This window comes from Castor canadensis, chromosome 10, assembly GCF_047511655.1.
Source record: "Castor canadensis chromosome 10, mCasCan1.hap1v2, whole genome shotgun sequence".
Lineage (NCBI taxonomy): Eukaryota > Metazoa > Chordata > Mammalia > Rodentia > Castoridae > Castor > Castor canadensis.
This window is the reverse complement of record NC_133395.1, coordinates 68,526,483-68,670,661: the sequence shown is the minus strand read 5'-3', so window position 1 is coordinate 68,670,661 and position 144,179 is coordinate 68,526,483. Positions and strand designations below refer to the sequence as shown.

Here is a 144,179-nt window from a genome sequence, read left to right as displayed (position 1 = left end):
CAGGGCACCCATACGTCCTGTGTCCTCCCCATCCTCACATGAGCAAAATTCCACCACAGAAAACAGAAAATACAGACATGGAAAATAAAAATCAGCCACAAATCCACAGTCCAGAAATAACCCCAGCTAACATCTGTGATATGTCTTTAAGTCTTTTTTTAAGTGCAGTTTTTAGAACCAAAATTGCAGTCATACTCTCCAGGTTGTTTTTAAACTTTGTTTCATTTAGTAATATGTCATGAACATTTTCTTAGGATATAAAATGTTCTGCAATGTCAAGTTTAATGGCCATAATTGTATGACATGCCATGTTAAAATTTTTCAGGACTTGTTTTTTTAAAGATGAAAAGACCTAAATGTGTTCAAAACCAGAATGGAGGAGGTATTTCAAGGCAGGGAAGTAATTCCTGGAAGAAGGAATCAAACCAAATTGCATGGGGAAGAGCTGATTCTCTTTTCAAGGAACTGGTGAACCAAACCCTTGCATCGGACAATGCCTTTCATAAGATGGGAAGAACCACTAGAATTCTACAAAACTTGAGACAAGCTAGAAAACTAACTCCAAAAACAATTTGATGGTTTGGAAAGTGTGATAATTATTTGCAGGATAGTCCTGGTTTCCCTCAATAAGTTCAATAACTGGGGTTAATGCCTCAGGAATGATCATAATTATCTACTTTTTTGCCCACAAAAGGGAAGAGCAGATATAAGACAAATGTAACATGTCTATACCTGCAGAAGAGAAATGAACCTGGTATGCTCAAAGTGTTACTGCATACCAAGAACCTAGCACAGACTCTTCATTCAGAGACCAGCAGAGGGCTGGGTATAGCTCAGTGACAGAGCGCTTGCCTAGCATGTTCAAGCCCTGGTTCAACCCCTAACCACCTGCAAAAAAAAGAAAGGTAAAAAAGCCAACTTAAGTTACATTAGAAATCACAGGTGCTCAGAAATGATGTGTTACTGATCACAAACATATTATGTCATGAATTTCTAAGAAAGACAATTCTAAGTCAAGGCCTGTGTTCCTGCAGTCAATGCAAAGCTGTGGTTTGACTAATTTGGAAATTGAGGTATTCTGAAAAGCCACTTCAAAAAAGCAGACAAGTATTATCCTCTAATTGTCTAGGCTGGCTCTTACCTCACTCAGTCTTAAATCATCCAGAACTAGCCTTTTGTTCAGTAATCTACATCAAAAGTTCTTTGCCTTCTTATCTTCTCACAGAGGTACTCAGAACTCCAAGTAATTCCCAGGACAGTACTCCCTTTTTAAGCATCATACTTTTTTTTTTTTTTTTTCAGTGCTGGGGTTTGAACTCAGGGCCTATGCTTCGAACCACTCCACCAGTCCTATTTTTGTGACGGGATTTTTCAAGCTAAGATCTCCCAAACTATTTGCCCAGGCTGTCTTCAAACTGCAATCTTCCTGATCTCTACTTCCTGAGTAGCTAAGATTACAAGGCATGAGCCACCACCGCCTGGCTGGCATTGTATTTTTTAAAAGAAGATATAAAAAAAAAAAGAAGATATAAAATCTCTTGTTTATACTTTAAAAGTAAATCACTATAAAATTTCAACACTATATTGTAAGCAAGACTTTCATTCAGCACCACAGAGATGATTAGAGCACACCGCTACTGTAGAGACGATAGGTGTTTTCATTGGAAGATTTGGTTCTGTTAGGAAGGCACCGTGAAGTGTGTCAAGATGAAAAGACAGGAGGGAGCAGGGGGAGCAGCTGGGTGATGGGTGTGAATCTGTGGCACCTTGGGCTGACCATGTGTTAAGCTACCAGCCAAACCCTCTGAGCTCTAGTCATCTCATCTGTAAGATGGGACTAACAGAGCCTAGCTTACAGTAACTCTAAGGATGAGAAACAGTATGGTAAACCAGGTATGGTGGCACAAATCTGCAACTCCAGCACTCAGAAGGTAGAGGCAGGAGCACTGTGAATTCCAAAGCCACCCTATGCTACATAGCAAATAGCTAGATCCTGTCTCAAAAAATATACAGCTAAAGTACATTCCAGATACCTCACTTATTATAGATGGCTATCATCATCATCATTGTCATCATTTTATTATTATTTAGCATGCATCTGGTTCAAGTGCTCTGCCTAATTTTCGAGGAAGAATGTGGACAGATCCTATATTAGAACTAGGCATTCCTGATTCTTTGAGGTGCTGCCTGTGATATTAAAGTGGTGACCTTTAGTCTAATTGTAGCTATTTAAAGCATTTTGCTAGTAAAGGCAGGAGTAATGGGTTCCATTCCTTTTGCACAGCAACTAATACATGCTTTGTACCAACCACACTGCCTCACAGTGTATCCCAGGAGATGGGAAGCCAGGTGAGAAAGCTTGGCTGAGTCAGCAGAAACCATTCTGCCAGAGCAAACACAATCCAAAGTGCATGCACTTCCCAGTGCGCACCTCCTTTGGGAGGACCAGCCAACTTGACTAATTTTAAGTAACCAGGATCACAAACCAAAGTGGCCTGAAAGCTAACCAATCATTTCTGAGGAGACAAATGGTTCATTGTCATTGCTAACTGTAATTTAAAAAAAAACATGTAGACATCTATTTCTGTCTCCTCCTTTCTCCACAGAGTAATCTCAATACAGCAGCCAGGGGATCCTTTGAAAGTTTAATATAAAGTCAGATTGTATGGACTCCTTGGCCTCAATTCTATTGTCCATTTCCTAAAGTCAAAGCCAAAGCCCTTAAAATGGCCTCAGGGCTCCAGATTGTTGGTCCCGCCTTCTTCCTCTGCTCCCCACACGCTGCTTATCCTCTTGTGACAGGTAGCTCAGAGCCTTTGCATTTGCTGTTTCCTCTCCTTAGAAAACTTTTCTCCCAGATGTCCTTGTTGCTAGTTCCCTGGCTAGCTCTCTGTTCAAATGTCACGTTCTAGGGAAGGCCTTAACTAGCAATGCTGCTCTAAGTACAGCACCTGCCCCCATCTCTTCTCTTCCTCTGCTTGGTCTTTCTCTATTTGACATACATAAATTTCCTTTTTCTATTTGATGCACATATAAATTGTCTCCCTAGCTATGCATAATCCATGAAAGCAGGAGGTTTTGTCTTTTACTGCCCTATCCCTGGTATCCAGTTTGGCTGAGAACAGGTGCTCAGTAAATATCTGTGAGATGAATGCATACCTCCAAAATTTGTCTCTATTATTTATAACTCCACAGAGTAAGTTCCCTTCTTTGCTAACCCAGGAGCACATTCTGCAGCAACCTTAGCCAGGCCCGCCTCCTAGGAAGCCACGATGTTCAGAAGCAGATAAGCCACAGCAGCAACTGAGATCTTCCCCTGATCTCACAAGAGACAGATGGCCTTTGCTTTAAAATATGCAAGATAACCCTTTTTTTTTTTCTGTTATGCTTTATGGCATCCCTTGTAGTTTCTCTAAAAAAAATCTTATATTTTATATTAGTGTAATTCCTAAGCAGCTTTCTGAGACTCCTGTGATTTTGTTTTAGGGATCACATGAGAGTGGAATGCCTGTCTGTCCAGGAGAGCACCAGGCTAGGCATCCTGGCTTTTGGAAGGGCTCATCAGCCTGGCTCTTCCTCATGTGGTTTGTCAGGAACACAGAACATCTACTTCCCTTGTCATTGTCAGTAGCACCTTGAACAAGCTACTTGCAGGAAGGTTCCCAGAGCCTATTCTACACCCCTTTCACAGTTCTTAATTCTGTCTTTGGATCCACAGCTCCAGCACAAGTCTATGATGCAGCCCCATCTGATAAGCCCTCGGCAAACAGCTCACAGTGCTGGGTTGTTAGTGTTTTGTCTTCAGGTTTTGCTGCAGATACTTATAAAAATCACTTGAAAGTAAAGCCAGACCTGAGAAACTTGTTTAAAAGAATTCAGTTAAAGGGGAAAAAGGTGTAGCTACAGGTGGTACAGCACTTGCTTGGCAGGGACAAGGCCCCTGGGCTCCATACTCAGCAGAAAGAAAAGGAAGGAAAGGGGGGAAGGGAAGGGAAGGGAGGGAGGGAGGGTGGAAGGAAGGAAGGAAGAAAGGAATTCAACCAGAGGAAAAGTATTATTTCCTTAGAGGAATGGCTATGTATCTCACTTTGGGAGAAAAATTATGTTATAGATTGAATTTCCTCTGTCTGCCCTCCCTGTCAGGAAACCTAGAGCAAATCACAGCCTGTCAAGATTGACCCTCATGGGTGACATATAGTCATCTCTTGGTATTCCTGGGGGTTGGTTCTAGGATCTATTGTAGATATGGAACTCAAATCCCTTGTATTAAATGGTTTAATGTGTGCATATAAAACTATGCACATCCTCGTGTATACTTTAAACCATCTCTAGATGAACTTTTGGGCTTCATACATGCTAGACAAGCACTCTACAACTTCAGCACACTCCCAGTCCTTTTGTTTTTGAGACGGTCACTAACTTTGCTGAGACTGACCTCAGACTTGTGACCCTCCTGCTTCTGCCTCCTGAGAGGCTTCTGGATGAATTATAGCAGCTAATATGATGTAAATTCTGTGTAGATAGTTGCTTCACTGTATGATTTAGGGAATGATCAGAAGAAAAACTGCCTGAACATGTTCACTACAGACATAGTATTTTTTTCTCAATGTTTTTGATTTGAGGTGAGTTGAATCTGTGAATGTGGAACCCACAGGCTCAGAGGGAAATCTGTACTTGGATTCTTATCTCCTTCCCCCACCCCAGTTTTTGATTTTCTATTTTTCATTTATCAACTCACTGAAAAGGTTTCCCATAAACTGCCTCAGAGCCACTATGGAAGAGACAGAAGGTAAATAAACATACAGTAATTGTCTTCATTAAGAATTGACACCAGCAGGTCACAGTGGCACATGCCTATAATCCCAGCGACTTTGGAGGCAGAGATCAAGAAGATCACAGTTTAAGGCCAGTTCAGGCAAAGAGTTAGCAAGACTCCATCTCAACAAACAAGTCAGGTGTGGTGGTTCAAATCTGTAATCCTGGCTATGTGGAAAGCACAAAGAGGAGAAAGATCACATTTTAAAGCAACCCTGGGCAAAAACAAGACCCTATCTGAAAGATATTCTAAAGCACAAAGGGTTGGAGGCATGGCTTAAGAAGTAGAGTGCCTGCCTAGCAAGCATGAGGCTCTGAGTTCAAACTCCATACCACCAAAATAATAACAATAATATAAAAGAGCCAACATCAGTAAATGGATTCAATCTGTTTCTAATTGATGGCTTACTGGGTCCTAGAACAGGGGGCATGTCAGAGCTATGTTAGGAAGGACATTGGAAAGCACCACCAAGTGAAATAATGAATTCCCTCCCCCTTGGAAATCTCAATGAAAAGGATCAGAGCTGCTTTACTGGATGGGGAGAGAAAAGATCAAACACTAAAGGTTCTTTCCACTTGTGACTCCTGAAAAAGGAAGTGTTTAAAGGTCCTCAACCTGGCCTCACACTCAGCTGGGGCGTGATGCCATCGCTCACATAGGTGAGGTTAGTTTCAAAAACCCTCAATGGTCAGAGACCAGTGAGAGCTGTGCCCAACCAGCTATCACCCTGACCACCAGGACACAGGAGAGCCCCCATCACCTACCAGCGGCATTCAAACCTAAGTCTGACATTACCTCTGACCACTTAGCTTCTAAGATTCCATTGGTTACTTCACCTGATCATAACGATCAGCCAGCTTCCTCTTCTTCAGAGTCATCCTAGTTAGCATCATTAAACAATTAAAAATAATACATAGTGTAGTGGCTCAAGCCTACAATCCTAGCTACTTAGGAGGCAGAGATTGGGAGGATCTCAGTTCAAGCCCAGCCTGGGCAAAAAAGTTCATGAGATCCCATCTAACCAATAATAGCTGGGCACAGTGGTGCACCTGCCTGTCATCCCAGGTCTGCCAGGAAGTACAAATAGGAGGAAAGTGGTCTAGTCCAGCTTAGGCATAAAGTGAGACTCTACTCCAAAAATGCCTATAAATCTAGCTATGTGGGAGGCTTCAGATCAGGAAGATCATAGTTCCAGACCACCCTGGGCAAAAAAGTTTGCAAGACCCCATCTCAACAGAAAAAAAGCTGGATGTGGTGGTGCACACCTGTCATCCTAATGATGGCAGGAAACATAAAATAGGAGAAGCATGGTCCAGCTGGCCTGGGCAAAAAGCAAGACTCAATCTGCTAAATAACCAGAGGAAAAAGAGGGGGGCAGGCATGGCTCAACAGGCAGAGCACCTGCCTAGCGAGTGCACAGCCCTAAGTTCAAACCTTAGCACTACCCCAAAAAAACCCATGTGTCCTTTGAAAAATCTCACTTTACTTTCATATTTACCCTGTCTTGACTTCACAACACCCACCCCAGGTCACCCCAAAGATGGCCTATTGACTTCAGAAGCAAAAGAACAGGTCTATGAAAACCCATGTGTCCTCCCCAAGGGTGACACCGGAACCAACCCACAGCTCGCCAGCCCTGGGGTCTATCTGTGAAACTCCATGGCCAGTACGTGCCTGGTTTCTATTTCCACATTTTTGCTCAGAAGACTGCATCAATGCATGACAGCTCACTCTTACCCTTTCCTATGTGTCTCCTGGTATTTTCTATCGTTGAGTTTCTGTTTACATTCGAAAGAAGTCCAAGACAGAACCTGTTCCTGTTATTTGAAGGGTCGGTGAATCCATCTATGAGCACACTTCGGGAAGAAGCCTGGAACGTCTCCCCAACTCGGTTGTTCAGTTCATAGTAGGCGACTGAGCACCAGTGCTGGGGCTCCTCGTAACAAACTGGCCGGAAGTCTGAAAGAAAGTGAGTCAGATGGCACATCATTACTGTCCCACCCTGGCTTCTACCAAATTCCACCAGGAAGTAGAGATGAACGGCTTTCAAAACCCCACGTATGCTGCTTTCATCTTTTTTTAATTGGCATATTCTAAATTGTACATGGTAAAGTGTTTCAATCATGGCATTTCCATATATGCATGTTATGTACTTTGTTTTCCAGTCTTTTAAACCTGTCTCTTTAATGGAAGCTCTTGAAATTAGTTTATTTGGTTAGTACACCTGTGTGGCACAGACCATGGTCCTCATTAATCTTCTGAGGTTAGAGCATTTGTAAATATATTTATGAGTAATGAGGGGCCAGGGAAAAGGCAACACAAACAAATTGATGTAAAACATCACCCCGGAAGTAAATACAGCTAAAAGGAAGCCGGCAGGCACCTTGTCTTTACATGTGAAAGATAGCATCTTTCTCTGTGCAAAGTAACATTCTCTAACAAATAAAGATTAGAAACTAAAGCAGATACCTTAAAAGCAACTGAGGCCAATAGGAGAAGGGGACCAGGAACTAGAGAAAAGGTTAGATCAAAAAGAATTAACCTAGAAGGTAACACACACATACAGGAAATTAATGTGAGTCAATTCCCTGTATAGCTATTCTTATCTCAACCAGCAAAAACGCTTGTTCCTTCCTATTATTGCTTATACTCTCTCTACAACAAAATTAGAAATAAGGACAAAATAGTTTCTACTGGGTATTGAGGGGGTGGGGGGGAGAGGGAGGGGGCGGAGTGGGTGGTAAGGGAGGGGGTGGGGGCAGGGGGGAGAAATGACCCAAGCCTTGTATGCACATATGAATAATAAAAGAAAAAAAAGTTTGAATATGATTTTTAAAAAAGCCAAAAATACTAATTTAAGAAAGAACAAAACCCTTCTACAGACAAGTGCTCATATTCTCTTTTGTGTACATATGGGATATCTAGTGACATGTATCATTGAAGTATTTTAAAGAGAGCTGTATTTCATTTGGAATCCCATGAATGTTGTTTCACATGCTCTTTTTTTTTGGTGTTTTGAGACAGCGTCTTCCTATGTAGCTTAGTCTGGCCTGGAACGCTCAATTCTTCTGCTTCAGCCTCCAAGTGCTGGGCTTATGGGTGTATGCCACCATGCACTTTCACACCAAATTTTAAAGCAAAAGTAAGTTTTTCTGTAACCAATCATAGTTTAGAGTTCTTTCTTTTTATGCTACCCATACCCTAATTCTACCTATTGATTGTATTATTTTTCCTTCAATATGGTAGTAATTCTTGTATATACAATGCCTTCCTGTAAGCACTAAAATATAAATTTATGAAGCAAATAAATTAGGGGGGCTACTATTTGATTTACAAAATGATCTCCACTCATAAAAAAGTTCACTCTGGGATATTTCAAGGAGCAAAAGCTTTTAGAGGTTTCCTGCTCATGGTGTGATTCTATATCACTGGGAGCTGGCTAAGAATCCAGACTCCTGGTCCCCACCCCAGATCTGCAGAATCAAAAACTGCATTTCTACAAGATTGCCACATGCTTTACATGAACATTAAAGTTGAGCAGCACTTATCAAGCCTGTTAAAACACAAAAAACATTTACAAAAGCCATTTACATATATGTACATTTATATTTTTATATAAATATATATATATATTTCTAAGAGCACTCCTTTAGCTAGGTAAAAGACACCACTATCAACCCATAGTATAAACAGAAATGAAACAAAATTCTAATTTCTGAAGTCCCCAGTTACATAATAAACAAAAACAACTACAAACTTCTAAGCCAGGTGTGGTAGACACACCTGTAGTCCCAGCTACTTGAGAGAATAAAGCAAGAGAATCAATTGAGCCCAGGAGTTCCAGGCCAGCTGGGGAAAACATAGCAACACAGCAAGACCCCCCCAAAAAGAGGGAAGGGAAGGGAATGGGGAGGAGGAAGGGAAGCTAAGGGGGAGGAGGAAGGGAAGGGAAGGGAGGAAGGGAGGTAAGAAAGAAAGAAAGAAAACATGAAAACTTCTAAATGCTAGGTTTAAATTAAAAATTAACTTATTCTAGGAACCAGGATGATAAACACTCCTCCAGTTTTGAGGAATTCAAGCTTAACATGCAAAGTCATGCATCTGCCTCTTAAATCCACATGAGACATAGCAGGCCAGCACATTATTGCTTTGTTTTGTTTTGTTTTGTTGTAGTAGGAAATACTCTTGAAAAGTAGCTGCAGTTAGCTGTTCATCTGCAGTATGGTATATACCTCTGTTGGGTATTGATAGCAATAAATGACTATCAATTATGGCCTCACAAGGACAGCCTTTCTGAGTCCCCAGGGCTCTGTGACATGATAAGGTGGTAGTGATGTGGCAACTGCAAGAAAGCAATAGAACAAAGGAAATGTCAAACTGATAAATTAGGCAAAGATGATCAGGTCTGACTATTTTTGCTTTTCAACTCCTGGGCTCCGTGAGCAGTGGTGCTGCTGAAGAGAAACCCTATTAATTGACAAACTCTTCTAAAGTGACATCGTGAGTGTTCTAACTGGTTGTTCTAAGATTGCTACTGAAGGGTCAGTTACCTTTTTCTCTGATTTATGAGTTAAGATTGAGTTCCAATAACTTGAAGATAAGATTGTTCTAATCTATAAGCTTCTCTCTGAGCTTTTCTCAATAGAACAATCTGTTATCTGGCTTGCAAAACACAGAGAGGCTGGTCCTTCAAAATGAGCTTAATTTTCAGCTCCCATTTTGCCATGGATTATAACAATAGCCACAGGGATGATGTGTCCCTGAGATCCTTCAAGGTATGCTCCAAAACAAAACAGCTGAAGCCTAATAATAACCTTGTGCTCAAAGCACAATGCGAAGGGTCTTTCTCCCCAACTATCAGTTCTGCGATAGACAGTGACCATGGTTAGGCAAACAGTGTGTGTTCAGGAGATGATGGCTTCTCAGGAAACAATTTATAACACAACAAAAGCACCAAGACAGAGGGAAAACTTCAGGGAGGGCCTCAGAACTGTTTCCCACGCCTTGGGTTAATTCAGAAGAGGACTAGTGGAATTCAGCAGCATAAAAGGTCAGACCAATCTACCTTAGTCTACTCAAGTAGTTCTCACACTCAGGTGTGCCCAAAATTCATCAGCAGAGCTTGCTGAAAATGTAGATTCCTGGCCCTGCCCTCAGACATTTTGATTCAATAGACCATCTGTTGATTTTCTTTTCTTTTCTGGTGGTACTGGGGTTTGAACTCAGGGCCTCACACTTGCTAGGCAGACACTCTGCCACTTGAGCACTCCGCCAGTTCTGCCATGTGCATTTTAACAGGTCCTATGACCATTTTAATGAAGGGGTCATGGACCACACAGGAAGCCATGGATAAGGGGTTTCCTTCTGAGAAAATGGACTGTGCCCTGGTGAAAAAATTCTAAGGCAAGGTAGCCCTTTGCAGGATCTTGAATAAATCTGCCTGGAAAATTAAGAGGCTGAACACAGAAATACCTTATGACTTGGCAGCCCCACTCCTAGGGACACACCCGAAGGAAGTGAAAGCAGGCACTCACACTTGCCTGCTAAGGTGCACTGCAGAGTTATTCACAGCAGATAAATGGTGGAAACACCTAGATGTTCAACAACCAATGAACGGATTTTTTAAAATGTGGTACATCCTTACCATGGGATATTGTTCAGTCATAAAAATGAAGTACTGATAAGTACTGTGAAAAAATTTACTAAGTGAAATAAGCCAGGTACAAAAATGCAAATATGATAGGCATCTACTTGCATGAGTTATCTAGAACAGGCAAATTCATAGAGACAGAAAGCAGACTAGAGCTTTCCAGGGACTAGAAGTAGGGGGCGGGAAATGGGGAGCTCCTGCCTAATGGGCGTGGAGTTTCTGTTTGGGGATAAAAAATTGCCTTAGATGTGGAGATGTATGCAGCACGTGATGAATGTGCTTAATGCCACGGATGGTGTTCTTAAAATGGTTACAATGAAAAATTTTATGGTATGCTTTATCACAACTTAGAAAATTAATCTAATATTCAAAAAATCATTGAATTGTAAACTTGAAATGGGCAACTCAATGGAATAAAACTGTTCAAAAGATAGGGGTTGAGTCAGTTAATCTCAAAGAAGTTCCTTTTACTCTTATTTATCTATGGGTCTGTTATTCAGTTGGCATTTTGCTGCTAATCATTCAAATTCTGCTCTTTGAAATGGAAAAGGTTCTGCCTTGGGTGAGAAATGAACCAGCTTCTGCTTGGTTGCTGGGCTCTGTCCTTTATGGATGGGAAGAGGACAAAGAACAGAAACCTGTTAGTGTAACCAGGGCCAGAATGCAAAGTCAGTACAGGAAATTCTAATAGCACAGGTGTGTATTATGTAAATATATATCTTGTGACATAATTATCCTGTTCTTTAAACATGGCCCTGTCCTCAAATGACTCTCTGTCATGCCTCCACCTCCCAAGTGCTGTGATTACAGGCATGTACCACCACACCTGGCCTGTCATGCCTCTTTCTCAGTGAACTCAGCCACCTGCAAGACTTCAACCATCTGCTCCCATTCTGTGCAATGACTCTGACGCTTCTTTCCAGCATCTCAGTCTTCACCTCCACATTGAATCTTCTCAACTCCACCTCCTCCAGTTCTCTGCCTCTTTCCAATTTCATATCCCTCCTTTAGTTCAAGTCCTTGTAGCTAGTTGGCCTGGACTGCTGCAACTTCTGTCATACTTGGTGACATATTTACATGAACTCATTAGTTTCTGCCTCTTGAAGGTCAGAGACCATGGTCTTAGTCATCATTGCACTTCTAACATTGGCCTGGTGCTAGACACTTACCAGGTGCCCAATCATTACTTACCTAGTCAATAAAATCTGAATCTGTGGGTCTGAGTTCTAATACCATGTTCCAAACACCTATATGGTAATTTCTTTACTCAATGAGCAACCTCCACATTTCAGGCTCTATGCTGGGCATGGAAATGAAAAGGAATTACATAATATAATGGGATAAATGTACAAGTGGATATATAAATAACTCACTGAAGAGAAAAAAGAACTAACTGAAAAGGGAAGAGGCAGTCAGATGCCAGTGGCTCACACCTGTAATCCTAGCTACTTGAGAAGCAGAAATTAAGAGGATTGTGGTTTGAAGCCAGCCCAGGAAAATAGTTTGAGAGAGCCTATCTCGAAAATACATAATACTACATTTTAAAAAGGGGCTGGCAGATCAGCTCAGGTGGTAGAGTGCCTGCCTAGGAAGTGTGAGGCCCTGAGATCAAACCCCAAACCCCCCAAAAAAAGAAGAAATAAGGGAAGAGGGAACTCCTTTATCTTCCTAAATTTTATAAATTCTTGGAGGACAGGGATTATGTTGATGATCTTTTAATTCTTTTTTCAGCAACTTAAGGTAATTATCTGTTTATTTATCTCCAACTGATGAGGTGCACATTAATTACTCTTTTGTATTCCAACTTGTACCCATTTCACAGGTGTGGCAGGCAGCTCATGCAATATGGCAGTGGGCTAGATTCTCCCTTCTGCTTCCATATGCTTCTTCAGCAAATAGTTACCCAAAAGCTCTCCATTCAAGCTGCTGTCCTGCCTTCAAAGAGCAAATAGTGAGAGCACACTGGCTGGAGGCAAGAGCTCATTCTCTGCTCCACTGACGTTATGCGCACATCTTCTATAGCCAAGCCTTCCTGTGATTGTTCAAAGAGGCAAGGAAAGCAAAGGCCTGACCCTGATCTATCATTCTGCCCACCCCCAGGCCATGTCTTCCTGCTTGGGTTAGAGAAATATTTTAACCTTATTTCTGCTGACTTAAAAGAAAATTCATGGAAAATCCCAGGGATGGAGTTCAAATCCATTTCGGTTCTGAGGGCTTCCAAAGGATTAGAAACAGAAACCAGAACAAAAATATGTAGCTGCAGGCCTGCTCCAGAAGGGGTACAGTGCTGATCATCTTGGAGGGTGGGCAGGATGCAAGGGCCTAGAGGAGATTGCTCTTAAATTGTAAGGCACTGCATGAATGTTAATTGTACCGATTACAAGTATGATTGTCCACCATAAATAATTGTTTTGGGATCTTTCACATCAACCATGGTTCTTACTGACCTGAGTGTTGATATGGACTCTCTGGCTCCGAAGGACTTTCTGGGGAATGGGGGTAGCTGGCAGAGCACGGGGACTGTGAGAACACGTGGCTGGGCGAGGGGGGCACTGCAGAACATGGAGGATGCTGGAAGGAGTCTGGATAGGTGGCGTTGTGGGGCATGAGTGGCTCGCTGTGCAGGGAGGCGCTGCGGAACTTGGCCAGGAGGCTGAGCTGGGGATTATATTCGCTGTGTCTTGGCACGAGCACAGGGGGTAGCACTAGGAGCAAAAAGGAACAAGAGAGTGAGAACTGGACACTGCACATGACGACAGAATAGAGGGGATATCTGATATTTTCATCTGGTCATTTGTTGATGATATAAACTCTTGCCTTGGTGAACTGCCCTGCCACAATTCCTTCTTCCTGTTGTCCTTGAAGGTTCTATTTCCACTCAAGTAGTGAGTATGTGAGTAATGCCCTTTCTCCTTGCTACCTGCATCTTAAGCAGAAAGTCACAAAGATCAATGACAAAGTTTAGAGAAAGATCAGCACTCCAAAGAGCCTGCCTATTCACTCCTACCTTGGCAATGGCTAAAGCTATCCTAACACTTGGCCTTTGGGAGACCTGATTGTTTGCATCTTTCTTTAATTCTGCCAATACTGTCTTTTAAAAGGCACAATGGTTTCTATTGCTTGCCATGAAATCTAAGTGATGCCCAGAGTATTTTCCTTCAGAGAGCACGCTGAATTATTTAGGTGATCGGCCTCAATTTCAGGCTCAGAAATGCTGCTAAAATAAAAACAGTCTATTTCCCTTACTGAACACATTCAAAGGGGAGGATCCAAAAGTTATTTAGCAATATACAAGTGGTGAGTAATACGAAAAGTGAACAAGTGAAAGATGGGCAGAAATAGGAAAACCTATAAATTAATTTGCTCATTTTAGTAGGTCCATTCTGGGTTCCATTCTCTTAAAAAGAACATGAGTATCCCTGACCTTGAGTCAATACAAAAGTATGAATGGACTCAAATTTTCAAAGGTAAGTTTTGTCCAGGCACTGGAAGCCACTAGTGATGCCTAACATGTCACAGTGCCTGGCATAAGGGCTGAAGGACAGCCTGTGACCAATGTAAATTCCAGACGGAGAAGCAGAAAAAACAGAGATAAATGATTTTTTTAAAATGATAAAAAAACAAACAAACCCAGAAGCTAAAAAGGATTTGTGTCTTCAGATTGAAAGAAACACAGAGTGTAGAGCCCTCTAGATGAAAACAAATCCAGACCCAGTTACACCATCTTGCATTCCAACCATCAAAGGGTAAATGGAATATTCCAAAGGCTCCCAGAAGATCACCTCAGTCACCTAGGGAGAAATAAGCACCAACTTCCTACCTCAACACTGGATGCTAGAAGGCAAGGGACCAGCGCCCTTCTGAGGGAAAACAGTTCTCACTCCCAAATCCACAATAGGAGCTAGGAGAAGAACCAAAAACTCACATACACCAGGAACTAAAATGTAGATATCAAGGACTGAGAAGAGGAAGGCAAAAAGTAAAATAACTAAATCTTCATCTTTTATGTTAGAAAGGTGATAAATTATACAGACAATAAGGATATTATCTAAATTTTTTTTCTTTTTTGCAGTACTGGAGATTGAATTTAGAACATTTCATGTTCCAGGCAAGCGCTTCCACCACTCAAGCCATACCCCCAGCCCCTATCTAGATTTTTGGTAATTACAGAGGGTTACTAAATAGGTAAAAGATGTTTCTTGGGATGGATAGGAAAGCTCTTGCTTCTAATCACATTATTGATTAGTTACTACATGCCATGATTGATTAAAAAAAAAACTTTCATAAAAAGTGAATGTCCAAACTGGGTACTGGTGGCTCACATCTACAATCCTAGCTACTCAGGAGGCAGAGATCAGGAGAACCATAGTTTAAGACCACCCTGGGAAAATATCAAGACCCTATCTCAGAAATACCCAGCACACACACACACACACACACACACACACACACACACACACACACAAAGCTGGTGTAGTGACTTAAGTGGTAAAGCAACTGCCTAGCAAGTGTGAGGCCCTGAGGTCAAGCCCCATGACCAATTAAAAAAAAGTTAACAAACTAAAAAATATAAGATCTTTAAAAATTTAAGTATTTTGGAATAGACAATAAAAATAGTAATCAGATAATAACATTGATCACAAAACCTATCATTTGCTTCTTACCATGATGTATTTATCTCTTTCTTTACAAGCAATAATTTTCAGTTCCATGAACAGAAAATAAACTCAAACAGGTAAATGAAAGGTTTTAAATGAAAATCACTATAGGTGAGGTTGGCAGAGAATCAAAGGATTTCTTTCCTCTCTACAAACTAGTATCATTATACATTGCCTAAAGACATTAGAGATCAAATATTACCATGCAAAAGTGGAATGGAAAAGTTGTGAAGCTTCCTTTAATGTATTTCATGACTACTCAGGAATTAAAATAAAATGATTTGCCTTATGAATAGTCTTCAGAGAGGGGCTGACATGGTAAATAACAAATAGCTTCTTTATCAATATTTCTTCATTATAACAATGTTAGTGATGTTCAAATAAACACCTTTTTTGACAGAGAATTTGAATAGTCTGACTTCAGTTTTAATGTCAGATATCTACAGTGTATTCCTAACATTGAGGAACTAATGCTTCATACCCTTCTGATTGCAGGGATTTTATTTTTTCAAGAGACTGCATATCCCAGAGAAAATAAATGATAACTTTTATTTACCGTGACAAATATCTTGGTAATCTATTCTTTTATGGTGTGGGTGTACTCGGGTTTGAACTCGGGGTCTTGCACTTGCTAGGCAGGTGCTCTATCACTTGAGTCACAACCTCAGCCCTTTTTGTTTCAGTTATTTTTCAAATAGGGTCTCAACATTTTTTGCCCAGGCCAGCCTGGACTGCTATCCTCTTACTTATACCTTCTGTGTAGCTGGGATGACAGGCGCTTGTCATCAGACCTAGCTTATTGCTTGAGATGGGGGTCGGCTAACTTTTACCAAGGCTGGCCTTCAACAGCGATCCTCCTGATTTTAGCCTCCTGAGAAGCTGGGATCACAGCAACTGGCCTGATAATATATTCTTACTGTCTGGGAAAAAACAAAAGTGAGTATTCATAAAGAAAACTGATGGCATTATTCTGGCTGTGATTTGGCCTGAGTGACTCTGTTACCTTAAATTTGTACTGATATTTTTAAATACTTCCACTCAAAACACAGCTATCCCTAATTACTTAATTCTCTTTTCACATATCAACTACTGCTTGCAGATATGACGTAGTGAGTTTGCAGATATCCATTCCTATTTTGTGCCAGCTTTTAAATACCATGTCATTGGTGGCATGTTTCATGCCATGACTTAATGTACCACAGGAAGAAACTGCACAAGTCATTACTGGCCACCTGGGGTACAAAGCAAAACCTTTTCACTCTTTTTGGTTTTGATATAGCATAATTATTTTATGATAAGGGGAACTTATGCTCATGAAAGCCTCCAAGCACCTACAGTAAAATCACCATGCACAGTGAAAACATTTTTGCAGTTACTGCAGACTCATGCCTGGCACCAGAAACACTTCATCAGCTGCTCAGTACCAGTCTGTGAAAAGACTACCTTGAGACTCAGAGTTAAGTATCTAGAAACTTCTCATGGCAATTTGATGGAGTAATTTTAATTGGGCTTATATTTTGCAAGTCCTTTGAAAATTTCATTTACCTAGTGATTCATTTGTATAGTGTTGGGAATCGTTTGTATTACAAAAGGATTGACTTGAAAGATTGGAAATTTCAAAAACAAAAACTGATCCCTTACTACAAATAATCTGAGAAGCAGTAGAATAGATTGAGTGGACATGTGAGTGAAAAGAATATCAGGAGGCAGCATTCGATATACTTAAAATACATGGCAAAAAATGAAACTTCAAAGGCAAGACTTAAGCTTTTATGATAATTAAGAACTTGGCAAACTTGTTTTAACATTAACATTATTCTCAAAATATGTACTGTGAACGTGGCTAGATAGCTAGATGTAAAACATGCTTGTTTTATTAAAAAGATCTGTTAGGCTGGACACTGGCGGCTCACACATGTAATCCTAGCTGCTTGGGGGACAGAGATGAGGAGGATCAGGGTTCAAAGCCAGCCCAGGCAAAAACTGTGAGACCCCATCTCAACTAATAGCTGGGCACAGTGGCACCCACTTGTCATCCCAGCTACTTAGGAGACTGATACTGGGAGGATCATGGTACATGCTGGCCTGGGCAAAAAGCAAAACTATATTTCAAAAATACCCAGAGCAAAAAGGGCTGGAGGTATAGCTCAAAAAGTAGAGCACCTCTGCTACAAGTGCAAAGTCCTGAAATCAAACCCAAGAACTGCTAAAAAAATAAAAAAGAAAAAAATTCTCTTAGTAGTAAAAAAAAAAAATCTGTGTAGCTCAAATGTTGCTTTAAATTAATATAATTTTGATGCATCTTTCTGGAAATTCAAACCTAAAGATAATGATATGAAAATCTATCTACATATGTAGAATATCCATGTTATTATTCTAAAAAATAGATTTAAAAGGTATAAAGCTTTTCACAAAGGCCAGTGAATTTTTGGCACACTGTGACAAGCATTAGACATGCCACCAACAACAGGCATTTGTACATTTATTCATTTACTTATGTATGTTTTGGTGGCACTGGGGTTTGAACTCAGGGCTTCATGCTTGCAAAGCAGGCTCTGTACCACTGAGCCACATCTCCAATCCCAGTGGCATGGTATTTCAAGGGTGACACAAAGCTTTATATAGCTCTGTACAGCTAAAATAGCAAAATAATTCTTTTAAATTAAGTTTTTGAGTATCCAAAAGGAAAACTACATTTTTGTACTTTTTACAAACTATCATGTTTTGTAGCTACAATATTCAGGAAGAGAGGAATTATTTTTTAATGAGCATAGTTCTGTTTGGATATGTATGTTGCATGCCTAAGACAACTCAAATCTTTGAGGAAAAAGGAATGAAGCCATTTTTTATATAAACATTATTAACTTTTGTGCTTTTTTTGACATGGAGTCCTGCTATCTTGCCCAGTTTGGCCTTGAACTCCTGGGTTCTAGAGATCTTGCCTCAAGCCTCCAGGAGTAACTGGGACTGCAGGCATGTACTGTCATGCTCCACTGACTTTTTTTTTTAATATGAAAAGAGAGCTCAAAGAGAAATAGAAAAGAAAGGAAGAAAGCAAAGACCACCTTGATTTAGGAGAAATGCATCAGATCTGCCAAGAGCATGGGGCCTTCTCATCACCATCTCCAAGTCTTAATCCCTGGATGGAAGATTGTAGGAAGGTTCCACACACAGGGAGGTGACATCTTGATAATCATTTGGGATGGCAAGTTTTGGGACCCTGGAAGGTCACTTGTCTATTACTGATGTGGGCTGGGAGTAAATACTTATCCAACACAGCAATAAGGTAAACTGAATGCTTGAGCTGCTACCCAGACCACACTGTTTCCTAGTTGGTCACGGGCGATTTCCCTAAGCTAATGCTTCTGCCCCTGGGTTCCTGGAATGAGGTAGATGGCCAATCAGAGAGAGAAAGACAAGCTCCTATAAATATCGTACTCCTGCCTGAAAGGCCACAGGAATACTCAGTCCAAAGAGAATCACAGTAAACCTATTACAGTCAACGTGAAAGAACGAAGACAAACAGAGGTCTCCAAAAACAGGGTTGAAGGGAAAATACACTGATACACATATGCACAGTGCTGGATGAAGAATTTTAGAGAAGGGCTTTCCTATATTTAGAGCTGTATTTAAGGATTGAGGGTATATGTCAGTGGTAGAGCACTTGCCTAGCATGCAGGAGGCCCTGGGTTCCATTTCCCAAAAATAAAAATCAAACAAACCCCAAAAAACCTTATTTAAGAATAACTACCAATCTTTCCTAACCCCTGTTATTTTAGCCCTGGGATGACTTTCTGCAACTCTTTCATTGATTGTTTTCAGACCCAGAGATGAGTCACTTCCCATGTACCTGAGTTTGGACAAAGTGGAACCAAAAACCCATTTTCACTTTAGCTCAGTATAGTTCAGTTTGGTTCAGTCAAGGAGGTGGGAGGTGGGAGGAAGGAGGATGTTTATTTTTTACAGCTAATCATTTTCAAGGTCATTTAAAGACCTTTCAAGCCCTTAAGAACTAGGAAGAGATTAGGAGAATTCCTCCTAAGTATATCCATATGAAACTGCATTTTTCAAAGTCACACAAAGCTTAGGTGTATATTGAAATAAAACATCTTTGTTCTAATGATAACATTTTGGATTTGTCCTTCTAAGTCAAACCTGCCAGGCTGAAGACATGATCAAGTGGTAGAGTGCCTGCCTAACAAGCATGAGGCCCTGAGTTCAAACAAAAGTACTGCCAAAAAAAAAAAAAAAAGAAGAAGAAAGAAAGAACATCCCTCTCATTTCTCCCTATTGGCAGAAGTCCTTGTCTTGCAGGGACTCCATTATCTTCCACCAATGGGGCATAACATCCTAAGTTTGAAATAACACCTGGACATGGTGAGCAGCACCCACCTGGCGTCTCCACCCGGCGGTAGTGGTAAGGGTTAATGCACACCTCTTTCTGCTTGGAGCCAAAAGGGAACTCACAGCACTCCAGCGGCTTCAGCTCATGGTGAGACTGGAGGTCAGGCCACCTCCACACTCGGCAATAAATAACGTGGGGCAAACCCTTGCGATGAGACACCTGCAGGCGCCCATCCAGGGACCTGGGGATCGTGACGCATTTGCTGGGTTGTCCGGGACAGCTGAGAGCCCTCTCTAGCTCATCCATGGCTCCCTTCTTCTTCTTTAATTTCTTCACTAAAGAGTCCACTGCCTTCTCCGCCCACTTCTCCTCTTCATCTCCTTGCTTCCAGCCGAGCAGTCTCTTCACTGCGGGGCTGGTGAAGGAGAAGAGAGAGCTGATGGGAGTGCTGGAGTGCATAGGAAGTGGACCGCAGGTGTCCTGCACACAGAAATCAGGCTCACTGCCCTTCACAGCCTGCAGGGCCTGGGACAGGTCAGCAGCACATAACTGTCCAGGGATGTCATAGATACAAATCTGTCTTTTCTTCTGGAAGCAGTGGGGACTGATTCAAGTTTGGAAGTGTGTTGACTTCCTCTGAAGCCCTGGACTGGGCTGGCCAACTCTGAAAGAACAGAACAAGACTTCCATGAGCTTAGACAAGGTAATTATCAGACAAGGTTGAAGAAGAACAAGAACAGAAGGAAGAAAACACTGTTCCAATGTTTTCATTTAACTCCTAGTCATCTTTGGCTCAGATCTCTCCTTTTACCCTCATCCATACCTTCTTCACTGCCTTCAAAATCTCCTCTAAAATTTGTCCCTTCCTCTCTGTTTCTACCAACACCTGAGGTCCAGCCTGTCACCCACCCACAGTGACTCCACAGTGCCTTCTCTCCCTCCCCTCCCTTCCCATGCTCATTCCATTACTCCCAAACACAACTTTCATCACATCACTTTCCTATTTAAGAAGTTATGTGGCTCTTTGGTTTTCCAAGTGTAAACTTCCCCACCCAGTCTAAGGCCTCTGTAATCTTCCCTCAGTCACTTCTTTCCTATTTCCAGGTTGCACAAGTAATCCACCCTCACTGTAGGAAATGTGAACAAATGAAATGGGAAAAATTAGGATCCCTAATAATCTTGATACTCAGAGAGAGCCACTCTTCAACATAAATTCTCCTACACTGTTCTACAGGATGGCAGTCCTCAAAGTATATTCCTTGGGTCCCTGGGAATCCCTGAGACCATTTCATGAGGCTGGTCCCATTCCTTATCTGTGTGAGCTAAATTCTCTTCCTGTACATCAGCCCAAACAATACATCACAACAGGTTCTGTGCAGAAGCAGATATGAGAATCCCAGTATCATCTATTATACCAGGCATTGAAGAGATTTGCAAAGATATAAAACAATGTCACTCTTTTAATGGATTTTTTATTGGTGGCACTGAGGTTTAAATGTAGCACCTCACATTTCCTAGGCAAGTGTTCTACCACTTGAGCCACTCTGCCAGCCCTTTCATATTGGGTATTTTCAAGATAGGGTCTTGCAAACTATTTGCCTGGGGTGGCTCTGAACCTCAGTCCTCCTGATCTCTGCCTCCCGAGTAGCTAGGATTATAGGCATGAGCCAGTAGCGCCTGACCTCACAGATTTTCTAAAACATAATTTTTAATACAAAAGTATGTTCATGTTCAAATACAATGGACTTATTATTTTTAATGAGTCAAATTATATTTCATTTTAAATGAATTATATTTTATTTTTAATGAATCAAATTCTACTTAGAATCAACAAATATTTTTTTAATTTCTGTTTTAATTTCTAATGAAAAAAATTAACCGACATAACCCACATAAGCAATGTTTCCTTAAGAGTTCTTAATAATTTTTAAGTGAAAGGGACGAAAGGCCAAAAAGTTTGAGAACTGCTTTTCTGTACATCACTCACAGTCACTAAATTGCTATTGTCACCTTTGTTACTCTGCCTGAAAACCAGCAGGATTATTCTCTGCTCTCTCATCCAGAATACATTTAGATTTCCTGAGGTAGAACTGCATTTCCTTTTCTGTGAAATAGCTGGCTTAACAAAATCTCCTTCTTCCAGATTTTAGAAACCAAATGCCTCATTAACGTTTAAAGTGGCTGGTCACATTTTAGAGCAAGCTGATTCATTCTAGTCTCTTGGAATCAATATGCCTCAAAATCTCCAAAGATTGCTTGTTTAATATCCAGTAAGTATACTTTTGCCCTTTGTTTCCCTGGATGGAAAGCTGCACCTTTTGGAATACCCTTATATGAACTTTTTTTTTTTTAAGGTGCTGGGGATTGAACTCAGGACTGGTATGTACTAGGCAAGGGCTCTACTGGGGAGCTACATCCCACAACCCTTAAACTTCTTTTAAACAAGGTGCTATTTGGTGCCCTGCTATAGTGATCATTATCAGCACCTCCTGTGAGCAAAACTGATGACATTTAGTGAGCAGAATGCAATGTTTACATCGTGTGTTCCTCGTGTGGACCTTATTTAGTACTGGCTAGCGGTAAAGTGTGATGAAAAGAAGGGTTAAAGCTCCAAAGCTGTTCTTTTTCACTTGTCAATTTGACTTAACACTCAGTTTTATTTAGAAAGGTTGATTTTGTGGCTTAACAATTGGGAATTTATAAAGTATAGTTGAGTTACTGTGGTTGAGTTGTGTTTATGCAATCTAGGCAGGTTGCCTCACAGCAATGACTGGAGAGACGAGGAGCTGGAAGAGACAGAGCATGACACAGAAGAGGACCCCCCTCCCAAAGAAATGTGGATTCTGCTTAGTTTTACATGAGATTTGTTATTAGTAAGTTGTGGCATAAATCTTCATGCTTAGGTCAGTAATGGAGAAAAGCTTTTTACAAAAATGTTCTGCAAAGTTCAACTAAATATACCTCTTAAAAAGCTTTTGCTCCACAGAACAAACAATGGTTCCCTAAATTGGAGTTGGTTTAGCTTGTTAATTTGTACATTTGTTTTTGTTTTTACCTGTGGGTTCCTATCTACTAATGTTATGTGAAATCAATTTATCTGAACAAAATAGATTTTATAAAACCAACAAAACAAAATGAGTATATGGCAGGCAACTAATATTTTTTCTTTAAAGAGTAAGTATAATAATGTAAGTTCATTAAACCTCTTCATTAGGAGGTGTGTGTCTATGCGTGTGAGTGTGTGTGTGTGTATGGTGTACATGAGTCTATAAAGAAAAATTTAGTCTTTAATTTGCCTTTATAATGAAAAAAAGTGGGAAGCATTAATCCTAAACCATATGTTTCCTCAAACTATCTGAGGTTTACCTTGAGAACTGATAGAAAGGGGCCACCATCCCTCCTGTCCCTTGGGGAAATCCCATTTTGTGAATCCCAGGTCTGAAAAGTCTTGGCTCTTAGCACTCTTATTTCACTGCCTAACTGCAAATAGTTAGTCATCTCACAGTGGCTCCAAAACTTAAGATGTTATTGCTGCAAGACAGCTCCTGTCCCATTAAACAGAAACCTTTGCATTAAGGGGGGGCCCCAAAGAGTTAAATTTAGAATCTGAATGATAAATACCCAATTCATAACAGTGGCCTCCTGGCAGGGAAGGAAAAGAATAGAAAATATCAAAAGTTAAGATTTAATAAGGCTGACTGGTGGGTATATCCTTTTTTATATGTTTGTATGTTGGATGTATTTTAATAGAAAAAAAAAGTAACTATTAAAAATGAACCAAACTTGTAATCTCATTAACACTAAGATCTTGTTTATGTTCATGGTGTTTGTTTGTTCAGGCAGAGCAGTTTAAGTTCTACACATGGTAGTCTATTCTCTTTCCTAAAGAAGAAAGAGGACATTGTTTCTCTTCAGCTGCCATCACAGTAGCATGGGCAGTTTGTTTGGTAGTATCTATCTGGCTCTCATCAACTCTTTACTCTGTCCATGTTTGGTTGGTAGCATTTATCTGGCTCCCATCAACTCTTTATTGTCAGAATTTAAATGCCTATAGATTGTGGGCTGTAACCCACCAGAGCCTCCTGATGTCATCCATTTTAGCATTCTCACAGGCATCATTAAAGAAACTACTATTGCAAAAGTAGATGGAGGGAAGTTAATATTGCTTTTAACCACAGCATTTTTTACAAAGTATGAAGATCAAAACAAACAAATGTGGCATGAATTTTGAAGATGAATGTACAGAAGGCATTTTTACACAGAAACATAACCAGTTAATTCCTACAAAACATATCAAGAGCTATGGAGAAGAGAAACAGGAGATACATATGAAGAGAAGAGTTCTTAGGTCAGCCAAGGGACCTGGAAGGATTCCTGAGAGGATAACTGAGCTGCACTTAAGAGGACTTAATCAGTTTAAAAATATACTGACTTGGCAGATTAGGATAATTTTCTAAGATTTTTTTGTGTGGTTGTAATCTCACTTTATGAGAGAATTGTGGAGCCCTTTCACAGAGCTTAGCAAGTCACGTGGCCTCTCTGGAGATCCCTATTTCCTCATTTGCAGGTTAGGGTGGTCTCAGCTCCTGGTAAGAGTGTGCCTGGGTGATGGTTCCGTGACCCAGTGGTGGTTGGCTGGATGTGCCCTATGGGTGAACAGGACTGGCTCACCGCTTGGATACTGCACAGCTAGCCCAAGGGTAGTCCTAGCCTGAGACTTCATGCATAGCACTCCATGATGTAGGGCAGAGCAAAACAACAATTTATTTTCCATGGGCATCAAACTGACCCTTGAATAACAAATGTCACCTGCCATCAAACACAATTTCCACTTTGCTTTCCAGCTGCTTCTTTCTACAGTTATTTTTATCACTGCAAAGGAATAAGAATGAAGATGCACACTTGGCATGACTGTCTGTGGCCATTTGTTGGGGTATCATCTGGCAATCATAACCTCAGATCCCCACGAATGCCTTCTGCTGACCATTTTGGACAGAAAGAAGAAAACAGCATGGTTGTGCGTTCTCTGGCTCACTCCTGACCTGCCTCATATACTTGCAGCACAAAAACACTGCTTTCTTTTTCTGGCTTCCAAGTTTTACAATAAACTCCAACTTGAGTGAGCAAAACAACTTCTCGTTTTTGAGTTTTTTAAATAAACAAGCCTACTTAAAAGCAGTACTGACCTCATGCACACTACATGACTTAACTGTACACTAAAATATATTACAGAAACAATTTACATGGCTGATTAAAGTTTAGTAGATGTGAACTTTTTGATTTTTAAGTTGTCAGTTTCAATCTATTCCCTTAGCAGTTACTATAGATTGTTCCACTCACTGGGCCTCTTTTAGAGTCCACTGGGCCTCTTTCATAGTCTGAAGAAAAAAAATTAAAAACCCTATTTTAGATGGATATGTCAGCCTACTGCTCTGGAGCATGGCTAAGCACTGGGCACATGGAACCTTTGAGTAATCCTTTACAAGCACCACTTTGTTGTCAATGTAGCTAAGAAAAATCTTAGCACCTACCACACTGCACACTGCAATCAGCCAGGGGGTTAGGTGACATCTCTTTGTTCTGCAAGGACCCACTGTAGAGACAGTCACCATGACACAACATCATTTCATTATTTTTTTTAAATTTTTTTCAAATTTTTCAATTCTGACCCTCTACTCTATGGCTACCATTAAATATACCTTAGTATCCCCTCTAATTCTAAACAAAGTTAGAATCTCAACACATTTGTGAGGGAAAATTTTTAACCCCCTTTGAGGAACAGACTGCTTTCTTGACCACTTTTAGAGCACTTTTTGTACACCAATAACTAATACAGCCATAAGAACTACTCCTAAATGCAAAAATAGGTCCAAGAGAACTTCTGTCTAGGAAACAGTTGGCTGTTATTAGGCATATGTGTACATCTCATTACTGTACATCCTTAAAAAACTGGGCTTAAAACACATGCACACACACACATACACATACAAGTATTTGATTAAATCAAACCTGATCTCACTTAAGGTAGCTTGTCATCCCCAAATAATGACCATCAAAAAGATGCATTACAAAATATAAACATTTGCATCACACACATAACAGTTTAGTGCCACACAGTTGGGTACCCCGGGGACAGTATCATGATTCCACATCCTGGAGGGAGGCTTTCCTTAGTCTGTGAGGAGGTTTCCCACAATCTGTGAAGAGACAGTCTAGTTCTTGAATGTTCTCATAAGCATCCCGACACAGGGTGGAATCTCCTGTCACAAGTCCAAAGAAGACAGCAGAGAGGCAATCATGACTGTAGGGCTGTATTCAGGGGACAGTGCAGGAATCTAAGGGCACCTCTGAATTTTCTCTTCATTCTGAGTAATCATGCAAATATAGATTTCTCTATGGAGACAGTGCATAGGTATTTTTCTTTAAATTCACAAAAGATTTTGTGGCTCCCCAAAAGGTTAAAAAAAAAAAAAACCTACTGAATTAGGTGAAAGAAGAAATAGAGAAAGTAAGAGAAAGAAGAGGAATGAACTAAGGAACTGAAGCGAATAGCTGACTATTCTAGTGGAGAAAGTGGATGCTGGTGGAATGTGTCAAAAAACCTACAGTTAACAAGAACAAAGCAGAGGTAAAAAGGCTTGCAGCTAACAGATCTGGAGTACTTTCATGGGAATTGCATTATATGCATTTTGATCCACTGCTGTGTGTGGTCATTAACCACACTATGCAACTTTACATATAAGGAAACAGAGGCACACAGAGATTCAGTAACTTCCACAAGGTCACACAACTACAGATGGTCCTTGACTTATTGTGGTCTGACTTAGGAGTTTTTGACTTTATGCTGGTATGAAAGTGATGATATGTATTCAGGAGAAACTGCTTCAAATTTTGAGTTTTGATCTCCCAAGCTAATGACATGTGGTCCAACACTGTCTCATGAAGCTGGGCAGCACTCACAGCTCCCACAAGTGCCGCAATCACCAGGGGAAATGACTGGTACTCTGTGTGTGCTGCACTGCCAGCACTCATGGATATTGTGTTTTGTGCTTTTGCAGGCCATCATATCCACAAAGCACTCATCTGTGTGTGTTCGTGAGATACTCAACACTTGATTATAAAGTAGCCTTGAGTTAGATGATTTTGCCCAACTGTAGACCAATGAAAGTGTTCCTGGCATGTTAAGCAATGATGTTCAGTAGGTTAGGTGTGCTACATGCATGTTTGACTTATGATATCAATTTCTGATGGGTTCATCAGGACATAAGTCCAACAGAAGTCAAGAGGCATCTGAAGCAAGCAGCAGTGCCAAGATTTAGGCCTGGCAGTCTTACCCCAGACACATATCCTTCATCACAGCAACACACTATTGCTCCCAAAGGAGATGGGAGGAAAGCAGCAATGGGTTTTTCCCCTGACAGACTAAGAGCAAAAGACCCTGCACCTGGGGCTGGACATGAGCTGTACTGAAATGGAATATGATGGAGGATGGAGCTTGGATAACAAAAAGACAAGATAGAAGACCTCTAAAGGCTCCTCAGTTTTCAAAATGCTGTAATACTAAGAGGCCAGGGAGCACAACAGAAGGATTGGCTCTGTGTCCCAAAGGAAAGAATAAACCAGAACTAAGCTGTTTGTCAGTCACTGTTCACTCACCCATATTTTTCAACAGTTGTACCTATTCTGAATACCTACTGAATGCAAAACAGACATGGCCTTGCTTGTTCAGAACTTAGAAATTTGTCTAGATATTTGACAAATAAATATTGCAAATCATGAAATATTATGCAGACAACCAACACTTTTGGGAAAGAGAGGCAAGAGACCCAGGTGGATTTACTGGCAAAGAGCACTCTGAACAGGTTAACAGTTAAGCCAAGAGGATAACAAAATGTGGCCACCCCAGCGCTGGAGGATGAGAACTGTGGAAAGAGTGCCTAGAAGGTGCCACAGGGGTGGGAGGACTTATTAAGTTTGGATGGGTGAAAGAAAGCCACTGGAGACAACCCAAGGTGGAGCTTGAACATACTGAAAACAGACTAGGATACATAATGGGGAGCCTTTGGATGGGTTTTTAAGGCAAAGAAGTAAAATGATGTGACTAAAGTTTTAAATGACTGCATTGTGGAGACAAATGGGCTGGAAGAGAAGGTACTGCAAAGCTCCAGGTGAGAGTCCTGGTAGACACAGTAGGCAGCAGCTGGGGGAGATGGGATCAGTACATTGTGCTTTTTCTTAGATAGGGTTCCTGGGGGCATCTTACAGATTGGGAGAGAACAGTCAGTAAAAAGGAGAGATTCATGTTATAAAAGATGGAGAGGGGGAGGGCAGAAGATAAGAAGAGCAGAAGAGAGGAAAGCACAATGGGAGTAGATATGGGCAGGTTCGTCCACCTGGTCACAGGAAGACGAGGTGTTTCCTCTGAATGACTCAAAGTTCTCAATGAGATGACAGAGACTGGGAAGACATCTGAGCAGGGATAAAGAAGTGGGAAGTAGGGGAGGGTGGGAAAGCAGGAGTGTATTCTGGATAGAAAGCAAGAGGCAAGCCCTTTCAGGGGCCAGCCTGTCAGCATGGCTAGGCTGACCATAAGGCCATTGTGAGGGCTATACTCCAAGGAGCTTCAAGAAAAATGGCTCTACCCTTAGAAGAGTAAGCACTGCTATTTTAGGTTGACCAGTCCCAAAGCTGGATCCTCTGTGGTAGGGCATTTTTCCCCTTCATAATAAAAAGGCATGTCTTAGGCGCTTACAAGTCAAAAATATCACTGCAATCAGCTATTAAAATATAAATTGGCCACAATTCTACACAATCAGGAGTGCCCTCAAGTGGAGAAAAAAAAATAACACTCCTGAATATTTCTTATGATGAGCACATCACTCGGCATTTGCAAGTGAGGAAGCCCAAAGAAATTCTGAAATGGCAGTACAAGTATTCTTGCTCCTTACAGACAACAGCGAGTAATTCAATTGCCTTTTGAACCATATTAATATAAAAGCTTAGAGAAGCAGGGACTAGAGATTCCACTTTTGCGGGAAAGTGGGAAAAAGACTGTTGTTTTTTTCTGTTGATTCTACTTTGGAAAAAGTTTTGAAGCTTGCATTTCATCCTGAAAAGGCTTTATTTAATAAAGATTGGCTACTGCCCAACCCCTTTTAATGGAGCACCATCTGATTAGTTCTTCTTAGGTGCCACATATCTCAGCCCAGCTCTTGTTAAGACTATAGGAAGGGATGGGATGCAGCTCAAGAGAGCACATGCCAAACATGTTTGAGGCTCTGGGTTTGATTACCAGCACAGGAAAAAAGTAAAAATAAAGGGCAACTGGATTTCTCTACCCATTCAGAAAATAATGTGCTATTTGCTCTAAAATGTAGCTCCATGATTCTTTCATTCCCAAGATAAGTCTTGGGCTACTTAGACAGTAGGAAAACATTTATCAGGAGTGCCTACTTGTCCTAAAACAAATAGCCAGAACTTACCAGAGAAACAATGTAATAGAATCAAGATAGGAATTTAACTCATAGTAAAACCCAAATAGGGTTGCAACAATGTAGCTGATGCTACTCAGAGCCCATTCTGAGCACAGACTCCATTCTAAGTGCTTCTTTCTTTTAGGGTGCTTTGATTGAAATTTTATGTATACACAAATTTATACCATCACATTCCTCACAATATGATTCTTTCTTCCTTGGTATATTTGTAACTCTTAATGTGTTTATAAAACATCCCACATTCTCAAGGAGAGTAAGAGTCAAGGCCAAGTATTTCAGCAAAATGACTTATGAATTACAAATTAAAAATCCTTAGAAATCTATTTTTACTGAATTGTTTATAAACTTGTGAATAACTGTTGCCCTAAGGGGGGAAAAATCCTCTGTACCTTAGCAACCTCATAAAGAATATAAAGAATAAACCAGATCTTACACAACACAAGGTGTCCTTACTCTAAACAAGTTTGACCCATGGAAATCCAAGTTTACCACAAATATAAACTTGGGAAATATTGTCTTCCAAATGAGTCATAATTCATGTAGAAGTATGATTCAATTTATAAAAATCCAATTCACATTCAGCTTTTTCAGGAATAAATGTCCTTCCATTTGATAAATATTTACCAAGCTCTTTCTCTGTTTCAGTTCTTAAAGTTAACTGCTAAACTTTTTAAAATTTACTACTGAAAGCATACCTAATTATTTGGCTAGAAACAATCTATATCCTTTAGTACATTAAGAGATCTCACTTTACATTTCTCCTTCCAAAATACAATTTTAACTTTAAAAATATATCCTTCCCGGCTTACCATCTGAATGTTTTTGTTGGGCTCTGAAGAATATCACTGTCAGCAAACTGCAGAACAAATCAAATTAGTTTTGAGGACACTTTATCTTATAAACTCTTTGCCCATCAAAACACCAAGCATCCTTAAAACTTTAAGAATTTTACAACTGTTCCAGCTTTTTGTGTATGTGTGAGCAATACAGTATTAGTTTACTGCTGTAGTCAAGAAACTACTTTTGAAAACTGTTTCTAGCCAGTCCTTCCAGACAATACCCACGTAGAATAGCTTAGTTCAAATGTGGAAAACAGACAGTCCTTCTCTCTTTTTAAAGTAAATAATTAAAATTGGTTTTGTAGGTAGCTAGACATATTCAATTTCATTTTTGTCTTGTTGTAAAGTCACCTCAAGACAGCTTGGATTCCATTGTTTAACTCTAATGAATGTTTTGGAACAAGAGAAATGAGATCCCCTCTGACGCATACATATATGCATTCCCACCTGACTCTATCTCTCTCAAAATAAATGCAGTTCAGCCTAAACAACAGGAATGTTCACTGCTGCTACAGGAAGAACAGTGCCTCACAGTCACACCACACAAACAGTAGAACACTTTTTAAAAAATCCTTATTTTTCATTCAGGACCTCTTTTACGTCAACATATAAGTCATGTTTATGGAGCTTATTAAAAGAATGTATCAACTTCCTGGACTGGAGTTGTGGGTCACTGGTAGAACACTTGCTGAGCCTTTGTAAGGCCCTGGTTTCCATTCCTAGCACACCTAAAATATAAACCTATATGTATTTAAATAAAATATAAATCAAATATACATTTAAAAACCTCTTAATTCCAGGCTGTAGTTTACAGTGGTAAACATGACAAATGACCTTCTCCTTCTTTTTCCTGCCTTGGTTCTCTGAGAAATACAAATTCCAAAAGGAATGAATGGTCATTTTACCTGGGACTACCAAAAATATGTTACTATTGTTCCTTGTGCTTAGGGGTAGAGATTATTTCTAAAAGTCCCCTTAATTTATCCTCCAGGAATTCTTCTGAAGTACTTCTCAATATCATCATTCATGCTTTGATGAAGACACAAGTAGTTGATAGACTCTACCAGGTTTAGGGTGCTGTGCCATGAGCCAAAACCATGCAACAGTTTCCCAGATTCACATCTTCATTATCTAAGCAATAAGAACTCCAAGTCAGAACACAAAGCCATTATTAACTTGCTTCAAATATTGAGTCTTAAAAATGCAATAAAAGGTATGGGAGGGGGTATTTCTGATCACAGAAATAATAGCTTACTGGAGGAATTGCTTTGTTTTATTTTGGTTTTACTTTAAATGTAGGTGGCAACAAAGAGATTTCCTTGTGAAGAGTCTGTGATGGCTAGTCAGGACTGTCAACTTGACCGAATTAAAAAGCACCTAAGAGATTACTAAGGCACCCTGTGATGTCATTTCCAGAGAGGATCAACTCAGAGGGAAAGACCTGTCCTGAATGTTAGTGGCACCATCCCATAGGCTGGAGCCTGGGTGGAATAAAAGAGGAACAAAGAGAAAGCTCACTAGCTCAGGCGTTCTCTTTCCCTCTGCTTCCTGGCTGCCATGATGTGAGCTGTCATGCCCCATGATGAACTCAGTCTCTGGAACCATGAGCAAACTAAATCTTTCCTCCTTTTCCAGGGCTTGTCAGGTAATAACCTATCATATATTATGTCACAGATACAAAAAGGCTGATTAATACAGAGTCTATAATTCTGAGCCAACCAAAAACAGTGTTTTCTCTACATTGTGGCAGGCCTAGTGAGACTCCTATATGTAAATGGCACCCACAACTTTCGTGGTTCCCTAGACCAGAGCTGGGTCAATTCCAAGGAATGAGCTTGAGCATGTTGCCAGGTAGATCTCCCAGAAAAGGTAGGTAGACTGTGATTAAGGAAAGCAGCTCCAGTCCTAAGAAGATTCTCCATTCCTCCCACTGCTACGTTACCAACACACCATTGGGCACTTCCTGAGACCTACAGTTTGGATTCTCATTATTTGCAAAGAACTCCAGAAATTCAAAACAAAACAAAAGATGGCATCTGTTCTAGAATAAGTGAGTTCTGAACCTTCTCAAGCCAGACAAACACACATAGGAAGACAGAGTGCAAGACCATGCTGGAAATTATTTTTGTTGACAGTGATGATGGTATTGTTGAAATATACACAAAACAGCATTCTTGGGCAAGGCTTGATTGTGCCCCTGACTTGAAAGATTAAGCTGGAGGTAGTTTAGTTCCTGTTGGAGTCACCCAGGTCAGGGAGACGTAAGGAAAGTGCCTTACAATGTAGTCATGGTGAACATCCACTAACAGGAGGACATCCATGAATAATGAAGTCAGTCACCATGCAGAGCACAAGTCATTGTGATGTACATATGGTCAGTGAGTCTACATGAACAAGCAGATTTTTACATACTAAGGAATCATGAAACCTAGGAAAAGCCAAGAGGGGATACACCAGCAAACAGAAACACAAGCCTAGAAAAGATAAAGAAAATATCAGGAAAGACTTTCTCAACCTTATAAATTCTCACAAGGAAGCCAGACGTGGTGGCACACATCTGTAATCTCAGCACTTAGGAAGATAGTGAGTTCAAGACCAACCTGGGCTATGTAGCAAGGCCTTCTCTCAAAAAAAAAAAAAAAAAAAAAAAGTTAGTGAGAGTCCATCTCAACCAATAAGCCAGGCATGTTGGTACATGCCTGCCTCTGGATCTCAGTTATGAGGGAAGCATACGTAAAAGGGTCACTATCTAAGGCCAGTCCCAGGCAAAAATGTGAGACCCTATCTAAAAATCAGCTAAAGCAAAAAGGGCTGAGGGTGTGCCTTAAGTGGTAGCACAAGGCCTTGAGTTCAAACGTCAGTACTACCTTCACAAATAGTTCCAGTCCTTTTAAAAATGAACTGTGGCGTACTGTAACCCAGCATGACTTGTCTGCGGAGGTGCAGGTTTTACTTGTTAGATATTTCTTGATGATGCTTAACTTAAAATAATCAAGTGCAGGCTGGAGGTGTGGTGGCAGAATGCTTGCTTTGCAAGCGGTGAACCCCCAGGCTCAAACCTTAATCCCATCAACAAATGAAAAAACAAATAAAGTAAGCAAGCTTTATTGGGCTAGAATATGTTGTTGTAAGATTGGAACATAAATAAAAAACCACTCATAATCTTCATATTGTTTACTAAATTAATAGCCATTTCATTGAAAACCTAATTTTGTCTGAAATGGCAAGTATAAGATGTGACTCAAAAGAATTCATAGTAAAAGTTGAATAAAGCACAGTAGAAATCATTTGCCATTATCTCGTAAAGATGAAATTTGCATACAATAGTCCTAGCAATTCCACAGCCACGAATGTAACCTAGACTAATTTTAACGCCTCAGGTAGCAATGATGAATGAAATCAACTTATCATAAGGTCTCTACTGGATTTTTAAAAATAGACTGAATTTTATTAGCCTTGTTCATAGCAGGGGAAAATATTTCTTGAAGTTTTTGATGAGATAGATGGATTGGATAGGCTAGATAGATGGATTTGCATATATGCCCTATTGTGTTACACTTCTAAAAAGTATTTGAAAAGTCACTTCTCTAAAGATACTAGTGCACATACTGTAATATTTATAGCAGCATTCTTTAAAACAGCAAAAAGAAAAAAACCAGAACATCCATTCACTGAAGGATGAATAGATAAAATGATGAATTAATCTCATAATGAAATATAGTAATAAAACTATATTAACTATCCCCACAAACAAGGATTCATCTTAGAAACATAATGTTAAGTGAGAAAAAGCAGAGTCTGGAAGACTACAAACGATATGAAATCATTTTTATAAAGTTAAAAACACCAAATACCATGGAGATACATACATACGCAAATCATGTTTTAAAAGTCAAGATAAGAAAACAAAATTCAAGATATTAATACTTCTGAACAGGAAGTAGAGATGTGGCATTAGTCATGTGACTCTTATTATTACTTATATTGTCATATTATTATAGTGTTCCATCATAACTTTTATAAATGCTCCATAAATTCTTTTGAACTTGTACAATATTACATAATATAATTAATTTAAGATAAAATTTTAATGGACATGTATAACATGGTTCCAGTTGCCAAATTAACAATATTTCTCAGAGAATGTTGTTTGACAACAAAAGCCCAACCAAAGATTAAGAAAATATATGAATCTGTAAGTGGAATGGCTTTAGAACAATGGATGAGAAGGCCACGAACAAGCATCACTATCCACTGTTATAGAGTGACAAAATTGACACATAGAACTAGTGAGCAGCCAAGAATTCAATAACATGTCATGGGCCATGAACCCTCCCTAGCTCTGTACCTCCCTCCATGCCTTTCTGCTTCCTGACCTCTTCCTCCCCCTCCTCAAAGGCCAGCCACCTCTACAGTGTCATCCTGATCCTGTTTATTTTATGCAACCTTCCTGCCTGCCTGACACTTTATATCTCTCATATGCCACTTATCCCATGTGGCCACACACTGATTGGAGGCCCAGTGGAGATCCTCACCAACTCCTCCCACCCCGCCACCCCGAGGCTGTGGTCCTTTAAATCCCAAGCAAAGTCTCACTGAGATTCCTGAGTCAATTTATTAAAAAGATTTCAGAAAACAAAGTCCTTATTGATCATAGCCTTGACTTATCATAGCCTCGTTTACATCACACTGTCGTGAATTTCCATGGCAGAGGTGGCTACCAGTTTTACCTGAATGGCTTGGTAATGAGGAGCTACAAACAGCCTACATACTCGCCTACCTCCCACTCACCTCCATCTCCTACAGTGATTCCAGCCAGCATCCATTAGCTTTACGTCAGCTAGGTTCCTACCACTCCACCAACCCTCAGTCCTCAAATCTACACTTCTCTCAGTATTCCCTGTTATTCCTTTCTGACGTGCCCCAATTCTCTACACCCACAGCCACAATGATTTCTTTACTATAAACAATACAGCCATCTGGGATCTGGAACTCTATCCCTTACTGCAATGTGAGCTGCCATGAGGTTCATATCCATCAAAGAGTCTAACACAAGTTTCTCAACCTCAGCATTACTGACACTAAAGTCCCAACACATGTTTGGAACTGTCTTTTGCATTAGAGGATGTTTAGCAGCCTCCCAGCCTCTACCTCTAGAGCACCCCCGCCCACTGCCACCACCACCAAATTGTGACAACCAAACCTGTCTCCAGATATCATAAAATATCTCCTGTCACTCAGTGGTGAGAGCCACTGGTTTGACATAAATCATGATTCTACACAGTAATCACAAGATCTTTTAGATTTGGATCATTGTTGAATAAAAGTGAAAACAGAATTCCAGAAAAAGTTGGTTGATGTGGATTTAAATATTCAGAGAGAATTTGCTCTATGAATGAATGCATATAGGTTAAGTTTTAAATCCTAGGCATAGACTATTTACTGCCTTTTTAAAGTAAACCTAGGAATGCTATCCAGTACAATTGTTTAGGCTGAAGATTCTAGAAGGATTTTGATCCTGGTTTTTTAATCCAATCAAAGGAAATAGCACTTTCCTGGCCAGCTTGACCATGTGGTTGTAGATTATTTTGAACTATCTTAGCAAAGACCAAAGGGTTTAGACTTGAGTTACTGTCACAAAAGAGAAAAACTGCAGTTTCCTATTATGTTGCCCAAATCAGGAGTATTGTACATCGACAAAATAGATTTGGGATGACATTCTTTTAAATTGAGAAATATAAAAGGGAGAAATTTAACCTCTCCCTCATTCTTTCATTCTACTCCCATACACCTGTTGCTAATCTTGTTGTGTTTTTACTTTCTAAATATCTTTCACAACCATCTCTTCTTCATAGTCCTCTTGGCCTCTCATCATTTCTCCAAAATCTCATCTAAAATTTGCCACCATTTCTATGACACATACCTGATTCTATCATTCTCATTTATAAGATGTACTAGTAGCATTTTTGGTAATGCTAAGAATTTCCTTCCTTCCTTTCCCTTCCCTATAATTCATGTTCATAGAAAAATACAGGAAATTTCCTGAAAAGAACTCTCAAATAGCAGCTATTCTTCATTCACCCAGAGCAAACCATCACTATTAACGTTTTTGTGTTTTTCTTTCTTTTCTAAATAAATACATTTTAAATGGGAATTCATTTACACACATGCTGAATAGTCTACCTATTTCAATCAATGATATTCTATGAGCATTTTCATGTTATTAAATAAATATTATTGTTTTTAAAGTTTCATGGTAACCAGAGTAATAGGCAACTTGGCACATTAGCATGACCCTGGCTGAGCACACCCCTCTCACCTCCCTGACTTTCTTCTTCTCGCCCTGCTCTCTCTACTACCACCATGAATGCCTCCTTGCTTCTCCTCAAACATGCCAGCCATGCAGCTACCTCAGAGTATTTGCTTTTTCTCTGCTCTTCCTGTTTGTCTGCATAGGCATGACTGCTCCCTCTCCCCCTTCAGAACTTTACACAAAAATCTCGGTGAAGCTTTTCCTGCACATCTTACCTAAATCGCAGAACACAACCACCTTCCCAACACCTGATTTCCTGACTTACATCACTAATATATATTTTACTTTCAAAAAACTGATTAAAGTTAAGTCACCCATTTTAAAGAGAACAATTGAAAGGAATTTAGTACATTCACAATATTGTGCATCCATTACCTTTACATGAGTCCAAAACATTTCAATCACTCAATAAAAGACCATGCCCACTCAGTCGTTTCTTTTTCTATCCTCCTCCCCACCAGCCCCTGGTAATATGCATTCTGTCTCCATGGGTTTATTTATTCTGGATATTTCATATAAACTAAATCTTATAGTAAGTTGACCTTTCGTATCTGGTTTCTTTCACTTGACATAATGTGTTCAAGGTTAATCCTTAATGTAACATGCATAGGTATTTCATTTGTCTTATGACTAATACATCACAGAGATATATACAAGTACATATGTGTGTATACAGGTATTTATGCATATATGCCCTTTTTTTTCAACCAGACATTTGGGTTGATTCCACCTTTATGCTTTTGTGAGAGCACTGCTATGAATATTTATGTACTGATATTTGGTTAAATCCCTGTTTTTAATTCTTTTTTGTTTGCCTGTTTTCATGAGACTGGGGTTTGAACTTCAGTGCTCTACTGCTTGAGCCATGCCTCCAATCCATTTTGCTCTAGTTATTTTGGAGATGGGGTCTCAAGAACTATTTTTCTGTGCTGGCCTTGAACCACAGCCCTCTGGATTTCAGCCTCCCAAGTAGCTAGGATTACAGGCATGACCGGCACCCAGCTCTGGTTTTAGTTCTTTGGGGTATATGTCCAGGAGTACAGTTGCTGGATCATGTGGTAATTCAATGTTTAACTTTTTGAGAAATTGCTAAAGTATTTTTCTATGGCAGCTGAGCCATTTTACATTCCAGAAATACATAAGGGTTCCAATTTTCCCATATCTGCACCAGCACTTATTTTCTGGGGTTTTTGTTTGTTTGTTTTACTTTTTGGCAGTACTGGAGTTTGAATACAGCACCTTGCACTTGCTTGATTTTGTTTTTGATTATAGCCATAATAGAAGGTATGAAGTGGTGTCTCCTTGTGGATTTGATTGTTGTTCCCTAACGGTAATGGCATTGAAAGTCTTTCCATGTGCTTGTTCTCTTCAAGTCCTTTACCCATTTTAAAATTGAGTTTTTTGTTTATTTGGGCTTTTTTGAGACAGAGTCTCACTATGGGCCCAGACTATCCTTGATCTTACAGTTCTCCCTCTTCAGCCTCCAGAGTGCTGGGATCACAGGCACTTACTACCAGGCCCAGCATTGTAAGAGTTCCTTATATAGTTTAGATACGTAGACCCTGGAATATGATTTGCAAATATTTGTCTGTATGTTGTCTTTTTGCTTTCATGATAATATTCTTTGATGCACAAACATTTTTAGTTTCAATTGTCCTATTTATTATTTTTCTTTTGTCATTCAGGGTTTGTTTTGTTTTGTTTTTTCAGTGTGCCTTGGGATCAGATTCAGGACCTCAGGCATGCTAGCAAGCACTCTAGCCTGAGCTACATCTCCATCCCTCCTTAGTCATTCTTTTAAAGTCACAACCCAGGTCAGGATTTACTCCTGTTTTATTCTAATAGTTTTATTGCTTTCACTTTTACATTTAGGTCATTGATCATTTCCAGATTTATATATGGTATGAGGTAGGGTTCTAACTTCATTCTTTTACAAGTGGCTGTCTAGTTTTTCCAGCACCATTTGTTGAAGACACTATTCTTTTCTCCCCATCAAATAGTCTTGACATGCTTGTCAAAACCCAATTGGCCACAGATGTTTGAATTTATGTCTGGACTTTTCAATTCTATTTCATTGATCTTTGTGGGTATCTTTATTCTTACACCACACTATTTTGATTGCTATTAATTTGTAGTCAGTTTAAAATAGGAAAGTGTGAGTTTTCTCATTTTTTTTATTTTATTATTTTGTAAGAATTATTTGCTATATATCGTTTCCCACTACAAGGTAGGCTCAAATAGAATGTGGATTTTTGACCATTTTGTTTACCACTGTATCCTAGCACCTAGAATGGAGTATTAGGTATCTGTTGAAGAACAAATGGACCTGTGAGAAGATAAATTCTTCTACAGCTGAGATAAGGATGAAAGTGGGCTTATAAGAAACAAGAAAAAAAAAAAAAACCCTGGTTAAGCAATTCCTGCCAGAAAAGAGTTCAAGTGGCTGGAGGTAAGGGCAGTCTAGGCCATGGTCACTAGTGCCACGGGAGACTTCCAAAACCATATGGTAGCGGGAGCAAGCAGCAGCAGCTACTCCTTTTGTTTTGTTTATCTGTTTTTTTTGTGTCAGAGTCTGGCTAGGAAGTTCAGGTTGGCCTGGAACTTTGCTATGTAGCCCAGGCTGGCCTTGAACTCTTGATCCTCCTTCCTCAGCCTCCTAGTGCTGGATTTACCAGTCTGTGCCACCATGCCCTGTACAACACTTACTCTTGTGTGTAACTTGTCCTTAGTAATTCAATTGTACTGAACTAGAAATCATTTATTAGCCATCCATCACAGAGAACTTTTAGCTTTTTTCAAAAATAAAACTTCAGTAAGGTGAAACAGAATGAGTAACAATGAATTGTTTTCCCTGAGCTGACAGAAAATAGCTTTTGCATCTAATCGTAAGCGTCTCCATAGCTCTTATTATATAAATAATTCCTTCTGATAAGTTAATACACTTTTACAATCATATCAAAAAATACACACCCTGGTGTAAAAATACCATAATAACCTTTTAAAAAATTCTGAACAAAATCTTCAGTAAACACTTTAATCACTTTTGGTGAAATTAAATAATTGTACAGTGACATCAGCAAGTCTGAACACTGTTGTTGCTAAAGGGACAGAAGCCAGTGATGAAACCCAAAGCCACAGGGTACACATGAGTCACTTGATAATTCATTAGCAATTTTCTTTGATACATGCTACTTTGCTTTTCAATGTAAAATGTTTCAAATGTAAATAGTTGTGGAGATCTGCAGGTCATCATTACTGCTGATATATATTACAATGGCCACTGAACAACAGTATTTGTCTTCATAATAGCAAATACTTCTGCTATGAGACTAAGCAATATACTGCCACTCCATAAATTAAGCCATATGGTCCTTTCTGTTTCTAGGTTCCATTACAGTTCGGCTACTGCTGGTTAACAGAGCCATGGTTATCCAGAGGGTGCAAATGTGCATCTTACTATATACTTTTCAAAATCCACAAGGTGTTGTCAACGTAAGTCGGCAGGGAGTCTGATATGCTGGGAGTTAGCGATCCTGCTCCTCTGCGACCTAATGATGATTAAAACAATATGTGAAGTATATAAACCACCTCTGAAATTGTAGAGCTCTGGGATTTGCCAGGTGCTAATCACTCTACTCAAGCCTCAGGGAAACGTGTGATTGTCCTATGCAATCATCCCAGCTTTAATTATGGCCTGGGCCTTTTATTCCCTGGACAGAGGTGACAACCTAGGAGAGCTTTGCCTCAAGCTTGATCTTGAACTAAGCAACTGAAAGATCATGGGCAATTCATGCCTCATTCACACAACCCAGCCAGAGGGGCAACACCACTATCCATGCTTCAAACACAGTTCAGATATCACAGGTCTCTGGGCTTTCCACAAATGGAATTCTCTTTTCAGTCAGTACCTTCCACAAATTTCCACTTTGACTTTGGACTGTAATGTGCTTGCTCTACTAAATGACAAAGATTTAATGGACAGAAACTAAATCCATAGCTCAAATTCCTCACCTAAAATAGGCATTCAATCAATACTTATTAGTATTTATGTTAAATGACTTGTGGCACCAACTGTGCCTAGGTTATAGTACACACTTAACAAATATTAATTGCTAGTACATTTCCTTTACTCAGGATTTCCTCTGTTTTCATCCACTTATCACTACTGCTGTGAAAATTCAGCTCAGATACTCTCTGGTCTCAGTGAAGGAAGACAGGGTTGACTTTGTACCTCCCCAGGGGACAATCTTGGTGGTCACAACTGAAAGGAGGTACCACAGAGATCTAGCAGATGGAGGGCTGCTAAGCATCCTACAGTGCATAGGCTAGCCCCCCAAACAAGAATTATCTGGCCCTAAATGCCAATAGAGTGGAGGTTGGGAAATCCTCATTTAGAATTTTATTCCTTGAAATCAACTCCTGATTGTTTTATCCTGTTCCTATTCTTTCTCTGTTCTACTCTATTCTTCCCCAAAATCTTTAATATCATTATCCTGTTCAAAATGTCATCCTTATGTTGAATGTCTTCAGTTTTTAGTTAAGAGTCTACTGCTGAATTTTCAATGACACCAAACAATATATCTATATGTCAAAGGCAGAACTAGGACCAAGTTTTAACATTTCTTATTTCTAATCTACCTGCTTCACAACACTTTTAACTCATGAACATTTTAAATGAGGAGGACACCAAGAGGGAAAAGCAAAGATGCCAGGAGATGGTAAGTGATTTTTCTTCAGTGATCCAAGTTTCTACAATACAAAGGTCATTCAAAGAAGAGTCCTTGAATGTCACGTCACACACTGGACTCATCTTGTATGCTGGGTGGACACCTTTGAATCTAGCTATGATTTGTTTAAAACTAATGTCACCGAAGATTGGTGGGTTTTAGAAACAGGTGAAATTTTTAAATGTTTGATTTCTTAAATTTACATCACCATATGTTATGAAATTCCACAGAATTAATCCTCTTAAACGTGGGAGGATAGATACACAAATGGAATGTGTAAAGTTTCTTTAGAAATGTTCCATTGAGAGCCACATTCCATGAAAATCATGGAAGAATAAAAAGAACTCATGCAACTCAACAATGACAACAACCAAAAATAATTCAAAGGTGGGAAAAGCACTTGAATAAACTTTTTTTTTGTTTCATTCCCCTCCTCCCTCCTTGCCTTTCTTCCTTCCTTCCTTCCTTCTTCTTTTTCTCCCATTGAGCTTGGGGTCTCACTGTGTTTCCCAGGCTGGAATTGAACTCCTGGTTCAAGTGAGCCTCCCACCTCAGCCTCCCAGGTAGCTGGCACTACAGTCATGTGTCACCCACCCAGCTTTGAATTTTATTTCCTCAAGAAAATACTGGAATGTCAAATAAGCATGTGGGAAGATGGTCAACATGGCTAGTCACTAAGAAAGTGCAAATCAAAACGAGGTGCTACTTCATACTTACTAGGATAGCTATTATCAACAAAACAGAAAGCAAGTGTTAGCAAGCATATGGAAAAATTAGAACCTTTCAGCATTGTTGGTGGCTTAGCAACCATGGAAAACAGTTTGGTAGATCCTCAAAAAATTAAACATAGAGTTGTCATATGACTCAGGAATTGCACTCCTAGATACACACCCAGAATAACTGCAAACAGGTGCTCAAACAATGTTCATGATAGCATTACTAACAATAGCTAAAAGATGGAAACACCTGAATGTCAACAGACGAATGGATGAACAAATCACGTTTTAAACATACTGTGGAATATTATTCAGTCACAAAAAGGGGAAAAAATTGACAATATGGGACAATGTGGATAAACCTTGCAGGCATTGTACTCAGTGATATGAGGCAGTCACAAAAGGACAAATAATGTCTTATTCCATTTATATAAAATCTGTACAGATTCACAGAGACAGAAAATAGAGTGGAGAATATAGGGGGACTGGAGGGAAAGGACAGGAAAATGGGAACTATTGTTTAATGGATACAGAGTTTGAGAAGACACAAAGGTTCTAGAAATGGATAGTGATGGTTACAAAACAACATGAACATGCTTCATGCCATTAAATAGTACACTTCCAATGGTTAAAATGGCAAGTTTTATGTGTATTTTATTATAATAAGGAAATATCCCATTCTGAATGTTGCAATAACATGCTTCACCACTCTTGAAGGGCTTTAATAAATGAAATCTTTTACTGCCAAAATTAGAAAGTTTCTTTTTTTTGTGGCAGTACTGGGGATTGAACTCAGGGCCTTGAGTTTGCTACACAAGCACTCTATCACTTGAACCACACTCCAACCCTAGAAAGGTTTTTCTTTAATAAATTTTAATTTTGAGATCAAAATAATATGCCATTGGTGTACGAAAATCAGAATCCCTGATTAAGTAAAATGCTGGGAAATCTTCTCACTTCCGGGCCCAATTGTGCAGGTTAATCTCCCATGCTCAGCCTCGGCCTCCCCACCCCCAGCCTTGGCCCTCTGCCTGCCTTTCAAATCCTTCCTTCCACTAAATGCCGATTCGTGTAAACATATCAATTTTCTCTGATGGTGGTGGTTGGGGGGAAGTACTGTTTTAAAAATAACATTTGCTTCAACACTGAGAAAGAAGGAAAAGTATGAAATAAATCCCCAGAGAGATTATTTTTTAAAATGAGAACTACTTTTTATCCCAGAACCAACAGCAAATTTAGAGGCCCTTGGTCAAGACTACTCAGCTTCATTTTCTCGGGATCAGGCAGTCTTACAACTGTACAACTTTTCCAGTCAAAACAAATAATTAAATTCAATAAATTTTTCGAGATTCAAAAACTATGAGAATTCTGAAAGAAAGCAGAAATACCAATTCCTTATCACATATTAACACATTTGATATTTCAAACTGTTAAAACTTACTAATAGCCCAGACTCTCCATGACTTTAAATCAATTGGAAGAGTCACACTATTTGAAATTCATTCTTTCATAAAGTTGACTTTGTGAGCCTTCCTGGAATAGGAATATAATAGAAACTACTACATAAAAATATTATTGGATTAATCAAATTTATCTTACACTACATAACTAAATATAAGAATCTTTAAAGTTCATTTTTAGAATACATATTTTTATCTCACTCCTGGATTTGGGTACACTGTGGCCCAGATTAAGTGATAGAACTTTTCCTTCAGTCTCATCTGATAAAAATCCATAAAATAAATAATAATAATAAAGAAAAAAGACATGAAAATACATAAATAAAATTCATTGGGGTGGAAAATCCAGTAAAGCATACACACACACACACACACACACACACACAGTCTCACTTTAAAATCAGAAACCCTCCAATAGCTTGACAGTATCAGCATTGTACTTCACATCAAACCAAAGCCCTGATTAAAAGTGGTTTATCTGACCCAAGCGAGGACTCTGTTACAGCAGGCAGCCTGTGCCTCAGGATATGAAGTACTGAAGTCAGCTAGCATCTTTGGAACTTAATAAGCCATTTTGGAAACCTTGATTCATGTTCACTTGCATGCCTGAGACAGTTCTTTTGGCCACTCAAACAGTTTAATTTTTTGGCTAGAATTTTGAGATGGATTAGACTTAATTTCTTCAGTTTCAATGGAAATTTAAAAATTTTTAAAATTATTATTATTTTTGTGTGTGTGTATGTGGTGCTGTGGATCAAACCCAGGACCTTGGTCACGTTAGGCAAGTACTCTACTGCTGAATCCCCAACCCTAAAATTATTTTTTAAATTAAAGAGACTATGTAAAGTGGTTTTGTTGTTTTGTTTCATTTTTTTTCCAGACAGGATCTTGCTGTATAACCTTGAACTTTCAATCCTCCTTCTTCAGCCTCCTGAGTGCTGAGATTACAGGAATGTGTGACCACACACAGCTTTAAGTGAAGATTTTTTCTTGTTGTTGCTCATGAGCACTTCTTTTCGAGACAGAATGCCCCTTCCACTGTTTGTTTGCTATTTTATTCCTACCGATATATGTGAAAGGGAAGCAAAAAGAGGAAATCTAAAGGACATGTCTAGTAGTTGGGGTCACTATAGAATATATATTATTCTCAATACTCTGAGTATTGAGAATTCTGAGAATTGAGCATTCTAACGGTAAGCATTACCTTGTGATGACTGATCATGGCTGGACTTTCTAGCATATACCTGGAAAGACTACACCGTCCCCATAAAGTGTGATGTATTATTATTCATGTTCGGAAGGGCCCACAACTTAACTAGGGCCTCCATGAACAAGAGGGAGCATGACCTAATGGATAAAGCACAGCATTTGGAGGAGGAAGATGAGTCTGAAGTAGCTCCATCACTGACTGTGGTCTTCAGCAATTAATCACTTCCATGGAGGTTTCTTCTTTGTAATATGGAAACGGTAATCTCTGCCTTTTGTACAGTTACTGACCGGATGTGAGTGAAGGCGGCTTGAAACTGCAAACCACTGTAATATTATTTATTAACAGATAGCCATACTTCTGCTTATTACTCCTACATGCCTCCTTATAGGAGTAGAAAGATGCAAAGGAAAGAGAGAGAGACTTCAGAAACAGATCCGAGGGAAGTTAAATAAATAAATATTCATATAGATATTGCAATAATTTTAGACTCAGTGTAAACAAGCTTGTTTGTATGATTTCCAAGCTTACTGAAGAGCAAAGTGAGAGAGGGAAGAGAGACAGATGCTCCTGACAAGTGCAGTGATAGCAAAGCGAGTCATAGCCTCTCTCTAACCCCTTGCCCAAGCTGGAAGCATGTGACAACCCTCGACTCAGGCTACTCATTCAAACTGCATTGCTTTCTTTTCTTCAGTCCCACATTCCACAACTCATCTAATCTTCCTGATGTGCTCTGCTATGCATTTCTTAGATGTCCCATCACAGATATCCCGAGGCTGCCTCCCACTGCACTTCCTTCACTGGCCACCCCCAGAAAGCATCCTGCTATGGGAGCCTCTCACAGGATTTCATTCCAAGTGCAGAGGGGATACTGCCACACTTCTGCATGACACCTTGCTGCAACAAAATGGAGCAGTCATCATTTCTGTAGGTTGGGATATAAACTGCTATATTTGTGCTTTAAAATGTTTTCCCCAAACTTTTAACATGAATATGCATCTTTATATTTTATGTTAACAAAAAAACTTCCCCATAAATGGGTAGGTGTGCACTGATGTTTGTAGCACCAATTGTAAACAAGGTTTTTCCTAATCTGTCCTCCCAGCCTGCATTCCCAGCCTGTTCTTTTCTCCCTTCCTTTTATCCATCACTTCCTCCCCCCTGTGCTCAGGGGCCTCTGAGCAGCAACTTCCTGCTCCTCCTTCAGGACAGAGCTGGAAACCAGCTTCCTGGAGACCTTTCCTGGTGGCCCCCAGGCAGCAGAGGTGATCAGCCTCCCTCTGTCTTCTGGGCTTCCATAGCACCCAGTATATACCTTCATAATGGCACATGTCACACTTGACTCTTGGGATCTGCTAGATGTTTTCCCCAGCGATGCTGAGGGGTTTTGTGTGTGTGTGTGTGTGTGTGTGTGTGTGTGTGTGTGTGTGTGTGTGTGTTATTGGGGATTGAACTCAGGACCCAAGCTTGCTAGGCAATGCTGAGCTTGTAAAGGCCATATGCTATGCCACATCATGGTCTGTACCACCTGGTATACAGGAGGCCACCAACAACTGTTGAGTGCATGAAGGTCAAATTCAGTCACATTAACTATTGTTTTATTAAGCCCTATGTAACCAGTTTCACTTCTGCTGTAAAGCTCATTGCTTTGTTAATGTGATACAATAAATTTCTTTGAAAGGCAGAACTATATAATGCATTCTCTACTTCCTGAGCATTTAATAGTCTATCTGCTTAAAGTGGTGTTATACAGAACACCAACTTGAACGTGAATACCAACTTGAAGTGTTAAATGGCTATAAATAACATTTTAAATGGTATTTTAAATGGTGTGTGGGCATTTTAAAAAGTTTTATAGATGTGTGTGTGTTGAAAGTGGTTGAGTTTCCTGGCCAAAGAGGCAGAGTTTGCAAATGGATGGAGAAGAATCACTAATGTGCCTGCCTTGGGAAAGTTCAGATTTTTAACTGCCAAAGACCCCCCACTGAGCAGTGGAGTCGGTGTGTCAAATACCATGGCACCTGTTTTGCTAAGAGTGATGTGAGCATTAGATGAGTACACAAACTTCAATTTGTCTTCCCTGTCCTCTAAATATCCTTTTGATAATGTGATTTCTCACTTAAACCCTTTAAAAGTTCTATTTTGACCACAGGTTAACACTGAATAGTTCTTCTTTGCCTACAGAACAAAAAGCAAACTCTTTACCCTTCCTTCCACCCTACTCTACAAAACCCCAATCTATTTAGAGAAGAGTAGTTGAAGGAAGAAACTCAATATATGGAGTACGGAGGATGAACCAGATACTATGCTAGAAGCTGAGTGGTTCAAGAAAAGTCCGGTCACTTTCCTGAATTATAGCTCACAAGAGAAGAGAAACCTAAACAGTCTTTAGCACACAGGTGAGAGGTACCCGATTGTAAGTGTCATTAGGAGTCTGCTCATGAGGAGGAGCCTGCAATCAGCTGATGGGCTAGGGGAGATTTCCTGAAGGGGGCTCAAACTCATTCTTGAGCCAGGAGAGAGTCTCCAAGAAAAACAGGAGTAAACTTCTAACAGATACTATAAATAGCACAATCCTGTAGACAAGTGGACTCATGAAAACTTAAAGAATCTCTAGTCCTCTTATGCCTTCTAGATTCTCACTTTATATTCCCAATCCTTGAGTAGTATCATCATCATTATCCTTGTCAAGAGTGATTCAAAATTCATACACAGTAAAAATGGCATTCTAACTGGGAAAAAATTGAAATGAATTCAAATAGCTTGAAATTGGGGGCTGGGGGTGTTAAACAGAATCTTACTCTTTGGGGTAACATTGATATTTACTTTTCCAATCTCCTTCACTGGAGCCCAGGATTTTATTTTTGTTTTGTTACTTTATTTCATGATGTGGTGTCTAGGGCCTGGTTGGGACCTCAAAAGAATTTAGATACAGTAGGCACAGAATAAATAGAGGTTGAAAGAATAATCTATAAAGTTCCCAAGACTTCTAAGTCCTACATTCTAAAGCAATTGCTACATCTACAATGTCCCAATGTTTAAAAATCAACACAATATTTTGAAAAAGCAAAAAAAGTGCATTTAGAATATCTTGCAATAAATTTAGATGCGGTGATAATAGAAAGGAAAGAAGGTGCCAATGCTTTGAAGTAAGAGCTAGGCATCAATTGTCATTGTTTGCAAACACAGCCAACACCTAATGTCTGCTGTGTGCAAACACACAAGCTGTAAGGAAGCACCTGTGTACACAAAGTCTGTATTTGGTGAACATCTAATCCAATACCAGTTCCTGCAAATGAAATTCTATAGCACTGGGAAACAAAGGAAGAATGATGCAAACACATTGAGAGAAAGAAAGGCACATGAGACCTATCTAAAATCTTTTTTAACATAGCACATTTTCTCACCTTCCATATTCACTAATAATGTGGGCTTCTAACAGTCTCCCTTCATGAACACATTGTGCTCTGTTTCGTGCGCCACTTGGAAATCAGAATTCATTATTCCAGGGCTGGGCGTGTGGCTCAAGTGGTAGAGGGCCTAGCAAGTATGAGGCCTTGAGTTCAAACTCCAGTCCCACAAAAAAAAAAAAAAAAAGTATTTGGCCATAGAAACAATGAGTGTTGATGTATTTCCCTGTCCAGGCCATGAGACTCTGCTAAGTCCTAACACAGCTGGCAGTCAGTACTGCTAACACTAGGCCAGAGGTGCGTTGTCTACTGTTGGCATCGCTGACCTGCTTCCTGCAACACTCCCTTCCCTATGCTTCTTGCCTCAAACCCTCCTGACTTTGTTCAGGGCCCAGCTGCAAAATTACCTACTGATCCTCCCTCCTACTTCCAGCCCAACTCCAACTCTCTCCTATGTGATTCTCAGCAAAGCAAAAAGCAAGATGACTTTGTGGGCTTATAATGAAGGTTGGGTGATGAGAGGAAATATTCCACAACAAAGTAGAAAAGTTGTAGAATCTTTGAATCCTTTTCAAGGCTATCATTCTTTACTGAACTATCCACTACCAACTCAGTGAAATTTAGATACAATGATTCAGAAAGCAACTCCTGACCTCTCGGATGAACACCCTACTCATCAGTCTCCCTAACACAGACCTGAAATCACTCTACACTTATCCACAAGAACTTAGGGCAAAGTCCTTCAAGGACTGCATTAACCAATTCACTCTTCCTGGATTTTGTAAAAACGTATCAAAACAACATGCATGCACACACTAAGCAAAGATGCTCTCAACAGATTTAAAGTGGAAAAATCCTAGGCCATACGAAGAAAGACCTTATGCATTAAAGCCAGGTTTGAAGGCAAAAGATCTACTTTATCTAGAGATGTGCTTCTGTGGTTGGGGAGGGTGAGCACTTGCCTCCCTCACGGTGTCCTCACTTCCATGAAGCTCCAAACCTTGTCTAAGTTGTCACCCCACCTTAGAATCCCCGATATCACTGACATACCTGAGTGACCCCAAGGGCACGCATGGACTTTCCAGATTCCTTTGTTCAGTGGTAGAAGACTGGGAACTGAAGAAGATCTAGAATGAGTGGTCATCCCCAGTAACCCCAGTGTTTGGAAATCAAAGATTGTTTCTCATTACTGACTTCAACCCTAAACTTTTTCATGAGGGAGGAATATGCATTATGTATTTACAATCCCTCAGACTTCAATTTGAGAAAAAAGAAAAGGAGATATTCAAATATTAAATATTAAATCTCCCCAAGGGGAAACTCTGACTAGTCAGAATGAGAGAGAGAGAGAGAGAGAGAGAGAGAGAGAGAGAGGAAGAGAGAAAGAGGGAGGGGAGGGATGGGGAGAGAGAGGGAGGGAACAGGAAGAGGAGGAGAGGGGGGGAAGAGAAACAATTTTATTTTTAACATTTTTTAAAAGTAAGGAGATATGGTCATTGGGAGAAAAATAAGAACGATGTAAGTCTACATTTGTATTTATTTTATGGGTCACACATTTACTTTAAATATGGGCTATGAAATGAGGGCAAAGAACCATAATATTTCAATGCTTATTACTTCTATAGTGCTACAGCCCTGTGCACACACACTTATAATCTATTTATTAATATGTATGCATTTCATTTTAAACCAAATTGGATTTAAATTTTGTAATGTAATGTCTTTGATTTTTGGAATCAAAGAAACCTGGTTTTGAGTCAATTAGAGTTTCCCAATTAAAACTATACAATCTAATGCATTTTCCAGGCATGATACACAGATTCTATTTTTCACATTCCTATGTATAGCTACTGATATTAACTCAGTCATTGAACAGAACATGATGCATTTTAAAGTGAGATTCAGATTGTAATGTAATGAACAAGGAGGAAGATTCAGCTCTCTGACAAAGATGATAACAAGACCTTTCATATCAACCTGAATGAAGCTGAGTTCATCTTAGGAGCTGTCTGCTTTCCCTTTTATGAACATAGTTTGAAATATGCGCTAAAAACAGTATTGTGGTTGTTGGCTGGATGGGGGAGGCGGTCAGCACATTGTGCTAGCAATTTTCTGTGGAATCACATTAGTGTCACCGTGGTAGTCATATCACATTAAAATCTGGGATGGTTTTCTTTTTTTTTTTTCCCCCTAAATGGCTTCCATTGTGTTTTTAGTGAATCTGATATGGAAAATTGCTAATGCAATAAGAGTATCATAGAAGCTTTCCTGACTGCAATGTTCAGCCACAATATTGAGGAGGAGGCCAGACTGGGCTGGGGAGGGAGGGTATCTCACAGCCTCTGGACAAGTCCTCAGCTCAAGTTCAACACTCGGCTTCTTGAAAGATGGTCCTTTAAGACCTTTTCTACGGGTGTAATGCTTTTATAGATTTTTATTTCAGAAGAGACCATGGGTTCACTGAAAAGATGTGTCATTTAGTTATTATTTATTGACTGGGTACTTTGCAGGACACTGTGGTCAGCATTAAGGGAATAAAAAAGGTAGATGAGACACAGTCACTTCCTGCACTGATCTTGTAAGGATCGTCTAAGGGGAAGAAATAAATTAGTATATGAGTTCCTTAAAGCAAGATAAGAAGGGACAAGAGTGGGAAATGCAGAGAGCTAAATGCAGAGGCACTCAAAGGAGGGCACACCTGGCACTACGGTTAAAATTTCATGAAGGCAGCACTTGAGCAGAGCATCCAAGAAGAGGAGGTTGCTTGCAAATCTGAGGACCTGGTGAGTGGTGAAGATGTAGGAAAGAGGTCTAAGCCTTAGTGTGAGAAAATGTGCAGTGAAGAAAGCCAAGATGTGCACAGAAAAACAGATCTCACTCTTTTAATTGTAGCAAAAAATATGAGAAGACTTGGAAGATGGGCCTGGAAAAATGGAGACCCGTGTGTTATGCAGACAAGGGTGTCTGGTGTCCAGCATGGTTTTGGGGTGGGAAGTGTCAGGATGCAGATCACTGGGCAAGATGCACACTCAGCTTTCAGAGGTGTGATGACTTCTAATTCTAACAAATACCAAGAAATCTTAATAACTGTAGTTAGCACAGTTTCTTAAAAGACATACAGGAATATTTATTCTAAAAGGTTAGTTTATTATTAGTACCTATTTATTTTCTTCCATGCTTCTAACCCCCTACACTTAGCATAGACATTCACTAGGATAACACAAAACATGACTAAAGTGCTCATACTATTATAAGTACTTATGAACAGCAATCAAGAAAATATAAACCCAACAGCCTAGAATTACCACAAATTGAGCAGATTCATGCTTTGACATCCTGCTATATTCAATGTACTCAAACAGCAAACATAACATCTGCGCTATGCTTCATTAAAATCTTAAAATTCAATGTAGTATGTTTTGCACAATGAAAACCCAAAATACTTATTTGTCATTAACTTTTACCTTTCCTTAAATCAGAGAATATCCTGTGGATAAGTATTATTTACAACTCATTAAAGCAGAACATGATTAAACTGCTGTTTTATTACAGCAGAAATGTCAGAGATAAACAAATTGGTTGTCCATTTGCTATGCTGACCACTTACTAAAGGCAACCTCTTCAACTTGCAAAGGATATTGCTCTACCTTTATCAGACTCAAACTATTTGCAAACCTAATATTGAATATTTTAATTTTTATGAAAGTTTCTTGACTTTTTTTCTCCTTCAACTTGGGCACAGAAAAAGTTAACAAATTTGCCATTTCTTTACTACTTACAGATATCTTTAGCAATGTTTCACTTAAAACAAAAAACTTGTCTTTCTCATCCCACAACTTAGGTAATCAGAGATGCAGTAACTGATACTGACAAATATTTTTTGATTATTCATTAACTGGAGTTATATATACAAGAGAAAGATTTTGAGAGGAAAAAGTCAAATGGCTCATGTTGATTTTCAAAGACCAATGGCAAAGATGTGAGAATTTTAAGTACTTTGTAGGTTAACCTAAAATTTGTCTTCAAGTTTTAGAAAACACTGCACTGATAAAAGTTTGAGTTTGCTCAGATCAAGATATGTTGTCATTCTCTTAAGTTTGAAACCACAGAGCTCTGGCATGAATAAACACTGACAAAGACATCCAGTCAAGCATAAAAAAGGGGGCTACTTGTGTCAGAAGAGATACAGACCTGAGGCCTCCAGTAGAAAGTTGCCTTGCCATCAATGAAGGTGAGTATGACCACTAAAAGCTCTTTGTTGGATATATTATTTGAAACATCTGTCATCTTTTGATATTTAAAATGCTCCTTACTTACAAACTACCACATTGGTTTCTTATCTGCAGTGTCCTTGGATAACCACAAACTTGAAAGCAGTCCAAAATCATGTTCTTGGTTTCCTACAGCCATAGGAAAATTCATTTATTGAATCCTTGTCTATTTGGAGCAGAGAATGTTTGGGTTTTAGCTTTCTTTCTTTTTTAAATTTAGAACACTAGCTTTTAAAAGTGAACATCCAATGGCATTCTCTCACATGGCCGGCCAGGCATCCTGACAGGAGGCATAGCTGGATTATTCACATTTCACCACCCAGACAGATGCCGTGAATACTCCGCTAAGTTACTGCCTAGGAGGTACCATTATTAAATGCCTTGTGACTTTACAGTTATCCTTGCTAAACCACATTTCCAAAGGGTCATCCAAGAAATCGAGCAGGCCACTGCAATGCTCCTTGTAAACTTGGACCCACTAAAAGCAATTTGCAGTGTCCTGTGGGCGTGTGCCCCACTGAATTACATACAATTTTGTTTCAAAACGAAATCTACACTATTTGTAGGTCACTTCTAACGTACCAATTCTAACGCAGAAACAAGTGAACAGAGCACTTCCAAACTATCATTTTAAATGTCCTCGGGTGGGAGGGGAGAGGAATAGTAACAAGAAGATTTGTCAGCGATTAGCCATCCATAAAAAACGTTTTCCCCGCGCTCCTCCTTCCGTCACAAAGCTGGCGTCAGTCAGTCTCCTGTATCTGTCCCCCACCCCGCCCCCCTCCCCTCTGCGGAGAGCTGGCACGGAATCGCAGGCGAAGGAAAAGACAAACATCCCGGCTCCAACACAACCCAAGCGCTAGCCCAGAAACACTTGAACCACATTCCTTTTTTTTTTTTTTCTCACTTCGCGTGCCTTAAAGGTAAGCAAGAATAAAAGCTACAGAGTATAAAACAGACGGACAGTGAGGCCAACTGGGCCCTGGGGAGTTTCACAATCTTCCCCAAAGAGTTACAATTGCTATTCTGCAAACCCCTAACCCGTTTGTCCACTGTCCCCACGGTGCAGCCACAGTGATCGGTTGGTTACTCAGCTCCGATCCAGGCTCCAAAGCGCCCGTCCCGCGTGCGCGCCCTTCGCGCTGCGCTCAGGCCCGGGGCGGCGGTCCGCTGGCCCTGGGCGTGGGCAGGGATGCGACAGCCAACGCCCCCGCCGCGGGACGGGCGTTCTCTGACAGATCCCAGGTGCCCGCCGCCGCCGGTCGCTGCAGCGCGCGGCGCGTCCAAGTCCTCGGAGCTGTCCCCTCCGGGTCCTCTCCCACCCTCGCCACGCCATACAGGCTCCACCGAGCCAGGCAGGGATGAGGAGTACAAAGAGCCAATCCACACACCCAAGGATCCCAAAGACTTCCCCTGTGCAAGAAAAACTTAGCGACACGCGCGCGCGCGCGAGCGGACACACACACACACACAGACACACACACGCTCAGCGCGTGGCTGGGGAGGGCATCTCTTACCTGTCCCCGCGATGCCACTCATCCCTCCCCCCACCCCAGGTCTGGCTGTCCCCCGCCCCCCGCGGTGGGTCCCTGGCCGCCCGTTCAGAGCACCGCGCACTCACTGCCTTGACTGCGCGCGCCCAGCGGCTGCAGGGCCCGGCGGCGGCGACGGCGGCGGGGACCGAGACAGCGGCTGCAGCGGCGGCCCCAGCCGGCGTCAGTCAGACTGGAGCCGCGAAGCCTCATCGCCCGTATTAGTGCGCCGACCTGGAAAGCGGCCAGGGAGCCCTGCTCGTGGGCTCGCCCCGCCCGCCGCGCGCTGGCCGCTCAAGGAGCCCGCGGGGAGGGGAGCGCAGCGGCCCAGCAGCCACGTGCGCGGAAACTGGCGGGGGCTGTGGGGGTGTGTGGGGCAGCTACCCGCCGCTCTGTGGCCTCCAGCCCTAGGCGCAACCCTAGGATCGTCCCCTGTCCGTGATCACGCCCGCCAGCTAGTGTCCCCCTGCGTTGTCTCTTCCTCAGTCATCCCTGAGACTTCTTGCCTCCACCTGGAGCTTGAGGCTGCAAGGGAGAGTGGTTACCAGAACAAGAATACAGGGTCACCAACAAACCAGTCTGGAAACCCTCCTGTGCTGCTGTTCCTGGTCCCTGATGGTTACTGTTACTGGTTGGTTGTCTCTTACTTGCTTTTCAGGCTAAAGGGGATTCTTGCATCCATGACTGTGCCAGGGCAGTTGGTTTGCATGGCACAGGCAGAAGAAAATCTAATCACTCTTAGTGGTGAGTAGTGGTTCAAACTAGTCATATAATTATGTGGATTGTAATTTCCTTACCCAAGCATATAATGTATAATACTATCTAATCTAATAAACGTATAACCTTGTGGGCACACAGCGATGTTAATGTACAACTCTCTTGACTCACAGCCTGGCTGCTCCCTATCTCCTGAGGTCACTGTGGACTCCAAGACTCACTGAAGTGCCGCTTAGGAAATGACATCGACATATTGATGGCCTTCCCCCCCACCTCCCCCCAGCCCTTAGCTCTTCAGAGAAAAACCTTTGTTGCAGAGCTGAATGCAGAATACAGCCTCAAACTTAGCTCCTGTGTACAAAAAAAATCAGCCAGTCCACCAGAGGCCCTGTACCTCTGAAATGTAAACAAAAGGCTTTGAGTTTAAACTGCTTTTTCTAGTTTTTCTAAAAGCACTGTACTTTCTGGCACATGTCGTTTTTTGCATGATCATACTGTGGGGGCTGAACAATGACCTTGTTTAAAACACATTGTAGTAGCATCTTTAATACCATGTTTTCACTTCAAATTTAAATCATCTTTCTGCACCTGGCCCATACAACTAGGCTCTTGTATACCTAACCAGTATAAGGTTTGAGACTGCCCTGGGTGAGAAATGCTAGGAAATAAGGGACTGCTAAAAGCTATGGATTGTATTTTAAGGCTTATGCTTGATGTGCACTTTATTGCAAGTAAACTAATTCAGTCCTCAGAATGATACCTTGTGGTTCAGGATTTTTAAAAAAATGATATTCAGAAAAGAAATGGCCAATCACTTAGTTTCCTTTTCTTACACAAGCATAATGCAGAAGATGCTATTCAGAGAAAGAAACTGTAACTTCTGCAATGCTGGCACGTTTCTGGCATGGAGTCTTCTTAAATTCACCCAATTCTCCTGGCTTTCTGCAGAATTTTGATTTAGAGAGACTGAGTGTGTGTAGTCTGCTTTTTCTATACATTTCTCATTTACCTAGCAGGACGCGTGTGCACTTCAATGACTTTTTTCTTCCTAAAGTTAGGAACAAACAATTCCTGATACAATTCCAATTATGCATGCCTCAAAGCTAGTTTAGAAAGTTAATTCATTACACTGGAAAACAGCAAGATCCAGTGAGTTCCAGGAAAGAGAAAATGCCAGCCTGGGGGAAGAAGGCTCAGTCTTCAATCCATTTTCAGATGCTGGCTGCCTGGGGTATGAAAGATTCAGTCTCTGCTTTGTCTTTCCCTATGATTTCTAGACTAGCTGCAGTTTTACAACTTAATAGAAACAGCCACCAAAGCATTACGCTATGGAAATTGTATTTGAGGCTAGACTTGGTCGGTACTTGTGATTTGGTGGAATCTCCAGTAAAATTTTGGTTCAGGATCTCAAAATCTCAAGGAAAGAAAGCTCTCCCCTTTTTTAAAAAAAAGACTGTCTGAAGGTGAGCTCCCTCAGCATGTAAAACAGTAGTAGCAAGGCAGCTTTTTGCACTTGCTGAAAGCCCAGTGCTATAGCTTGGATCTGAAATGTCTCCTAAAGGCCCCTGTGCCAAAGGCCTGGTCTCCAGTGTGTGGCACTACTGAGAGGTGGTAGAACCTCTAAGAGAGGCCTAGGTCATTTGGTGGTGTGCCCTTGAAGGGGATATTGGTACCCTGGTTCCTTTCTCTCCTTTCTTCCCAGCAGCTGTGAACAGTACTCCTCCTCCATGTGCACATGCCATGATCTGTGATGCTGTCACAGGCACAAAGAAACAGGACCAAGAAAAACCTCTGGAATCACAAGCCAAAATAAACCTTTCCTTCTTTTAAGTTGATTATCTAAGACATTTTGTCACAGTGATGGAAGGCAACACACCAGCTAAAATAAGACTGTGACTGTCTGTAGTCATCCATAGATGTAGCGATCCTGTTTTGTATTTGATCCAGCATTATAATGGCTCCACTCAGAGCCCTAACTAAGAATTTTACCCTACACATGCCGCCCCCTTTGGTCTCCTTCCTATGTTTTATCTGTAACACTGTCCTCTTTGGAACTTTCCTTGGAAGCCATCATTTATCTCATGACCATTCTTGAACATTTCCCTGAGCACCCGATTCCTGGACTTACTGTGGACACAGAGCACTGGCATTTAGTAAACTTGCTCTAACTAGCAGAGACGCACTTATAATTTATCACACAACTCTGTGTGCACTGCAGGGGAATGAGTGTAGGGAGGTTTCAGGAAGGACTCTACAGAAGCAAAATTTTAGCTACACCTTAAGAAGTGAGTATGAATGCCCACATCCTGGCCCCCTCACCTTGCCCCATCCTGGTGGGTGAAGCTCTGTGGGTGCTGGCCTGGCAGCAAGTGCAGGCCAGATTTCAGTCCCTCTTGCTCCTTTGGCCAGATGCTCTGAGGCAGGCACAAGTTGTATATCATAAAGGCAATCTAGGATGCCTACTATGTGCAGAATTTCCTGAGGTCTTGAGTATGAAAATCTAAGATTTTATTTTATTTTTTTAGTCTTTTTATTTACTTTATTTTTTGGAGGTGGTGGGGTTTGAACTCAGGGCCTCAAGCTTGCTAGGCAGGCACTGTCCACTTGAGTGGTAGCCCAAGAAAATCTCAGATTTTCTAACAGAACTATTGGATTAGTTGGATAAATAAGAAAGAGAATTTTATGTGCTAATACATACCAAAAGGTTTCGACAAGGAAATGATAGGGCATCTTGACTTTGCAGTAAGAGCAGACAATCATCTCCTATGGTGAAATTCCAGTGACTGGGAATTGGGCTAGTGCTTTATACACACCCTCTCCTTCTACCCTGGTGTCGGTTTATGGGAGGAGAATTATGATTCCAGTTTTATGGCTGAGGAACCTGAGCACAAATAAACTCCTCTAAGTGGCTGACTCCAAATGCAGATTCCAGTCAGCCAAAGTCCAAAGCCCAGGCATTGGGCTACATCCCAGGGTCTTCCTGGGAGACCTGAGAGTGTTTGTGCAGAATGCAATGTGACAGTGAGCTTGTAGGAGAATAATCTAGACAGGCTACAAGTGGAAGCAGTGGGGGAGAAAAGCTGGTTGCAACAAGATGTCAGGAGACCAGTGAGGACACCATGGCAGCCATCTAGGCTCCAGACTAGAAAAACTGTGAGGGGATGTGTTTTTGGACACTTTGATGGGAAAATCAATAGAAAATTACCAAAGTGGAGGGAGAAGGATCTTTGGAGGAATCAAGAATGGGAGAAAAATGTCATTTTTAGAAGAAATAGGTACTGTTCAAGAAACCACTTTGGGAAAGGATGGTAACACACAATCACCTTCTTCATTCCACAGTTGGCCCCCAAATTTATTTGTTTTTCATTTCCCTTATGGCAGCACAAAACTGTACAACTTGTGTTTTGACTGTCTCCACTGCCTCTCTCTCATTCGATTTTCATTCTTGATGGTTCTGCTCCTTTCACAAACCCACAAAATTTGCAAATAGATAAATAAATGAATGAATGTAACACAGATTTTAACAAAAAAACCCACTCTACTTATAAAGTGGCAGGAACTATTCAATCATCATTAACTTCCTATTGAAACCTCACCTGGGCTTCATCATAGAGTGCTCTTCATCGTAGAGTTTTCTTCCTTTCCACCTCTCTTTGCCCCATTAACACCTGCTCTTCCTCCGTGTTTCAGCTCAAGAGTCACATCCCAGAGCAGCCTTCTTGGTCTCCTCTGATGAGGTTCCATTTTATAATTTCACAGGTCATGTATCTTTTATTCATAACCAATACCATTGTTCCCTTCACTTGAGTGTCATTTTGAAAAGAATGGGGGAGTGTGTCTGGTCCTGTTCATTTATTTTCAACAGCCAGAATAATACCTGGAATGTGGTAAGTGCTCATTAAATATCTGTGAAGTGTATGAAGATTTACCAGGAATAAAAGAAGAAAGCAGAGCAATGAATCCTGAGCTTGAATTCACATCAGGCTTTGGTACCCAACTACACACAGCAATTCAGTGAAAGGCACTGGCTGCCTCAGGTCTTCTTTTTGGAAAACAGTAGTAGGTATATGTGTGTGCACTTGTGTGTGGACATGCATGTGTAGGGGTAAGGTTGGAAGTGATTTGATGTCATGCAAAACTTCCACAGGAAGGCTATGAACAGGTTTATTATTTTTATGTGGGACTTATTTGATAGCTATATGTGGTACAAACTCTAGTTCAATTATAATACCTTATTAAACTTAAATTTTGTTTCTATATATTTTGTGGGTTATTAATGATGTGTTAATTTTGTGATATGTGACCTCCACAGTATCCCTCCTCCCTTTTTTAAGAATAGCATTTGTTTTTATGTTAAAGATTAATTTTGATTTGAGAACTATGTAATACTTTCTGAAATAAAAGGTAAGATCCTACATATCATAGAATTATAGTTGGGGTTTACTGCCAGCTATAAGAAAACCAAATCATTAGTTTACAGTTAAGTTTTTGCCATTAACTCAAAATGATAAGAAAAATCTCTCCACCATGTTGGAGGATTTATTACTGGACAGTGGGGATCAAAATCCTGCTTCCTACTTGGCCTTCTCTGACATGTGCCTGGTAGGGGTGTTTGGGAGCTCAATTACAAACTCATGGGGTTTCAAGTCCGCAGGGATGGACATCACCATTTTTTCTGTAATGTTTAGTTGAAGCAATGGAGCAGTTATTCTCTAAAGGCTTTTTGTCATCCTAGCTTGCCCCCTCCCCACCTTTTCTTTTCTTTTTGTTATGGTAGTACTGGGGTTTAAACTCAAGGCTTCATATTTGTAAGGCAGGTGCTTTACCCCTTGAGTCACACTCCCAGTCCTTTTATTTATTTATTTATTTATTTATTTATTTTTGGTGGTTCTGGGATTTGAATGCAGGGCTTCAAGCTTGAAAAGCAGGAGTTTTACCACTTGAGCCACGCTTCCACTCGATAATTTTTAATTTTTTTTTATTATTCATATGTGCATACAATGCTTGGGTCATTTCTTCCCCCTCCTCTAACCCCCTCCCTTACCACCCACTCCGCCCCCTCCCCCTCCCCCCCACCTCCTCGATACCCGGCAGAAACTATTTTGTCCTTATCTCTAATTTTGTTGAAGAGAGAGTATAAGCAATAATAGGAAGGAACAAGGGTTTTTTGCTAGTTGAGATAAGGATAGCTATACAGGGAGTTGACTCACATTGATTTCCTGTGCATGTGTGTTACCTTTTAGGTTAATTCTTTTTGATCTCACCTTTTCTCTAGTTCCTGGTCCTCTTTTCCTATTGGCCTCGGTTGCTTTTAAGGTATCTGCTTTAGTTTCTTTGCGTTGAGGGCAACAAATGCTAGCAACTTTTTAGGTGTCTTACCTATCCTCATCTCTCCCTTGTGTGCTATTGGTTTTATCATGTGATCAAAGTCCAATTCCCTTGTTGTGTTTGCCTTGATCTAATGTCCGCATATGAGGGGGAACATACGATTTTTGGTCTTTTGGGCCAGTCTAACCTCACTCAGAATCCCAGCCCTTTTTACTCTGGTTATTCTGGAGTTACCTGGACCACAGCCATTCTATTTTACACTTTCCTCTGTAACTGGGATGACAGGTGCATGCCACCACACCTAGCTTTTTCTGTTAAGATGGGAGTCTTGTGAACTTTTTTGCCTGGGCTGGCCTCTAACTGCAATCCTCTCCACCTTAGCTTCCCAAGTAGCTAGGATTACAGGTTGTGCCACTGGCACCTAGCACTTGCTCCTTCCTCTATTCTTTGGCAAGAGGTATTGTGGGTTTTTTTTTTTTTTTTTGTCTGTGTTCTTTGGCATTTCCAATTTGCCAACTTTAACTCCAAGTGTGAGGAATTGGAGTGGAAAGAAAATCCAGTGAACCAGCCTTTTTGTTGTCCCTTGGGTCTCAAGGTCCCTGGTGAGTCTTCTTTCATGTTTCAGATATAAATATGTTTGTTTTACATATAATGTCCATCACTGTTGTCTTTAGAAAGAGTAGAAGGGAAAAGTAGATCCATTCCATCTTCCCTGAAGTCAGAGTCCTTACTACATACTTTTTGGTCATTATAACATTATCCTGATTCAGGTGGTCCTTTCACTAAAATTCCTGAGAAAATATTTCTGTAGATCTTAAGGGATGCAATGCAAAATGCAAACGAGTAGGACTGCTGTGTTATTTCAGAAGAACGCTAATGACCATAGGAAATGATAGGCTATAAACTATCTTCCCAGATAGAGGTGATTCTTTCATCAAAGTTTTACATTGTGCATTAAGAGTCCCATAGAGATACAACAGTTTAGGAAATGTTTTCTGTTTCGGATTGTTAAGAATTCATTCTTTCTGAGAACATAACCTGGTTACTCGATCTTACGCTATTTGCATTGTTGTTTAAATGTTTGATATTTGACATTTTAAATAGTCTAAGTAGACTATCTGAGGGTAGACGCTTTTTAAATGCAGTACTCCTACATACTTAGTATATATTGGGTGATGGAATGACATGTACTCGACAATGAATTCAGTAGTCTTACCTTTTCCATGGATTCATTCTCTGCAATCAACCACAGTCCAAACCATGGGATAGGATGTTTCTCTCTAATATGTAGTTATAATTGTTCTATTATTGCTGTTGATCTTTTGCTGTGCCAATTTATAAATTACATTTTATCATAGGTATGTATATATAAGAAAAAGCATATAAGTAAGTATATATGGTGTTCTATACTTACTATCTGTGGTATCAGGTACTAGTTAGGGCCCTGGCACATATTCTTTGCAGAGGAGGGGCCTACCATGCCACATTAAGGAACTTAACTTCCCCTACAATTTTATTTTGGAGGAGTTGAATAAATTAACATTTCTGAATAGTTGGGGCATGTTTTGTGGTCACTATGACTCTTGGGGATTAGGTTTGACTGACCCTCCTATAATAAAATTATCAAGACATTCATTTGACTTCCATACATAGCTGTTCTAAGTGTAGAGATTCATGGGTCAGAAATACAGAAAATCCTTTATTTTTCCAGGAAGATTTTTGAGGTACTTTGTGATACTCCTAAGGTAAGGACCACTCTGTCCCTCTTTTTCCTTTGTCTGCTCTTAGCCCTATCAGAAACTAGATAGGATCAAGTCTAGGAAAGTATTGGGTTTTGTGATAATTAAAATACTACCTTGAGTTTTACTTCAAAATCAGAGAATTACAAATGTATCACTTCGTATTGGATTAATGAAATAAAATTATTCATTGTGGATTTGGTGCTTTTGAGATTGTACAAAAACAAAGCTACCCACTACAATACTCCAGGGATTTAGCTGTCCATAAAATGGATAATCACATTCATATAATTATTTTTCACAAATGAATTGAAATGGTAGCATTATCTAACCATTTGGGAAGCCTTTATGGAGCAATCACAATTTAGGATGCTATGGAGACGTACAAATAAAATAAAGGCAAGGTTTCTGCGCTTAAAGAAATTACAACTAAGTGAAGAAAATGGAACACTGAACTGGAGAATCAACTATGAATGATAGAAGTACAAATTATATGGAGATAGAGAATTATAGATGTCAAGAAGTACTGTTTCCAAGTGTGATTCAAGTCAAACTCCGCATGTAAAAATTCCGTAAGAACAAATCAGAAAGCAGAGATGGGCAAGTTGTCTGATTATGAGATAATAATCTCAATTTCAGTCATAGTCTTTTATATTTTCTTATTTCAGTAGAAATTTGACTACTGGCTAATTGTGCAATCTTGGGCAAATTATTAGTCTAAACCTACTTCATTACTTATAAAAGATAAGTAAGTATACCTGCAAGCCAGATTTATTGAAATGTACATAAAATTCTGATCACATTTCATTGAATATATTAAAAAAGATAGTAGCTGATTTTCCACTTTTTTTATTGCTCTTATTAAGCTAGCAGATGCTAAAAATCAAACTAAACCAACTTTTCTCTGATTGCATCATATTCTATTCTATGCTTTGTTTAGGTGAATCTCTGCTTCAGAAAAGTAAGCTGGCATCAGAGATACCAGAATCCTTTAATAGTGTTCATGGATGAACTATATAAAAAGTATTGACTCTTTGCCTCAAAATTCCTACAAATATGCATCTTTACCACTAGCATACAAATAACAACTAATCATTTTATTGGCTTATAGTTTAAGGATCTTAATTTTTGTTCAAGGCTTATACTTCACATTCTTATAAATGGTTATGATCTTTTCTTCTATTTACTTTCCATTATTTCTACTCGAATAAGTTTTTCTTTGCTGTGTTCACTTCAGTGGTTTAAATGCTCTTAAAATCTAGCAGTGAATGAAGTTTACTAACCACTGGGATGCTAATTTGCAAAAGAAGTAGCTTCTATTTTCAAAGCACACATCTGTAATCCCACCACTTGGGAGACTGAGGCAGGAGGACTGTGAGTTCAAGGCCAACCTGGGTTATACAGAGCCAGACACTCCCCCTTACCCCAAGAAAAAAAAAAGAGTATAGGCTCTGTATCCAGCCTAAGTGGGTTAGAAGTACAACTGCACCAGAGGGAATAACCCCCGTTGTGCCTCAGTTTCCTGTTGTATTGTAACGGTCACATAAATCATTATACACCAAGGACTTAGAACAGTGGCTGGCATACAATGAGCACTTGATAAAGGTTAGGTACTGTGTCAGTCAGTTCTCCATCACTGTAACAAATTCCTGAGATAAATCAATGTAAAAGGAGGAAAGTTTATTTTGGCTCATGATTTCACCTTGGCCCTGTTACTTTGGGGCCTGTGGCAGCACCATATATCATAATAGGAGCACATAGTGGAGGAAACTGCTTAACCTCATGCTCCTGAGAAGCCTGGTGGGGGGGGGGAGGAGAAAGAGTGTGTGTGTGTGTGTGTGTGTATGTATGTGTGTGTAGGAGTGTTAGCATCCCAGTATCTCCTTCAAGGGCACACCCCCAATGAGCTACCTTCCTTTTATTAGGCTCTAGCTCCTAAGGGTTCTATCTCCCAATAGTGACAAAGACTGGTGACCAAGCCTTCAATACATGGCCCTTGGTGGACATTTCAAATTCAAATTATAGTAGGTATTATTACTGTTATTACTTTATTTTTTCTAAGATCTCAGAAACAATCTAATTCTGGTATTTGGGGGGTTCATTATTTTATAACTGCTATCAGTCCTTACAGTATCTCAAAGACAGAGGCATATGGCTTATCAAGTAAATACACTTATATTATAATTATCTTTTAAATAAAGAATTTCCAAATAACACGAGCTTAAAAGGGAAGGAATGGAGGAGGTAAGACAGTACATTACACTTAGGTTAAAATTATAAGTGAGATGAATAAGACTGCATAAAGAAATGGATACCTTTGTGACTGGGCCGATCTACAGTCTTATCTTTTAAAACATAATTTCCTAGAAATTATGAAATAGGGTTTCTATGATGTGCATAAATTTGTGTATATTTAAAGTTACGTACTAGCTTCATTTTTTAATGTGTGAAAACTGTTACGACTGATTTATATTTAAGTTCATGAGAATTATACACGTACTTTAAAGTGAGAAGAACTACTTCTGTCTTCTGCAAGCTATATTTCTCAGAATCATAGTGAAAAAAGCCTAAATAAATTTCTTAAAGCAAAAGAAAATCTTATTTTAGACAGAATCACCTTTTGAAAAGTAATTTTTGTTCCAAAAGATAAAAAATCTTTACTTATGATAGTTAAATCTTTAAAATTATCCAAAGACAGACAATGACAATAGGTTTATTCTCACTTTATTTAAAATTTTAATTTCAAATGAAATAGTGTGACACTGATGAGTAATACAGTCAAAGTCTGCAAACTGCCTAGTTCATTTTCCTAGTTTGCTCAAGCTTCCAGGCACCAGTCATATATCGAAGTCGTATAAAAAGTAAGTCCTTGCCCATTTGTAGCCAGCTCCAAAATGGGACTAGTTTTGACCCTGTGATTTAAAAAACCCATTAACATAAATTAACTTAAATTAATATAAAACATTAACATAAATTACATAATCCTAGCTACTCAGGAGGCAGAGATCAGGAGGATATCGGTTTGAAGCCAGCCTGGGCAAATAGTTCGCAAGACCCTATTCTGAAAAAACCCTTCATATAAAACAGCTGGTAGAGTGGCTCAAGGTATACGCCCAGAGGTCAAACTCCAGTACTGCTAAATAAATAAACAAACAAACAAACAAATAATAAAATAAACTCAGGAGAAAAACTCTCAAGTTTAAAATTATATTCTAGGCTACGGTATGGCTCAGTGGTTGAGTGCTTGCCCAGTATGCATGAATCCCTGGGTTGATATAAAGGAAAAGCCAGTCTATATGGTCTCTATGAGTTTCTGAAATCTTATTTAAATCTTAGACAAAAATTTTTAAAAAGATTTCAAAGCTAAAGTGAAGTGCAATCAAATTTGGGAGAATCTAGAGCATAAAAATTTCAGAGACCCTGCAGCAGGGAAGAGGGCATTATCAGAATGGTGAGGGTTCTAGGAAGACCATGCCCTGATTGCTGGTTGTGAAAAAACAGAATTACACACAGGACAACTATAAATATAGCACATGGGTGAATATGATTATTCCTACAAATGATCCAGTCTTAATGGTGGAAAATAAAGCTTAAGAACAGACTTCACAATGTTGTCCAGGCCTCTTTGTCTCAGGCTGCATGGCCTAATTAAATGTTTGATCCATTAGTGCAGTAGATTCTTGCAAGCATTATTTGTACAATGCCTACAGATAAATGGACATCTATCAGGAAGAAGGTTCAAAATTATACTTTATCCTCAAAGACCTTTCCGATGCTCTGATTTATACAATAACTTCCTTCTGAAAACATTACCACCAAAGCACTTTGTGAACATTAATCTCATTCTCAATTATTAAGCAGGGGGCAAATATTACCTCCATTCAATAAAGGAGGACGTTGAGGTACCTACAAGTCATACACACTATCTATGTAATGCAAATAAGCAAATGACAGAAACATGAAATACACTTTTATTTTTCCCCACTTCACCTTCTCATTGGGACTCTGCTGTACCAGATTAACAGAGTCAATGTTGAATAACCCTTTCAATTCCCAATTCTTTTTTGATTCTAGTCAAATAATGCACAGGTCAGGAGGGGGTTAGTTAAGTTTATATAAACTCAGTTTGAGTCAGCAAAACATCTAGAGGTTTGAATTCTACATTACATAGATTGTATAATCTCAAGACTGGCTCTTAACCTTTTTCTGTCCTAAACATGTGAGGTTACAGAGTAATACTGGCTTACAGCAACAAGGACTCTCAAAGAGAGGGTCAAGTGCTCCCAGGGAAGGAATAGACTTTGGAAAAGTTTCCAGCTGATTATGTTATTTGCTCCCACACCATGAAATTATTTAGGTTCATTCTAAGGTAAGCAAAGGAGAAAACTAGACTATATTTTTAAATCCTAAACTTTTCTGAACAGGAATTACTAAGATTTATGATAGATTTCATATTATTATAGGTCTTACAAAGTTTTACATTTTTGGATATATGTACAGATTCAGATGACATTTAATAAATGGCTCTGTATTTGGGTAACTGAGATGGGAGGAGTGCTTGAGCATACGAGTTCAAGACTAGTCTGGACAATATAGTGAGAGCACATCTCAAAACAACAAAAATAAAAACAAAGGAGCTTTGTATGAACTGAGGACAGTGAACACTTAAGAGTAAAATCATTTTAGAACTTCTTGTTTACTTTTGCCTAGTGGTTTGTAGGTTATTAACATCGGATCAATATGACATTGTCTACTGGAAAAGGCTTGAAGTTTTTGGCCAGGGTAGGGCTACTGAAGACCCCAGGAACAGACTGGAAAGATAAAGAAGGAGACAGCAAGATGGAAGGAGGCAGGGAAACTGACTCTGTGTCAGGAGAGATGAGAAGGCACTGATGAAAGGAGGGAGAACATTAAAGCCAGCAAACTATCAGACAAGTGCACTGTCTTCGGTCTCTTCCTATGGCTAACTAAAGATCAGCTGTAAATAAACAATATACTCACCTTCAATTTCAGTCCAGTTGACAGCAATTTCTGCTATTGGAATTTTAAAGAATTGTGCTATGTAGAGTAGTTCTACATCAAAAGCCCTGAAATAGAAAATATATTGATACTTATTTTTTAAAGCACAAATAGTACATAATTGAATCTCTACCTTGGCAAGTTTTAAAGAAACTTACAAGGCAGATTCAAAGCTTATATTATAAAACTGATGATCAGATTCACAGAAGGTCAAATACTTGAATACTGAATGATTCAGAAACTTCAAGGCAAACAAGCTATTTAATGTTAGTAGATACCATTTAAATAAGAAATGCTGTTCCTCTATCACAACTCAGAAACTCTCAGATATGAAAACAGCCTTTGGGGCTCCAAGAGAAAATTTAATCCTAGAAATCTGCAAGATGGACAGTTGTTGATCCCAACCTTGACTAGGACAAAGTACAGAACTAACAGCATTTCCAGCTGACTCAGAGAGCCAATAAAGCAGAACTCTTACACTCTAGGAGCTTGATTTTTTTTTTTTCCTGCTATCAAAGGATCAAAGTTTTGGGCTGGGGACATGGCTCATGTGCAAGGCCTTGAGTTCAAGAAAACCCCAGTACCGCCCCCCACACACACACGAAAAATAGAAAAAAAAAAAAAGATCAAGGTTTCCTTTCTAAAACAGTGTTCCTGGGGCCTTGTCTTTTCCTGTTCCCTTTCCTGCTATCCTGGACAGTGCATTATGGCAATTATTAAGAGTGAAAAGCTGTGGCAGACTAGTCTGAAAACACTCTGGATATGACTGAATGCATAACAAAGGAATTAGACATCTTGTCTTAATAGACAGATGTCCAGTCTGGATCCCTAGTTCATCCTTCCTTCAGACCCAGGACAGGTCTTTCTTAAAGCTCTCATTAATCTGCTTCATGCTTTAGGTCAAATCTCTTTTCGCTAAAGGTTATGAATCTTGATCCAGAAGTTTTTCTGTATTCTGCTTACAATTTTTTTTGAGCCAGTTGTTTCCTTTCAAAGGAAATGATGCAGTGCTATACCCTAGACCTTCTTCTTGCTCTTTTGATTACCTCTGAAGTCCACCAATATTTTGCTTTCATCCTTGGGTCCTAACCCCTCCCCCACCCCTAAGTCCCCTTTTCTACGTTATGTTGCATGGGTCACAGTTCAGATTTTCAGGGCTTAGTTTTAAAATGTGAATATACGCAAGAAAATGCCCAAAACCCACTTGTACTTGGTTTCTCTGATCCCAGGCAATTTGAATTTGGAAGTTTTATTTTAGCCACAATGTTATCACTATCCATTATGCAACCAGTTTAAATTCCAAACATTTGGATAATTTAATATGAAAGCTATCTTTTAAAGTATTTTCTTTTCCTAATATTCAGTTAAGATGAAAAAATAAAACATCCCTTAGCTTATTACCTAGAAAGAAAATAATTTCAATATTAAACTTGGTACTTAGCCCTTAACTTTCTAACACAAAAACAATATTAGCTAGTAGGATGAGTTAGTTCTAGTGGATTTCAATAACCTGAATAAGATTACTAAATGTTTTTGTAAGGATACCAGTATATTGTCAGTGACTTATCAAAGATACAAAACACCGTAAGAGTGATGAATGAAAAGGAGTGGGAAATAAGCATTGGTTAGTTGAAATCATTTTATAGTTAAAAAAACAAAAAGCAAACAAAACACCCTAGACCAAAAGGTTTTTTATTTTTTTTATTATACCCTTCTTCTCTTAAACAATTTAGAGCACATTAAGATGTTTGCAACCAAAAAAAATTGCAGCTCACATCACCATATTTTGTCTGAAATGCTGTTATCAAAGCAAAAATTTTAACTAAAATGCCAAGCACCCCTGCAGAGCCTTGTGCTACTACAGAAAAGCAGCAAAAGGGTTTTTCTCAAACTCAGGCATCTTCATTTGTTTCTGTGAATGTGGGTCGGGCAGAGCAACCGTGCTTCCTAATGTTACGAAGTTCCTGGTAGAGCAAACACATATTCCTGAAGAACAGAGTGTGTTAAATCTGCATTAAACACACCAGGAAAACATGTACCCTCCTGAAATCCCACTAAAATTAAAGCAACAAGAATGGAAGAAACAAAAGGACAAAGAAGGGAGGAGATCATAGTGGAAAAAAAAAAGTTTGGAAGATGAAAGTAGTTGGAAAGGAAAGTAGCTAGGAAAGGACCACTGTGGAGAAGCCTGGAAGAAGGCTAACAGGTGCAGGAGCCACGGAGGGCCTAGGGGTCAGAAGCCTCAAATGATATCTGCTGGAGGAGGGCAGGTGTGCTGCCACAGGACTCTGAACATCTGTATTTGATTTTCCTTCCCTCCATGTGGTTCAGAGCTCCTGGGCAGGAGATTAAAGGATCCCACTTTAGGAAAAATGGCCAGTCTACAGGATAGTGACAGGTGGGAGCTTCTCACATGGCTGTGCTAGTTTAATCTACAGTGAAATAAATCTCTCAGTGAACTGGAGGCTCTGTGGGTTCTGCCCATGCACATAGCTTCTGATGAGCATTTCAGTTCCATACTGAAGGTTTCTGAGGAAGGACTACTGATAAAAAGGAACAAGAAAAATGAACTACAGCCAACAGAAACAGTGCAGTGAAAGCACAAAATATCCATTTTTTCAATGAGACATTCAGAAAGCCTTTAGAAGATACTGCAGTATGAAACAGAAGATAGTAAAAAAATACTAGAAACTAAAAATGAGTTCTAAGAAATTAAAATTTTGGCAGCAGTAAAAATTCAAAAGGAGCCAGGCTCCAGTGGCTCATGCCTAAATCCCAGCTACTCAGGAGGCAGAGATCAGGAGGATCGCAGTTTGAAGCCAGTCTGGGCAAATAGTTCTGCGAGACCCTATCTCGAAAAACCCTTCACAAAAATAGGGCTGGTGGAGTGGCTCAAGGTGAAGGCCCTGAGTTCAAGCCTCAGTATTGAAAAAAAAAAAAAAAAAAAAGAAAAGGAGGGCTGGATGATAAAATTGAGCGAATCTCCTCCAAAGACCAAACATGGGAAAGGGAGAAAATTACAGGACTACCAAGGAAGTCCCACATCTGTTTGTCAGGACAGAGGAAATGCAAAGACGACACTGTCAAACAAACAAACAAACAAACAAAAAAAGACTAAATAACACTTTTGGAACTAAGGAAATGAGTCTTACATAAATGATGCTGAGAAAACTAGACATCCATATGCAGAAGAATACAGATCCTATCTTACATCCATATGCAGAAGAATACAGATCCTTGACATAAAAAGTATGTCAAACTGAATTGAAGACTTAAGAGAACTGATGCTGTAAAACTACTAGAAGAAAATGTAGCAGAAAAACTATCTGATGTTAGTCTGGACAATGATTTTTTTAGATTTAATTAAAAAAGTACAAGCAACAAAAACAAAATCAAATGGGATTACATTAAATTAAAAAGCTACTGCACAGCAAAGGAAACAACTAACAGGGTGAAGAGACAAGTTTTGAATTGGGAGGAAATACCTCAAGCCATGAATCTGATAAGGGCTAACACCCAAAATATGTAAGGAATTCAACTCCACAGAAAGCAAACAAATAATCAGATTAAAGAATGGGCAAGAGACCTGAATGGACATTTCTTAAAAGAAAACATATACTCAGAAGGCTGAGGCAGGATCACAAGTTGGAGGACAGCCTGAGCTACATAGCAAGACCCTGCCTCAAGAAAACAAAACAAAACAAAACAAACTCACAATGAGATACCACCTCATACCTGTTAGAATGGCTACTGTCAAAAAGACAAAAGGTTGGAGAAGATGTGGAAGGAAAGGGAATGCTTGCAATTGTTGGTGGAAATGTAAATTAGTATAGCCATTATGGAAAATAGTGTGGAGGTTCCTTAAAAAATTAAAAACTTGCCATAAGATCCAACAATCAGTACGTCAGAGAGACAGTGGTATTCCTATGTTCATTCCAATACGCAGTTCACAATAGCCAAGTTATAAAATTAATCTGAGTGTTCCTCAATGGAAAGATGGATTAAAACAAAGCGGCACCCACACACCCACAAAATACTACACAGCCTTAAAAAGAAAAATTCTGTCATTTGCAACAAAGGAGATAAAGTTGAAACATTATGCTAAATAAAATAAACTACACCCAGAAAGGCATACTGGATAGTCTCACTTATTTGTGCAATCTGAAACAACTGAATTCAGAAGCAGAGTAGAAGGGAGGTTTCTAGAGGCTGAGGGCTAGGGGAAATGGGGGGATGATGGGCAAATGTACAAATGATTTATTATTTTTTTGAGATCTATTGTACAATATAATGAGTATAGCTAATAATAGCATCTTGTACAATTAAAAATTGCTAAGGTTAGTGCTGGGTGTGGTGGCACATGCCTGTATTCCCAGCTCTCAGGAGACAGAGGTAGGAGAATTGAAAGTTCTAAGCTAGCCTGGGTTATATAGTGAGACCCTGTCTCAAAACAAAACAAAACAAAACAAAACAAAACAAAAAAAAATACAACACAACCAAGGAAACTGGTACGAGTAAATTTCACATTTTTACAACAAAAAAATAAGTATTTGAAGTGACAGACATATCACCTAGATGGATTTAACTATTCCACATCATATCTGTAAGTCATGCCATCACTTTGTACCCCAGAAACCATAGATACATATGCAACACTGATTTACAATAAAATTTAAACAACGCTATCAATAGACTTACAATGTTTATTGAATGTACTAGTGAACTTTATATTAAAAAAGAACTAAAAGTCATGGGTTTCTGAACTTAAGAATCTACTGGGCACTCAGCAAAATGCATGAGAAACACTGCGGCACAAAAACTTCCAAAAGGGAATGGAAATAATATGCAATCAAGATTCAGATTATCTACAGAAATGGACTTCTCCATAGAGAGTGAATGCTGAAGAATCTGAGGAAAATGACAACTACCTTGTAATTCTCTTCTATCTATTAAACAAGGGAAGGTAGAAAAACATCTCTTTTTCACATGCAAGGTCTCAGAAACCTTTCTCATATTTTATGAAGTTAACAGAGAGTGTGCTCCAGTAAAATAGCAGAGAAAAGAGATTGAGAGTTGGGCACTAGTGGTCACATCTGTAATCCTAGCTACTCAGGAGGCAGAGGATCAGGAGGATCGTGGTTCGAAGCCAGTCCAGCTTCGAATGAGACCCTATCTCAAAAAAGCCCATCACACACACATACACAAAAGGCTGGTGGAGTAGCTCAAGGAGTAGGCCCTGGGTTCAAACCCCCTTGTCGTAAAGAAAAAAAAAAAGAGAGAAAGATTGAGGATGATGTCAATTAGTGGCCAGAGACAACCAAAAGCAGGAGGTGATAAATGTCTCCAAGAGGATAAATTCAGTTACGATGCACTATAAGAACTTTTGTAAATGTCACAATGTTCCCAGGGTACAACCATAAAAAACACTGGATAAAAAAAGAAAGAAAGATATATCTAAGAAAAGATGACAGGGTGCAGATTCTGTGCATTTGAACACTGAGAGATAGTACAGGCCTGGAGGAACACAAGCAAGTGACAGATCTGTAGTCACTAATGCAAACAGAAACCTCCAGGGAGTTATTATCATCAGGAAAATAGAGGTAGCCAGGTAATGTGATTGCACTGCACTAAATGTGAGCTGACCCTGCACAGCTATGACCATCAATACTGACATACAGCATTATGTTAGAACTGTCTTAGGGTGGAGAGGGGAGAGAGGAATGTAGGGAATGACATTCTCAGCCATCCATTTCCTATTTTGGAAAGTAGTATGTAAAAGTGAAAAATTGAGTTATCTCGAATATGAAGGCAAATACCAAGAAGCAATAGCAAGGAAGACCTGTGGCTACAGCTGGGAGTAGGAGTTGGATATTCAGCTTCTCTCTTACAGAACCGTTTAACTGTAAGTTATAAGCATTAGAACACCAAGGAAAAGTAACAATGAAAAGAAGTCACTGGTAAAAAGTACATTTCTAAGAACTGGAAAGAATTAAGGTGAGGTACAGCTGAGAATGTGTATATATATATATATATATATATATATATATATACACATATATATACACATACATATATATATACACATACATATATATATGAATTTAAAGAGAAAAAATTCATCACTTAATTTTAATACCTGTATGTTTATATCAACATACCCCTTTGAAAAATTTTATTTTAATATGCCCATTTATCTAATTTTATTTAAATTACATTGATAGTTAAACAAATATATATATATATTTAGCATTTAATATACCCATACTCAACTGTGTAATTCTGAATCCAAACAAATGTCTTCAGCTATCCTCCTTAAAAACTTAACTTCAGTTCTGGGTGTGGTGGTGTACGTCTATAATCCCAACCCTCAGGCAGTTGAAGGAGGAGGAGCACAAGTTCAAAGCCAGCCTGGGCTACACAGTGAGACACTGTCTCAGAAAATCAAGGGCTGGGGATGTAGCTCAGTTGTGGAGTATTTGCCTAGCACTGCAAACAATGAAAGCTAAAACAAACAAACAAACCTCTAGCTGTATACTTTGATATTTTTTGAGTACTTAGAAAGTCAACTTCATTTGTAGTTTTTGAAAGTTATGAGAAAACTTTCAAAGAATCTTTAGAATAAACCCTTTAACAAATCAAAGGTGACATTTGCATGAAATAAATAGCACATGTGCAACTTGGTTTCTATAACTTGTGTTGCCTAAGAAAAATACATATTGTTCTTTAATCTTTCTTGATTTTAAATGCAGGAACAGAGGTTTCACTGAGGAACTATTACTGTGGAAAGAGTGGATTGCTAATAAACAAATCGGCACAAGCACATTTGGTGATTATGCTTTATAGGTACAAAATAAATATAACTGGACCCTGAAGAAAAACGCAAGATTCTAGAATTTTTTAGATGCACCAGGTGCCAGTGGCTCGCGCTTATAATCCTAACTACCCAGGAGGCAGAGATCAGGAGGATCTTGGTTGGGCAAATAGTTTGGGAGACTCAAAAAACCATTCATAAAAACGGGTGTGTGGAGTGGCTCAAGGTCTAAGTCCTGAGTTCAAACCCCAGTACCACACACATACACAAAATTTAAATGAGGCCAATACTATGTCAATCAAGCACCAAATAAATGTTAACATAACACTTAAACATTTCATAATTTAAAAAAAATCCAGTAATACTCCCTCTCCCCATCCCCTGGTCCTGGGTATTGAACTCAGGGACTCTTGTGTTAGGCAGGTACTCTACCACTGAGTCTCATCCCCAGCCAATTTGCTGTTTTTTTTTTTTTTAATTTTTTCTTTTGGATTGGGTCTTACGCTTTTGCCTGGGCTGGCTCGAAACACAATCCTGTTGGGATTATACATGTGTACCACCATTCCTGGCTCCCACCTACAAAAAAACCCACAAATATTATGCTGTCCAGAACAGTGGCCACAAACCACTTTAAGGCTATTGAATACTTCAATTATGGCTACTCTGAACTCAGATGAGTTTCAAATTTGAAAATAAAGTCCAAAGAGAAGAATATGAATCTCAATTTTTTTCATAATGTTTGCACGCAGAAATGACAATATTTTGGATATATTGTGTTAAAGTATGTTATTTAAAATAAATTTTAGTTGGGTGCAGGTGGCTCATTGTTGTAATCCTAACAACTTGGGAGGCTGACATCAGGAGAACTGAGATTCCAGGTCAGCTAGGGCAAAAAAATTTGTGAGAACCCATTCCAACAGAAAAAAGCTGGGCTGGGCATGGTGGCATGTATCTGTGTACAGTGATGGTGGGAAGCCTAAAATATGAGGATCACAGTTTAGGCCCATCTTAACAAAAAACAAGACCCCATCTCCAAAATAACCAGAACAGAAAGAGCTGGAGACGTGGTTAAAGTGGTACAGTACCTGCCCAGCAAGCACAGAGCTGTGAGTTCAAACCCCAGTATCATCAAAACAAAAAAAATAATTTTCTCATGTTTATTTTTTCTATATGGCTATGAAAAAAAAAAAAGTACATGGCTTACATGCATGTCTCATGCATTTCTGTAGGAAAAAGGTTGCCCTGAAACAATCCTGACATGGAAATATCATGATTTTTAGATAATCAACTCTATCCTTTTATATTTTAAGCAAAACAGAAGATTGCTGAGAGTGAAAAATAGTGTCTTCCACTTCTAAATCCATCTAAACTACAAAGACCTAACTTCTTTGACCTTCATTCTGTACCTAACAGCTAATTGAAAAATATGTAGTGCAGAGAGTAGGCTTTACTTCTAAAATTGCTTCTGAAGTTAGATTTTCTGATTTTGGAGTCCATTAATTATTAATTTAAACATGTATCTGAATTTGAGGACCAACTTTACATTTCTTTCTTTTTTTTGGTGGTACTGGGGATTGAACCAAGGGCCTTGCATGCTAGACAAGTGCTCTACCACCTGAGCCATGCCCCCAACCTTTTTGTTTTTATTTAGTATTTGAGTCAGTATTCACTAACTTTGCCGGGGCTGGCCTTGAACTTGTGATCCTCCTACCACTGCCTCCTGATCAGATGGCATTACAGCTGTGTGCCATTGAGCCTGGAATAAAATTTTTTAATCTAAGAAAAAAAGTTTTGAAAACACATCTAAATGATCATTTTAATTCTGAAACGATAGTTTCTTTGAAATAATTTTTTGGAGGTTATATGACATCTGTATTTAAGAAAACAACAGATGTTTGGAAACAGATGCATGAAAATGGTAGACACATCAAAAATGAACATATATTGGAATAATTATGCAGATATCCACCAGAACAGATTTACACAGAATTCATTATTAAAACACTAAGCACTGATTCTTTGAACAGTATTTACTGGGCAGCTGTTCTATCCCAGGCACTCTACTCAGCAGTGGAATTTATAGTGATCAACATTAGATGGGATTCTTGCTCTCGTGGAGCTTATACTTTAAAAAGTGTTGAATAATTATGCAAACAAGAAAAAAACAACAGAGGTAATTGGTACTTTATATGTACTTTTATATGTAGTAGCATATAGTTGGGGCACTAGAGCTCTTCTAAAGAGCAAGAGCAGACTTCCCTAAGGAAGATGGAAGAGGATATGTTCAAAAGTCAGGAGTCTGCAGGTAAAGACGCAGGTGGGGGTCAGACTCTGCACACCACTGAAGGCCACTGGAAGCCACCAGAGAATTTTAGGCAGTAGAGGTACATGTGACTGTCACTCTTTAAGTTTTGAAAAGGTCCCTTGGACTGCAGCCTGGCAGTCTGGGACAGGATGATGTCCTTGATGATGGAGGTGGAGATGGAAAGAAATGGAGGGATATGAAAGCTAAAAGCAAGAAGCTTTGGTCATGGTTTGGATACATGCACTGCTAGGGTTCCTAGCTTCTGTACAGCAGTGCTAACTATTAATATGGGTGAAGAGTTGAGGGAAGGCGTGGGGGAGCTCCATGCTGAGGAAACTGTGTTTCAAGAGAGAACTCAGAAGTATCAAATGCCACTAATGGGATAGGTCTGACAAGTGTTTAATATGACCACTGGGTTTCATGACATGGAGGTAAGAGGGATGGGAGAAATCCTTATTAAAGGAGGGAGAGAAGTGAGTGGAAATGAGAAAATGAAGTTAATGAATACAGACCACTGGTCCAAGAAAAGTCTGGCTGTGGAAGGAGAGCTGGGGCTGGAGTTGAAAGACATGAGCAAGGTCAATGGAGAGGGTTTTGGGAAAGGTGACTGATTACACAAGCAAGACTAGAAATGGTCAGGGTTAGGTTTTTGAGGTGGAAGATGAGGCTTCGATCACAGGACTGGAGAGAGACTATAAAGAAGGAAAGAAGGGAAAATAGGTGCCCTGTTCAGCTGTTAAGAGTCTATGTACAGTGTGTTATAATCTGCAATTTCTGAAAAAAGTACACATATAAGCATCTACTTGCAAAAGAAATGGATGACACTAGTTACCTGTAGGAGTAACTGAGAAATGAAAAGTGGAACTAGTTCCTTCAAAGTGCAGGGAGGCGAGGGAAATAAGCTTAAAGGAACAGGATGTTTTCAGGCTTGTCAGTTGATACTATGATTAAGGTAAACACATACCTTTAAACCTTATGTTGGGTTTGGGTATATTCAAAATAAGATCCAACCCAGGAAAAGTATAAAGGTACAGATTAAGTTTAGAAACACAAGTGTCAATTTTGTCTTAATCCGGATGTTCATTATTATAACCTAAAGCTACTTCCATTATTTGGGTTAATAAAATATAACAGACACACTCCAGTTAGAAACCTACCATTGTTCAATGTGCAGAGATGAAAACGTCCGTGAAGCTGCTTCTCGAGTTAGTAATTTGAATCCACACTGTGTGTCCCTGATTCCTTTGACACAAAGGAACCACACCAGAAAGTGGAACCCATACATGAGAAGAGTACGGAAGTAAGAACGCTGAAAATAAAGACAAAAGAGAAATGACTTTTCCATTCACCTGTCAGCAGGTATGAAAACACCTGCTGCAGACAAGGGCATTTTCATATTCCGTTAACTGAGTGGACCTTACACATGGACACCACTGTTCCACTGGCTTCTCCAGTAAAGTGTATTAAAGGTGTGGTGAGGCTGCCTGCTGCGGAAAGCAGAGGTGCCTGGAGTCACAGGACCTGTGGAGGCCAGGCTTCAGTACACCCAGCATGGGGCTGCTGTAAGCAAGAACATCTGATTTACCTATAGATTTTATGCTTCTCTGTCCCACATACATTTCAGTTTCAAAAAAGGTGACAGTGTTCTGTCATAAAAACTTCAGACTTGAACCCATGGTCTGATACCTAACTAATAAGAATACTGTAAAAGAGGAACGGCAGAACATAGCAAAGGTTACATCCTAGAAAACCCAGTCTAATTAGGTATGCCAGATATCTAAGTAAATACACTGTGAAGCCTGAATTCTTTAATACTTTGGATATTAAACTTCAGTAGTTTTTAATCCATCTGAGGATTCACTATTGTTATTAGTGATTACTACTGAGAATAGATTATTAGTTATCAATGTATTAAAGACCTTCAGGTTTAAGATTTAAAAAAAAAAAGCTAGGCATGGTGGTACATGCCTATAATCCCAGCTACCTGGGAGATGAAGGCAGGAGGATCTCGAGACTGAGACCAACTTGGCAAAGTTAGTGAGACCCTGTCTCAAAAAATCCAAATAAAACAAAACAGAATACATAGCAAAAGGGTTGGGAGCATGGCTCAAGTGGTAGAGGACTTGCTTTAGAGGGCCTGGGTTCAATCCCTAGTATTGTAAAAAAAAAAGACTTGAAAACAAGAGTTGGGAGTGTGCTACATGAGGAACGAGCTTTTCTCTAACACTCTATTCTGGCCCAGTGAATGGAGCTTGATAGTAAACCTTGCTACAAGAAAAAAAAAAAAAAAGATAGGATAACTAAAATGTTCTATATTTAAGGCAACGGACCTTTGCAATGATGCATTACTAATGCACATAAGCAAACTATTGAGGATCCATGGAAAACATTGAAAATCTCATGCTATTAAAGGTTCTTTTTCCTTTGATTTTCGTAATTGTCGTCTTCAGTTTCATTCTTTATTTACGCAGCTTTTTCTATCATCATGGAACGGAGTAATAATACGACATGGGAGAAAAGCACACGTTCAGCAGAGGTCTGGACCATGGCTGCATTGCTGATCACCTTGAGAGTGACTTCAACTCTCAGGTGTCCTCAACTATAAAAGAGACCCAGATGTCTACCCCACAGTGTTCTCCTCAGGACAGAATGAGATTATGTGAAAGCAGTTAGCCAAGTGTTTGTACAGAAAGTAACAGGACTCAGTATAGGTTCATAAAGGAAGAAAGTTTCACTCTCCTGAGCACAATCTCACCTGTGGATAGTGAAGGGAAGGGGGAATAAAACTTATCTATAAGGTATGCACAGCAAAATTAAGAAAATGACCACCTACATTCATTAATTATGTTTTTATGTAAATATGTCTTACCTCTCTAAGTAGATTGGGCAGAAACCTCATCTTAAATTACTTTGGGAATCTCACAATGGCTTGCTCAGTGCCTTCCATATAAAATACTTCCAATAAATACTGGTGGACTGATTAAACATCCAAAAGAGCATTTATGCTTAGGAAAGGAGCAAATAGAAATCAAAAGATAGAAAAATAAAAATTAAAGATAGAAAAACAATACCTGTAAACTGTTCTCCTTGAGTGATTTCTAATGTGAAAATATTCATGACTGCTTTTCCTTGGATGTTAAAAGACTTACTATATTTTGTGGTAGAAAAACAGCTCTTTATTAAAAAGTACAAATGTGAGGAGTTCACATGAAAACCTTAATTTACCTGATTTCTAACAGATGGAAAAGCAGAACAGTTTAGGTAAACAACAAACAAGAGGATCTTGCTTTAATTTTTAAAACCTGGCAAATATCTAAAAATTAAGAAGACACCTAAAATATATTGCAAGATACGCTTACTTTGTTAAATGAAGCTAACTGAATCATACAGAAGTACTATATAAACTTCTGAAATGAACATTTAAAAAATGAAGGAAAAAGACATTCACTGTTTCAATATTAACCATGTTATCTCCAAGGTTTAGGAAATGTCAACAAGGAATTCAGATAAAATGTAAAGCTGGCTGGTAATTTCATTATCTTAAAAACCAAAGACATTAAATAACCACTGAAGGATTCTAGCTTTGAATCCTCTTAAAATGACAAATTCAAGACTATCTGGACAGTACATACATTACTATTACAGAGAGTACGTCTCAGAAGTTAAAAGCACTCCATGGCTCTGTGCCAAGCCTGTCTTCCAAGAGAGCAGCAAACCAGATGGTAAGATTGAGGACATACAGAAAAATATTTAGAAAAGCTATATGTGAAAACTACGCAATAAATTATGCAGCTGCTGTTTGATAACTTAATTCTTTTATAATTTCCTCACTTTCTGCAGATTGAGCCACCATGCAAGGGCTTATATTATGTACAGCACATGAAGAAAACCCAAAGGCCATGCTGCAGTTTTGTGTACTTATGACAGATGCATGTCTGTTCTTTTGTGGAGGCGACCTTCGATAAGAAATCTAAGTTCTATGAGAATAATCTGGATTTGGACAAGCCTATCAGGCAGCAGTGACAAATGGCACTGCAGTGAGCAACTGTGCTCTCTAGTGACTGGCTCAGGTCATCCTTTCCTTCTACAGAAAAGGAGCTAATCCTCTGGGGACCAGAAGCACTAAATCAGTCATTAGTTTTAGAGATGGAGGAATGGACAGAAGGATGGAGACAATATAAATTACAAAAATGTACATCCTGGGATAGATTCTTTAATGCCTCATTACAAGCAGGCGTTCTTCTGGTAGAAGAAGACTTAGATCACAGTCCCACTTAAATACTATTAGTTGAAACAGTTTTCAACTAATGGAATTTCTAAGTAAAAAGAATTTACATCATTAAAAATAAAACCAAAACACATGGTTACTGCTGCTGCCACCAAAAAATCAACACAGGGGCCAACTCTTTCCTGCCTGGATTATTTCAATGGTTTCCTAATTTAACTCTTGCCTCCTATTTCTCCAATCTATTTTCCTCACTAAGTAAATTATCCCTTCCCCCCATTACTCACAAAATCATTAAACTAATATTGGCTTACTTTCACTGAGTTTTTACTCACAAAGCAAATACTGCCTTTAAAATATTGCACTGCTTTTTTATCCAGTGCAGCACTTTAACTGCCCATGTTGTGATACAGTTCACTGTCATCAGTGACTGCATATTTTATGAAGGGGATATAGCTAGCTTTTCTATTATTGGAATTTAATATTTTATAGTTTCTAGTACTTTATAGTTAAAAATAATATGCTGAACATTTTGGACATAACTTTTTCTTTTTTTAATCCCCTGTGTATCCATAAAATGATAAAATTGGACAAACTCTAAACTCTTTATTTTAAATTTCTAGGAGTGTGACAGTCTCTTTGGTTAATAGAGTAGCTTTTTTCAAAAACAAATCTGAGTTTATAAGGCACACAGAATATCAGACTAGATTTTGAGGATATTAAAATAATTTATTTCTAAGAAATGGAGAATCTAAGTTTCCACACTTAAGCATAATCCTTAAGAGGGTTTGTGACTATCATCGTGTATCTAAGACTTACATTTTAAAGTGAAAAGGCATAATTAAGACTTAAAAACAACTTTGCATAGAATAACTCCTGAATAAGGTTATTGTTTCTCCCTTCAAATTACTCTAGCTTGTCTGGCACAATCTACAAAATAAAGAGGTTACAGTCTTCAGCACTTTATTTGTATCTAAAAAGGGCAGTCACAGACTTGTTAAATTTTATAGTGAAGTATTTTTCTAAGAGAAACAAAGTGAAGACACAGTATTAAACTCTGAATGAAGCTCAAATACAGTTTGAGTATCCCTTGTCCCAAGACCTTGGGATCAGAAGTATTTTAGATTTTGGATTTTTTTTTTTTTTTTTTGGAGTATTTTGTAGATATGAAACAAGAATTTTTGAGGTAGGACCCAGTCTAAACATGAAATTCAGCTGTTTCATATACACCTTAACATATAGACTGAAGGTAATTTTATGTAGTATTTTCAATAATTTTGTGTATGAAATAGTTTCATGGTGTGGAATTCTCCATCTACAGCATCATGTTGGCACTCTAAGTTTCATATTTCAGACTTTTGGGTTAGGGATGCTCACTCTGAATTGCAATGAAGTGTGTCAATATGAGAAACACTAAAGGTAAGCTGACTGGCTCAAAAATGCATCATAAGAAAAGTCTTCCTCAACTGAATAGGATCTCTTTGTTTTTATAACTACCATAAGAACTGCTTACATCCTCAAAGTGAAATCTCCATCCTTCTTGTATAATCTTTAAAAAAACCAAATGACTGAAATGTACTAATCGTTCATAAACCTCATGAAAATTAAATGAGACTAAGAAGAATCCCATTTTTAAGAGATGCAACAGGAGAACTATTTTGTGACAAATGTACATGTGAAAATGAGGGACTGCTGTTCTAAGCCAGCTAGTGAGTCTCACCTGAGCAATTGATTCTTTTTCCAAATGAGCTCGAGATCCACATGCAATAGCCATTTGATCCTGAGGAAAAAGCAATGAAACAGCATTTCAATATTTAAGTATCATTTATAAGTGTATTTATTTTTTAATGTAAATGTCTCATGTTTAGAAATATTTTAAAAAAAACATTAAAAATCATGGCTGGGAATGTAGCTCAAGTGGTAGAGCTCCTGTTAACAAGCACAAAGCCCAGAGTCCAAACCCCAGTACTGCCAAAACAGACAGAACTCTAGAAATCTTCTAAAGGTTTACTGAGGAGTTCAGCACAGGCACAGCTTTGAGAAGCCTAATCATACTTACTAATAGGACACCAAATTTAATTTGACCAGGGCTAAGCAAAAGAGGCATAATATATTATTTTAAAATTTGTATCTTTTTAAGTGTTTTTTTTTTTATTAAGAATAATACTATTACTACTATTAGAGAAAAATTAGTGGTATTAGAAAGAAAAGGGTTATTTATAAATGGATATCCAAGAATGGCAACTGAAAAACTACTACAAAAAATAACTTAAGGGCTGGTGGAATGGCCTATCAAGCGTGAAGCCCTGGGCTCATAGTGCCACCAAAAAAAAAAAAAAAAAACTTAAAGGGATGAGTATACAGAAAAGGAATATATGTCTAATACTTTAGTCTTCATCTGAAAAACAATAATCAGAAGATACAATGGAAGAAAACACAGCATTTGTAACATGAACAAAAAAGACAAATCTAGAAATAAGCTGCAAGAAACTGGCAACATATGGGTAATCAAGTGAGCGCTGTCAAGGGAAGCAAAAGACCCAACACACAGAAGGACAGATGGTGGTCACTGGTGACAGGGTATGATGACAGCATTAGAAAGTCAGTGCTCCTTACCTTAAGCTGTGAGTTTACGGCCATAATAATAAAAATAACAAAATAACTCTTCATGGATACAAGCTGATTTTAGGATTACTACCAAAAACTAAAGAATCAAGAAAAAAGCCAGGAGAATTCCAAGAGTGAGGAAGGACTAGTCCTAAAGGACTTTAACACCTATGGTAAAGCCACAACAGGTAAAACTAAGGTAATGGGATGTAAATAGAAATTCCAGTCACCAGAGTGGAAAGGCCAAAAACTCATAGAAAAAACCCATGTGAGCACTTAAAATATGATAAAAGTGACATTCTGAATCAGGTGATGAAGGCTGAACTTACAGATGGCATAGGACACCTTGGGAGCAAATAAAGTTGGATCTGAGCTTCTTACAGGAATAATCCAGATATGGCCAAGATTTAAGTGTGAAATGTTAGAAATTGTTTTGTAAATGGTCTCAAAAAAGGGGGCTGGTGGTATGGCTCAAGTGGTAGAGCACCTGCCTAGCAAGCATGAGGCTCTGAGTTCAAACCTCAGTACTGCAAAAAAAAAAAAAAATCTCAAAAAAGGCATGACTATATAAAACACATAAAAAAGATACAGCTAAGTTTGGCATGGTGGAGAACACCTGTAATCCCAGCACCCAGGAGGCCAAGGCAGGAGGATACTGAGTTCAAGGTCAGCCTGGGCTACACAGCAAGATCCTGATTAAAATAACAACAAAAGATAGATCAATTTGATAATGAAATAATAAAAACTGTGGCAAAACAACCAACAAAATATAACAATATTCAAAGTTAAAAAAAAAGTTGAGGAAACATATTGGCAATTTATATTGTAGACCAAGGGTTAACTTCCAAAATGCATAAAGTACTTCTACAAATTATCTTAAAAAGTACCCAACGATTCAGTTGAAAAAGGGAAAGACTCTGAACAGAGTTCACAGAAGAGGAAATGGAGCTGTTAAACAACTGAAGGATCCTCAGTTATACTTACACTACAACAGGAACATGGATAAAACTTGCCAGAGCACTACACTATGCCTGCACATTCCAGAAACATCTGCCAGAATTATAATTGCACACAGAACACAACTCAGCAATTCCAACCAACAGTTCTTCCTATAAATATAAACACCTGCATATGTGCAAAGTGACTTTATGAAAGGTTAATATTTCAGAATTAACTTCATGTCTATCCAAAGGCAGTGGCTATGAAGATGTGAAAGAATGAGGAAGTAGTTTTATGTATAAATACTGTTCAGTCTCCAAGACACACTGTGGTGTCTGTGTGCTATAATTAGCAATTTCTGAAAAAAGAATACATATAACATCTACCTATAAAAGAAATGAATGATACTAGCTACTTCTGGGAGTAACCGAGAAATGAAAGGTGGAACTAGTTTCACTGTGTATCTTTCTTATATGGTTTGAATTTTGGGTAAGTCACAAAAATAAGTGTATATATATGTACATGTAATTCAGGACCTTCTGCTTGTTAGGTAGATGCTCTACAACTTCAGCTATGCCTCCAGCCCTTTTGTGCTTTAGTTATTTTTGGGATAGGGTCTCGCACTTTTGCCTGGCAGGCCTCAGACATATGCCATCCAGTAGCTTGGATTACAGATATGGACCACCACTCCTGGATTGTGGGTGAGATGGGGTCTCATTAACTTTTTGCCTGCAATGGCCTTGAACTGCAATTTTCCCGATCTTTACCTCCTGAATAGCTGACCTAAAATTTAAAAATGCTCTTCATGAAGAAACTGGCAAGCAGGGCTAGGCATGTAGCTCAGTTGGTAGAATGTTTGCCTAGCATGCACAGTGTCTGAGTTCCATCCCAGACAATGCAAAAGAGACTGGCAAGTATATAAATTTACTCATATATGATGAAACTATTTAAAGACAGCCATGTATTATCTCCCTACATAGAAGCAGCCACTGTGTCCTAATATTTTGTATATTTTTATGTGGTCTCTTCCCCTCTGCATTTAAAATACCCACAGCTGAAACTGATTCATGTATATTATGTTCTTTTTCACTTTAACAACTGTCAACACTTGGTCAATCTTATCATATCCCACTCAACCTGAGGTACTGTGAAACAAATTCTAGACATCATATATTACAAACCGTGTTATGTGTTTATATCATAATGCCATCCTATCTCAAAGAGTATTTTCTCTTGACAATAATTGGGTCATTATATCTCTGGAATTTTCTATTTTTAGCACAAATCATGGTTGTAAGGGTTTCAATTTTCTAGAACGGAGGTGGCCCATAGGTCAAATCCAACCTGCTGTTTTTAAGTGGGCCTATTAGTAAAGAGTGTTTTTTTTTTTTAACATTTTCATTTTATTTGCTTATTTTTGGTGCTACTGGGGTTTGAACTCAGGGCCTCACACTTGCTAGGCAGGTTCCCTACCTACCACTTGAGCCACTCCACCAGCAATATTTTCCTTTTATATGCTTTGTGTTTTGTTTTTTGAGACATCGTCTTGCTCTGTAGCTCAGGTTTGCCTGGAATTTACTCCTCTTGCCTCAGTCTCACGAGTGCTGGGATTATAGCTGTGCATCAATCACACTGACTTAGCTTTTTAATTTCTAAAGGTTTAAAATATAAGAAAGAATACTGAAACAAGGAACATATGTGACTTACAAAGTGTAAAATATTTATTCTCCAGTCTATCTCAGAAAATTTTACTATTCCCTGTTAGAGGAAGACCTAGGCCTCAGTGAAGTTTGCTGGCACAACATCCCTGCTCCTATAAGTACTTCTGGTCCTGTGCTGACTTTTTCAATGATGAGGGAAACACATATTGACATGCTGAGATGACTCTCTTGGGAGTTCTGTTATGTACAGTCCATCTCCTCTTATGTGGTCTATAAAACATGATGTTAATAGTCAAGGGGTCTCTTGGATATTTGGTGTACTACCCACACAATGAGGTAAAACTCACCTACCCACATAGCCCATTAAAAAAATTAAACAGGAAAGCAGTAACTGCCATGTTCTTTTAAAAACCAAGGAAACCAAGCATATACGTATACAAAATGTTGGTGCACCAAAGCTTCAACTGGCAAGGACAGTTTGAAGTCAAAGGAACAGTCAGGGTCATTCTGCACTGAGTTGTGTGTAGGCGTGTATGAGATTACGACCGGATCTGACACTTTTTCTTTTATGCTTTTCAGACAGGCTTGCCTGGGACTCGTGATCCTCGTGAGTGAGGGGATTTCAACATGTGCCGCCATACTCTGTTTCAACAGGTTTTCTTCCTAATGTTATTTTACTTCTTAACTCTTTTATGCCGATTACCACTAGTCATTAGTGGGGTTAAATCTAACTTGTTGGAACTACATCTAAAGGAGAACTGAAGGTCTAAGCCACAGCCTGCGGAACTATTTTGATTGTGAAGTACAGACTTTTGTCACTTACGTTTGCCTGGTCAGGGATTCTAGATTCCATTTTGAAAATTTTTTTTTTTGTGGTACTGGGGCTTGAACTCAGGGCCCACACCTTGAGCCACCCCCACCAGCCCTTTTTTTGTGATGTGCTTTTTCGAGATAAGGGCTTGAAAACTATTTGTCTGGGCTGGTTTTGAACTACGGTCCTCCTGATCTCTGCCTCCCGAGTAGCTAGTATTATTGGCGTGAGCCTCCAGCCTCAGGCTCATTTCGAATTGTTAAAGCCACAGAAAACATGACCATGACAGACTTTGCCTAGAAAGATTATTATAAAACCAAGCAGACTGTTATTAAAAGAGGTAGACGGACCAGTGGTTAAGAAATTGAAAAGTAGGAGGAAAGCTGTGCAGATTAAAAATAAGATATGGAAAGAGAAGGTAATACAAATAAAATATTTGCAACTAAATTTAAGTATAGTATTTTATTTGTGTGTGTCATATAGAGCTCTACTTAAACTGTAGTTTAAAACCCTAAAAGAACAATTATCTTCACAGAAGGAATTGTAGGTGACTTTTCTAAGTTGATGGTGTGAGAATAATCAGACCAGAACATGTGACCTGGTTACTTTAAGAGGAAAGGCAAGTAAGAAGCAGCAGCAAATTTCTTTTTGTCACAATAAATAGTATCAGTTGAGAAGAAAGAAAATACTAGAAGTCACTGAAAAAGGTATTGGAGAAATTAATCAGTCAAAGCAGTGCTATGAAGGGCATTAAAGTCAACTTCCGCCATCTAGTGAAGTAGTTATGTAACTGTAAGAACTGCATTTCATTATTTTCAGAATTATTCCAAAACGTCACTGTTTTTAAGGCTTAGAGGAATATGTGCAAGGAATACTTAATAAGTCTGTGGCTAACATGAATTGAGAAGGGAATAGCAATTGCACGAAAGACAGTCTTTAGAGACTGAATTGATATTCAATGGGGATAAATAGCCACACTTCCATTCCCCAACGAAACAAAGCAAAATAAACAGCAAGAAATCAGTAGAAGGATGGAGTGACAAGGTTCAATGATATTGTATATGAAAAAGAGTTGGAAATATGAACTAGCAATATAATGTGGTTACTAAAACTATACTTATACATTTTTACTGGAAAATTACCAGTATGATAAGGAAAAAAAAATGCCACGTTTAGAAACTTCAAGAACTGCTGATAGCCTAAAACAGAGAAGACACATAAGAAACAACTTGGACTCTGAAGGGTGTTACAAAGTAGACGTGGCTACAGAAAACAGAACCAACTGAGGGGTATTAAAAGGAGACAGATTTGTATGTAGTGTAAGAGCTTCAGAACTGAGAGACAACATAAGCTGCTTGGGCATCAGAAGGGCTGCGCAGGCAGAGATTGAAAGATCACTTGGTAGTTGTGAAGTTCCCAACATTGGAAAATGACTGAATTATATCAAGGGTCAGCAAACTACAGCCCATGGCCCAAATCTAGTCTGCTGCTTTGTATAAATAAGGTTTTATTGGACACAAGTACGGCCATTCATTGATGTACCGTTTATATAGACTTTTGTATGTAAACAACTGCAGAGCTGAGTAGTTACCAGAGACTGTAAAGCCTTAAAATTACCAATTTTACTATCTGGCCCTTTATAGGAACAGTGTGCTAACACCTGAACCAGACACTGAAGATTCCTTCTAACACCTCTATGCATGTTAGCTCACAGTGTGAATCCTCTGGAGACTGAGTGTTTACAAGCTTTGTCAGAGTCATGAGCAGACAGGGTCTTAATCAAAAAGATTTTTCCTACTTTCCACCTCTAAAATATGTTATGATACATTTGATAAAACTTCACAGAATCCAAACTTCTTCAAGTGAGCTGTGACACTAACAACTAGGCATATCTTAAGGTACTATAAAAGCAAGGCTGTGGATTATCAGCCTAATTACAATCATGTGCTTGAATCTTTAAAGTCTAATATTCACAGTGACAATGCAGTAAGTGGATTACAGTAAAGACCAAAAATGGCATCAGAATTCTTTTTTTGCAGAGTACAGTAAAAGGAACTAGATATTCAAGAGGAAAGTTCTGGACTTTTTCCCTTTTTTTGGTTTGGTGCACTCGCTAACATTGGCTGAATGTTTTTTCTTTGCCCTACTGCACAAAGACACAGAATCACATGCTAAAAATAGACACTTTCTGCCCTTCTCCTAGTCAAGGCTCCCCTAGCTCTGAGGAACAAGGCAAGAGAAAGTTATCAAATCCCTGTGGTTTCTCAGAACCCCAAAAATCAATCCCAATAACTTCACCAATTAGGTTTCTCTTTAGCCTATCATGATTTGCTAAGGGGTAGAAGAAATACCTTTATAGTAAGAGTAGACTGTAACAAACCCAATTATCATTCCATGCATATGCCACATGGCTACGCTGTGCAAGAATTGCTGTGTGGTGGTGGCAATGCTGTCCCAGAAGGCAGGACTGGCCACAAGGATCTGAAAGGTGGCCAGGGAGACTAAAGAACTAAAGTTTTATAATCTAAATTTAAATAGTCAGATGTAGCTACAGTGGTTACTATTTCAAAAAGCATGAATTGTTTTAAGAGTATTAGTTAAGTCATTAAGCATTTTAAAAAATACACAAACACCACCTGCTAGAAGTAAAGGGGAGTGGGACTATATGATGGTGTGGGGAGAAATCCTACTTTACACATTGTAAAATTAAGTATTTTCAGGAAAATATCAATTTTCTGAAATAGCTATTAAAATTTGTTTTTGTAATATTGTTGTTACTTTTTATAATATTACTTTTTTCTATTGTTTGGGTCATCTGTAATACATAGTAACACCTGCTTTTTTCCTCTTTTAGAGGTAAACTTTATTACACTTGGATGGCAGGAGGGGGAGGGACCCTCCTGGGAGTCCCATGTGACTTTATTGCACTGCTCAGGATCCTTGCTGTTATATTACATCATGTCCTCCACAAGCAGACACTTCTCAGAGAAACAGATCTAATCATTTGAATTTGTGTTTCCAGCTTAGCTTAAAGCCCTGAAAATGGCAAGTCCTAGTAACTTTTCTTACTTCTGCTGAGACCCTGCCAATCTGTGTGATGGTGGGGAGGCTCATTGCTTGATAATGTCCATGAGTACTTATCACTCTCTCTGCTTGACTCTTTGTAGACTGGGACAAATTTGGTGTAAAGCTCAGGATTTGGTAAATTTACCTTTGTTCTCTAAATATTTAGCTTTCAAGAGGTGGAAATGGCACTGAATTTTCTTTCTTTCTTTCAATCTCCATTTGCTAAAGTTATGGTCTGAAGCTGTACTTAATCTTTGTGATTTTATTTTTATTTGTTTCATCTAAAACAAGATCCTGGTGGAGGTAGATGGGGCCCTGAGCCAGGGGGCACTTGGCAGCACACACCTGGTCAACCCCTAGCACCTGAGGCCCTGTTTGACCACATCTACACTCATCAGAGGGACTTGGTGTGTGTGTCCTCTTATTGAAGGGAGGGGAAAGCTGTGGGGACAGAGCTGGAACCAAAAAAATAAAAAATACTCCAAGATTCAGGAAGTCTCAGGCCACATTCTGAATATGCAAAGTAAATATTAAAACTCTGGCAGAAGTTAAGCAATTAGAGAGAGAAAGAGAAAGAGAAAGAGAGTGAGAGAGAGAGAGAAAGAAAGTGAGAGAGAGAGAGAGAGAGAAATGTGACTAGAATGTTCTGGCCATCTTGTCAAGTCATTCTCAGAAAAGCAGTGAATAGTCATAGATTAACCCTTCTATGGGGTTGTAACACATACAGAAATTTCACACCAAAAAACTGCTGATTTTTAAACTTACAGGTCAATTCCTTTTAAATTTTACTATTGCGTTTTTGACTGAATGTTAGTTACACTGTACTCATACTCACAGGCCAGGGCTGAAGATCATTTAGTCCCTTTTCTAGTTTCTCTACATCTGGAAACTTTGTGGCTCCGTCAGCATCTGCCATGAGGATCTTTTCTCCTCGAGAACTGAACACACCCTGTATTTATAAATTTCAAGAAAAAAAAGTTGCTTAAAATTATAGTTAAATTCAGAGACATTTCAGTTCGCTCTGTTATACTGCTGAAAAGGTATTGGGGCAACTTACAGCAGCATATAAAGAACAGATTTATGAGCTGGGCATGATGGTACGTGCCTATAATCCCAGTACTTGGGAGGCAGAGGTAGGAAAATCATGAGTTTTAGAGACACCCTGTCAAAACAGGCACAAAAATTACAACCATCTATCTAGTCATCTATCTACAGATTTACTATGAAATGTGACATAAGACTACAGGTAATATTCTTTATTATGAGACCTAAAGTATTTTAAATTAGCTGCTGAATAAAGCAAATGGAATGTCATTAAAACTTAGGAAGTATCTAATTATGTATTTGGATATATTCAAATGTTATTTTATGCAATTTGAAGCATCTGACTGTTAGCAACACTATGTCAAACCAATTTTGAATGGATTGGTCTCTTGGGGAAATTGTAATTGCAAAGAGTACATATTTCACATGAAATAAATTGTACATCAGCTCATTTCTACAGTGTACCTGAGAAAATTTTTTTCTTAAGTACACATTTATGGTTAGACAATGGATCATTGGCAGCACTTAACAGTATGACTATAGATAAGATACATCTAAATGTAGACAGAATTTGATCATTTAGTTTATGATGTAATAGGCACATTAACTAGTATCTGATGTCTGTTTACCATGACTATCAGAATGTGTGTAAAAACTTGGGCATGATGGCATATGCCTATAATCCCAGCATTCAAGAGGCCAAGGCAGGAGGATCATGGGTTCCAGGCCAGCCTGGTATACATAGTGGGTTTGAGACCAACCTGGAGTATACAGCAAGATCCTTCTTCAAAAAACCAAAAAGAATGTGTGTAAAAAAGTAGAAATTATTTATCACCTTTAATATCTGAACAAATATAAAGTTTTAGAAAAGAGAAAGCATTAAAAGTCTCATGTCCTGCTATTAATTTGAAACAGAAAACATCCACAATAAGGGACTAATCAATCACATATGATGAGGAAGAACTGGAGATTATTATATAATATTAACAGTTAGTAAAACTGCTTTTTGCTCTCATAACTGTTTAAGCCTCATCTTTTGTTTTAAAGGGTTTCCTTGCTTCTTTCCTGTTCTACTCTATGTGGTCTTCACTTCACTGCCAAACCCCTAGAGAAGGTATTCTGTTTTCCCTGATCATCAGATACGATTGCACCCTATTTCTAATATCCCCCATCTAGCTTTTCCTCTTCTGGAAAAGCTTGAGTGTCAAAACTCACACTCCTTCATAGCTGATGGGCTGTCAGTGGTGAAGTCGAAAAGCTCCTGGTCTGTGGTTCTTGATCTGAACCCACCTACTCCTAGCCTTGTCTACAGTCAATGTGGCCTAACCACTGACATCAGTAGCTCCTCCCTCCCTCCCTCCCTTCCATGCTGAGGACTAAATCCAGGCCTTGCACAAGATATGCAAGTGCTCTACCACTGAGCTACACCCCAATCCCAATCTTGTTTCTTTTCTATGTCCTGTGACCTAGTCAGCATAACTTGCTGCTTTTAGTACACATCCCAAGAGTTCCTACTTCTGTCCTTTCTGGCTTTGTTGACTTTCTCAAATCTGCAGTTATTAAAGGGAAGTTATTAGAAGTTATCAGAGGGACTCTAACCCAAATCTGAGCTCTACCTCTGTCTGTCTACCTACCTACCTACTTACCTATCATCTATTGTTTTTGAAATAGGGTGTCTCTCTCTCTCTCTCTCTCTCAGCTATCTATCTATCTGTCTATTATTTTTGAGATAGGGTCTCACTATGTAGCCCAGACTGACCTCAAATCCTCCTACCTCAGCCTCTTGAGTGTGGCGATTACAGGTGTGTACCACCATGCTAGGCCTGACTACCTCTGAATTACTTTGTGTCTTTAAGTAAGTTATTCTACCTATCTAAGCCTCATTTTCCTCAGCTGTAATAATCAAGGTGACAGGACCTAACTCATGAAACACTGTGGGATTACATGTGAGTATCACACCTAGTGGTTAATTTGCTCTCCAGCTCAAAATAAACAATCAGTGAATGGAACCCAGTGTTCACCATGGCTGGAGACCTGGCCTGATATCTCCTGCATGAAGTCTGCTTTTTTTTCATGTGGCTGAGACTGCTAGTTACCTGCCCTTCTTCCTTTTGAATGGAACCCTGATTTTGTTGGGAATGAAAATGTTAGAAAAAACTTCCTTGGAAATTGGGATGGCCTCATGACATTGCTCTAGCCCAAGGTAGATGCTAACAGTTTAAACTTTAAGACACATGCAAATATATTTTCCTGAATCATCGAGTATGATACAGATGACATGATGTTTAGATTTGAGAAAATATCTGAAGCTATAATTAAAAGTATGTTGTCACTAACTTGAAATGCTATTTGACTAGCCAGTTGAACAATATATAAACATTACAGATTGCAAAGGAGGTTGTTCAAAATACCTTTCCATTTTACACAAGAATCTGAGGGTATGCATTACCATCCTAATAGCGCCGCCTTTCCCACGATTCTTCACCAGTGTTATCACTCGTACTTTGTCACTTCCATATTTCTGGCAATATTTAAAAGCTACCTGTCAAATTATATAAAAGTCAAAATAAAATTAACTTGGAAAGTAAAGATCACAGATATACCAATTCTGATATGATCAGAACACATTGTATACATGCATTGAAATGCTACATGGCATTCTGTAAATATGTATAATTACTATGTGTCAATTAAAAATACATATAATAAAAAGTAGACTGTACCCCTGGAAATTCTTGGTGGCCCAGGGGGTTGTAGAACTCCTGGTACCAAGAAACGCTGACCTAGTCATCAAAACTACGATGCAATTCCTGCAGAAGAGCTACCGGAATAGACAGTAGCCTTCACCTCTGCTCCTGACTCCTCCACCAAATCTATGGAGCTGATGGGAAAAACAGAGGTTGTGTGTCACCTGCGTGGGGTAAACTGTGCTCAGGCCCTCCACACTGCTTCATGACTTGCTTACTGGTTTTGGTCAGCAGCCGTTCTTGTTCTCCAGAAAGGCTGTCTGTTCCTGGACATGTCTCTCAATTTTTTTCACCTGAATTCCACTCTCCCAGCAGATATTTTCACACCATCAATTCGTCCTTTTCTTCAGACTCTTCCATCTCTGCTTTTCTACTGGCACTTTGACCTCAACCTCATTCAGCCTCCATCATCCTAAAAACGTTCCTTTTACTACCAGTCTGATTTATCATTAAAGTCATGGATGGAACATAATTCAATGGTTGAGTGCTTGCCTAGCATGTGCAAGGCCCTGGGTTTGATCCTCAGCACAACCAAAACAAAAACCAAATCAAAGTCATGAGACAGCACTCTACATTTGCTATCTGCTTTCTTCACCCTCTTATTCTTCGATCCATTATACCATGGTCCATGCCCACCCCACCTCCCTTTTCTAATGTTACTCCATCAAAGGCACTCTTTTCCTTGTTTTTTTCTTTTTTTTGGTTGTTTGTTTGTTGACATCAGGTCTCCTTAGCCCAAACTGGTTAAAAACTAGAGATCTTCTGATCTTCCTGCCTTGGTCTTCCTATGCTGAGATTACAGGCATGTACTATCATGCCTGGCTTACCCTTCTCCAGTTTTCACCACTAACTCCTTTTCCTCAGCTTGCTTCTTAAATGCTGACAATCCCCACACTGCAGAATGCGAAAGCTCAGGGCAGCCTTGTCATTCTCTCAGTACAGAAGCTCTGTGGGAGCTACCACACGGATCCAATTACCGCTTACGTTATGCTATGACTCTCTGTATCGCCCAAACCACCCCTGTCACCTAGACATGTATCAGATACAAAAACTCCAAAATTTCATCTATCTGCTCCTCCTACTTCTGCTCATTCTATATTCCTTGTTGCAGCAAATGTCACCATAGCCACCAAGATGCTCAAGCTAAAAGCCAGAGAATCATCTTCCACATCTGTCACCTGCTGCAATCCAGTAGCTATGAAATCCATCAAGTTGATAACTAAGATGCTTCTTAACTCCAACCCTTACTGACCTAGTCCAGGACCTTATTCTCTTAAATCTTCATGTCTCCCCTTTCTAATATGGGAATCAGTTCATGAAAGTCCTGTAGGAACATCTTCTTTGATGACCTATTGCTATTAGTATCACACATGAATTTCTATCTGCATCACCCTCAGGTTAACTCCTTCAGCTTCAACTCCTGGTGCTGTCTCTTTAGTACCTTGTAGATCAGCAGTATTAGATCTTCAGTCTTTCTCCAGAACCCGCATTCCTGCTTGCTCACTTGTGAGGCCAGCTGAGATTCAGCTCAAACACCAGTTCCTTACCCTGGCTTCCATGCCTACACTTACCTTCCCCAGGAAAGAACAATGTATAATTCTAGTAACATTATAATAATAATGCTTTTGTTCTGAAAGCATTTTCCTGTTAAAGTCTTACTTATCACATAATAGACCTTCTCCATAAAGATGTGACCTACTTGAAGATAAAGGTTAATTAAGTCATCCCTCAGGATCCTTAGAGGGTTGGTTCTAGGACCCCAGAGGATACCAAAATCAAAAGATGCTCAATTCTCTTATAAAATATGCCACAGGTTTGCACAGAACCAATGTGTATCTTCCTATATACTTTAAATCATCTCTAGATGAGATAGGGTGGTTTTTTGTTTTTTTTTGGCTTGGGCTGGAACTATGATCCTGTTTATATATACCTCTCAAGTAGGTAGGATTATAGGTGTTGAGTCATGAGTGCCCAGTCTCTTCTCTCAAATTCTTTACAGCATTCTGTCTTTGGCCTCACTTTTTATTCCATACAGAACTTGCAGGCTTGCCACCCAACTTCCCTGAGGCTCCTTGCACAAAAGCATGAGCTCCTGTGCTTACGTGGACCATGTAGTGTCTGGCACTTCACCCACAGTATTTAGCAAAAGTCACTAGCTAAGGATAATAAAGTAAGTGGGTATTTCCCTGCATGTTTATTTTAAAGTCCTTTATGTTTCCATTTAAAATGACTATTAAGCTGGGTGCCTGTGGTTCATACCTGTAATCCTAGGTACTCAGGAGGCAGAGATCAGGAGGATTGATGTTTGTAGCCAGCCTGGGCAGAGTTCTAGAGACCCTATCTCAAAAAACCCATCACAAAAAAAAAGGGCTGGTGGAGTGGCTCAAGGTTGAACTTGAGGCCCTGAGTTCAAGCCCCAGTACTGAAAAAAAAAAAAAGAAATTGTAAGAAAAGGAGGAACATAAAGAAAGCATAAAGTGGTAGGCAAAGAGGGTTCCCTGGAGGCCACAGTGAGCTGTTGTTGGGTGGGGGTGGGTCCTCCCTATCTGGAGATCTTCAAAGCCTCCCTGGTCAATAGAGTGATGGACCAGCAAATATGTTTTCCAGCTTTCCATAAATAAAATCACTCCTGTCTTTTCCATTACCTGCACTGTGACATGGGAGAGTAGAGGCACACTCTGGGGTTCTCAGGTGAGTGGAAGGAAGACTACATGTCTATGAAGTTACTCCCTATCTTCCAGCTCCCGGCAACTCTAGGAGAGCATGCATTTACCTTTGAAGTCTGGTCTCTACTGCCATCGTCAACTACTATCACCTCGTAAGTGAACGTGGGGTCACGGTTCTGTGAGAAGGAAAGGTGAAATACCATAACTTGGCAACACTGCCATCAAGATGAATAAAATTAAGTAATTTAAGCAACAACATTTTTTAGTGTTGATACATACTAATATAGAGATACGTATCAGTGCACAAACCACATAAAGTAAGGTCTAACAACAAAAAGGAGCGATGAATGAAGGGTGCATAATGATTAAATCTCCGTGTGTGCCTCCCCACTCTCCTCCTCATCTGCCCTGCACTGTGTCTGTGGAAGAAGCCAGGTCCCTGTGGTGCTAAGACACACGGGACAGGCTACAAATGTATAAAAAATGTCCATGATGTATGAAGCCAGAGAGAGCAGATTTCAGCTTGGCTGCATCACTCCTCACCCATATGACCCCGGGCATCCACTAATACATGTGACTGATGTGAGGAGTATGTATAACAGCAGAGGTAGAAGCCTCACATATTATAAGGATTCAGTTCACTTCTGCTTTTCTTTATTTTTAGTTTTTGAGCAACTAATAGTCCCCTATCTTTCAATGAATCTTTTTTCTCCCTTTTAAACAAAAAAATCCCCCAAAGCTGGGTGTGGTGCCTTACACTTGTAATCCTAGCTACTCAGGAGGTAGGAGATGAGGAGAATCATCATTTGAGGCCAGCTTGGGCAAAAAGCTAGTGAGACTCCATCTCAACCAATAAAAAGTCGGGGGTGTGGTGGCGTGACTGTCACCCTGGCTACGCAGGAATTTCAACCTAAGCACAAATTTTTTTAAAATGTACCTCTTAATCTGGGCATGATTATTATGGTTACATAGCAAGACAGACACACACCTCCCCCTTCTTGAACCGGTAAGATTGTCGTTTCTGGGAAAGGGAGTGGGATTGGAGATGGTGTTTAAAAGTAACTTTCACTTGTTCTATAGCATTTTAATTTTGTATAATTAATTTATAATTTTAAATATTTTAAGACTGCTAATTTTATGTCAGTCGATATGAATTTAGTGTGTAAAGTTTAAGAAATAAAAACAAGTTATATGGAATATGGTATAAAGATGCCAATGTTAGAAAATTTGAAAAAAAAACTCATCTTTTTAAAAAAGTTTCACAAGTAAAACAGCACTGCACTGTCAATACGCTGTCACTCAATTCTAACTACATCACCAGGAAAGAGAGGATAAAAAGTGGGTGGGAGGGGACATAAAAGAGAAATGTCAGCTTTCTGGTCTGTCCCACCTAGAGGTGGTGTGCTATGCACCAGATCTGCCTACTATTGGCTAGAAGAAGGTCAAGCCACAGGTGGCCAAGGAATCAAGGTTCTGTCACTATGGGGTCCACAGTTGATGCCCTAGTTTGTCCCTACCTCCCCAAAGTGGGGACTGAAGTCAGGGCCTCATGGTGGTTTAGTTTTTGGGAGAAACCATATGGAAAGAGAAAGCAGGATACCTGTCTCTTCTCTAGATATCCCAGGGCTTCGTCCATCATCACAGGCACTTAAAGAAAAAAATATATTAAAGATCGCTTTTGAAAGCCCCAGCAGGCTCCATCTTAGGTAGGGAAAAAGTTCCAATAATCTATGTAATAAGATCCTATGGGACATCCCTCGGGGCCATTCTCATCTGGAAGGTCTGTCTCTTGTTCACATCTTATTATTTCTCCAGAACACTTCAGTCCCATTACCTCAGGGTGCTGCTTCTATTTAAGACACTCACTTTCCCCTCTTCTGAACTATGTGATCACCCACAGCCCCACCTTCAAAGACAATGAAGTCAAACGCTTTAAATTTCCCTTTCTTCCCAAGTTTCCCCTTATCAAAACAACAAAGAGCTTACACCGTTTTTCTTCATTGTATGAAGGCACGACGACAGAAAGCTGTTTGGTAGGCTTGTCCCAGATGCTTGGTAAAGTTTCCTTCTGGCCTTTGGCATTTAGGAAGAACTTCTCTTCTTCGTGTTGGTGAAGTGGTGGCATTTTTGTAGCAGTCATAAATGCAACAATGGAAATCTAAAAGCAGACATAAAAAACATTTGCTATGCTGGCCTTTTATATTTGCTATGTTATAGAATGTATCGTTTGCATGTTTTTTTTTCTTTTAGTAGACTATTCATTCTCAATTTTCAGTTCATTAACAGTTGTTCTGAGAAGACTTCAAAATTAGACGAGTCAGGCCCCTTTAGTCCCTTTCTTACAAATCGATGGTTGTCCTCTTCCATGAGTAAGGTGCTAAGGCTTTACGAGGCCTTTGCTTCTTCCCACCTGTCATTCCCAGGCCTCTTCATCCCAGATCTAACAGGGAACGGTCACTGCAGAACTCCAGTTTCTCTTCCATGTCTTGGGACCTCAATCCCCAGAGAGCATACATGTGCACACGCGCAGGGAGGTCCCATCCCTACTTACAGGCTCTACATGACACAGGACAAATTTACATTGCAGTTGGAACCTGTGGGCTACAGTCATTGGTAGTTTTTGCTTTCTCGTATAATGCTATTCTACCACAAGTGCTAAGTTGTAAATTCACAGACCCCCTGAAAAACGGCAGAGCGGCTTCTTAGCAGCGCTTTCTAGACGGTAATATGAATGCCAAGGAAGCCGAAATCTCTCCATTTACAAACTGGACGCAGGGTCACTCCAAATGATGTGGTAGAGTTCGCTTGGCAGATTTTCCTCGTCCATAGATCAGCAAGTGTATTTAATATTTTTGTGTATCCAGAGCAATGGCAAAAACCACACGAAGACATTTAATTCTGGGGTCTAAGGACCCCACGCAGCAATAACAGAACAGGCTAGGGTCTCTGCTGCTCGCTCTGCGCACCTAGAGGGTCTTCCTCATTCGCGGACCTCTTCCAATCTGCAACGCGTGGCACATCTCCGGGGGGATGGGAGGGGGGGGGGCGGGCAGCACTGCCAGGGATCGGAGAGGTCGAGGCAGACAGGCCAGGTGGGCAGGGGGCTCGGGATGCAGGGCTGGGTGGGCGCACCCTAGGACTCTGGGCGCACAAGGAGATAAGGGTCCAAAAAATAACCGAAAAAGGAGAGTGAAGATCCAGGATAGGAAGCCCTGGGGTCAAGAATTTGGGGGAACAGGGCAACAGAGGCCCGTGCAAGGGCAGACAGCGGAGAATGTGCATGCAGGCCGCATGGGTCCCTAACCCGGTGCTCACCAGTAGCAAGACTGCGGCCGCCAGCGCAGCGCCGAGCACCGCCAGCTGCAGCAGGAGCGGAGCCATTCTCCATGCCAGGGAGCCGCCCGCCCTATCCAGCTTCTACACACACGCGGAAGCGCGCCGCGCGGCCAGCCCCGCCGCGGGTGAGGCCGCGCCCGCACGCCGCCCACAGCGCCCCCACGCGGCTAGGCGGGGCCGCGGCCCGGGACCAGCGCTGCGCACGGCGCCCCTGCGCTGCCACAGCAGGGTTTGCAGATCCAGCAAGTCAAATGCAAGACGTGCCCTCCATTCGAATTTCAGATAAGCAGCCAATAGTTTTAACAGCTTCATCGAGATGTAATTCACAGACCACACAAATCTATCACTTTAAAGTGTTTAGTGGGTTACAGTAATGCTTAAAAATTGTGGTACCATTCTAACCATCTTAAGTGTACAATTACATGCACAATGTGCGATCATCACTATTATCTTTAAAACTTTCCCCGCTTCCCCCAGTCCTGCTAATACTAACACGCACTATTTGGGGACAATTCATATTTTAAAAATTACTCATTGCTATTTGGCATTCAAATTTTAGTTTGGAGTCCTGTATTTTACCTAGCAACAGGTAAAATACCTGGAAGGTGGAAGGCTTGAGTCATGACATGTGCAAACACAGCCGCTGCTTTGGAGCAGCTCCACGACCTGCTTGTGACCTGCTTGTGATCATGCGGACGCTCACGTTTCTCAGGTGTCTGGCAGCCCGTCGGTTACCTGGACAGGGTAAGCCGGCGGCGGGAACACACGCGAGGACCCGGGAGGCGGTCCCGCAGTCGACAGCCTACTACTGTGCACTGGGTTTTCCCGGTAAGTGCCGCGAGACCCTCTATTGTTTTCTCAGGGTCCCTTCACCCAACAGCAGATTCGTCAAAACACTTCCGCGGCGGGGAGCTCAAAAAGGCGGGTCTGAACAGGGGAGGGCGGCGGGCGGGGATCCAGTCTTACGCGGGACCCAACCGCACTCTTCTCCGCCTTCAGTCTCGCCCGCGGCGAGCGCGGCGCTGCGAGCGCGGCCCGGCGTCCGCAGCGAAAGTGCGGCCGGCGTGCGGCGGTGTCGGCGCAGACGCGGCGTGCGGGCGGGAAGATGGCGGCTGGCTTCAAGTGAGTGTCCGCGGCCCTGGCTGGTGCTGCGTGCTGGTGCAGGGCGGCTTCCTAAGTTTACGCTCGGGTGGGAACCCCTGGCCTGGAGGCCGACTCCGAGACCGAGCGGGCGGGAAGCCCATCTGGGCGCTGGGCGAAGTGCGGAGCGGGAAGGCGCGGCGTGGCGTCGCGTCCCCGCGCTCCTCCCCACTTACTCCTAAAAGAACCGCAGCGCTTCCAAAGCCTTTACCTACAGCCTTCACGGGTGCCAGTTGGGTGACGTCTATTGACTCCCAAACAGTGACGTTTTTAAGTGGACGAAACACGTTAAGAGTCTAAGAGAAACCGATGATGCTCAAAGAGTTGTCTCATTGTGTATTAATCCTAAATTCATGATACACGAAGAAAACCTATTTGATCTCTGAGGTTGACGCTGGTTCATTGCCTACAGTCATAATGGAAGAATATGGTAAATTTCAGTTGTAGTTAAATAAAGATGTAACTTTTTCCCTGTACGAAACCCTGCTTCAGAGCAAGAATGACAAGGTGATTTTAACACCTGGATTAATCCTCTTAAAGATGTCAGAAGGCTTTGGACTCCAATACTGATTGTTAGGGCGGCAGTGGGCTGTGATTGCTACTGGAAAGGTAGCTACTTTTTATAATTACTTACAGGTAACAAAATAAACATCAGAATTCATAAAGGAAAAACCAGGTTACAGATTGTGGAGACTTACACTCCCTAGTTTCTGGATTTATGTTAAAATGCATTAACTCACCTTAGATATATTTTTAAATATTTCAGAACTGTGGAGCCTCTGGAGTATTACAGGAGATTTCTGGTGAGTAAAGGTGATTAGGTACATGTTTTATGCATTTTGGGAACAATATCATATGGTTCTTTTAAAGACAAATTTCACTTAATTCATTATAGTTAATGAGGTTTAATTAGTTTCTCCTGGTGTATGTAAACTACACATGTAGTCTGTTTTCCTTAAAAACTTAGAAAGAAAACTGCCGTCCTGATGGAAGAGAACTTGGTGAATTCAGAACCACAACTGTCAACATAGGTGAGGCTATATTTAAATTTCAACCATATGGCATTCCCAAGCTCTAACCCCTGTACCTCTTAAGGTTTTTCAGGCAAATTCTACCATGTGTAGAATTTATTTAGAATGTAATTTGATTTTGTATCAAGAGCTTTTTATCTGAACAGCCCTGTGACTGAATAAGAAATTATAAACTCAAATTGAAGGGCAGTAAAGTCACTCTTAAAACACTAATGCTAATTTTTAATAGTAATACCATTTTAAAACTAACGGCTTGAACTTTGCATAAAGTTTCACAGGCAATCGGTATGTATAACAAGATAATCCTATACAGCAAACTAAATCACTTAATTGTATCGGTAATTCCGTACTTGTTTTCCTTGGTTTTTTATTTTGCTTAAATACTGTACTTATATTTTCAGGTTCAATTAGTACTGCAGATGGTTCTGCTTTAGTAAAGCTGGGAAATACTACTGTAATCTGTGGAGTTAAGGCGGTAGGTATGACATTTGAATTATCAAATTAGCTTCACGTACTTACAAAATTGTAATTACAGTATAATTCTAATGTTGAATGTGCTTTTACTGTCTTACTTTCCCAAGTGTTTTTGTGTATGTATATGAGATAATGCACCCCAAGTTTAATGACTAAAATGAAACAGGGTTTTAAATCTTCATCACCCTAAACTTTTAAAGAATTTGGTTATATCATTTGAGAAAGTAAGATTTTATGGTGGCATCCTTTTTGCAATCATGGCCTTTTAATCTGTAAATCTGCAGAGAATTTCATACTGTTCAAAAGAGAAGCTTGAGGGAATAATAGTTAGCATTTATTGATTACACTGTTACTTAACCCAAGTTCAGATTCTATCTGTAAAGTTGGGGTGATATCTAACAGTACGATGAACACTTACTCCTTGCCAAGTTTTATGCTGGGAACTTAATGGCATCATCTCCTTTGGTCCTCATGAATAGTCCCTAGGAGTAGGCACTATTATTCTGCCCACTTGACAGACAGGAAGTTAAATACTTGCCCCAGATCTTCAAGTCAGTAAGTGAGAGTCTGACATTTGAACTGACCTAGTGACTACAGAGCTCTTGAACACTGCTAGTATCTAAGTCTGGCTGTGTCAATGTCACTTGTGGATTAAATTTGATTTTTTGGCTACTGTGAGTAGGAGGGAACATGGGGCAGAAGCCTAATTAACATTTTTTTAAAAGACCCTAGGTAATGTAAGCAGCACATGGTCTACTATGCTGTACTGCTTTTTTAGCTTACAAAGCTATTGTGAGGATCAGTGCTAATTTCCTGAGAGCCCCTGACACATTTCCCTAAGCACAGAAGATACTTCTGACATGATAGTTAATTAAGCCAAGGTGGTCTTTGGTAATGCCTTCCACAACTAATTGCTAAAATGTCTTCACCATTTTTTGGTAGCTTCTTTCAATAGGAAACATTTGTTTGCTTCTTTAGGAATTTGCAGCACCACCAGCAGATGCCCCTGATAAAGGATATGTTGGTAAGTAAAATGATTTTGCAGTTTTAACACATATACATTTAATGCTAACAACTATAGTTAAGTCCTAGAAGTTGAGTTAAAGTTTTCTGTATATGTTAGCAGATAGCATTGATACAGAATTTCATAAATTTATCAAACCTGTTTGGTCACTTTGTGTTTACATATTCAGGTGTCCTCAACCAATGAAAGTTTTTAATCTAGGTGGCTGCCATTTAGAAACTCTGTTCCCATAGGCTTTTGTTTTAAACCAGTATGTTACTATTATTTTTTTTCTTGTCTTGGATCATCTGTTCTTTGTGGTAGGAACCAACATTTTTAAAATGGGGGGAAAAAATGTTAGGTATGCGTAGGGGTGGTGGAAAGTCTTGTTCCAGATTCAGGTATTTTGAAAGAAGCCAGGAAAACTTTTAAGATTCAGGACTGAAGCCTAATCAGATGCTGAAAAAAAGTAGAAAAACAGAGAAGTATAAATTTCTTTTTATACTTAAAAAGAATCTTAAAAGACCAAAAAGAATTTGTCATGTTACGATGCTTTCCACTAGGAGAAAGTCTATCTGTGGCCATCTCTTTGGGTATGGGTTGATAATACCTTTAACCCTTTATAAGGGGAAGTTTAGTTCATAGCTGCAGTGTTTCTTTCAGTCCCTAATGTGGATCTACCACCCCTGTGCTCATCGAGATTTCGGTCTGGACCTCCTGGAGAAGAGGCCCAAGTGGCTAGCCAGTTCATTGCAGATGTTATTGAAAAGTAAGACTATGCTGATAAAGTTTTACTGTCATTCATTTTCAAATAGTTTTTGACCTTTCATTTTCTGTGCTTTATCATTAAATCAAGTTCACAGATAATTCAGAAAGAGGACTTGTGCATTTCTTCAGGAAAGGTAAGAGGAATAAAGAAGCAATGAGTTTTTATTCTGGAGTGTTTTTCTGTGGGGAAAAGTGAGTGGGAAAATTAAACATTGTCTGGAGATCTTATAGATTTTAGGTGGAATTCTTAAAAAATCAATCTTATTTGCTATCTCAATTATGTAGCTAATAAAAAGGCTTTTTGTTTAATTTTTGGAGATGGTCTCAATATGTAGTCCAGGCTGGCCTTGAACTTGATCCTCTTACCTCAGCCTCCAAAGTAGATTACAGGTGTATGCTACCATATCCTGCTAAAAGCAAACACTGACTTATTCTGTCTGGGCGCTAGCTCTTACACTAAGGTAATCCTAAGAAAAGTGCAGCCATTTTGTCTTCCTTATTGCAGATTAGTTTTTGATTGTGCTAATAATGTTTAAGGTTAATCCACAAGGTAGATTTAAAAAATGTTTGAAAACTCAGAATTAGGTTAAGATCTACATAGCTTTTTCCTATTACATGATGTATAGATTAGCACTGTACACAAAGCTAAATTTCATGTAAAAAGGTTTCTGTGGAAAAGTACATATTGAGTTTCAGCTAGGGCTTTCTAAAACCATTTCCCTCATCTGCGAACCAACCTAGCAGCAAGAATACAAATTCCTTACACACTTATTCCCTTGAGGGAGCTGGAGATGTCATTTGTCAGGTTTGTAGTCAAAAACCAGCTTATCAAACCTGTCCACTTTGATTTTCTACTTTATAAACAAAACATTTGCCCTTGAAGTGTATCTTGCCTAAGGGTTCTGTAATTCTTAGGTCTAAGCAAACAGCAATGTGTTACCTAGAAGGAGTTTAATTTCTTTTTGTGTAAATTCTGTTTTAGCTTGCTTGGGTTCTGTACTGTGATCTTATTTGCCTCGACTATGATGGAAACATTTTGGATGCCTGTACATTTGCTTTGTTAGCGGCTTTAAAAAATGGTAAGCAATCTTAGTAAAAGGCAATATTCCTACTAATGGGTCAGAATTTTTTTTTTCCTTTTCTTTTTTGCAGTACTGGAGTTTGAACTCAGTCTATACCTTAAGCCACTACACCAGCCCATTTTTGTGATTTTTTTTTGAGATAGGATCTCAAAAACTATTTGCCAGGGCTGGCTTCAAACTGAAATCCTTCTGATCTCTGCTTCGTGAGTAGCTAGGGTTACAGGCATGAGCCACTGGTGCCTGGCTCAGAATGTTGTGTTATGAAACATTTATTGTATGTTTGCTTGATAAAGTTTAAAGATTTTTTTTCTCAAAACATTCATCTGTTTCTAAATTAACAAATGACATGTTTTTTCAAATATACTTGAGAGTTTTATATTCTCTAGTGAAGGTCTTTCTCACTGTTTCCTTGATTATATGCATGTGTTAAGAGGTAGGACTACAGTCCTTTTCAAAACAGCACTGATAACGAGGGAATGAAATTTCTAACTACAGTCCAGGTGGTTGGTGAAAATACAACCACCTACAAGTGTTCACCAGGTTCTTTATGTGTTGCCAAAGGGGAGGAGAGTAATGTACTCCATTGTTTTATATGTAAAGCCATAAATGTCACTTTTTTTTTTTTCTAAAGCTATACTAAGGATTCAACTCAGAGGCTTATGCTTGCCTGTCAAGTGCTGTACTCCCCCTCCACTACCAGCTCTTTCTCTTTTGCTTCAGTTATCAGGGCAGGCCTCAGATTATAATCCTCCTACCTATGGCCTCCCCTTTAGCTGGGATCATAGGTATGCACTAACATGCTCAGCTTGCTGAGATGGAGGTCTCGCTAACTTCTTACCTGGGCTGGCCTTGAACTGCCATCCTCCTAATCTCCACTTCCTGAGTAGCTGAGATTATAGATATGAACCATGTTGGCCAGTCTACATGTCACCTTTAATAGTAAAGTTTCTTGGTAAGGCGTCTAGGTAGACTGACTTGTTAAGATTTCAATTACTTGTGCATATCCCTCTCATTGCATTGCTGAAATAACACCAATTATTTAAGCCAGGCATGGTAGTGCATGCCTTTAAACCCAACACTCCAGAGGCTGAGGCAGAAGAATGAGATTTGAGACTGCATAGCTAGACCTTGCCTCAAAACAAAGCAAACAAAATCTAGTTAATTGGTGGTAGAAGATGTAGTTAGTAGCAGTATTGTAGTAACTTAAGACTTAAATTTGAATCCTGCCTGTTATTACTCTCTGCTGAGAATTTCTTATCTGTAATAAAATGGGAATAACAGTACTTTACGAGTGCTGGTGACTGCATTGATACCGTGAAAATGTTTCTTGCATATAGAAAGCAGCTAGACATTTGATTTCTTCCAAAGTGTAAGAGGAGGTAGGAATGTGAGCTGTTCTGAAAAACAATGCTTCTTTCCACTAGATTTTATCTTAATTGTTCTAAGGCACATTTCAAAAGAATTCTCTAGACAAGTTAGAGGGACTAATGAATTAAGAAAGCATAGAAACTGTTTTATACAACAGACTTAACTTTACATATCTGCCCCTTTCTAGTACAGTTGCCTGAAGTTACTATAAATGAAGAAACTGCTTTAGCAGAAGTTAATTTAAAGAAGAAAAAGTATTTGAGTATCAGAACACATCCAGTTGCAACTTCCTTTGCTGTGTTTGATGAGTAAGTTAATCAAAAGCATTTAAAAAATTCTGTATTGGTTAATGTAATGGCTTGTTACTTGGAAGATGCCTGAAGTGACCACACCTCCTAGTTTGCCCCGGAAATTTTGAGACCATGCACTATTATTTGTAGTGAACCCTTCCACTTTCAAAAACATCCTGATTTGGATGACTAATTTTGTACTCACCTTACTTGTCCCAACTTGGTTTTATTTATTCTATTATTCTATTTTTTAAAAGGCAATGTTCTACTACTGAGTTATTACTCCAAACCCTATTCCTATATAATTTTGAATTCTTTCACCAAAGACTTACTTGAAGTTATCTTCCGTATTTGCCAAGAACTAATACATTCACAAACTGGAAAGCAAAAATATTTTTAGGATTACTAGATTTTAGGTTGCTATTTAACTTGTTTCCTATTCTGGCTGCTCTATAAGCTAACATGCAAATATGATGTTTAGTGTTCTTTTAAAGTGAAATTTGGTAATTTGACAAATTGATAACCTACTTGAAAAAAAAATTTAAATAGCACATTGCTGATAGTTGATCCTACCGGAGAAGAGGAGCATCTGGCCACAGGAACTTTAACAATAGTAATGGACGAGGAAAGCAGGCTCTGTTGTCTTCACAAACCAGGTAGGTAGATGCTGCAAACTCAGTGTGAGCTTTATATTAGGGAGGGCCACATGGAATGTGGGATGTTTCATGGTTTACCTCAGATTACATTTGTTTTGGTGGACTGGAGGAAGCAGGGCTTCTTGCTTGAGCCATGCTTCCAGTCTGTTTTGCTGCGGCTGTTTTGGAGATGAGGTCTTGAGAACTGTTTGTCTGAACTTGCCTTGAACCTCTTGATCCTTCCCATCTTAGGCTCCCAAGTAGCTAGGTTTACAGGCATGAGCTGCAGCATTCAGTTCATAAGTGGTTTTAAACTTATGGCATAGCCTAGATCTTTTTAAAACATAACTTACAGATAGTGAGACCACACCATTGATTTATAAACTAAGATAACTAAGAGATTAAAAGTGTTGGCATAATAATTTTTCAGGTGGAAGTGGACTAACTGGAGCTAAACTTCAGGACTGTATGAGTCGAGCAGTTACAAGACACAAAGAAGTAAAAAAACTAATGGATGAAGTAATTAAGAGTATGAAACCCAAATAAACAGCCACCACATTTTCAAAACAGATTTGTAAAAACTGTATTTGTTATACTGTCCACAAACTTTTTATACTAAATAAATATCAAACTACATTCTTCTGAAAGATGTTTCTACTATTTTTTAGGTCATGTCCACGTATATTATGTACAGCGAAACCATTTTGAAAAAGCAATGACTTAGGCAGTTTCCCTGTTTTCATTTAAAAATCAAAGGGTTGTGCTTCTGTAGAAATAGCGATGTAAAATACTGACACCTTAAAAAACAGTAGAAACTCAATTCTTTTGATTCAATGCTCTTCTGTTGTTTTGTTTAAAAAAAAAAAAAAAAAAGAACTCAGAATTTTGGAGTGGTTGGTGTGCCTCTCTTCATTTTACTTTTTGACTGGCTGCCTGTATGCCGATGCCGATGTAGCTGAGCTGTTTGTGCTGCTGCTGCTGCCACAGCCATTTGATGCTGCAAGAATCGCAACTGCTGCAAAAGGGAGGGGAAAAAAATCAAGTCACGGAAAGGCAGGCACATATGGGAAGGTGCTTTTCCTGAGCGTGATGGAAACAACAAAACTGAAAGGGAGAAAGGGACTATAACACTGAGACAATGCACAGTCAAACAGCACCAGTGGCACAAAAGCCTGCTGAGGGCTTGAAAAGTGATTCTTTGCAAACTTCACAAATATTTGTTACTTAGCCCTGCCAGTCCATACTGCAGTAACTCAGCAACTTCAGTTACCATTTTGTTGTAGAATGATAGTTTATAGCAAAAAACCACCCTGAATATCAAGATAGTCAACTCTTAATATGCCGACTTTCCTTCCTAAAATAACATTGTGCTAAATAAACAGATATGACATTTACTAATGGGAACACTTTTCTGCAGTACAGTATTAGAAAGTTTAACATTTGGCACTTAAAACTGTTTCAGAATATACTGCAAACTAGAAAGAGGTACGTTAATGTGCCACCAGCATGTCAAGAAAGACTTCTTAGGAAAATAAGTGCATAAAATAAGTGTATTCAGTGCTCCAAGCTGACTGGCTAAAATGTCAGACTTTTAAATTAAACTTAGTAAATTATTTACCAATTACTGCACAGTCTTAAAAGACAGTAAAATAAACCTAAAGCATGGTATTTGGAGGTACTTTTGGAGCTGAGTATCTTAAAAAATGTAATCAGAGTGAAGTTGCTGGATTACTTGTATTTGTTGCTGCTGCTGTTGAAAGGCAGAGGAGAGCTGGAATCTCTGCTGAGGAAGGCTTTGCTCAGGTCTGTTCTCGGCAGAGCCAAGCTGAGACAACACTACAGAGAGGAGAAGGGGAAAGCAGGCCAGTCAAAAAGTTTGAAGACTACCAGGGTTAGAAAAGGACAACACAGAAAATGAAATAATAGAAAAAGTTAGCAGTATGATTAATTTTAAGTATCAAATCACAGACATTTCAGAATAAACTTAGTTCTCCTGTTAGTTGAGGGTACCACTGATACGAAGCTTTCTGGACATAGAAAGGGAAGGGGGTACACATGTGCCAAGGCACTGTATCCCTCCCTGTCTTGCATATCAATGAAATCTGGTACTGGTAATATTTTTTAGAAGTCTTTCCTGTATAATATAAAGGAGCACATTATTTTATAAGCATACCCATGAAGTGGAAAGGGGGATGGAAGAAATCCAAAGTATCATAATGACAAAACTAGTACAAGTGCTTTAAACAAAAGATATGGTATCATACTACTCTATTAATGATAACAGTGGTGAACTAACATTATTGTTTGTTCATGTACAAGTGAGGAAGGTTAAAGCCTATACGGTTTAAGTGATTCAAAATAGTTAGTGGTAAGCCCAGAGACCAGAGACAGAAACAGTCTCATGGTTTTTTAGCCTAGACTTCCACTAGATTATACTATTAGCTATTTTAGAAAATGTGGCAAAGACATAATTATAAACTTCAATTTGGAAATTAGCTCTAAACTAGAACCTTAGATTTTTATTTTCAAAACAGTGACTTTGATTATTCTATTCTAAAGGTTTTATAAATTCAGAAACTGGAAGTTGTACAGAAATCTAAGGACATCATAGTAATAAATAGTGATCATTATCATTTATCACAGTGATAAATCAAAATGTTGACATATTCACTGATTAAATCCTCAAACTCACAGCTTTCTAATGCAGGTGGCTTACCGATTTTAAGTAAATGTGAAGTATGAAGTATTGTCAATTGTCAAGACAAGATTCACTGTTTTGTTTTACTGTTTACTGTTGGAAGCAATGAGTAATCACTCAGTTTCATTTTTTTACAAATGACAAAAATGATTCAAATTATGCTACTAACTATGAATAAGTAATGCAATAAGCTATGACAATGAGACAAAAGAGTATGCAAGGTAAGAAAATGTAGTCTTGTAAAGACTGAAAACTGCTTTGATAGCTTCCTGATAAGTTCATTAATTGGATAAATTTTGTCAAAAAACTATAATTAGAAGAACAACTTCTATATTACATAATTCGAAGCTCTTAATGGTCAAATTAATGAGAAAATCTCAGCCAGCCCTAAACTGATGTAACAGTTTAACAGATTTAATACAATTTTGTTTTTTCATGTTTACTGCTTACAAGTGAAGAAAAAAAATAACAAGTGGTGAGATCCCAAATGACTTTTAGTAAGTTCAGCTTATGAAGTTAAGAAGATACATACCAGCTGCCTGCGACTGCATAAAACTTCCTACTCCAGTCAGATTAATAACAGCAGCTTGCTGAGCAGACAAGGCCTGTTCTTGACTAGTTGAACCTTGGTCAGACCCCTGAATTTAAAAAATAATAAATGACTTATACAAAAAAGAAAAAAACATTAAGTTGGTGAACAGAATATATTTTCTTGTTTGAGGGGGGAGGAAAAAAAAAAACCAACATTACCTTAGATCTTATAAAAGAAATAACGTAAGGGATAGACTATACAACTAAGTAGAGTTAGTAAGAATTGAAAGAAAATAAAAGTTTATTGTTTAGAATTAAATTTGTATTTTTTTACAGTTTTAAAATTTTTTTATTTTTTAAATTTTTATTTTATTCATATGTGCATATCTCCCCCCTTCCCCTACCCCCTCCCCCTTTCCCCCCGCCCTGTATTTTTTTACTTTTAATGCTACATTAATCCCTAAGACTTTTTGTTTTGGAGACAGTGTCTTACTCTGTTGCCCTAAGATTTCTTATAAAGCTTCATTAAAACATATATATTTTTTTTTTTTTTTGGCCAGATGCCAGTGGCTCACACCTATAATCCTAGCTAAGCAGAGATCAGGAGATCATAATTTGAAGCCAGTCCTAGGCAAAATAGTTTGTGAGACCCTATCTCAAAAAAAAAAAACAAACAAAAATAACAAAAACCCACCACAAAAAAAAGGCCTATCAGAGTAGCTCAAGTGTTCACAGTGCCTGCCTATCAAGCATGAGGCCCTAAGTTCAAACCCCAGGGCCACCAAAAACCATTTTTTTCTTTAAAGCTTAAAATGCTCTTGCAATGCAGCTTTGGGATTTCTTAACTTAGCTTCAAGGAAACAGGCATATAGAATGTAAAGGAAAAAAAATGTTCTTACATGCAAATGGTCTGAATGTCTAGGTGTCATATACTGAGGAATTTATTAAAAGATAGTAGGTTTACTAAGATTGGAAAATAATAGATCAGCATATAGAATCAATACTGTAGCTGGGCAAGGTAGTACACACGTGTAATCTCAGCACTCAGGAGGCTGAGGCAGGAGGATTAAGAGTTTGAAGCCAGCTGGGCTACACAGAGAGCTCCTGTATCAAACAAACAAACTGATCAACCAAAGCAACAAATCAAAACAAACCCAAAAACCCTCCAATACTATATACTAGTAGGGCCCAAATTAAAGCAGTACCATAAATGACTTTAAAGAAGAAAAAAACTTATATATGTATCTAACAAAACATACACAGGACCTTTCACCAAAACACACAAAATACTGACTTTGGCCTACAAAGTATGTGTGGTTCATGGTTCATGGACTGGCATAATAAGGAAATATTAATGAAAGCAACTGTCGCCTAACAACAGATTTAATTCAATTACTTAACAAAGGTACAGAAGGAATTTAATTGAAGAACAACTGCTTTTCAATAAATGGTGCTGGAGCATTTGGATATTCATGGCCAAAATCTGATCATGGACCTAAGTCAATGCCTTATACAAAAATTAACTACAAATGTGTTGCAAGTTTAAAACAGAAAACTATAAAACTGTTAAAAGAAAACAGGAGAAAATCTCTGGAACCTAAGGCTAGGTGAAGCATTTTTAGTCATTACACATCAAATTCATTCTGTGGTTGTTATTTTTGTATTTTCTTGAGACAGGGTCTCACTATGTAGTCCAGGCTGGCCTCTAACTCACAATTTTCCTGCCTCAGTCTCCAGAGTACTGGGGTTACAACCACCACACCAGGCTATAAAGGAAAGCAATTAACTGGACTTCATCAAAATTAAAAAAATTGTCTCCTGCAAAAAGACACCCTTTACTACCACCTAAAGTAATGTCTGAAATAATACTGCAGTGTAACATATAAGACAAAAACTACATTTATCTTGAGGGGACACTAACTTAGGAGAAATTACGTAGAAGAACTTGGCGTTGAGTGACTCAGAGAACCCTCTTGAATGTGGAACTCAGTTCATGAGATGAATAATATATCGGCACTAGAACAGAGATTATAAAATAAAAGAAAACCTAAAATGCAAAAAACCATAGCAGATAAAATTACCTCCCTAAAAAGACTTCACAAAGCTAAATAAAGTTACGTAATCACAAATAACCTAGAAAAAGAACAAACACCTATAAGAAGTAACAATACTAATAAATAAAAACACCCAGGTAAAAACAAAAATTAACCAAAGGAAGCAAAAAAAAAAAAAAAAAGAATTACCAGAGACACAGAAGAGATACAGAAGGTCACTTACTAATTTTAAGGTGTCAATTAATCGAGGACTTAACAATCCTAAAATATGTATGCCTCTAACAATAGTTTCAAAAACAACCTTGAAGTGGGGCCAGGTGGGGTGGGGAACACCTGTAATTCCAGCACTCAGAAGGCAGAGGCAGGAGAATTTCAAGTTTGAGAACCTATCTCAAAAAAAAAAAAAAAAAAAGTCTTCAGCAAAAGCTAATATAACTGGAAGAAAAAAATACCAATTTCCATGGTTTGGGTTGGAGACGTCAACAGATACTCTTAGTATTTAATAGAACACACAGAAAGCAAGTCAGTAAGGTTGTACAAGACCTGAATACTACCATTACTGTGCTCTGATACAGAATGCTCCTAAAGAGAAACATAATTTTGACACACGTTAACCAAGACAGACCACATTCTGGGCAATAAAACAACATCAACAAACTCCAAAGAAATGGAAGTTTATTATGAGACCATAAGTGGATTTAAGCTACAATTACAGAAAAATAGTATAGGAAATGCTTATTTCTACAAATAAGACCACTTGAAATATATGAGAAATATGTCCTATGTTCTATGGTAAAACCATAGGGAGGGTTAAAATCCACATACCTGCTCCCCTGGCTGTTGAGGACTAGAAGCTGTGGGCTGCTGAGGTGGTTGTGGTGCAAACTGTGAGAGTTGCTGCTGTTGCTGCTGCTGCTGCTGTTGCTGCAGGGTGTTAAAAATGACCGAACCACCAGGAAGCTATTCAAATTATAAACAAGAATTAATCAGCCAACTTTAAATTATTTTACATGAAATATTTAGATTCTTTATTCTACAAATGTTAATGGAGCATTTATTATGTGTTAGGCACTGTTCTTGGCACTGAGGGAAACAGGTGAGCAAAAGCAAAACCAGGGATGGGGATGAAATTCTGTGGTAGAACACTTGCTTAGTATGTGCAAGTCTCTGAGTTTGATCCCCAAAAGCACACACATACAAAGACACAAACAACAAACCCCAGCAAAACAAAACAAGTTGCCTGCTCTTTAAAAAGATCTGCTTTTTATTTATTTATTTATTTTTTGAGTGCTATTGCTTTGGATCCCAAAATATGTTAATAACTCATATTTTTTGGTGATTCCAGAGTTTGAACTCAGGACCTCACGCTTGCTAGATCCACGTCTTTAGCCTTTCTGCTCTGATTAATTTTGAGATAGGGTATTGCTTTTTGCCCACAATGATTCTCCTATTTTTGCTTCCTGTGTAGTTGGGATGATAAGCATGAACCACTATGCCCAGCTTTTATTGGCTGAGATGGGGGGACGGGAATCCTCACAAACCTTTTGCCTAGGCTGGCCTCAAACCACAATCCTCCTGATCTCAGCCTCCCAAGCATAGCTAGGATTACAGGCTTGAGAAACCACACCCAGCTATTAATACTCTTAAATTTAAATATCAGCTATTAATACTCCTAAACATAAATCTCTCTGCTTCAAATTAATAGCTATCCAAATTGACATACTACTTTTTATCTAGCCCTCCTTATACATCAACATAAAAGAACATTAAATGCATTAGAAAGAATAAACAAACCAGGTATGGTGACACATGCCTGTAACCCTAACACTAGAGAGGCTGAGGCGGGAGAATTAGCCTGCCTCAGCTATATAGGGAGAACCTGTCTCAAAAAAGAAAAGAAAAAAGTGTGAATCAGAAATTTATATTAAAACAACCCACTCCCTAAAATTTGTTTTAGCTCTGCTAAAAAACCTAAAAATGCATGGATTTTAATATAACATGAAGAATCTGGAATTGAAAAAAATGAATTAAACGTCATACTTAGTGTGGAGATCATTACTTGCTCTTCTTGTGAACTTAAATTAAAAACAATTTTATGAAGCATACAGAAAATTTCAGATTAAAAATTAATAATGCACCAGAAAGATAGTTTTTCCATTTTAAGCTAGTGAAGTTTTAAGTTATAAGCACTTTGAGGTCCTTAGAACAAACGCCAAAGTAAACACCAACCATAGAACTTTTAGGTCTGTATAGTTTAAAAAAAAAAAAAAAAAAAAGGTGGGGGGTGGGGGGGAGTGGAGCTCTGAATAAAATATCTACATCCAACACAGATCACTGGTTAGGTAAATTTGGACACAGCACAAGTTCAATGTCCTTTCTCAATCAACAGATAGTAAATGTAGGGAAAAAAAATGGCCTTACAAGCTGGCTTTGTCCTTATTCCTTTTTATCAGTGTTACATAGGATTTTTCCTCCTCTTAAAAGTGTGGGAAGCTCCCCCAGAGAAAAATTCCAATAGCAACATGCAGGGAGGCAGTCTAAGTAAACCAATGTGAGCTAGTCTTGTCCGTATCACAAGTATACTATTCTGCAAATACAGTCTACAAAACAACACATTTGTGTCATGTGTAAGAAATAAGTGTAAATTTTAGCTCTAAGCAAATTTTCTGATTTGTTATGACTCAATACCAGGTTAGGTAAGCTGTTAGTTACTGCCATTTCCCAATAATCCATAGCTCTGCCATTTCTTATCATCAGATTTCTATATTCAGATCTCCCTTCAAGTTCTCTGCAGATAATTTCATCCAATTTTGAAACTACTAGGTTAATACCTGCCTCCTTTAAATTAAAGAACATAGTATAAGACCCAAAATATTCAGATTCACAATATGTAAATTCTCCATCTTCTCTTTCTCTCTCTCTGTGGTGCTAGGGATTGAACTCAAAGCCTTGATTCATGTTAAGTAGGTACTCTACTGCTGAGTTATATCCCCAGGCTCCATATTGTGTCTTTCACTATGAACATGATGACACAATAACATGTAGAAAATCTTCATCATTAGATACATACTACAAGCCAACATTTACTGAATGACTAGTAGGTACCTGTCACTGCACTAAAGTCATGCTGTCTGCTAGGCATGGTGGTGCACGCCTGTAACCCCAACACTTGAGGCTGAGGCAGAGGATCATGAGTTCTGGACAAGCCTGGGATACACAGTGAGACCCTGTCTCAAAACAAAAAAACCAAAAAAAACAAAAAAAAAAAGAAAATGATACTGCCTTCAGGGAAAGAACATAGTCATTTAAAAAAACTCCATTCAAGCACAAAAATCTATTGTAAGCAAAGAGTATACATACATGTATGCATAAAAATGAAAAGAGGAATTTGTGTATCTACGACCACTATAGTAAGCACATATCTGCCTAAGTATGCATAAACTCTCCTGACTGGAGCAGCTATATCTTGATTAGGCAGGACTGCTGGAGAAAACGAAAAGTACGCTCTTATGAAATACCAATTCTTTCTCCTTATTCATTGGACCACACAAAAGTTGCAAAACCACACCTTTAGAAGATTCTGAACAGATCTCAAATCTTCAAATATTGACATGTAAAGATATATATTCTTTTATAAAAATCAAAATGTAGCAATTGTCATCAAAAGCAGTTCTTCAGGTTTACCTGGAGTAGATTTAAAGGCCTGAGATTTGAAGTATTTTTTAAACCAAACGGAATACCTGTTTAAAAAAACTCATGGTTATAATGGCATTGAAAATATTACCCATGAAAATAATTTATACTGTAGTATATATAAATACATTTTACGTACTTTCTCAATAGATGTACTTATTTTCATACTTCTAAGACATCTTTAAAAAACCCCAATTTTCTTAAATATTTATCAATACTAGTATCTAATTCAAAATATAGATTACTAGATGTACAGTACATTCTGTATTTTAGAAGCAGACTTCTTTTTCGCTATTCTAACTATTAGTTGGACAGTGTATTCTAGAATCATGTGGACACTAAGCATGTGAATATAACAAAACTACCAAGTACTGGCACCTATTTTCCAGTGATGTATAATAAATACTACAATAATCTCATCTCTGAGAATTCGTGTGCTCTGTTTCTTTTCTTATTTAAGTACAAAGGACAATGATCAGAATGTTGAGGAAAGGTGTATATTATATGTATGGAAAATCAGAGTCAAGAAATAATGCTTTGTTAATTCTGAATTTGTTCCTAAAAATTAGTGATACAACTTACAACACATCTTAAAGGGTGAAGTAAACTTTATAAATAAAAAGCCATAACGTGGGCTTTGTGGGCCACATACAGCCTCTGTGACTTATTTTTTTTCCTTCTTTAAATCAATTTAAAAACCAACTTGGGAGGCTAAGGCAGGAGGATCGTGAATTTGTGGCTGGCCTAGACCAAGTAAAAAACTTGCTTAGGATAGACTGTGGGCAAGTTTGCTGACCTTGGTCTGAAAGTATGCGTTTATTTTGCTCAATAACAAAATACATCAATTTGAACACTGAACCTTTCATAAGAAATTGAAAAAAATTAAATTAGATTATGTTAAAACTGGTATCCTTTTCAGGAAAAAGTCTCATGAAAAGGAATTTCTTTAAAAAACTATTACTACTGCTGTGCAGATACATTTCAGGTACTGGAATCTAATTATATTTCTAAGTTCTACACAGTATACAAAGGTATATGATATCTGTATAATGCTTTCTAGTTTACCAAAGGCACTTTCAGACTTCATGTTTCTGAAGCAACTTAAGTTAAAATATTATATTCCCATTTTAAAGTGGATGAAACTGAAGCTAAAGACCCACAGTTAGCACCTGGAGGGCTTCTGCCACTACAGCACATTTATGCTCATTAAAATAGGCATAAACATAAGCTACAGTTAGGAAACCACAGCAGCAGGTTAGCAGGTTTAAATTATATTCTTTGGGCTCCCCTCTCACAACTTATAGAATGAAAGCTTTTGATAACTCTTTCTATGTTGTTTTGCCTGTTAAATCTTTGCTCAACTGTAAGAAACTGAATTGTCCCAAGGTATCAAAAACCCCAGCACACTTGTTTAACTGTTTTTTAGTATATGTAGTAATAACTACTACAATAAAACTACTACTACTGTAAATGATGGCAGCCAAAAAAAATTAAAAGAAAAAACAAAAAAAGACAAATGATGGCAGCAAATATTTTTGAATGCTTGTCATTTCTCAGGCAGTTTAAGTCCTTCATCTATATTTAAATATTTTATTTTTTCAGTACTGGGGTTTGAACTGAGAGCCCAAGTGCTCTACCACACCCTTAGCCTTACATTTATACATTTAATCTTCATGAGTATGAAGCAAGTAAGTCACTATTACTATACCCATTTTATTTATGAGGAAAATGAGGCACAACACTTTCCCAATACTCCGCAATAGTGAGTTGCCCAACTTCAATTCAAATGGAAACGGTCTGGCTTCAGAATCTAGGCTTTTAACAGCCACACTATGTTGCCTCTTTTGCAAAACATGTATTTTCAAACATTTATTTTCCCTGGAATATGACTACATTGATAGCAATAAGGCCACCAGAACTAATTTTATTATAATGTTTGGAAAACAGAAAATATAATGTATATAGACTTGTAGATTTAGTAAGTTTCTTCACAGAAGTTGATTGCTATGTGGTCATTAATTCAAATATCAGAACTTCGAAGGCTTCTGAAATGAAATATCTGGGGTATAATATCTCATGAAATAACGACGTTAAATGCCTTTAGAAATGCCCTTATATAAGATTTTTTACTTTGGCATGCATGTCAATCTTTTTACAGGTTAGTATTTCTGATATCTGACCTGCTTGAGAAGCTGCCTGCATTGCACTGGGCAATGCATTCGGTAGCAAACCTCCTGAGGGTAGAAGGCCACTCAGGTTTATTCCTGTAGGAGTTATGGCACCAGTGTTACAGCCCAGCATGGGGTTTGAACCACTCATCAAAGCCTGTGCCCCACTGCAGAGGAATGAGACAAAGCATTAAACTTGTACTGTAAAAGGAAAAAGCAGCAACAAAATTCCTCACATTAAAAAACAAATTCAGTTATTTCTACATCTTAAAAATCAATTTCTAGGCTCAGTTTCATTTTAATGCCTGAAAGTGGTATGGTTGGCTAAAATTAAGTAATGAGTACATATGAATGTTTTTAAAAAAAATTTAGGAAAGCACTAACCGTGAGATTAAAAGATGGTAACAATGAGGATACACAGAAAAATCTCAGCTGCTGTCAACATAAAGTATCTTAGTGTAGGCCAGAGATGCATTACTAAAATTAAAACATACACGTGAAGACTCATCTGTGCATATCTAAATCACTGTCTCTCAGTTTGAATAATTCACAATTTGTTCTCACAAATGACTACCTTAAAAAAATAAAATCAGGATATCAATGGAAACTTACCAAACAGAGCTCACTACATTGATGAAGTTAAGTCCAGCAGAGTTTGCCATGACCTGGGTGGCTGTGGTTCCTGTAGTTATAGATGTTACCATGGTGGAAAGAGGAATGGTCGTTACAGGCATTGCCTGGCTCAGAGACCTTTGCTGCTGAGCAAACTGAGTTAACAAAGTGGGCTGAGGGGTGAAGCCTGAATCTTGGGGAGTAGGGGTAGCTGAAGGGGTACTAGGAGTTGAGCTCTGAGCATCAGGAGGGTGTGGGGTCGATGAAGGGGTTGGTGTAGGAGTAGATGGCTTAGGAGTTCCAGATCCTGCTCATTGAGAAAAATAAAAATTGCTAGTTTGTTATAAATGGCCAGTCCTTTTTAAAATAAGGTTAATGGAATCTTACTTAGCACTGACAATTTGTTCCAGTTTTTTTTTTAAAGCAGTTAACTGCAAGTGTTAATTTACACATGATACATGAGTGCTGCTACACTCAATTACAATTAAGGATGCAGTATATCAGCTAAAACTCCCATCAGAGATGCTATTACAGTAACAGCAAAAATATACATTTATATTCTACCACAAGACCCACTTAAAAGTTAGTTTCCTACATGCTGCCTTTAGCCTAAAAAGTTCAACAGGAGTTCAAAGTAATTTCACTATTTACGATTTCACTAGTTATATGACTTCTTTAAAAATACTGGTTATTTAGTGTCTCTGCAATAAACTGTGAACATATTTAAATAAGTTAAATATGGTTAATATTTGGCACATACATATACATGTTTAATTCCTAACACATCAAGTTTATCCTGATAAATTTACAAACAGTAATAAAGCAATTATTTGATAGATAATACTGCATCTTTAACAGTAACTGCGTACTTCTGTTTAAATGTAGAATGTATAGAATAATCTGTTGTGAATGAAGTATGCACAGTTTATCAAATTTTTTAAAAAAACAAAAACAAAAAATAAAAACCAAAAAAGTAAAACCAAAAGCTCTTGAGGTGTTTTCTTTTTTAGCTTTCATGTCCTGCAGAAAGAAAGGAAAGAAATGTGAATGTCCAGAAGCTGTCACTCAACCCTTACTTAAAGTAACAACTGTGTGCAGTAGATTACCATAATCCATACCCACAACATAAGAAGTGTGAATAAGACTTTCAGAAAATTTATATTTTTCTTTGTGCAAAACAAGAAGGCAGAAAAATTACACCTTTTGAGCTATCAAGATGAGTATGTTTATACCTAATGAGAAGACCATCCTATCACTGTGCAGTGTACTAAAATTTTCAGCACACATTAGTTACCTATAAAAAAATCTAAAAAACTGGAATTTTTTTTCCCAAATTGGTACTTAAAATATTCAGATAATTTGAAGAAATTCTCCCAAACTAAATCTATCATTCTTTATAGAACTTCTTGATGTTAAAAAAAGTAACCAGTAATGAAAATTACATTTTATTATCTTCAGAATAATACTTCATGATCAACACATTTTAGTAACTGACAACAAGTTATAAAAGAGTGTAGGAGTGTTTTTAAAAAATGGTTTTCAGTTTATTGTATCACCACCACCTTGGAACTAATTGGCTTCTTACATATACAAAGATAGAACCTGTAGCAACAACTCTTATGACATTTTTTTCATACTAGCCACATAGTTTACATAAAGTGTAAAATGATCCTGGAGTACACTGAAATAAATATTTTGCAATCTTATTGCCACATGTAACTATGAGATTATTTTATCAGGAGATATGTAGGTTGCAAGTCTAAAAGAAAGGTATACACAGAGTGCATACATAAGATACAGAAAAACACACAATTACAATAAACACATAATACATACAATCAACAAGAATTCTACTTGAAGCTTCTTGCAGCTTCTACACTTTGGGTACACAGTACACTCATATTTTACTATTCACAGGTTGAGAAAAGCTGTCTTAAGCAAAAGTTTATGAAAACTTTAATGAAGAATTTAAGTTATAACTCACTTTGTGATGAGCTGGCAGGTGACAGGGCAGCTGGAGAAAGCATGCTAACTTGGCTGAGATCAACAGATGACTTTCGAGAAAGACTTGCTGGTTTAGAAGGAGGAGGAGGAGTCGGAGATTTAAGAAAGCTGCTGGCCTGCTGTGGTGTAAAATAGTTACCTAGAAGAAGAGTATAAAAGTTACTTCCTGAACTCATAATTCAAGATTATGTGAATTATAGACATAAAATGAATAAAGTTTGAAAAGAAGAGATTATGACTTGTAGCATTTCTTACTCTGTATTATTGAAAATTAAGGATTTTAGTACCTGAGGAACTATTTCCTGAGCTTGAGGGAAGTTTGATGGGTGGAGGTCGATGTTTTATCCCCTTCCCCAATACTGAAGACTGAACTGACACAGTCTCAGGCTGCTAACAGAGTAACATAAGGTGAAAGTTAAAATTAATATCACCATAACTCCTACATGAAAACAATTTATGACTGCAAAGTACTCTAAGTAGACTGAACTTCATAAATATTACAAAAGAACATTTCACAAGACCCATTAAATAGATAGTAACATACATAAAGGATGAGAGAAAGAATTCTGAGAATTAGGGTAGGGAGAAAAGGTCTGAGGGAGAAGGGCAGAAGACCATGAAGGCAAAGCTTCCATCCTGCTCTACCTATCTGTTCCAGGAAAATAACAACTGTTGAAGTCAGATGGTTAGCACACAGGTATTTATTATACTTATCGTGATGTACTTTTGGAATTTTCCATCATAAAAACATAAATAATAAAAGTTTAAAGAAAACAATCCCCCATCCCTCAAAACATGATCAACATCTCTCAGATTTCTTTGAGAAACAATTAGGTACAAAAAAGTAACAATAATGAAACATACTTCTGTTTCTTTCCCTGGAGAAAGTTGACTTAGACTAGCTGAGCCACTAGAGCTATGTGACATCTTGACTGGACATTTAGCTTCATTCTGGACCAATTCTTGGTACTGATTAATTACCCTAGAATTATTAGGAGAAAACACATAAGGATTGGTTAACCTTACTTATTTATATGATAATGGAATTTGAACTCAGGGATTCTACCACTTGTGCTAACCCCTAGCCCCTAACCTTATTTTAAAGACAAATTTACTATAGAAGATTTTAAAAATAATATCTAAGAGTAATGCTGTTATTGAAAGAATGTTCCACCAAATAACACAAAAATTAAAATTAGGCAATCTATCTAGTGTTGAAAGTACATTCTTGCTGGGCATAGGGACACAGGCCTATAATCTTAGCACTCAGGAGGCTAAGGCTATATAATAGCCAAGGCTTGCCTCAAAAGTGCATTCTTCTAATCTAATGATAAGCTAAGGTTTTAAAACTTTTGCTAATTCTACTAAATATATCTAAAAATATATTTGCAATGTCTTATTTCTAATACAGAAATCACAGGACTCCATTTCTCCTGGACTTCCCTTAGATTTGGATTGAAGTATGACCTTGAATCATCTTCCTTAAATAGATGTCTAAGTTTTCTTATTTAAAACAAAATTGCATTTTAAATGTTATCACACCTTTACCTGGAATCAACAGGATTTTAAAATTGGAAAGGGCCTTAGAGATTTTATTGTTCAATGATCTAATTTTGAAACTGAGGCCTAAAATATTAAATGTTCAAGCAGTTAACTGCATAACTAAAATCAAAGTTTATGATTCCTAATACAGTATCCTCTATCCTATAAAGGTGCACAGCTTTTCATATTCATCACAACAAAAAATAAAGATGCAAGTATTTTTTACCTCTCAGCATCAGTCTTTGACCCAATAATGAACCTAAAACGTTAGAGAGAGAAAGAGAGAGAGAGAAAAAAAAACAAAGAACCCTGGGATTACTTTTGAAGTACCTTGTATTTTAGTACAGTAATATTATAAATTCACTTTAAATCTACCAAAGTACCATTAAACGTTAAAAAAAATTTTAAACTTATGAAGCAATTATAGCTTTGTATGCATTATAAAACAATCATGTAAAGAAGGAATTCAAATGGCCAAAAAACACATGAAAACATGTTCACCATCTCTGGCCATAAAGGAAATGCAAATCAAAATCACACTAAGATTCTACCTCACCCCTGTTAGAATAGCCATCATCAAAAACACCACGAACAACAGGTATTGGCAAGGATGTGGGGAAAAAGGAACCCACATATACCGCTGGTGGGAATGCAAGCTAGTACAACCACTCTGGAAAACAATATGGAGGCTTTTTAAAAATCTAAACATAGATCTGCCATATGATCCAGCAATTCCACTCCTGGGGATATACTCAAAGGAATATGACACAGGTTACTCCAAAGGCATTTGCACACCCATGTTTATTGCAGCGCTATTCAAAATAGCCAAGTTATGGAAATAGCCAAGATGCCCTGCTACTGACAAATAGATTAAGAAAATGTGGTATTTATACACAATGGAGTTTTAATCAGCCATGAAGAATAATGAAATCTTACCATTCTCAAGTAAATGGATAGAACTGGAGAACATCATTCTGAGCGAGGTTAGCCAGGCTCAGAAGACCAAAAATTGTATGTTCTCCCTCATATGCAGACTTTACATCTAGGGCAAATGCAGCAATGTTGTTGGACTTGGGTCACACACTAAGAGGAGAGCACATATGGGAGGAATGGGGATAGGCAGGAAACCCAAAACTTGGAAGTGTTTGATGTCTCCACTGCAGAGGAGCTAATACAGTAACCTTAAAGTGACACAGGTCAATATGGGAAGGTGACCATGAAGTAGTGAAGAGGTTAGGTAGAGATGAAATCAATTCGGGTTGTAATACACTTGTGCATGGAAGCAATGCTAGGAATCTCTCTGTATAGCTATCCTTATCTCAACTAGCAAAGACACTATGTCTTTCTTATTATTGCTTATGTCTTCTCTTCAATAAAATTGGAGAAAAGGGCAGAACAGGTTCTGCCTGGAAGCAAAGTGGGTTATGGGGAGGAGAGGGCGGGGGGCAAGGGAGAGAAATGACCCAACAATGTATACACATATGAATAAATGAATTTAAAAAATCATGTGATTAGTTAGGCTGATTGAACTTAGGGGAAAACTGATTTTGCCTTAAGATGTATTAAAACATAATAGACTACAAATGACCAAGTACTATATACTTTTAAAATGTCTACCCTATAACTAAATCACTGAATTACTGTGTGTAAGACCTTTTGGCCTTCCATTCATTTTAATCTTTGACTCTGTATACATAACAGGATTGCAGAATACCTATTACACAAGGAATATAGCTTACTGCCAATTCAAGCAAAGTATCTTTACCAAGTCTTTTAAAAAAAAGTTTGACATGATTTCTTAACAGCTTAAAACAGTGAGTTTAATTACCAATTTGAATGATCATCTGTGGAGGAGCTGAAATATAAAATGTAAAAGAAATAAACACTGTTAGTGTAGCTCAAACTTCACTTTCACAGTTACTAAAGTAATTTATGAATATGCAAGAATGATTGGAGGATAGTTATGTGTGTTTTTGCATCAACTCCCCAAATGTGATAGTAAAAATTCAATTCTCTTCCTGTCAAACATAGTAGTCAATTGGTTATTTGGAACTATTCTAGAAAACTTAGTAAGTTTTAAATGACCAATGCCTTCAAATGAAGATTTTTTAATATCACTAATATGAAATACAGATATTTAATATTAAATATTAAATTTAAACATTTAAACAAATATAATACTTAACAAAACTGAAATATTAAAGATAGGTAATGCTTACTATATAGGTAATCAAAATATCTGATCTTTAAACTGTTAGGTAAGAAGTCTCTGTTACTGCTTCTTGTAGTACTGGTGAGGTCACTCTTTAAAATCCACCTTTCCTACTCTAATTGTAATTAGTATTTTGTATAAAGGTTTACAAACAATTTGATGCAGACCTCACTCCTACTTTTTTTCTGCTGAGCCCCTCTTTATTTTTCTTCTTTTCAAAAACAGTATCAAGGTGATTTTAAAAAGTAAAACAGTAAAACCACAACTAAATAGTAGAAACCATCTACTAAATATGTGTAATACATACATTTTGTAAGATCAACTATATAAACTGTCAACACATAAACATATGAAGAATAATATGCCTGGAATATCCTTCATAAAAATAACTGTAGCCTAGGACTTTTTAAAAAAAGAAATCAATTTTAATAACTTAGACAAAATTATAACTACAATGTAAGGCTACTCATATCCACTGTCAAATCTACTTGGCATAATTAACAAACAAGTGAATCCCCAAAGGGAAATTTTTATTATAGTTCATTGGTAGTTGTTAAATGACTTGTGGATGCCTGATTTTGTTCATTATGTATATTTAACAGAACTCACTGGGATGGAGACATCTGGCTGTCATTTTCTTCATCTGCTTTATATGGCTGTATTTTACCATAGTAAAGTGGATCACCAAGTGATTGCATGATGGTCAGCTTTGTTTTTTGATACTGATTACCAGCTTCACATTCAAATACATAATCATCTTTTACATCCTAAAAAAGACAAGAGTATCCCACATAATATATTCTCAACTAAGCAATCAGAATTAGCAAACACCAGGAAAAAACAACATACTAAACTTGTATCTGGCACTAGGAATACACATACACACTGTACTTAAAACTACAGAAATGCACTGACTTTGGAAGTAATATAGAATAGATACAGTGTACAGAGGGGTACTTGTGGAAGAGGGGACAGTGAATGGAGGAGATGAAGATAAGAGAATATGGTTGATGTGTGTCATATAAATATATAAAATAAAAGGATGAAACCTCTTTATAATTGCTGTAAGTGGGGCAGGGAGGGGTTAGCGGGAGTAAGGGATTGTGGGGACGATCTAACCAATGTATAGTATAAAACTATTTGGATTGTCACAATGAATCACCCCTGTATAATGAATATATTCTAGTAAAAATAGAAAAATATAATTTAGACATTAAAAAAAGACTGCCTAAAAATAAAGCTCAAGATGGTTCTTCTGAAGTGAAGCATTAGCATATAGTATCAAGTATGCACATATAATGTAATGACACTAATAAGTGATTAAAAGCATTATTATACATATATATATAAAATGAAAATCATAAGGAACATTTATTAATCACTGTTTTCAGTACTTTACAAGTAGTACCTCATGTACTCTTTACCACATTCCTGTGGTCCACACTATTATTTCCACAATAGGGAACTAAGCAGAGAGACTAAGTGATTTGCCTAGAATCCTCCAGCCTATAACCCAAACCCTTATGCTGCTCTGCCCCTCTATGCTTGGCAGGGCTGTATAGGATTCCTTTTTCATGGTACTTTGGGAATGAGAGGTCCACTGGAGTACTTCATTAAGCTTAAGAGAATACATAGCAGAATTTCATATACTGGACATATACATTGAAAATATTAGACAATTTTAGGAAGATAAAACTTTTGAAAGCTGATATGCATTTGTCATTGTCATACATACAAAATACCACATGTACAAAGCATCTCATTATTTTGTCTAAGGTTCATCTAATTTAATATATTATGCTAATTTCTTCCTTTAAGAAGTTACTGTTGCACTTAGAAAATTAGAACACTTCCATTGAGACATCAGAATATGCTAGTATGAGAATGACCAATATACAACCAAAAGTAAAATGTGCAATTCTTTTTTGCTTTTATTTCGACACAGGGTTTCCTTTTGTAGCCTGGAACTCATGATTCTCCTGCCTCAGCCTCCAGAGCACTAAGATAATAGGTTGAACCTATAATTTAGTTCTGCATTAAAATTGTTCTTTAAAACAGAAATCGTACTTTATAAAAGACAAAATAATTACTCCTTCTCACAATTTACTGAACTTGTTAATGTTCTTAAAAAGAACCTAGACTAGAAATGGAGATAGGAAAGATTACTTACATGGGCTGGCCAAACTGTTGGTTGTGAATCATCAGGTTTGATAGACTTTTCCACTTTAGCATATTTCTCTACCTACATGATCAAATCAAGACACCAGATAAAATGTAATCAGTATTCTGACCACAGATCAGAACCTAACTCAAGAATACAACATAGTTGCTAACACAAGAATTTTTGAGTCACTAATATTACAACTTCTTATGCTTAAGTAGTTTAACATACTTTTACACTCGCCTGAAATGTTCAATTAAGACAACTTCAATAATAAAATAAAATTAGAATCTCTTTGGCCTCTTTTTTATTCCATAAGCTGGTATCACATCTGTTCTTTACAGTCTTTCCTTTAGGAAATCTGGGATGTCAGAGATAAGGATCAGATTTTTCTTTTTTTCCCAAAGTCTTACTACGTAGCCCAAGCTCAAACTCTGGATCCTCCTGCCTCTTCCTCCTATGCACATATGTTACCACATCTGCTTGGCAGGGTTTTAATTAATAGAGTTATCATTTATTAGTGGTAACAGAGTTAGAAAGAGACTATGTTCTTGAAGCCTGGATTCGATCCCCTGTATCAAAAATAAAATAAATGAAATTAAATTAAAAAACAAGAGTGTTTTAGACTCACATGGACACTTGTTGAATATATAAGATTTTTTCATGTCACTCCCATGGAAACAAAAGTAAGTTCATCTGAATAAGAGCCTCAAACCTGTATGTTTACGCTGATATACAATGTGATTCTTCAGAGTGAACTAGACTGAGAAAATTTGAGACTAGAGACTCGCTACTTAAAGTGTTGTCGGTCCATGGGCCCCAGAACCACATTAGCTACAAGCTCGTGAGAATGGCAGCATCTCAGCCCCAGCCCAGACTTGTTTAATGGGAATCTACAAATGAACAAGCTCTCCAGGTGATCTGTTCATACATTAATGTTTGGGAAACACTGCTTTAGAGATCCACCCTGCCCTCCAAAGATAAATTTTACCGTAACATCTATTCCTAGGTTATGTTCCCTAAGGAGCACGTAAGCTACAAAAAGATAATGTGGCTTACTTATTTGAGTTGTATACAGTCTATTCATGCTTTTGGCTTTGTACTTTAATTTTTGCTTAAATCATGATAAAAATAGCACATGTGCTATCCAACCAAGAATGCAAAAAAGGAATGCATGAAAATAACTAAATTATTATAAAGAACTGGATGAATAAAAAAGAACACAAGAGAAAGAAACAGGAAAATAAGGAATCACTCATTAAAATATCTTCTACTTTAATAATTTATAATTCATGAGTATTATGGATCAATAAAGAATACTGCCTAGGACTGGGGGCATGGCTCAAGTGGTAGAGTGCACACCTAGCAAGCTTGAGGCCCTGAGTTCAAATCCCACTACCACCCCTGCCCTCCCCCAAAAGAATACTGCCTACGGTTCTTAATTATGGCAATTATTCCAATATTATTAATCCTTAAATTTAGTCAATTCGATGAAAGAAACATTATAAAGAAGTTGTGAAGAAATACTACGGAAAAAACTAAGCAGCATTCATGTGTGTTATGTGATCTATACCATATTTTTCTACATTTTGAAATTATTTTATTATTCCTGCTCTACACAGAACTGTAAGTGTTATGGTCTTATAAAGCTTAAGAGAAGAATGAACAAGTACTTAAAATGAGCAGTTGATTGTTTTTAAAAAAATCAGTTTGCTTTTAAGAGACGATTCTTTTTTTTCTTCTCAAGGTATTAGCTACCTAATGATAAAATTTAGAAAGTGTTTATGAAAAAAATTTTGTTAAACTGACTTACATCCACTTCAGAAGGTATGGCCAAATTACAGGGACTCCGTTTCCACATATCTACACACTGAAAAATCAGAAATAGTGTAATTACAACAAAGATTCAAAATAAGACAAGCCTCACTTTGCCTTATTAACTCCGTGTAAAAAACACATACTTACATTTCCTGCTTTAGAAATTTTCAGGTCATAATGCTGACCTGCTTTTCTTTCCTTTCTTTTTTGTAAGAAATCAAGTAATTTCAGCTGAGGAGGAGGGGGACAATGGGACAGATCCTGCTGCCGGTTCAGAGAGGACCTGGAATACCTCTTGAAACACCTGAAATATTAAGAGATCTGAACTTAAAAAGCTATCAAGATTCATAACACGTATGGGTTTAAACTAATAAGCATTAAAGATGTAATTAAATTACATGACAAGCAATGTCATCAGCACTGGTGAAATAAAAATGAACATGACAAAGTCCCCATTACCATGAAGCTGAGTCCAGAGGGGAAGAGAATCATTCACAAGTAAACAGAGTTGAGATAATGCTAAGCACTAAAAAAGACAACAACCAACCCCCACCCACCAAAAAAAAAAAAAAAGCACTGTGATAAGTGATAGGGAGAACTACAGTAGGCAAGGGATGAATGACAGAAAGGAACTATCTATGGAAAGTTGAGGGTCAGGAGGTTTGTTTCTGTCTAGGCAGGTAAGAAGCTAGGAATCACCAGGACATCTTAACAAGTAAAAAGCTCAACAAACTGAAAAATCAACAATTGTTCTGTGATTCATAAAAGTGACATCACAGGGAAAACCACTGGCCCTATACTTGAAGAGAAAAAGAAAATGCAGGGCATCATGGCTTCTTAAGTGCTGAGGCATGGAAACTAGAAGTATAACTATGGATTAGGTGGAGATGAAAAACTCTGGTGAATCCAGTCATTGGGAGCCCCCACACTTTTGGGAGTGTCACCTGTGAGGGTCATGCTTCCACAAAGAAAGGTGAAGAGACACTATCAAAGATCAGGGAAGCTGGAGTGGTGGTGCACACCTATAATCCCAGCACTTGGGAAGGTGAGGCAGGAGGATCAAGAGTTCAAGGCCAGCCTGGGCAACATAGTAAGTTCAAGGCATCTGGGGCTACATCGGGAGACCTTGTCTTAAAAAAAAATTTTTTAAATAAATAAATAAATAATTACAAATTGTTTCCTTAAAAGTACAATTAACAAAAATTAAGCTGGTTACTGGATATCAAGAAGTAAAATGAAATTATTTCTTCTATTCATACTTGGTCTCTTAGTTTCTCTACATTTTTGCTGAGGAGACTACAAACTTACAGAAAACTAGTTCTTTAAAAGATTACAGAAAATACATCACTATAATGCAGAAACTAAAACATAATACAGGGCCATTAAAAATCTTATTTTCAAATAAAAAAAATCAAAGCACTTAGACTAGAGAGAATAAATACTATAAACAGCAAAATTTAGAGGTATTTATCACAGAAGTATCGGCAATTACCGTTTCATTGGGCGAGTATTCATCTTCTGCCTATTATAGAGCAGTCTGTTTGCAGTGCAGGCTACTGCTATAGAAGGATCAAGACACAGTGGTTCAGCTGTAGCTAGAATCAGTTGGCTCTCCAGCAAAAGTTTGTCTTCCTGAAATGTACAATAGCATTATATCCATACCAGACTTAGGATTTTCAAAAAAGTAGCCATACATATCACTTAATGTAGAAATATTCCCTGGAACTCTGCTAAAGTCTATAGTAAAACTCAAGTTTCTAACATGAAATTTGACACATATAAGAAAATTCTAATGGAAATTCAATAATTTGTACATCGTATGAAATGGTCAACTTGTAAGAGTGCACATCCATCACTTATTCAAATATTTAAAGACCTATTATGTGTTATGCTAGGAGATAAAGCAGTGAACCAAACATACAGTCCTCTATTCGGACAAAACTTAGTGTCCTATGGATCACAGCTCTTTCAGTTAAATGAAAGGTCCCATTATATACTCAGGTTAACTACATTATAAAAGATACGGCTATCTAATACTATACTATGCAAATACTACATAACTATATTCGAAGTATATTCAGGATTTTTATTGGTATCATGTAAGTTACTTTACTGACTCCTATCCTTTTGCTTAACCCCCGAAATATTTTAATAGCTGTAAATTTTTTTTTTAAATAGTGCTGCAAAAGGAGCCTAGGACAATTTTTAAAAAGTGAGTCAATTAACTGCTGTGTAAGAATTTTTGCAAAAACAAAAAGAAATACTGCTTCTTTCAACAGATTTGTTCAACTTTTTATCATGGAAACTTTCAAACACTCAAAAATAGAAATGTGATGACACCTATACAACAACACCCAATTTCATTTAATGTCAATCTCTACAACTTATTTGTGCTTATTTTGCTGGAGCAATTTAAAATGTATCTTAAGATATTCTGTTATTACACTTGGCAAAACTTTAGCATGAGCTATTAATAAGGACCTCTAATAGACTTAAATTTCCCCCACTGTCCACACAATGTATTTGCAGTTGGTTTGAATTTGAACTCACAAAAGGCCTACCCACATTGTATATGGTTTTCTACCTCCTAAGCAAATTTTCAATTCTGTAATGATCATTTTTTCCCTACTTTAACTGAATTACTTAATTGGATCGGCTGGTTACTTCCTTATTGAGTCACTTAAATTGCTTTTATTCCCTGAAGTCCCCATAAATTTCTAGTTAAATCTAAAGGCTTCATTTAACCTAGGCTCTACTTTCTACACTGATACTATTCAGTACTCGTGCACTGCACCAGGGGGCACACAGTGATCCAATACTCACTTTCAGTGAGAGAAATTTTCATCACTGGTCTTCTTTGATTTGGTAATTTATTCCTTTCTACAGTAGTAGAGAAGTAAGTCAACTCTTGTAAGTAAGCACCTCATATATGTTGTTGAGCCAGAACTAGAGGGTTAATTGCCTATTATCAGGGGTAACAAAAGTCCACTAGTGCCAAAGCAACCAATATAAATAGCATTAAATAAATAGAGAACCCAACAGGTTAGGTCTGCTTTAGAATCTTGGATGACAGAATGTCAATATCTATTTGAATCTCTGGTAAAAAGAAAAAAATATACATATATAGTATTTTTCTTTCATTTGAAAGGAGAAAAAGAACTAAGTTTCTCATTAGGCATAGCCAGTCAGCCTAACCCTAAGCATAGCTGTAAACAACTGGGATTTTTACTGTTACAGTTTCTTCAGGGATTACTGCCCATATAGAGAGATCTTTAACATCTAAAGCTCATAAAGGAATCTCAGTTTTTCACAGAAAGTGTCAACAAACTTAATACATGAAATATTAACACATGAAAGCATGCACAGAAAATAGCAGTTGCTTATTATTTCATACTACATACTAACCTGGGTCCATTTATGGTTATCACTTGTTATTGAGTGAACATCACAGATTAAAGTCTACAATAAAATTTTAAAAGTTAATGCATGTACACAAATACATGAAGATATTTAATAAAAATCCCACTAAAATAAAACATTCCATACCTGCATTGTTGGACGTAGGAGAATGTGCCTACTCTGGTAACCTGGAGATTTCATGTTACTGGATTGCCTATAGTCACGTATTTCTGCTATGACACATCCACAATGAAAAATATTAACCTGTTTTAAGTAAAAACATTCAGGTGAAGGTCATTTTCAAAAGCCTAAGTAAGCGGGTCTATATGGAATGTCTCACACATTTTACACTCCTGTGTAGTACTTCTGGCCATTCACATACTCTTCCATAGATTTCCTTGGTGGATATACCACCAGATATCTTTTAAAGGAATTATTTCACATTCATCAAGATGAATCAAAAAGCAACTTAAAACTGTTTAACAGTTTCTAGTTATAGACTAACTTTGGTATCTATCATCAATAGATTGACTTTTGGCATCTACATACTAAGTAAAATTACAGATCTTTGGGACTGTGGTTCTTCTGAAGTTCACTGGCTCATTGTTATGGTATACTTTGCCCTTGTTATAAACTGCCAATCAACCCTGCCAGAATTCCATTCTAGATATCACTTCTACATTTGTTGTGCTAAAATTTCCAGAAATAAAATCTTAACCTTTATTAATAAGAGGAGGAAAGCTAACTATACATTCAAATAAAAAAAACACAGCTTTCTACACCACTGTCACTCAAGTTTGCTATCTACGATTTGCCATGGTCGAATTTACATTATCATGTGCTTCGGCCATTCACAACTTTTAGATTATAACATCCACATTATATATCAATCATATTTATGTTCTTTTTTTGGCAGGACTGGGGTTTGAACTCAAGGCTTTGCACTTGCTAGGCAGAGCTGTACCCACTTGAGCCATTTTGGTCTGGTTATTTTGGAGATGGGGGTCTTGCTAAGTATTTGCCTGGGCTGGCCTCTAATTGTGATTCTCCTGACCTCAGCCTCCTGAGTAGCTAGTAAGCCACTGGCACCCAGCTTATATTATTCTTTTTAACAAACATTTACTGTGTAATATCATGTATACTTGGCAACAGGCAGTACCTAAGATGCTTCATAGTTACATTTTCCTCCTATGTGGAAAAACAGGCAATAAACAATACAATTTTAGATAGTGATGAATGCTTTAGATAGTGATAAGAGAGAGGGCTAATTTAGATTGCATGCTCAAATAAAAACCTCTCTGAAGAAGTAACAGCTTCAGGTGAGACCTTAATCACAAGAATCTGGGACAGATCATTCCAGATAAAACAAATAACAGACAAATACTTCTTATGTTATGATTCAGCTTGGTGTGTTTTAGAATAGGGAAATGGCAAAGGTGGCTGGAGTGTAGTGAGTAAGAATGGACGAGAATTAGGAAATGAAGATAAACCACGAAGGCAGAGGCTTTGTCTAGGTAAAAGGACACAGGAAAATTTTAAGTAGGGATATTTACTTTTTTTCTATTTTTGTTTTGTAAACAATATGTCTGTCTGACTCTAGAACAAAAACAGGGATTTTAGCTGGGTAGTTACAAAGGTGGAGCTATATTCACTGATGAACTGAATGTGGAAGATGAGGGGAGGGTCATCCATCAGATTGTGGACAGTGGTGATAAAATTAGGAAGTAAAAAAGTTGTTTTTACCATGTTAAGTTTGGGAGACTTACTGTATATCTAAGTAAATATGCAAATTTAAAGGATGGTGGGATGGTCAACAGTGAGAGATATAAACAAGGGAGTAAGTAACATTTTAAATGAAACTAGTCGAGATCATCCACAGAGAGCATTCCTAAAGAACAGAAAGCCTAGGACTAAACTCTGAAACATGCATACATTTTTTGAATGGAACATAGATGGCAGCAAAGAAAATTAAAGGAATAGAGAAGAGGAAAATTAGGAATGTGATGTCTCAGAAGCCAAAAGAAGAGCATTTTGAGGAGAAAGTAGTTATTTGCATTGAATTTTCTGAGACCAACTTAGATGTGAAAAGTGACTATTTGATTCCATGCCACAGATTCATTAGCAACTTTAACAAAAATGGTTTCTATAGAATCCTGATGCTATAATGCTGAATGAAGTCAGCAGAGGAAAGAATGGGATGTGATAAAAAGATGATGATTATAGACAACTCATAATAGTTTTACTATCAAAAGGAGCAGAACTATAAGTCAACAGCTGGAAAAGGAAATGTGGCCAAGAGGATTTTTTTTTTTTTTCATGAGTTGAAAGCACAGGGTGTTTGCATTTTGTTATCTAGTACAGAAGAAAAAAATAGGAGTACAGAAGAAAAAATAGAAGGGAGGGTAGTACAGAAGAAAAACCAAAAGGGTGGGAGGAGTACAGAAGAAAAACTCGAAGGGAGAAAGATTATAGTTCTAAGTCCTGGAGAAAGGGAAAATTCAGAAAACAAATAGGGAGGATATTTTAGGAACACTCATCCATTTTAACAGGAAGGCAAGTGTTGGGAACCAAAAGCCACAGTCTGACAAGGTCACTGTGGCTTAGCAGCATTCCAACAAGGTCGGAGTCTACAGGTACACCATGCTTCTATCATGGTGGGAAGGAACGCTAAATGGTTTCCCTTGACTGAAAAGAAGTTTATACTTAGTCAAGGACATTGGCAGTAAGAATGCAGGGTGGAAACACAGAAAGGTTGTAACGAGGTCAGAGTGTTTTTGATGTTTTAGTCTCTTCCTCTTTTGTATAAAGCTGGATAAGAAAAACAAAATTTTGCCAGCTGGTCATCATCCTGCTGGCCCTCTTGATATGTGTTTTGTCATTCCCTTCCTGAGTAAGTCCTTTTGTGTGTCCTGTCTTGTTCATTTCTACCCTGAGCCCTTCTGGGTCAAGGACCTCTGTGATCCTGGCAGGCAAGGATAAAGTATAGAGGAATGGACAAAGATGAATATGGCGGAGGTTAAAGTCAAGGCATCAAGGAAAAAGAAAGAAAAGTAAAGCAAGGGAGTGACTTTCAAAGCTGACTAAAAAAAAAGTACAGATGTAAGGGCCAGAGTCTGGCCCCCCCAAGTAAAAAAGCTTCATAAAGAATCAAAGCAGTTTCTTCAATAATCTTTTGTTTTAAAGACAGGGTCTTGTTACATAGTCCAAGCTGGCCTTGAACTTGATGTCCTCCAACCTCTACTTCCATAATACTGTGACTACAGGCATGAGCTGCCATGCCAAACTCTAATTCCTAATTTGATTGTAATTATGGGAGATTTCAACTGACGATCTAATTGTTCTAACAATTTTAAAAGAACTAAATTATCTATACACTTCAGTGTATTTGAGTACTATAAAAGAAACCATTTTTTAGATAATAATGCATAATGTGTCATTTTCATGCTCTAAACACTGATAAAGTATCATAGCCAGGCATGGTGGTGCATTCCTTGTAATCCAAATATTACAGAGACCATGGCAGGAGGATCATCAGTTTGAGGCTATGCTGGGCTATAAGTCAAGATCCTATCTCCACTCCTTCAAAAAAAAAAAAAAAAGATTAAATATAATTTATCACAAAATACCAAATAGTAGTCATTTATTTATATTCACATAATATAGGCATACACACATATTAAGAGCATGATTATATATCATATATTACAAGTGTAAAGACTATTTATGCATGAATACATATTACAGATAGAGTCTTGCTATGTTGCCCAAGCTGGTCTCAAACTCCTATACTCAAGAGATTCTGGGTAGCTGGAACTATAGGCATGTACCAATGTGCTTGGCAGGACATTTTCAAGAGAAAAATTTGTACCTGAGATTTTTCTAGGAGATCAACCAAAATAGGAGGTAATTCTTCTGCATCTAGATATTCAAGCAATTCCCCTTCTTCATAAGGCAGTCGAATGGTCTCAGAATCTTAATTTTAAAACATAAAGTTTACAAAATTGATTAGGCAAACCAAAGGGCTCAAGTGTGTAATTCAAATGACTTTTAAAAAGATAAAGCTAAATGGGCTCTCCTAATGTCCTTCTTTAAGTCTTATGAATGAATCACATTACATTTACTAATAGACTTCTAAGACTATTTACAGTTTAATGCTCTTTTCACATTAATAGAAATATTTTATTTTGATGTATGAGAATTACTCAAAAGCCAATGAATCTGCTTAATTTTAAAGGTTTCAGACTCAGCATACATTAAAAACAACAAATCTTAAAATTCCTTATGCTGTCTTTAAATACAAATAGCAATAACCCAGAGGAAAATTTGGCAATTATTTAAAAATCATGACTTTTATAAACTGACTTCAAAGATTAGAACACTTTCAAAATGTATGTTCAGGAAAGATAATCATACATAGTAGAACAGTTTCTAACATTCTAGCAAAAGTCATAAGGAGAAAAACAACAAAAAAATCTGTTTTTATCACTAAGTCATCACTGATCTGAAGAACAAACCATTAATCAGGTTAAGAAATTAGTTTTTAAAGTAGCACATCCCACTGTTAGCAGTTACTTTGTGAACTTGGGAATCTTACCTGATCCATTTTTTCCCCTGAGCATCAGAGAATATCCTTCATTTCCTGGGTACAGATTGACCACTAAACATGACAAAGTCTCTTGCATAACAAGCTTCTCTAACAAGTTCACATTTCTTCTTAATTTCTGCTTTAAAGAGAGGGAAAGCTCATGAAAACAACCCAGTATAACTTTGAAAAACAATGCAATAACTTAACAGAATCTATTGGTGATCCTTTCAAGTTACAATTCTAAATATATGGGGAAGCTGCATAATACAATAGTAACTGTACATGGAATAGAAATGTAAACAATTTTTATCTACTACTATGTTTAATGCATTAATTCACATCAAAAAGAAAACTGGAAATCTATAAAATAAAAATACTTAAATATAAAATAGGTGCTTCTAAGTACATTAAGGAGAAACAAAAATACTTTTAAAACCACAAACTGTAACTTTTAAAACCACAAACATATTATATATAAGGAATAGAACAATTTGGGGCATTTGCTTTAGTTGTTATGGTGACAAGTGCATGTTTTTCAGTATTTCAGAGTTCAAATTCAATCCAAGTATGTTCAATAACTCCAAAAACATCTAATTGGTAAGAGAAAGTAAGCAATTTAGAAAATTTTCTGTAAATTCAATTTAACAGCTCCTTAGGAACCATCTTAACTGTGTTTTAAAAAAATTCATCAGGAAATACAATGCACACACATCAAAATCCACAGGTTTAGAAATGCATATAATTTAAAAGGAAACCCACTTATATTCTTCATCTATCATCACCACAGAAAAACACTGCAATTTGAAAATGAAAAAGTAAGCAAACAACTTTTTTAACCACTTTAAAAAAAAAAAAAAAAAAAGCCCAAAGCATACAAAAAAACTTGAGCTCACCATGGTGGCACAGGCTGTAATCCTGAGCACTTGGGTGACTGACACAGAAGAATCATGAACAACTTTGAGGCCAGTGTGAGCTATATAGTGAGATTCTGTCTCATAACAAAAACAAAAACAAAAAAATCCTAAAACTTTACAATTTGTCAGTGTAGGAAAAAAAAACCCTTCATAATTTGACTTAAATTCACTCCCACCAAGTTGATTCTAATTTCTTTCTTAAAAGGGCCAGACAGCATAAAATAGGGTTATATGCTCTGTGTTTTCAACTACTTAACTCTGCCTTTGTACCACAAAGGCAGGCACAGAAAAATATATAAACCAATGGGTACGGTGGGTTCCAATAAAAATTTATTTACAAAAATGTGCCTACTGGGCAATGTGGCTAATGGACAGTTTAGAAACTTTATGATAAATGTCTCCTATTTGAGTTGTATCTCTGCAATGATGGAAATGGACATGGTATGGACTATTGCAATGGTTTCATGGATATATACATATTTTATAATTAAAACTTTAAAAACTCTGTACTTTAAACATGTACAATTTATTATGTCAAGTACACCTCAATAAAACTCATGGAAAGCATGCTATACGACTTATTTATAAACTTATCACTTTTTCTCTAATGTTAAGATTTTAAAGGCTAGACACTACTGGAACTGCACTATTTTTTGTCTAAACAATAAAATGTTATTCATTTTAAAATTAACAATACCGAAGCTCAGAGAACACTTAGAGGACTTCTAACTTGAGGGTTCAGAAAATTTAGGCTGGGAGTGTGGCTCAAATGGTAGAGTACCTGCCCAGTGAGTACAAAACCCTGAGTTCAAACCCCCTTATAGCAAAACAAAAGAAAAAAAAAAATCACAAAGTCAACTTTTATTAATTTCTACTGCAGACACCTTTATGCTAAATAAAAATGAACTAGTTAAACTATCTTTGAGCTTATTTTGTGACCAAATTCACTTTTTATTACTATACTTGAATTTCCTACATGTCCTGTAGTAGCTTTGACTTTCCAGTCAAATCTCCATAAGGGAATGGGTTAACTGTTCTCTTATCTTAGGTTTAAAAATCACTTCTCAGGGGGAAGAATCAACAAAAGATTCATACTGTGGCTTTGCTTACAAATTTCCAAAGAGATATTCTATTACTCAGTAAACACTATTCCACCACTCCTCACTAGCAGATGAGTTTTACCTGGTATCAGTTAAGCCAGAGCTCTGGGTCAGCTGAAGAACTAACTATAGAATCTGATTGAAAAAGATGTTAGTTCATCTACAAAAATATAAATTAGGCACTTCAAATGAAACTCCTCCAAATTTCCGTCTTTCAGTATATTTCAAAAGCTGCAACACCATAAAAAAATTTATACTTACCTTAACCTCTGGTTCCTTTTCACATTCCTCAACATACAAGTCATACAGCTTTTGAAATACAGATTTTCTATTAAAGAAAAGGTAATAAATACATGAAATCTTAATATATAATCATGATGAAATGTTTTTGTTTTTTTGATAGAGGATCTCTCTATATGGCCCAAACTAGTCTTGAACCTGTGGTTCTGCCTCAGCTTCCTGACTGCTGGGATGGCAGGCCTGCACCACCACCCTACTTCCCCCAAAATTGGGAATGGAGTGGGGAGAGTCTGGATATGTTATTTAACATCATCTTAAGAATTTCTAATACAGGGCTGAACATCTCTATTTAAAATGTTTGGGACCAGAAGTGTTTTGGATTTCTTCAGAGTTGAGAATGTCTGCACGAACCTAATAGACAACTTTGGGATGAGAGCATAGCTTAGACACAAAAATCACTTGTTTCATATGTTCTTATACAATTACTGAGGACAATTTTATACAATCTTTTTATTGTGCCTGCATTGTGACTATGACCTGTTACTTTAAGTCAGATATGAAATTTGCTACTTGTAAGGTTGTGTCAGATCTCACAAAGTTTCAGATGTTGGATTATTGCAGGTTTCCAGATTAGGGATGCTCAACCTGTATATGCAAAGAATCGATAACATTTCTAACCCAGTCCCTAGTAGGAATATAATAAATGGTGACTACCATATCTCAATGAATCTAAGATATTATCAATTAAGTATTCATACCTTCCACTAGATAGGTATTTCCTTTTAGGAGGTCTCTGTCGAGCACTTTCAATGATATACTAAAAAAGAAAAATTTATAAAAACAGCTTGCCTTTTGCTTTGTACACGAACAACTATTTAAGTTCATGTATTTAAGTTAAGTATACATAAAACATATACAAAGCTACTTAGTTAATCAAGTCTCTGACACATTAAATTATACCTTACAGGGAAAAATACTTAACTTCTAAACGTATCTTACTAATGAGTGAAGTGCATTAAGATTTTATGTTATTTCATTGCTGTGAACTATAATTTCACAGGACTGAAATACTCTCATTGCTTTACAGCTATTCAGAATGTTAACGTATTAAAAATTGTATACCTACTTGCAATGACTGTATTTTCCTTAGCTGTTTTAGAGAATTTGTCAAAACAGAAAAACACAGTTTCAGAAATTGTATGTCCTTTTTCAAATAATTTCTATTCCACAACATGAGAATTCCAAGTAAGGTCACTTGGTGTTCTTGTATATTTACAGCAAAATTACTTGGATGCTTACCCCAATATATAATTTAAAACTTCAAGAGTACTGCTGAATGAGCTTTGACACATCATCTGTACAACACCACAATCAAGATATAGAACATTTCTATCACTACAAAACGATCAATGTACTCCCTTGAAGATCACATACAAAAATCTTAGTTTTTGTCAATCACAGACAACACTATTTCAGTATGTAACTTAGTCGTGACTCACCTCTGCACGATCCAAAGCTAGTTCTAAAGCATGTTGCTGTAAAAAAATGGTGTTTTGTATTATTAGTTATTTTCATATTTAATAAACATTTAACATTCCCAACTAAGTGCTTAAATGTTTCATTTTCTGAAATGGGTCCAATGTGTTCTTTATTTCTCTTCTCCCCCGCACCATATGATCAAGGCATGTAACAAAGAAAAAAATATAGCACTTCTGGGAAAGACCATAACAAACTAGACAGAAAGAAAAGCTAAAATGGGGTCTCTGGTTAATACTTCTGAGGCTGCTTTGCTTTGTTCACTAGCTCCTTCAAATACTTAAGAGGAATATCATTAGATAATATAAATGCAAAATATATGGATTTCAGAATCCCACTGTGACAATTCCATTTTTCTCTAACAGGGCAGGGATAAGCAGGCAAGATCTCAAGAAAAAAAGGAAGATAAATGTTTCCTGAGAGTTGTGCTACATAACAGGGATTTATGAATAAGATATTCAACATAGTAGTCAATATTCATTTATTCAGTCAGATATTTTAAAACATTAAAAAATGTCCTCCCCAACCCCCAAAGTTTAATTTTTGTGTATGCAGTACTGGGGATTGAACTCAAGAGCCTCATGTTCCACTTGAACCATGCCTCCAGCCCTTTTTTGCTTTAGTTATTTTTCAAGTCATTTTCACTAGGGTTGGCCTTGACCTCAGTCCTACTTCTGCCTCCCAAGTGGCCAGAATTACAAGTATGCAGCACCACGTCCTACCTTAGGCTTTAATGCTTTTTGTTTCTTTTTATTTTGCAATACTTGGGGCTGAACTCAGGGCCTTGTGCATGCTAGGCAAGTGCTCTGCTAGTGAACTATACCAGCAGCCCCTTAGGCTTTAATGTTCTAATGGCAAAAGTTAAATGCCTCCTCAAAGTATTTATGACTTAAGTTTCAACGAGTAAAAATATACCCATTGGGAGGCCAGCTCTAATGCTACTTAAAATGTTATGTGCAGTAAGGTTGCCTTTATTTTTAATTTGAAAAAAAAGTAAGTGAAAATTATTCATATTTATACCCATTCTCCTTGCTAATGATTTGGAAAATGGCAAAGTAGCTAGAAATGAAATTTTAGTACATGGATTACTGATATAACTTGGATGTGATAATCCTACTAATGAATTGAGATATGAGCCACATATTTTACAGAGAATATTTGCACATGACTGCTCCAAGTATTTTCCTAGTTATGGTAACTCTGTAATACAAATATTTTTATGGAAATGAAGAGAACATTGTAAAATACAGATTGAGCATGCTGAGCTGAAGCTTACCATCTTGACATCAAACAGGGGTCCAGAAAGAAAATTTATATGTGTTGATGAAGTGAGATGAAAACCATGTCTTTAATATTAACCTCATACACTATAAAAACAAAATCAACAAAACCTATATGTTAACCTAAGGTTATAAAAAGAAATGAGATTATTCAGTAATTAACAAGGAAATTGAGATACATACATTTCTAACACACTTTAATAATCTGCAACAGTAAATTTCATGTAGTGCAACCTACCTACTCATTCTTGAAAAGTAGTTTTCACTAGGTAGGGCAAGGTATTTGCAAATTAAAATCATTATTCCCTTTCTTCCAAGAAATATTTAACACCCAAAGACAGAAAAGAATAAATATTTTCTAAATGTCTTCTCTATGGGTATTGAAGATGTCACTTTTCCTATGGGTTATTCTAGCACTGGCTTTGACCACTATACAGTTGTCTTTACAGATCATAATCTTCATGTCTGTTGTAAGGTCTCCAAATATATCTCCACGAATGTCACAGTCCAAATTTTCCAGATGGCTTCAGCCTTTCTTTGCTTATGATCTCTTCCCTGCAATACAGAGGTGTTCATTTTGGCTGCAAAATAGAGTAACCTACTGAACGTTAAATAATGGTATGCCCAAACCCCACCACTGGGATTCAGATTAATTGGTCCTTAATGGGATCCAGGGATCAGCATTTTTGGAATTCTCTAGATGAGTAAAGTTAATGCCAGTGTTGAGATCAACTGCTCTATCCTGTCTTCCTACCACAAAGATGGTGTATGTGGGCTCTGAAAATGATAAATAATGCTTATTTTTAGTCTAATTCTTTGCCTAATTCCCTAACCACTGATGCACGTCTACACAGCTGATGACAGAAAGATTTCCTATGTAAAACTTTTGTTTTTGATAAACCCCAAAGCTTAGGTTTTTGCCAGTTCAGGGCTAAAGAAAAAACTACAAAAAAAAGGAGGGGGGGGGGAAGAGGAAGAAAACTACTAATAAATTATAGGCACAGTACAAGTTCCAGAAATGATCATTTAAAAATTAATATTTATCCTATCTTCAAATTGCTCATAGGATGTTTAAGTTGAATTCAGGTTAAGTGAAAAAATTCTGACCACTAAATCTGAAGATAAAACTACATACTGAACACGTAGAATGCGACCACTGTAAAATTAAAATTCTTTTTATTAAACTGTTTGGAGATTGTACCTTTAAATTACTTAAGTATTGCAGACAAAACTAATAAGTAACTTCGTGCACCTCTTACAAAGCAAACATTCTGCCGGTATACCTAATTTACCAGAACCTCTCTGAAAACCACATCATCGAAGGCTCCACTTTCAGAATAAGGCAGAGGCCGACTAATTTTTCCAGTATTACCTAGAGGCAATTCAACCTCCTCTCAATTTTTAATCTTAACTCTTTAATATTATAACCTTCAGACGACTCAAACCAACACCCTTTTTAATTTTCTTTAAAAAAAAAAAGACCTGATTCTACTCAGAGATTAATAATCATTTTTCTTAATTCCGATCAGCCTCTATCTATAATCACAGTACCCTGTGCTCTAACTCCAAAAATCTCTGCTCATCACTATACTTGGGAGTCCCACTAGGGACTTGGGTGTCATCGGGTAGAGGCAGCCCCACCCCCACCCCCACCCGTGCGACGGAGCCCAAGGGTGGCTTCTGGCGACAGCTCTTCCCCCAAGTTCGCTTCCGTGCCCCCACGAAACCGTGGCAGGAACCAGTCACGAATCGGATTCTAAGGGTCGCTGTCAATTTACTGGCTGCAATGTCTTCCAACAGCTTAGGCTCTACGCAAAAAACGCCGCCAACTCCATCCACGGTGCAGCGCCGGGCCTTTATTCAATATGGATTCCAAGAAACTTGCCCCCGAAGCGCTACGCAAAATTCCCGCGAGTTTCCGGGAATACCTGTAACTGAAACTCAAAACTAATATTAAACGCCCAGCTGAGCTGCACCACGAAGGCGTGACCACCTAGGTGGGCCCGGGCCTGGAGCGAGCGGCTTCCTCTCGCAGGACCCGAAAAAAAGGTTCCGGAGGCGGTTCCCTCACCTCCGACCCCGGCGGTACCTCGCGCCCCTAACCCACCTGCCAGCCCGTTACACCCACCTGCCGCCATCCACCTGCGCCGGCCACCGCCCTCCTGGATCCCCGGACTGCGTGCGCCACACGCCCTGCCGCAACGTCCACCTACCCCTTTCACGGCGGTAGGGGGCTAAATGTCAATCACCTGTTTCCGCCGGCGCACTTCCGACTGGCGGGCTGGGGTGGGGGCCGGGAACTGCAGGCGGAAGGGGCGGGGCTTTGAGGGCGGGGCTACGGCCAAAGGCTCCGCCGGGGCTACGCCAACATTTCGACTCTGTCCTCAGGGACTCAAGACTGGACCGGAAGCGGGGCCGGAAAGCGTTTATGCAGGCGGGGCGTTGGGCATCTGGAAAATGGGCGGGAACTTGTTATTTGACGGGTAGGAGACCGTTGGTTTTCTAGAATGAAGAAAATTTGTCACTCTTTGAGCGACACCTTTATTACTTATACTAGTCCAATCCATATGGCTTTCCATGGTATATGAAGTGTGAATGAATTTATTTTTTTAAAATCACTCCAGAGATAGGTTTTAAAAATTCAGAAGCTGCATTATCAATGCACATTGTATCAATGCAATCCGATTGTAATTCTGCTCCTTGAAACAATTTTGGCCTTTGAGGAATATGTTTTTTTTAATTGAAGTGAAATTCACAGAACATCAAAAGGTCTTAAGCAGATAAACCATTTTCAATTGCACAGTTCCGTGGCGTTTAATACATTGTAATGTACAGCCACTATCTCCTGTTTGAAAACCTTTTCATGATCTCACAACAAAACCTGCCCTCAGTGCATCTCATTCCTCCTCCCATTTCTTGGCAAATGTCTATCATCTTTCAGATTGGATTTATGTATTCTGGATATTTTACATAAATGGGATGTGTGATATTTTTGTGTGTATTCTTCCATTTAGCATGTAAGGCTCACTTTGGGTACTTTGTAGTACAACAAGGTCACTAGAGGCTATTTTTCCTAAAAGCAGTGACTTTTCACTTCAGTCTGCTAACATCCAGTGGATCAGGATAAGAATGTAGCACCTCTGCCTCCATTTTGCATCTGTCTCCTTTGCACTGAGTCATCCTGTTCCATAGTCTCATTGAATTCCAGGAACATCATGTATGATGGATAAACATTTGTGACAAGAAAAGACTCTACCCTTCCTACCCCTGCCAGGCAGCGTTGACTTTTTTTACACAAGGCCCTCCTAACCAATCCTGAGATGATTACTAGATCACAATTTGACTAATTATGAATGCTTCTTACCCCCATATACCTTCCATA

General features: G+C 38.4%; 4 protein-coding genes across 24 annotated transcripts in view; 1 reads left to right on the top strand and 3 right to left on the bottom strand.

Annotated features, from left to right (window-relative positions):
* The window catches only part of Smad9 (SMAD family member 9), a 66,194-nt gene extending 12,580 nt beyond the window's left edge, over positions 1 to 53,614 (bottom strand). The window contains exons 1-4 of the mRNA XM_020184377.2: positions 53,528 to 53,614; positions 19,517 to 20,133; positions 12,914 to 13,171; positions 6,554 to 6,775 (exon numbers count right to left, since the gene is read on the bottom strand). Coding sequence (XP_020039966.1) covers positions 6,554 to 6,775; positions 12,914 to 13,171; positions 19,517 to 19,928 — 892 coding nt within the window. The 5' untranslated portion in view covers positions 19,929 to 20,133; positions 53,528 to 53,614. The remainder of the gene's footprint in view (positions 1 to 6,553; positions 6,776 to 12,913; positions 13,172 to 19,516; positions 20,134 to 53,527) is intronic.
* A 10,315-nt stretch (positions 53,615 to 63,929) lies between these two features.
* On the bottom strand, positions 63,930 to 99,357 carry Alg5 (ALG5 dolichyl-phosphate beta-glucosyltransferase). 4 transcript variants are annotated; one of them, XM_020184497.2, is made up of 10 exons: positions 99,195 to 99,357; positions 97,110 to 97,281; positions 96,724 to 96,770; positions 95,231 to 95,299; positions 92,160 to 92,252; positions 89,502 to 89,615; positions 81,303 to 81,362; positions 76,515 to 76,666; positions 66,224 to 66,309; positions 63,930 to 64,134 (listed from the first exon to the last, which is right to left on the bottom strand). In XM_020184497.2, exons 2-10 carry the CDS (start codon positions 97,261 to 97,263, stop codon positions 64,019 to 64,021), a joined length of 891 nt encoding a protein of 296 aa, XP_020040086.1. In that variant the 5' UTR covers positions 97,264 to 97,281; positions 99,195 to 99,357; the 3' UTR covers positions 63,930 to 64,018. The 4 variants fall into 4 exon arrangements, with proteins under 4 accessions (XP_020040086.1, XP_020040077.1, XP_020040068.1 ...); XM_020184488.2 differs by having other exon boundaries at positions 99,058 to 99,354; XM_020184479.2 differs by lacking the exon at positions 99,195 to 99,357 and adding an exon at positions 98,439 to 98,597.
* Positions 99,358 to 99,484: 127 nt separating this feature from the next.
* Positions 99,485 to 106,897, top strand: Exosc8 (exosome component 8). The gene is made up of 11 exons (XM_020184516.2): positions 99,485 to 99,581; positions 100,366 to 100,402; positions 100,567 to 100,630; positions 101,032 to 101,105; positions 102,083 to 102,128; positions 102,771 to 102,876; positions 102,964 to 103,009; positions 103,858 to 103,954; positions 105,513 to 105,633; positions 106,165 to 106,271; positions 106,681 to 106,897. Exons 1-11 carry the CDS (start codon positions 99,565 to 99,567, stop codon positions 106,794 to 106,796), a joined length of 831 nt encoding a protein of 276 aa, XP_020040105.1. The 5' UTR covers positions 99,485 to 99,564; the 3' UTR covers positions 106,797 to 106,897.
* A 211-nt stretch (positions 106,898 to 107,108) lies between these two features.
* Positions 107,109 to 143,114, bottom strand: Supt20h (SPT20 homolog, SAGA complex component). 18 transcript variants are annotated; one of them, XM_074043510.1, is made up of 27 exons: positions 142,926 to 143,105; positions 141,036 to 141,352; positions 140,794 to 140,884; positions 139,481 to 139,516; positions 138,740 to 138,798; positions 138,003 to 138,069; positions 135,737 to 135,866; positions 135,011 to 135,114; positions 131,290 to 131,406; positions 131,149 to 131,202; positions 129,236 to 129,375; positions 127,891 to 128,047; positions 127,739 to 127,795; positions 125,935 to 126,006; positions 124,374 to 124,531; positions 123,381 to 123,407; positions 121,779 to 121,811; positions 120,875 to 120,992; positions 120,298 to 120,400; positions 119,991 to 120,149; positions 118,007 to 118,313; positions 117,407 to 117,561; positions 115,218 to 115,273; positions 112,359 to 112,493; positions 109,481 to 109,586; positions 107,983 to 108,086; positions 107,109 to 107,265 (listed from the first exon to the last, which is right to left on the bottom strand). In XM_074043510.1, the coding sequence occupies exons 3-27, from the start codon at positions 140,794 to 140,796 to the stop codon at positions 107,128 to 107,130; spliced, it is 2,595 nt and encodes an 864-aa protein (XP_073899611.1). In that variant the 5' UTR covers positions 140,797 to 140,884; positions 141,036 to 141,352; positions 142,926 to 143,105; the 3' UTR covers positions 107,109 to 107,127. The 18 variants fall into 18 exon arrangements, 17 of the variants coding, with proteins under 17 accessions (XP_073899611.1, XP_073899612.1, XP_073899614.1 ...); XM_074043511.1 differs by lacking the exon at positions 141,036 to 141,352 and having other exon boundaries at positions 143,047 to 143,114; XM_074043513.1 differs by lacking the exon at positions 141,036 to 141,352 and having other exon boundaries at positions 120,298 to 120,397; positions 142,926 to 143,106.
* Positions 143,115 to 144,179: the final 1,065 nt, after the last annotated feature.

Excerpts from the sequence above, each read along its gene's own strand:
- Exosc8 (XM_020184516.2), top strand. Across the intron at positions 100,403-100,566 it reads AGTATTACAGGAGATTTCTG|AAAGAAAACTGCCGTCCTGA; the intron begins GTGAGTAAAGGT and ends TTAAAAACTTAG. Across the intron at positions 100,631-101,031 it reads AACCACAACTGTCAACATAG|GTTCAATTAGTACTGCAGAT; the intron begins GTGAGGCTATAT and ends TTATATTTTCAG.
- Alg5 (XM_020184479.2), bottom strand. The coding sequence starts at position 98,504 with ATGGCTCCGCTCCTGCTGCAGCTGGCGGTGCTCGGCGCTGCGCTGGCG. Across the intron at positions 92,253-95,230 it reads GTAGAGACCAGACTTCAAAG|GTAGCTTTTAAATATTGCCA; the intron begins GTAAATGCATGC and ends ATAATTTGACAG. Across the intron at positions 66,310-76,514 it reads TCTCTGCACATTGAACAATG|GGCTTTTGATGTAGAACTAC; the intron begins GTAGGTTTCTAA and ends TTTCTATTTCAG.
- Supt20h (XM_074043511.1), bottom strand. Across the intron at positions 109,587-112,358 it reads CTCAACAGCCAGGGGAGCAG|GGGTCTGACCAAGGTTCAAC; the intron begins GTATGTGGATTT and ends TTTTAAATTCAG. Across the intron at positions 108,087-109,480 it reads TATGCAGTCGCAGGCAGCTG|TGTTGTCTCAGCTTGGCTCT; the intron begins GTATGTATCTTC and ends TCCTCTCTGTAG.